The sequence below is a fragment of the Heterocephalus glaber genome, unplaced genomic scaffold (genome assembly GCF_053883595.1).
Source record: "Heterocephalus glaber isolate CG9 unplaced genomic scaffold, H.glaber_assembly_v1.0 deba00001613, whole genome shotgun sequence".
Lineage (NCBI taxonomy): Eukaryota > Metazoa > Chordata > Mammalia > Rodentia > Bathyergidae > Heterocephalus > Heterocephalus glaber.
Window position 1 is genome coordinate 27,505,881 of NW_028258384.1, and position 144,179 is coordinate 27,650,059.

A 144,179-nucleotide genomic window follows, 5' to 3' on the forward strand; every position below is an offset into this window, starting at 1 on the left:
TCACTCCAGAAAGAATGGCTGCTATCATGAAATCAACCAATAGCAAAGGCTGGCGGGGCTGTGGGGAAAGAGGAACCCTGCTCCACTGCTGGTGGGAGTGTAGACTGGTGCAACCACTGTGGGAATCAGTATGGATACCTCAAAGAACTAGGACTGGAAGTCCCATTTGACCCCGCTATTCCACTGCTGGGGATCTTCCCCAAAGAATTAAAAGAATCATACCACAGTGATATATGTGTGCCTATGTTAATAGCAACACAGTTTGTAATAGCTAAAACTTGGAAACAGCCCAAATGCCCATCAGCTGGAGACTGAATCAGAAAATGTGGTTTTTTAAATAAAATGGAGTACTACTCCACCATAAAAAATGAGAAATTAGAGACATTTATAGCTAAGTGGATGCACATTGAGGTGATACTCCTAAGTGAAATACATAGGACACACATGTATAAATACCAAATAGTTTCTCTGGTGTGAGAACCTGAAAGTGTAAATAAGGACTAAAATATATAATAGGTAATGTGAAATAGGAAGCAAAGGGGTAAAGGTGAAGGAAGTGGGAGGGCTAGGGGAAAGGATAGAAGGGAATGGGATTAATATGAAAAAATGGAAAAATAGGAACAAAATCTTTGTAAATAGGGAGGACTGGAGGGGTTGAAGGGAGGGCTGGGCAAGGGTGAAAAATAAGAACCAAGAGAGACTATGTAAAGGTGCAAATTTCCAATGATGAATGTCATTATATTGTATACCTAAAATGTACCAATGATTAGAATGAATAATCAATAATGCAAAATAGGAAGAAAAGGTCCAAAGGGTTAGGGGTAGTGGGAGGGGCAGGGGAAAGGAAAGAAGGGAAAGGAAAAATGCTGAGAAATGGAAAAAATGGAAATAAAGTCTTTGTAAATAGGGAAAGGTGGAGGGGGTGGAGGGAGGGCTAGGAATGGGAAAAAAATAAGAACAAAGATGCATTATGTAAAGGTGTAATTCCCTATGAAAAATGTAATTGTGTTGTATACCTGAAATGTACCAATAAAAGAATTAAACAACAACAACAACAAAAATCTCTTTCCTGAATCAGTGAATTGAGAACTTTTTTTTTGTACCTGGGATCAAACTCAGGACCTTGTGATTGCAAGGGAGGCGTGGTGCCACTGAGCTAAATCCTTGGCCCAGATAAATTTTTTGTTTTGTTTTGTTTTGTTTTGCTACCAGGGATGGAACTTTTGACCTTGCACTTATGAGGCAGGCGGTGGAATCACTGAGCTAAATCCCCGGCCCCTGATAACTTTTGAATCACATCATTCTTCTATGTTTATTAGTCAATATTCTTGTAATGTCAAAGAAAATTAGTTACCCTTACTAACTAGTACAGTGCCTATATTGGAGTTTTAACTCCATTGGCTTTGGGATCCTACCTGGGGACTTCTAGGTATGACTGGGTGGGTCATGGAGGTGTGGTCTTGGGGTCCCTTATCGCTTTATTCTGGCACTCTCCTTCAATCTGTGTTTCATCTCTCATAAACTAAGAATTTACCATGTCTTTCTGAGACAGGAGATTAGGGAGTGACAAACTGGCTGAGCAAATGAGTATGACTCGTCAGTGACAGAGATCCGGGAAATGTGCAGAAAAACAGTTCCCAATGCTCTGTGCCTGAAATGAATCAGAGAATTCTATCTTCAGTTCTTCTCATGAGAACTCAAGCAGGTGTTTGGGAGGATGGCTTAGACCTGACATCCACCTGAGGAGAGGGAGATACAAAAGACAGCCACTGTTAACCTCATGGCCACTGTGCTCTCTCTTTCACAGTGGTCCACTCTCACCCTGTAGGGTATATTTCTTTTCATATTTTTAATTGGCCCACACTTACTCTGGGGAGCATGTTTCCTTTCCCACCTTTAATAAATAAAAATCTCACTACCTTTTGCATTTGTTTTGTACAATTCTTTGTTGAGTACAAGAAGAACCAAGAAAGAATCTCTAGAGAAAGATGGCAGAGCAATAAGCAACAACAAATTAGGCTCTCCAAGATTCCAAATGCAGACACTGGGAAATAACTTGGGGAAGAAAAGAAGGAAAGAGGTAGATCCTTGGGACCCAGGGAAGATCTGATGGGAAAATTAGAGCCTACACAGAAATTGAAGTGACAAACAACAATGAAGAAAAAGGAAGGGGCAATTTGCACTTTCTCCCTGGCTCTTGGCTCCTGGCTCATGAAAAATGAAGATCAAGTCTATAGAGACTCAGTGAAAGTGGGCAACTCCAGAGGCCTTCAGGGAGAAATGCACTAGTGGAATGGATCAGCAGATGTTGTGTGCTACAACAGCTGGTGAGTGACTTCAGTCCAACTGTCTGCAGTATCCCTGAAGAGAGAGCTTGGTCTGACGGCATTCTAGGGAGGGGCCAATTGAACCTCGGACTTAGAGAAGCCACTGGTTGGCTTCATCTCAGGACTCTCAGTGTTAAACTCATACAGTGACTGGGTGAGGGACAACCATGAGAGATGTCCGTGGTCAGGGAACTGTGGTCAGGCCAGCAAGAGACACCCAGAGTGTTATAAGCTAAATGACTTAGGCCCCAACCCTATGACCAGAGGCCAGGTTCAGCCTGAATTTCCATGAGTTTGAAAGTCCCAGAACTGGCACCGCAACCTAATCTGACTGCTGGCTTGCTGGTGATTGCCCAGCATAGATATGGGCTCTAAGTACCTTCTTTGTCTACCAGCAAGAGCAGAGTTATGCCTTGAATTGGACACTACCACAAAACTGTAGACTGCAGAAAATAACCACAGGCTTAAAATCACAGAGAAATTTCTTTTTTTCTTTGCTTTTGGCTTTTTAAAAATTTTTGTTCATTTGGCTTTTTAAAAAATTGTTTTTTTGGGCTGGGGATTTAGCTCAGTGGTGCCTCCGCCTGCCTCGAAAGCGCAAGGTCCCGAGTTTGATCCCCAGTACCAAAAAAAAGAAAAGAAATTAAAAAAAAAATTTTTTTGTGTGTGAATGTGAACATTGTGTTTAGTGTATTTTTTTGTTTATTTTGTTCCTGTTTTTTCTTTTTCCCTTCCCTCTTGTCTTCTTCACCAGTTTTCTGAGGCTTGGGTAATCTTCCTCTATCTTTCAGCCTTGGTTCTCATCTCTTTCTTTTTTTGTTTTTCTGTTTTCCTCTTCTCCCTTTAAAATTTTTCTTTTATCTTCTACTTTTTGCTAGGTATTTGTCCTATCTTTACCCTATTCTACAGATATCCTTCTACTCCCCAGTAAGATCCTTTGAACTACTACTTTCCTCTCCTCCTTTTCATACCATAGAATTTAAAGTTTCAAAGTTTTTTGTTTGCATTCCCATTTTTCCAAACCATAAATCTTTAATAGTATAACCATAGTTTTTTTAATCTTTCAATATTTAACTGTAAAATTACTGTTGAATTCTTTCCTACCATTAGCAGAGATATAACTATTCCATTTATGCACATTAACTGTAAATCAATACCTGGGTTGTCTTAATATTTACATCATAATTGACAGTTTCTTTTCTAGGAATAAAGATGGTACATAACTGGTTCTTATGCTATGTTAATATCTGATTTGTCATGGGCAATACTATTGCAGCTATTTCACTTGATATTAACAGGGTCATATAATTGTCATTATTCCTCTGTAAGCCAACACTCAGATTGCCTTTGTGACACTGACAATACTAGAGTACATTTCCAAAAAAATTGGTTTCTGGACTAACTACACTGCATCCTCCTTTTCCAAAATAACTAAAGTGATGAAATTTTGGGGCTGTGGCAAAGGATAGGGTCAGGGATGTAGCTCAGTGGTGCCGGGCCTGCTTGGCAAGCACAAGGTCCCAAGTTTGATCCCCAGGACTGAAAAAAATTGATAGAGAAATAAGGTGGGGTTTTTTTTTGGGGGGGTGGTACTGGGGATTGAACTCGGGACCTTGTGCTTGCAAAGCAGGTGGCAGAACCACTGAGTGAAATTCCCAGCCTATATAAGGTATTTCTTTTTGCATAAATAGGTCAGGGTTAAATAGTGCCATGCTTTGGAAGGATAAAAACTCCAGCCCAGCCACCAGCTACCCCACTGGCCTCTACCTCCTGGTCTCTGAGGATGATGATGATGAGGATGTGGCCTTGACCCGTGGCCTGGGCCTGCAGAAGCCCCCGGCCCTCCTGGCTGGCAACAGTGTCCCCCGCCTGGACCCCCCAAATTTGGTGGCTGTGGTGGCTTTGGGAGCAGCGGTGGCTTTGGGTCCATGCCCTGAGGTGGCCTTGATTTCTGGTGTCCTGCCTGTTGGGGAGGCAGTCCATTTCCCAGCCTTGGGAGCCTCGGCTACAGTTTATCCAGGGCCCCCTGCTTCTCCTCGCCTGCCCTGGCTGTCCGGGACCTTTGACTTCCTGTCGAGCTGGTGGATACTGGAGGAGGTCCCAAATGGTTTTGGAAGGCCCTTCCTGGTCACACCCTGCTGTGGCCTGGTGCCTTTGCAGCCTCCTTGTGGGGCCTTCTCCAAGGCCTTGGCCAGCCTGGGGGGAACCCTCGGCTCGCCTAGCTCTCCAGCTCCCTTCCTGCTGGAGCTGGCCAGCCCTGTCTGGGGGGGCTTCCTGCTGGGTCGGGGCTTCCTCTTGTGCTTGGGGATGAGCTTGAAGCTGCCAGTGGCACCCCTGGCTTTCGAGTTGAGGGGCCTGGTGAGGAGGCCACAGCACATGCGGGTGGCCAGGGCCTACTTCAGTAGGTACTTGAAGCGGATGACATCCACCGTTGGGTACTTGTGCAGGATGTAGAGCTTGATGGCCGCCACTGAGGTGCCATAGCGCTGCTCCCCTGCCTGCAGGGCCTCCAGCACCATGCGCAGCACTGTGGGGTGGTGGTGGACCAACATGACCCTGCTGCCGTCCAGCCTTGGCTTTCCAGACCCAGGGGACCCCTATGACCCTGCTGTGGAGGGGGAGAAAGAGGAGTTGCTGGTGATGCTCCTGGAAGCCATTGGAAGAGCAGCTGCGGCAGCCACCTCTGCTGTGGGTCGAAATAAAGTATTTTTACAAGAAAGAGCACTTCAAGAAATTCATGCTCACAAAACTAGCATTACAAAAAACTCTGAAGGATATCCTAGAAGGAGACAATGAAGCCAATAATGTGAATAAGTAAAAAAAAAAATTGAGTACACCCGGCATGATAAGCAGCTAAGTAAAAGGAAAAAAAATGAGGAAATTAACAGGAAAATAATGTAATGACAAGAATAGGTCAATATCTCTCAGTAGTAACTCTCAATGTGAATAATTTTGATTCCTAGATCAAAAGAAACAGATTGACAGAATGGATCAAGAAAGAAAACCCAGTGTTATGCAGCATACAAGAAACACATTTTATTAAAAAAGAGGGCTGGGGATTTAGCTCAGTGGTGCCATCGCCTGCCTCACAAGTGCAAGGTCCTGAGTTCGACACCCAGTACTGCAAAAATAAATAAATAAATAAATAAATAAAAAAGATACTTACAGGGGGCCAGAGATTTAGCTCAGTGGCACCTCGCCTACCTCACAAGTGCAAGGTCCTGAGTTTGAGCCCCAGTCACACCCCTCCAAAAGACTTACAGATTAAAAATCAAAGGATAGAAAACAATATTCCATGCAACAAGAACCTAGAAAAAAGCAGGAGTTGCTATGCTAATTTCAGATGAAGTGGATTTCAAGCTAAGACTGATCAGAAGAGACAAAGAAGGTCACTACTTGTTAGTTAACTGAACAATTCAACAGGAAGAGTCAACAATTATAAACATATATGTACAAAATACTGGCACATCCAAGTTCATAAAATAAACACTAATGGACACGAAAAAAATCAGATAAACATCAATATGATTGTAATGAGGGACTTCAACACCACAGTGTCACAAATGGACAGATCAACTAGGCCAAAAAATCAACAATGAATTATCAGACTGGAACAAAACCTTCAAACAAATTGACTTAATAGATATCTACAGAGTGTTCTATCCAACAACAACAGAATATACATTCTTCTCAGCAGCACATGACATTTTCTCCAAAATAGACCACATACTAGATAATAAAGCATGCTTAAGTAAATGCAAAAGAATCAAAATTATTCCATGCATATTATCAGATCATAGTGCAATGAGACTAGAAATCAATGGCAAAAGAAACCACATAAAATATACAAACACATGGAAATTAAACAATACTCCCTCAAATAATCAATGGGTCACAGATGAAATTAAGAAATTAGACAGTTTTTACAATCAAACAATAATGCCAGTACAACATACTGGAACCTATGGGATGCAATGAAAGCAATCCTAAGAGGCAAGTTCATAACAGTGAATTCCTACATAAGGAAAAGAGAAAAAATTCAAATAAATAACCTAATGATGCACCTCAAGGTCCTAGAAAAAGAAGAACAATCCAAACCCAAAGCTAATACAAGGAGGGAAGTTATAAAGATCAGGGCAGAAATTAATGAAATAGGGACTTAAAGAAAGAACAAAAATCAACAAATCGCCAGGCATGGTGGTGCATGCCTTTAATCCAAGCACTTGGGAGGTTTAGGCAGGAGGATTGCCATGAGTTCAAAGCCAGTCTGGACTACTTAGTGAGATCAAATTCAGACTGAACTACATAGTAGACCTTGTCTCAAAAAAAATGCATTGAAGAGTTGGTTATTTGAAAGATTAAACAAAGTAGACAAACCCTCAGTGAATCTTACCAAAATTAAAGAAAAGGCCAAATCCATGTAATTAGAAATGAAAAAGGTGAAATTACAATGGATTCTGCTGAAATCCAGAAGATCATCAGTAACTACTTTGAGAACCTGTACTTTAATAAAATGGAAAATTCAGAGGAAATAGATAAGAACTTCCAAAGCTGAACCAAGAAGATATAAAAATCCCGAATAAACCAATATCAGTCAGTGAAATTGAAGAAATAATTTTTAAAAACCTACAAACTAAGAAAATCCCAGATCCCAACAGATTCACTGCCAAATTCTACAAGAATTTTAGAGCAGAGCTAACACCAGTACTCCTCAAACTCTTTAATGAAATCAAAAGGGAAGCAATATTCCCAAGTTATTCCTGGAAGCAAGCATTACCTTGATTCCAAAACCAGAAAAGGACCCAACCAAGCAACCAACCAACCAAACAAACAAAAAAACTACAGGCCAGTCTCTTTAATGCACACAGATGCAGAAATCCTCAAAAACTTATCAGCAAACAGAATGTAGAAAATCATCAAGAAGATCATTTACCCTGACCAAGTAGGATTCATCCCAGGGGTGCAGGGATGGTTCAACATATGCAAATCAATAAGCACCACATAAACAGAACCAAGGACAAAACCCACAGGATCATCTCAATAGATGCACAAAATTCATTCGACAAAATCCAACACTCATTCATGATAAAAACACTGAAGAAAATTGGAATAGAATGTCTTTATCTCAATGTAATAATAGCTATCTATGACAAACCAACTGTCAATATCATTCTAAATGGAGAAAAGTTTAAAGCTTTCTGTCTAAAATCAGGAAAAAGACAAGGATGTCTGCTGTGAACACTTTTGTTTAATATAGTTCTGAAATGTTAGCTAGAGCAATAAGACAAGAGAAAGAAGTAAAAGGGATATGGATAGGAAGGAAGAAGTTAAATAATCATTATTTGCAGATGACAGGATCCTCTACATAGTAGACCCCCAAAACTCTACCAAAAGACTTCTAGAAATAATATCCAAATTCAGCTGTGTAGCAGGATACAAAGTCAGCACTCAAAAATCAATAGTGTTACTGCACACCAATAACAAGCTCACTGAGAGGGAAATAAGTGAAATAATATCCTTCACAATAGCGTCAAGAAAAATGAAATCCTTAGGAATTAACCAAGGAAATGAGAGACCTCTACATTGAAAATAATAGTACTCTAAAAAAGGAGATTGAAGAGGACATAAGAGAATGGAAAGCTATCCCCTGTTCCTAGATAAGCAGAACAAATATGGTCAAAGTGGCCATACTTCCAAAACTGTTTTATAGATTTAATGCAATCCCAGGCAAAATGCCAGTAACATTCCTTACAGAAAACAATCCTAAAATTCATATGGAACTAGGGGGCATTACAGTCTCAGACTTCACGTTATATTACAAAGCTACAGTGGTAAAAACAGCATGATATTAGCAAAAAAAAAAAAAGACTCATTGATCAATGGAACAGAATAGAAGAAGATACAGGAACAACTCCAGGCATACTAAGCAAAGTTATCTTTGACAAAGGGGCCAAATTCCTTCACTGGAGGAAAGATAGTCTCTTATGCACAAAACTAAAATAAAAATGAATCAAATATCTAAACATTAGAACAAAAACTTAATCTGCCTGAAGACAAAATAGGTAAAACTTTGAAGATATAGGTGTAGGCAAAGACTTTCTAAACAAAATACCAATTGCACAAGAAGTAATATCAAGAATCAAATGGCATCACATAAAATTTAAAAGCTTTTGCACAGCAAAGGAAAACACTAACAAAGTGAAGCGACAACCTACAGAATGGGACACATTTTTGCCAGCTTCTCCTCAGAGAAAAGAGTAATATTTAGAATCTCTAAAGAACTCCAAAAAATCAGACCTCCCAAATTTAAATGCCCAATTTAAAAATAGGCAGCTGAAATGGATAGACACTTCTCAGATGAAGAAATACATATGACCAATAAACATATGAAAACATGTTCAACATTATTGACCATTCAAGAAATCCAAATGAAAACACTGAGATTCCATCTCACCCCAGAAAGAATGGCTGCCATCAAGAAATCAACCAATAACTAATGCTGGAGAGGTTGTAGGGAGAAAGGAACCCTTTCAATTATTGGTGGGACTGTAAATTGATACAACTACAATGGAAATCAGTATGGATATTCCTCAAAAAACTAAAATAGAAATTCCATTTGACCCCTCTATTACGTTTCTGGATATCTTCCCCAAAGAGTTAAAGACATCATATCACAGTGATGTATGCATACCCATGGTTATAGCAGAGCAATTCATAATAGCTAAATCTTGGGAACAATCTATATGCCCATCAACAGATGAATGAATAAAAATGTGATATTTGTATGCAATGGAGTACTACTCTGCCATAAAAAGGATAAACTTGAGTCATTTGTAGGAAAATGGATGCACCTTGAGACCATAATGCTAAGTGAAGTAACTTAGACACACAAGCATAAATATCACATGATTTCTCTCGTATGAAAAACTATATATATAAAATGCAAAATAAAAGACAGATAATAGGAAAAAAGAGAAAGGAAAAAAGGTATTGCAATCAGGTGTGAACAATATATCTAAATGTGTACCTTGATTTAGTACAATTGCCTTGAATGTTTTATGTGTTCTTTGGCCTATTAGTCTGGTTTTCAATCTGTATGATAATTAACTTTATAAGGTCTTATATGATAAATATATGAATCTGATGCTGGAAAAGTAAAAAGGGTGTGAAGGGAGGTGAGAAAAAGAAGGGAATTGAAATGTATTATGTACATATATCAATCCCCTATAGTGAATGTAATCATTATGTACTGCAAACATGCACTAAAAATAAAATAAAAATAAAGCTGGGCATTGTGGCACACACCTGTAGTCCCAGCACTCGGGAGGCTGAGGCAGGAAGCCAGCCTGGGCTACATAGTGAGTTCAAGGCCAGTCTGAACTACAAAGGGAGACCCTGCCTCAATCCCCCCCCAAAAGAATTTAAAAATACAAAAAAAAAAAAAGAATCTCTAGGAGTTCCCTGCATCCCACAGTGTGGTAACATTTCTGCTGTAATGTCTCTGCCTTGCAGCCAGTGCATCATGGACTGAAACCTTTAGCAAATTAAACATCTCAAATCCTTCAAGTTTTGAGTGTGGGGTACTGTGTCTCAGTGACAAGAAGGCTGACTAATACAACTAATACAACTTGGGGTACCTAAAATATAGCTTCCTACTGGATAGACAGGCAACTGCTTAATTGTTTTTGCTATAGTGAAATGGATTGCTCTGAGAATGCTCTGCTTTGGTTTTGCTCAGTCTCAGTTTTGTTCAGTCCAACAGTTTTAGGAAATATGAAAAATTATGTCCTAGTTCAAATTCTTGCTTTGAGTGTCCTTAAAAAATACTTAGTTTGATTAGATAGTGCCAAATTTAGAGATTTGAAGAAAACATGTTACAAAATAGTATGTACAAAATCTTTCCGTTTAATTTTTATGCTTTCATATAGTTCCAAGTATATGGAAATTAAGTATATGGCAAAAATTGTATTCCAAATTGGTAGGGGAAGGATGGTCTTATCAATAAATACATTTTGGATACTGGTTATCTATCTGGAAAAACAAAATCAGAGCTGTATCTCATGCTACTTTAAGTTCCAAATGAGGTTTTAAACATAAAATAGTTGTATAATCATACAATAGAAGAAACTTTTCATAAGACTCTGTTGAGGAAGGAAAAGCCATAAATGAAAAAAAACTGATGCAAAGGTGTTACAAACAATATTTTAAAAGGCAAGAGACCAGGAGAATACCATAAACACTAAATACAGTTCTGTACTACTCAGCCATGAAAAATGAGAAATTAGAGACATTTATAGCTAAATAGATGCACATTGAGGCGATACTCTTAAGTGAAATAAAGAGGACACACATGTAAATACCAAATAGTTTCTCTAGTGTGAGAAACTGAAAGTGTAAATAAGGATCACAATCTATAATTTATAATGTGAAATGGGAAGAAAAGGTCTAAAGGGGTAGGGGAAGTGAGAGAGGTAGGGGAAAGGAAAGAAGGGAATGCAATCAATATGAGAAAATGATAAAATGGAAACAAAGTCTTTGTAAATAGGGAGGGATGGAGGGGTTGAAGGGAGGGCAGGGAAAGGGGGAAAAATAAGAACCAAGACAGATTATGTAAAGGTGCAAATTTCCAATGATGAACATCATTATATTATATACCTAAAATCTACCAATAAAATAATATTAAAAAAAAGAAAAATAGGCAAATATCTAAACAGGCAATGTAGAGAGCTACAAATGACCAATATGCATGTAAACAGATGCACAACCTCATTACTCAACAACAAAATGTAATCTCCAACATTACTATACTATTCTCAGCTTTCTGATTAGCAAAATTTGAAAAGATAATTTTTGCAAGACAAACAAACACCACAGTATAATTGATTGATACAAACTGAACTTGTTATTTAAGAAGTTTAGGCAATTTACAGTTTAAATCTTAAATGTTCCCCCAGAGTCTCATGTGTTTGAAAGGTGATTGGATTATGGGGGTGCTATACTCACTGGTGGATTCATTCATTGATGAGTTCAGTAGTTGGATGTGTGTTAGGAAGTGGGGCTTTGTTGGAGATGTGGTCACTGGGGGTGTGAAATGCAAAAGTGTATTTTTCCCCTGGCTCCTCCCTTCTCTCTTTACTTCCTGGTTGCCATGAAGCAAGAAACATTCTTCTGCCATGTCTTTCTACTTAATGTTTCTGCCTTGGATCGAGCTGATCATGTACTGAAACTGTGAATAAAAATAAACCTCTCCTCTTTTAAGTTGTGAGTGTTGGATATTTTGTCCCAGTGGTGGGAAAGTGACTAGCACAAAAATTAGTATCAGAGAAGTAGGGTTGTCTCTGTGACTGTGACTGGCCGTGTGGTTTAGAAGCCTTTCAGACTGGTTTGCTGGAGAAGTTTAGAAAGGTTTGGAGATATGGGCTACAGAAGCCTTAGAATGCAGTATGCAGAGCTTTATGGATGATTCCTGTTGGGAGTTAGAAGACCAGAATGCTGACAGAAATGTAGATAGTAAAGGCCAGGTTTTGGAGATTTCATTTGGGAACAAGGGCCCCACTGGCAATTGGACTAGAGGCAATGTGTGTTACACTCTAGTAGAAAATTTGTCTTCATTTTGCTCTTCTCCTGAGACTTTGTGGGAGACTGAGATTCAGGGTGGTGGAGTAATTAATCAGGAAGAGGAAATTTCAAGGCAGCCCAACGTTCAGGCTGTGTGCAATGCAGTGTGGCCAGACTTTTAACCCTACTCTTACCTCTGAAAAGCTGTTCACAGATATTCCCCATTTAACAACTGAGCTATGCTCCCCACAACTAGGACATTAAATGAATTAGTCACTCATTTCTCAGACAAAGAAGTAAAAAGCAGCAAATAAATATATGAAAAAATGTTCAATGTCACTGGTCATTCGAGAGATGCACATGAATGAAAACAACACTGAGATTCCACCTCACCCCAGAAAGAATGGCTGCTTTTAAGAAATCAACCAATAACAAATGCTGGTGGGGGTGTGGGGAGAAAGGAATCCTTCTCCATTGTTGGTGGGAGTGCAGACTGATGCAACCACTGTGGAAATCAGTATGGAGATATCTTAAAGAACTAGGACTAGAGGTCCCATTTGACCCAGCTATTCCCCTGCTGAGTATCTTCCCCCCCAAATTAAAAGAATCATACCACAGTGATATATGTGCACCTGTGTTTATAGTGGCACAGTTTGTAATAGCTAAAGCTTGGAAACAGCCCAAGTGCCCATCAACTGGAAACTGGATAAAGAAGATGTGGTTTTTTAATAAAATGGAGTACTACTCAGCCATAAAGAATGAGAAACTTGAGTCATTTATAGCTAAATGTATGCATATTGAGGCCATACTCTTAAGTGAAATAAATAGGACACACATGTATAAATACCAAATAGTTTCTCTAGTGTGAGAAACTGAAAGTGTAAATAAGGATTAAAATGATTAAAATGAATAATTGATAATTTGAAATAGGAAAAGTTCCAAAGGTGTAGGGGTGGTGGGAGGGGAAGGGGAAAGGGAAGAAGGGAAAGGAAAAATTATGAGAAAAGAAAAAAAATGGATACAAAATCTATGTAAATAGGGAATGGTGGAAGGGGTGAATGTTGCACAGGTAATGGGGGGAAAAATAAGAACTAAGATACATCATATACAGGTACAAGCACCCAATGACAAATGTAAACATATTGTATACCTAAAATGTATCAATAAAAGAATTTTAAAAAATAAATAAATTAGTCACTAACTGACAAATTGTATATAGTATGTACACTACAATATTCAGAACAAAGAAATGATCAAAGGAAACTCTACTTGATGACTTTGCTTTTATTTGCGTAACTCTTACATGCAGCACTGTAATTTATAACAGAACATAAAACTACAATACTACACATTATAATCACCAAAAATTACAATACTATATAAGAAAGGTATGCTATACAAAAGAAGATGTTGAGGCTTTATAAACAAGATGTACAGAACTGTATAAAAAAGTCAGGTCATAAGTCTGAACGGCATGCTTTGGTTGTAAGTCCTAATAGTCATTAAACAGGTTGTTAAACGAGGAATATTTGTATTATATTCAACAGGTAAAAGACAAAGACTCTAAACAAGAAGAAAAATATCCCAAGGAACAGAAGGAAAATTCCAACAAGTAATTTAAGCTGTACAATGCCTTAATAAGAATATGAACTTCATAAAAGAAAAGCTCAAGATGAGACATTAAAACAACATTAGATAAAAAGGAAGATTGCAAACTAAAGAAACAACATCACTATGAAAATAATAAATTATAAACTGAGGCTAAAATTGAGTTATGGGCAGAGGAAAGGCTTAATATAACCACAGTGACTGGAGATGAAAAAGATGGAAGAAATTAAAGGAAATAACGATATATTATTATATGTACACATACACACACGTAGTCATTCTTGGTATCCACAGAGGATTAGTTCTAGGGCCTCCCTACCACAGATATTCAAATTTACAGATGCTCAAGTCCCTAACATAAAATGGTACAGTATTTGTGTATAACCTGTGCATATCATCCTGTGTAATTTAAATCTTCTGTACATCACTTGTAATACCTAATGCAATATAAATGTTAAGTAAATAGTTGTTATATTGTATTGTGTAGGGATTAATGAAAGAAAATGTCTGTGCTCAGTACAGAAGCAATTTTTTCTCAAGTATTTTCTATCCAAGGTGGGTAGAATCCACAGATGCAGAACCTGTGGATAGGACGGGTTGACTCTATACCTACATTAAAAAAGAATTAAGTGTTCATATAAAAGAACATATTGTATTCCAAGAATATTGTTTGAAAATTTATTTCATAATCCTAGAATCTGAGTGATATTTTATCTTTCTTCTCAGCACTTATTGCATTTGCTTCTTTATGATGAGCGCTCATAATTAAAAAGTGAAAATATTTTCCTAAAGAATGAAGGAAGACCAAATATAAAGACCCAATTTAAAAATGGGCATCTGAAATGAACAGACATTTCTCAGACAAAGAAGTAAAAGCAGGAAATAAACATATGAAAAAATGTTCAACATCACTGGTCATTTGAGAGATGCAGATGACAACAACACAGAGATACCACCTTACCCCAGAAAGAATGGCTGCTCTCAAGAAATGAACCAATAACAAATGCTGGCAGGGGTGTGGAGAGAAAGGAACCCTTCTCCATTGTTGGTGAGAGTGCAGACTGGTGCAACCACTGTGGAAATCAGTATAGAGATGCCTTAAAGAACTAGGGCTAGAGGTCCGATTTGACCCAGCTCTTCCTCTGCTGGGTATCTTCCCAAAAGAATTGAAAGAATCATACCACAGTGATATATGCGCACCCATGTTTATAGCGGCACAGTTTGTAATAGCTAAAACTTGGAAACAGCCCAAGTGTCCATCAACTGCAGACTGGATAAAGATGTGTTTTTTTAACCACTTTCTACATACTGCCAGATCTGACTTCTAAGAGTTTGTTTTCTTAAACAAATTTCCATCTATGGTCATACTTTTTTCTTCTATTATCTTTATCCAGTTTTAGGATTAACACAATGTTGATTTCCTAAAATGAGAGGAGAAGTGTTCCTTCTTTTTTCTGCTTTAAATGTTTGATATAATTTATCATTTAAAATGTTTATGAGCCTGCTGTTGTTATATAGGTAGGTTTTCAAGCTAGGAATATACTTTCTTTAATAGGTGCTATTCAAGTTTTATATTTCCTCCAGAGTTAGTTTCATTAATTTGTCTTCTAAGTTACTTCTTAGAAGTTGTCAAATTTATTTCAAAAAAGATTTTTGTAATATGCTTTCTATATCCTTTTAAATTCTGTAAAATCTGTGGTAATGTCTCCTAGATCTTAATATTGTAATTTAAAAATGTATAACTGATATTGTGTAACAGGAAGAAAAGGTCTAAAAGAGCAGGGGAATTGGGAGGGGTAGAGGAAGGGAAAAAAGGGAAAGGAAAAATATGAGAAGAGGAAAAAAATGGAAACAAGGTCTTTGCAAATAGGGAAGGATGGAGGGGGTGAAGGGAGGGCAAAAGAAGGGGAAAAAAATAAGAACCAAGAGACTCATGTAATGGTACAAGATCCCAATGATGATTGTAACTGTATTTTATACCAAAAAGGTACCAATAAAGTTAATGGGGGGGAAAAAAGATGTGTTTTTTAAAAAAAAATAAAATGGAGTACTACTCAGCCATAAAGAATGGGAAACTAAAAAAAAAAACAGAACGAGAAACTGGAGACATTTATAGCTAAGTGGATGCACATTGAGGCCATACTCTTAATTGAAATAAATAGGATACACATGTGTAAATACCGAATAGTTTCTCTGGTGTGAAAAACTAAAAGCGTAGATAAGGACCAAAATGTATAATTGATATTGTGAAATAGGAAAAAAGGGTCTAAAGGAGTAGCGGAAGTGGGAGGGGTAGGGGAAAGGAAAGAGGGGAAAAGAAAAAAAATATGAGAAATGAAAAAAAATGGAAACAAGGGCCAGGGATTTAGCTCAGTGGTGCTGCTGCCTGCCTCGAAAGCACAAGGTCCTGAGTTGGATCCTGGTACAAAAAAAAAAAAAAAAAATTGAAAACTGAAAAAATGGAAACAAAGCTTTTGTAAATAGGGAAGGGTGGAGGGGGTGAAGGGAGGGCAGGGGAATGGGGAATAAATAACCAAGATACATCATGTAAAGGTACAAGACCCCAATGATGGATGCAACTGTATTATATATATAAAATGTACCAATAAATTTAATGGAAAATAAAAGAATTAAGGAAGAATATAATGTAAAAAAACTACCATTACTCAAAATATTATTATACTTGGGAAACCACACTGACTAATCCAATAGGTCACAACATCACTTATTCACAGAACTCTTTTCATATGATACTAGCAAGGTCCGTTCCCAGGGGCAAGTATTCTATGGAATACACTTTGAGAAATACTAACTTGAGAGTCATGTTAGATATTAGGTTTTTAAAATAAAATTTTTGCTTAGTTAGAGACTGCAGCTTTTCTCTAAGGTTATAAATGTGGCAGAAACCCATACTGTCCTCAGACTACTACCATACCTTACTAGACTATAGGTTATTATCCAAATTAATCTATAAGTTCAGAGAAATACTAATAAAACCTCCAAAAACATTTTTAAAAAATGAAACATCCTTTTTAGTGCTGTTTGAGTTCCTTATAGATTTTGTATATTACCCTTTGTCAGATGTATAATTTGCAAATATTTTCTTCCATTCTGTAGGTAGTCTCTTCCCTCTATAAATTGTTTCCTTTGCTGTGAATACTTTAGTTTAACCTAATTCCATTTATTTTTGCTTCTATTTCTTGTGATTTAGAGTTCTTGTCTAAAAATTCCTTGCCCAGACTAATGACATATAGCATTTCTTCCCGATGTTTTCTTTTTGTAGTTTCATAGTTTTAGGTTTTACATCTAAGTCTTTAATCCATTTTGGGTTGATTTTTATATATGGTGAGAGATAGGGCTTGATTTCATTCTTCACGTGAATATCAAAATTTCCTAGCACCATTTTTGGGCTCTCTATATTCTATTCCATTGATTTTTATGTCTTTTTTTTTTTTTTTTTGGTACCAGGGATTGAACTCGGGTCCTTGCTCTTGTGCAGCAGGCAGCGAAACCACTGAGCTAAATTCCCGGCACTTTATGTCTGTTTTTATGCAGTACCATACTGTTTTGGCTGCTAAAGCTGTATAGTATATTTTGAACTCAGTGCAATGTCTCCAGCTTTGCTCTTTTTGCTCAAGATTGTTTTGGCTATTGAGGGTCATTTGTGATTCCAATGGGCAAAAGGTCTAAACAGACATTTCTCCAGAGAAGACATATAAATGGCCAACAGGTATATGAAAAAATGCAGTGACCATCAGGGAAATATAAATCAAAACCACAATTAAATATTACCTCACAACAGTTAGAATGGTGGTTATCAAAAAGACAAAAAATAAAATACTGAAGAGGATGTGTAGAAAACGGAATCCTTATATACTGTGGGTGGGAATGTAAATTAGTACAGTGATTACAGGAAACAATATGGAGGTTCCTCAAAAACTGAAATTAGAACCAACATATGATTCAACTATCTACTGCTGGGTATATATCCAAAGGGAATGAAATAAGTATCTCAAGGAGACATCTACACTCTCATGTTCATTGAAGCACTATTCATAATAGCCAAGATATAGAATCAACCTAAAGGCCCATCAATGGGTAAATGGATAAAGAAAATCTGGTATATATACATAATTGACAATTATTTAGTGATTAAAAAGATGAAAATTTGTCAAATGAAAATATGGATGAGCCTGGAGGACATTACGTTAAGTGAAATAAGCCAGGAACAGAACAAAAAATATCACATGATCTCACGTGTGGAATCTAAAAAATTTCATTTTATGGAAGTTTAGAGTAGAATATGAAAGTATATGAGAGGTTGAGGAGAATGAGGGGGTGAGGAGGGAATAGGTTGGTCAAAGGTATAATATTACAGTTAGGAGAAATAAATGTTGGTACTCTTGCACAGTGAAGTGACTTTAGCTAACAACAATGCATTGTATGCTGCCAATAACTAAAGAGAGGACTTCTAATGTTCTTTTTTTTTTTTTTTTTGGTACCGGGGATTGAACTTGGGTCCTTCCGCTTGCAAGGCAGGTGGCGGAACCACTGAGCTAAATCCCCAGCCCAGGACTTCTAATGTTCTTATAACAAAGAAATGATAAATGTTTAATGTGATGAATATGCTATTTACCCTGATTTGATCGTTATACAATGTATACATCTATCAAAACATCACACTGTACCCCATAAATATGTACAATTGTTAATAAAATAAAATAAAATAATCATCAGGAAAAATAAAAAATAAAAATGCTTTTAAAATTAAGAAAGCAAAGAAAATGAAATCTGGAACTTTACTTGAAATGCTTAAGCATATCAAAAATGGTTTTTAAAAACAGAGCAATGAATGATTTATCCTTCCAGTAACCAAAACTTGCTGCAAAGATATACCAATTAAAATGTGGCACTTTCACATCAAAGCAAACAACGAATAGAGTGATGAGACCACTTACAGAATGGGAAAAAATTTGCCACATATTCCTCAAAGGATTAATCTCTAAATATATAAATAACTCAAAAAAATTAGATCCCCCCAAATTAAGTGACCCAATAAAAAAATGGGCAACTAAAATAAATAGACATTTGTCAAAAGTACAAATGGCAACTGAAAAACCAGCGGAGTGGTGAGTGACAGCTCAGCCTCTCCTAGATTTTGAATTCAGATACTGGAAAATAACTTGGGGAAGGAAAAATGACAGAAGTAGATCCCGGGAATGAATCAGAAAGGATCTGACAGGAAAATTAAAAGCTAGTGAGTGAGACACTGAAGAGACAGAATACAATGAAGAGAAGGGAAGAGACAGTCTGTACTTTCTCCCTAGCTCCTGGCTCACAGCTTATGGGAAAGGGAAACTGAATACTGGGGCTCCTATGGGGCCTTAGAGAGAAATGTAGCCCCAGAGCAGACCAGCAATTTCTGTGATCTGCTGGAACAGTGCAAGATTCTGCTCTCATGGTAGTCCTTTGACAGGCAAGAGCTGGTGAGTGACTCCAGTCCAAGCACCTGCTATATCCCTGGAGAAAGTGCTTGGTCAGATACCAATCAGGGAAAGGTTGATTGTTTGAACCCAGGACTCAGAGCAGCTGCAGGACAGCTTTACTTCAGGGCTCGAAGTGTCATGTTCCCACAGTGACTGTGTGAGAGGCAGCCACAAGAGACAGCAGCAGTCAGACAGTGAGCTGGAAAGAGACCCCCTGAGGGGTTTGAGCTAAAGGGCACAGGCTTCACTCCCTTGGCCAGAGGCCAAGCCTGCCTGAGTTGCTCTGGATTTGAAACTTACAGCATTAGTGTCCTAACTCTATTCTTACTACTTACTGGTACCTTCATCCAGCACAGATCTGGGTCTGGACTGACTTCTTTGTCTACCAGCATGAATAGGGACATGTCTCTACTTGGACCATGCCCCAAAATTGTAGATCCTGGAGAAAATCACCATTCAAAATCACAGAGAAATCTCTTTTTCTTTCTTTCTTTCTTTCTTTCTTTCTTTCTTTCTTTCTTTCTTTCTTTCTTTCTTTCTTTCTTTCTTTCTTTCTTTCTTTTTCTTTCTTATTAAAAAAAGAAGTAGAAATGACCAATAAATACATGAAAAATGTTCAACACCACTGGCTATTTGAGAAGTGCAAATAAAACAATACTAAGATTCCATCCCATTCCAGAAAGAATAGCTATTTTCAAGAAATCAAATAACAAACGCTGGAGAGAGTGTTGGTGAAAAAGGAACCCTTCTTCACTGTTGGTGGAAGTGTAAACTAGTAAAACCACTGTGGAAATCAGTGTGGCGATTTCTCAAATAACAAAAAATAGAAATTCCATTCAACCCAGCTATTCCCCTCTTAGGTATCTTCCCCAAAGAGTTAAAGACATCATAATCCAGATCTGCATACCCACATACATGTATACCCATGTTTGTAGCAGCTCAATTCATGATAGCTAAATCTTGGAAATGGCATACATGTCTATGAACAGATGAATGGATGAAGAAAATGTGGAATTTATAAACAATGGAGAGGTACTGTGCCATAAGGAAGGATAAACTTGAGTCATTTGTAGAAAAATGGATGCACCTTGAGACCATAATGTTAAGTGAAATAAATCAGGCACACAAGCTTAATTATCATATGGATTATCGTACATGAGAAACCCAAAATATAAATAAAGTGCAAAGCGGTAGAAAATAGGAAACAGCAAGATAGATCTTTAGCATATGGGAAGGGAACCAAGAGATGGAGGGAGGGGAGGGAAATGGGATAAAAAATGAAATTGTGATGTTTTGTGTAAATGTACCAAGTCCTACAAGGAACATGATCATTATGTACTACAAACATGTAATATATATAATGTAATATATATATATATATTTATATATATGAATGAAGAGGTCCAAGAAATATAGGGAGGGGAAGGAAAGGGAGGGAAAGAGGATAAAAAGAATTAAAATATGTCATGTACATGTCCCAATTTCCCATGGTGAATGTAATCATTATGTACTACAAACATGTATCAATAAAAAAGAAAAATAACTAAAAATAAAATGATTATGTCTACAAAAATGTGATACTAAGGCTAAACTATATGCATATATCAGTGGAACAGAAGTCAATCCATAAAACATATCTGAGTATAAGTGAAAATTTAACATGTGGTAAATTAGCTTTTAAAATTAGTTGGAGAGTAATGCACTAATGGGCTGTTATATGAATGTTGCTGAGATTTGGCTATGTATTTAAAATATATATTTGGGAGACTATATGTGCAACCTATATAACAGAAAAACAGCTAATATACAAAAATGTACAAGGAACTACAAATCACTAAGAAAAATACAACTGAACAGAAAAATACTCAAAGAATATTAATAACTAACTATCACATAAATGGATATGATGGTCAAGATAGTATCTAGGAAAATGTAAATAAAAAGATAATCTGATATAGTTTTGCATCTTATGTTGACTCTAATTACCAATATACAATGTGTACAAGGACCCGAGTTCAATCCCTGGTATCAAAAAACCCCCCCCAAAACCCCCCAATATACAGTGTGTATGCGTGTCTGAGAAATAGGCCCTTTCATATGCTTGATGAGAGTGTAAATTGGCCCAATCTTTCTGTCTTTTTAGAGGGCAGTTTGTTGGTATATCCATTAATTATATAAAATCTCTCGCTCTCTTCTTTCTTTCTTTCTTTCTTTCTTTCCTTCTTTCTTTCTTTCTTTCTTTCCTTCTTTTTTAGACAGGGTTTTGTCTTGCTATGTAGTTTAGGCTGGCTTTGAATTCACTTTGTAGCCCAGGCTAGCCTCAAAATCACGGCAATCCTCCTGCCTCAGCCTCTCGAGTGCTGGGATTGTAGGTGTATACCATCACACCCAGTTTATATCTTTCTTTTGGCAGTATCAAATGTGTGAAATCTCATCTTTTAACCTAACAAGTCTATTTATAATAGGATGTTCTACAAAAATTCTCCCACTTGTGGACAAAGGTGTATGTACCAAGTCATTCATCGTAGCCTTGTTTTTACTGGCTTCATATGTAGAAAAATTTTATGTTCACCAATGGGGGTAGGTGTTTAAATTAATAATAGTATAACTGAACTATGGAATATCATACAATAATTTAAATGTATTGGCATGTTGAGTTCACTGTGGGATAATTTTAAGTGGGTAAAAACAAGTTTCAAAACAATATATTAAGTATGATTCTATTCATAAATTTTAATAAGGAATCAGAATGTCTGCTTCCATAGTGTGGGGGTGTCCATTTCCCCACAAGCCAATCAACAATATTATTAAATTCCTAAATTTTGATAAACTCATAGCTGAAAAATAGTAAGGCATTATTGTTTTAATTTGCATTTCTTTGAAGTTGAACATCTTTTTATATGTTCATTGGTCATTTGTATTCTCTGTGAAATCTGTTCATGTCTTTGTCTTTGACACACTTTTCTACTGGGTTACCAGTTTATCAATGATTTTTAAAGGGCTTTTAAATTACAAATAAGCCCTTTGACATGTAATGCGTATGCTTTCATTTTTTAAACATTGCCAGAGTTTTAAAATTTTATGTAATTTATCAATCTATCAATCTTTTCCTGTGGTAGAAAAGTAAATCTAAATTCTGAAAAGCCATGGAGGGGAGCCAGAGAGCGCCTCCTCCACAGGGGCCCCTGGCAGAGAGCACCTCCAGCCTGCCTTCTCTGCTATATTTCAAACATTCTATAAAAAGAAGCTCCCTGGATGGTCTCTGGTTAGAGTGTGACTCCCCAGTGGGGACAGATGGGTGTTTAGGGACTAACTTCTGCAAAATGATCCTGGGTTCTAGGGTTCTTCTGAGGAGCTTGTGAGGGTGGTGCGATGAAGTTGTAATGGAAGGCATGGAGTGAAAAGTCCTGTTTCTCCTAGTGATTGTTTGTTTCTTGTCCTCCTACTTGTGAGGGAGAAATTATATGGACATCAGGGGTGTTGCAGCAATTCATGCTCATCCACAGACCCTCACCACTATTACCACTGGGAAATTTGAACACTATGGTGACAAATAGCACATGAATGGCAGATACCAGAGAGATCTTACCAGAGCCATGATGTAATACAGATTCCACCTGTGAAACCTCCTTTCCTTTAAAAAATTATTTTCAATACATGCTTGCAGTACATAATAATTACACTCATTGTGGGGAGTTGGTACATGTACATAACATATCTCAATTCTTTTTTCATCTCCATCTCCTGTCTTCCCTCCTACTTTCCTCCATCTCTTGGTCTTGTTCCCTTTTGCAAAAGATCTATCTTCCTGTTTCTTATTATCTATCTTTTATTTTGTTCTTTATTTATATTTTAGGTTTCTCACATAAGACAAATCACTTGATATTTAAGGTTGTATGTCTGATTTATTTCACTTAAAATTATGGTCTCAAGGTGCATCCATTTTCCTACAAATGACTCAAGCTTATCCTTCTTTATAGGAGAGTAGTATTCCAAGCCTTTCCATCCATGTGATAGCATGAATGTGGTGAGATTGATTTGATCACACACGTATGTGAAATCCAAATAAAGGCCCCTGAATAGAAAGCAGGTTAATTTGTGAAATCAGTAGTTTGTAAGGCAATGACTGGGTTCATCTGGAGTTGGGTCTTCTTTAAATCATTCCGAAGTCATCACTGAAGTTCAAAGCCACCTGACAGGGGACTGTAAGTTCAGCCAGAACTTCAAAAGGTTATAAATTATTTTTGTAAAACTGCCAAGATTAGAAATCTGAATGTCTTTCTGAAGATTAATTTATAAATCACATTGAAAAATATGCCGGTTTTACTTAGGAAAATTTTGTATTAACATGCCAATAATTACTAGTCTGTTTTCAAAGCTGTGAAATAGCTTATAGCAACTAGAAAATATTTTTAGATGGCACAAAATAATGTAAACAAATAAGTCTTTTGTTATTTTTACAACCTAAATATTTTTTATGTCAAATGAAAATGACTTTACTTCATTTTCCCATTACCAAAACAAAACTAGAGAATAAAAAGTGACGTTAAGAGAAAAAACTCAAAAGGGAACATATATAAAAGAATGTTTAAGGCTCTACTTGCTTTCCCTGCTTTTCTTCCAGATATTTCCTTTCCCAGCCGATTTTGTGTTGGCTGCGTACTAAGGGAGGGCAGGTTGTACGGGGGTGAGGGGGGAACATTGCTTTTGAAGTGTAAGAGGAAAAGAAAGGATTCCTCCACGATGCAGAAAAGACTACAGCCAAGGCCTGGAAGTGGGTGGGGGGATGCAAGACCTCCCTGGTAACCAGAGACCAGTAAACTCCAACCGCAAGGCGGTGATGCCACTTGTGGGCTCTCAGATTGGAGAGGACTGCGGTGACTGACAGTGTGGTGAACGCTGGGGCGCTGCGTACAGACGGGAGAAGGGGGGTCCTGTGCTTGCGGAAGTGTGGGGGCGTCCTGTTGACAGCCTGTGAGTCGGTGGGGGGTTGTGGGGAGGAAGGCTAACGATGACGCGCGGGCCTCACGTGACCCCGAGCTGCAGAGCGACGCAGCCTTAGGTGCAGTCGTCACTTTCGTCTAGCTACCAGCTCCCCGCAGCCCTGCGCAGGGTGGGCTGGCATCTGGCCTAGGAAAGCGGAGCAGGTAAGGGCCCCAGGGCCCGCGCTATGCGGCCAGGCAGCAGCTGCTTGCCGACCTTGACGTAGTATGGGGATGGGGTGTGGGGGGAGCGTCTATGCTGGCTCAGGTTCAAGGATCCTTGGTCTCTTGTTCTTCCGAGTTCCCAGTCCCCAGCAAAATCTGTGCAGTGGAACTGTGGGCTTTGACAGGGCCGCTGGTGGGGAGACTATATCAAGAGGGAAACACAGATTGAGATGTCCATCCTCTCTAACTCTAATCCCTGACTGCACATGTCCACTAGCTTCCTGCTCATGTGAGAAGGGACGTGCCACGGTGGCATTTGTGGAGAAAATGGTGGGCCTTAGTGACTGGACAGCGGGATTGATGTGGTGGTGTCTCACAAGAGGGGAGAGGGATTTGACAATTGGTTCCTGAATCTCTTAAATCCAGTATTGGGATCTGTGGCCTGGGTATTGGCCTAAACAGTGTCTTTACTTTCTCCTGTCTTTTAGACAATAGTTTGGGGTAGCACTGACATGAGACCAGAAGAGAAAACTGCACAGGATCTATGAAGGTTAGTGTGAGCATGGACACTGAATTGTTGAAGTTCTGTATGAATTCAGGCAATGATATCTGATTGTGATATGGAGTGGTGCTAGCTAGGGAACTTTTTCTAAACTATGTTTCCTTACCAAGCTTAAGACTTTAAACTTAAATGGTATCTTGAAAACCAAGAAAGACAGCAACATTTTCTACAGATGATTTTATTTGTACTTCAGATAATATTGAGAAAATACAAGTTGTATCAAAGGATATTATCATTTTTTGAGATAGCCTTTGAGCAGAAGGATAAAGATTTTGCAGAAGCAAAAGCACGGCCCTACACCTTGTCTCTTCTGCTAGACTCCTACAAATGGGTTTTAGGGGAAGCAGATGGCAGACTGCCATGATTCTAGAGTCATGGGATCTGGGGGCTTCCAGCTCTTCTGCTGCCCTTCAGTTTTTCAGATACTCCCACTTACCTAACCATCTTGGTGAAGGAAATGGTGGGCTTTTGGGGACATTCTCAAGACTCTACAGGTGGTTTTAAAATAATTTGCCTTCCCTTTTATTTTTCCTGTCTTCTTTTTCTACTCTGTCCATTTTGGTCCTAGAGAAGCCCTAGGTTCTGCCTGCTCAAAATGGGTCTCTAAATTCAGAAAGGGAAGTGTGAAGACCCCTGTGTGGGATGCAGGGATATCACAATCACTCAACATTCATCCTCCCTCTTTTCTTTGAATGTTCCTAGATCTTCTCATGGCCTTTCAGTAGACCTGTTTACTGCTGGAAACAAGGGAAAGAGGGAGAGACTGGTCTGGAACTCTGGAATTTGTGAAGGTGGGCAGTACCTGAGGATGACAAGAGAGGGTGGGCTAAGCAGATGCTTGAGACTTGAGAGGGACTCAGCGGAGGGGACTTCTGCTGCTTCTATAGTCTTCCAGCTTACAACAACACTGTCATATTCCCTATTGATTACAGTGCAGCAAACTGTAGGAATATTAGGATAAGTGTGGACTAAGGTATGACAGAAGACTTGAGGAAGGAATCATAGGATGATACACATTAGTATACTGGAGCTGGACTCTAGAAAGGCAGAAATTGGGGCAGGGATTAGGCTGCTTGACTATTCTACCAACAGCTCAGTTTCCATAACTTCCTACTTGTCTTCTTGTCCATAGACTTGCCTGCTTGTTTGCTGCAGAACTTGAGATCACTGGAAGCAAAGAAACAAGGAGAAAAATATTTCTGATCAGTATAGACTGGCAAGACGGTGAGGACTTCCTGGATAAACCTCTGGGGTGGGTTAGTGGAGCAACGTGTATCCAGTAAGGGCCAGTGACCAGTCTAGAGGATGTTCAGCCTCACCCTTTACAGATATCTTTCCCATCATCTCTGTCACTTATCTCAAATCTTTACCTTATTTCTGGAACAGGGAAAAGAGTGTGACAGTACCTGGGGGACTGGGGTGAACTGAAGGAGTAAAGAGATAGTTTGCTAATAATGTATCTATCCTATCAAGAACAAACTCCCCACTCTAATCTGTCCCTCTCTTTGTCTGTCTGTCTCTAGGTTCAAAGATCGAATGAATTTATATATCTACTTTAGGGTATATCACCAAACAAGAGAAGGAAAGAGGAGAGAACTTCCTTGGATCATTACAGGTTGGTATGAAGAGTTGAGACTTACAGGAATAATGGTGATCAGAGCAGGTCCAGTAAAAATCAAAGTCTGAGGGCTTCTTGGTCTCTCCTATTCAATGCCAACCCTCCCACCATTCTTAGCACTGTTCGTTTGGTATATGAAAGTACCTTGGGGGAAAATTTGGGGGCATTGGGGAAGATGGGGAGAGGATGAAATAAAGGATAGACAGCTCACTAATCATCCTCTTCTCCCATGAAGCACCTTTTCTACTTTTTCCTGTTTCTGTTTATCTATCTGTATGATACAGTAGATTTAAAAGAGAAATTTTTGTTCATTTCCTTTTTCCACTTCTAGGTTTACTTCCAGTGGCAGCTGTAGTGGCCTTTGAGTGGCTGAAGATCAGCACTCTCATAGATCTACATCTAAGCCTATCGCCTTCTTTCCCCAGCCCAAGTGAGCCCCCCCTGTACTTTATTTGTGTCTTCAGCAGGGGTGATTACATGGGCCGTGTTCAGGAAGTGGGCTGGGTGACTGCAGGACTGGCGATCTGGGCTGGCACATGCTACTACCTTTACAGATTAACCAAAGGAAGATCTCAGAGTGTGACCAGACTTGCCAGAAATGGCTCCAGAGTCAAGACGGAGACTGTGGTTGGGGTACAGAACCAGACTTTGGCCATGAGTGAAGCCTTGGCTGGGGTGGAGATTGAGACTAGACCCAAGGCCAAGACTGGAGCAGAAACGGGAGAAGGAAGTGAGCCTGGGGCTGAAGTAGAGACCAAGGTTACTGCTATAGAAAGATCCAAAGCCAACTCTCAGTCTAAGGCAATGGTTGGGGCAGAGGCAGAGATTCAATCTGAGGCCAAATCAGTGGCTAGAACACTGGTCATGACAGATGCAGTGACTCTGACTGAGGTAAAGGTCAAAGCTAGGGAAGTGTCCATGAAAGAGGCAATGACTCAAACTGATGCTGAGGCTGGGGAAATAGTCAAGAAAGAGGCAGTGACCCAGACCAAGGCTAAAGCTTGGGCACTGGTCTCCAAAACAGAGGCCAAAAAAGAAGCAATGACACAGACCAAGGCTGAAACCCAGACATTGGTTGAAAAAGAGACAGAAATTAACAGAGTAATGGTAACACAGAGTGAGGTTTTGGCAGTGACCAAAGAAGTGGTCAAGATTGGGACCATGAACAAGACTGGAATTGCGGTTGAAAGCAAGACAAGAGCCCTGGAAGAGACTGTGAGTGTGCTTACAACTCAGTCTGACAGTAGGTTTGGTACCACAGTTGATTCTAAGAAAAATCCTAATGGTATGTCCAGGGCAGTGGCAGGCATGGACATGAAGTCCTGTGCACGGTCCCAGGCTGTGGCCAAGATCCAAGATGATGACATGCCTGGTGCTGAGGACAAGAGAAATCTCAAAACCATGTGTAAGGCAGCATCTAAGGTTGATACAAGGGCTTCTCCTCAATCTCAAATTGTTGTCAAGGGCCAGGCCGAGGCCATGCCTGGAACAAGGGTTGATATGGAGGGTAATATCATCACCATGTGTAAGGCAGAGGTGGGGACAAATGTGAGAGCTTGTATAATACAACCTCAGATTGTGGCCAAGAAACAGGCCGAGGCAATGTCTGGTGCCAGGGTTGATACCAGTGTCATACCTAAGGCAATTACTGGAAATGTCATACGGGCTGCTGCTCAGATTCACGCTGTAGCTTGTGCTCAGACTGAGTCTATGCCTGATGCCAGGGTTAAGGGTAGAGCCAATCCCAATGCCATGGTTAGAGCAAGTGCCATGGCAAACATGAGGACCAATTTGCAAGCTGAAGCCTTGCCTGATAATAGCTATAAGACCAAAAGCGATCTCAGTGTCATGGCTAAGGCAGGAGCTGGGATAGACATGTTGTTCTATACCCATGCTCAGCCTGTGGCCAACATTCAGAGTGATGCCTTGCCCGATGGTAGAATCAAGGCTAAGGGCACTGTTAATGCTGTGATTAAGGAGGGAGCTCAGGTTATGGCCCAGAGCCAGGGTGAAGCCTTACCTAATACTAAAGGTAAAGCTAGGGGCAAAGCCAAAGCCAAGTGTAAGGCAGGAGTTGGGCCAGACATGAAAACCTATTCGCAATCTCAAGCTGGGACCAAGACCCAAGGTGAAGCCTTGCCTGATTCCAGGGTTGATGGTAGGGGTGATTCTAATGCCATTTCTAAAGCAGGGGCTAAGGCGGACCATGAAAACTGTGGTCAGCTTCAGGCTGTGGTCAATTCCCAAGGTGATGCTTTGCCAGGTACCAGGAATAAGTTCAAGGGCTATCCCAATGCTGTGTCTAAGGCAGAGGCTAGGACAGCTACAGCAGACTCTGCCCAGCCCCAGGTTTTAGTCTGTTCCCAGAGTGAGACCTTGATTGCTGCCAAGAGTAAGTCCAGGGGCAATCGCAATGTTGTACCTAAAGCAGAGACTGGGGCAGCTACAACAAGCTCTGCTCAGCCTCAGACGGTAAATAGTTCCAAGGGTGAGGCCTTGCCTGGTGCCAAGAATAAGGTTAAAGGTAATCTTAATGCTGTACCTAAGACAGAGACTGGAGTGGTTATAACAGGTTCTGTCTTTCCCCAGGCTTTGGCCAGTTTCCAGGGTGAGACCATCATTGGTACCAGGACTAAGGTCAAGGGCAACCCCAGTGCTATGTCTAAGCCAGAAGCTGGGGCAGGTACAAAAGACTCTTCCCAGTCCCAGACTGTGGCCAGTTCCCAGGATGAGACCATGTTTGGTGCGAGGAGTAAAGTCAGGGTTAATTGTAATGTGCCTAAGGCAGAGGTTGGAGCAGGTGCAGTGGGCTCTTCCCAGTCCCAGACTGTGGCCTGTTCCCAAGGTGAGGCCTTGCTTGGTGCCAGGAATAAGGTCAGGAGCAGTCCCAGTGCTGTGCCTAAGGCAAAGGCTGAGGCAGGTACAGTGAGCTCTTCTCAGCCCCAGGCTCTGACCATTTCTCAGAATGAGGCCTTGCTTAATGCCAGGAATAAGGTCAGAGGCAATTCCAATGCTATGCCTAAAGTAGGGTCTCAGAAAGCTACAAAAGTCTCTGCTCAACCGCAGGTGGTGGCCAGTTCCCAGGATGAGGTTTTGCTTGGGATAATGGACAAGGCTATGTCCAGGTCTGAGGCAGAAGCTACCGCAGAAGATAAGGTCTATGCAAAGCCTGAGGCTGGAGCCATGCCCACTTCAGAGAGTGAGGGCGAGCCAGATGCTCAAGCCTGCAGAAAAACTCAGTCTAACATTCATGGTTATTACTGGAATGGTATTGGTGTTGAGGATTGGATTGCTGCTGAGCGATGGATCAAATTTAGGTTGCAGGCCATGGATGGAGACTGGGAGAATAGTGTGTCCTGGGCTGATGAAAATGAAACCAGTATTGGGTCTTGGAGTGGGACTGGTGACAAGCCTGGTATTGTTAGTTCGTGGGCTGTGGCTTGTGATGAGACCACTGTTAAATCCTGGCCTGGGGCTAGGGCTGAGAATCAGAGTGCTCTTGGGTCCTGGGTAGGAGCTGGGGACCAGGCCAGTGGAGGGCTCTGGGCTGCAAGTCATGTTAGTGAGGCATCCTGGGGTGGGGACAAAGTTGGTGGTTCTTGGGTACAGGCTGAGAACAAGGCCATTGCAGGGTCCTGGACTGGGGCTGAGAACCAGGTTAGTGGGGCCTCTTGGGTTGTCTCTGGGAATCAGGCCATTGCAGGACCCTGGGCTGTGGGTCAGGTTGGTGAGGTGTCTTGGCCTGCAGTACAGGCCACTGGACTATCTTGGGTTGTGGATCAGACTGGTAGAGGTTCCTGGACTGTGGCTGAAAACCAGGCTAGTGGCGTGTCTTGGGCTGGGGCTGGAAATATAGTTAGCATTGGGTACTGGACTGGGGCTGTGGACCAAGCCAATGCAGGAGGACCCTGGTTTGGGACTGTTGATCAATCTGGCAGTGAGTCCAAACCTAGATTTGAGGATCAGGCTGGTGCCAGTGCTCAGGCCAGTGGAGACTCCAGTTTGGGACCTGAGAATCAGTCTGGTGGAAGGTCTTGGGCTGACACAGCAGATCAAGCCAGTGGAGGGTCAAGGCCTGGGCCTATAGACCAGTCTAATGGTGCATCTTGGGTTGGCCCTGGGGAACAAGCTGGTGGCAGATCTACACCAGGATCTGAAGACCAGTCCAGTGGTGCATCCTGGGCTGGCACTAGGAACTTGGCCAGAGAAGGATCCTGGACTGGGACTGGGGCTTTTGGCCAGGATGGTGAAGTGTCCAAGTCAGGGCCTGAGGATCAGTCCAGTGGAAGATCATGGGCAGATTCTGGAGATCAAATCAGTGGAAGGTTTTTGGTTGGGGTTGTGGACCAGGCCAATGGAGAATCCCAGGTTAGGCCTGGAGACCTGGCTGGTGGTGAGACAAAGCCTGTGTTTGAAGATCAGGCCACTGGAGGAAGATGCTGGACTAATGCTGAGGACCAGTCTGTTAGAGAATCTAGGCTGGGCCCCAGGGGGCAGTCTAATATAGATTCCTGGCCTGGAACTGTGAACCAGGCCAGTGGATGGTTCTGTACTTACACTGGTAGTCAGATTAGTGGGGGAGGATCTTGGGGTGGGACTGGAGGTCAGCATGTTGGAAGTTCCAGGCCAGGGCCCATGAACCAGGCTCTTGGTGGATCTTGGGCTGGCTCTGGAAGTCAGATCAGTGGAGTGTCCTGGGCTGTGGCTGGGGATCAGGCTGGTGGCTGTTTGAAACCTGGATTTGAGAATCAGGCTATTGGAGCAGGGTTCTGGGCTGGTGCTGGGAACCAGCCTTGTGGAGGGTCCAGACCAGGATCCGAGGATCAGTCCGTTGGAGGAGGTTCTTGGACTGGGGCTGGTGTCCATGTTATTGGAGCATCTAGACCAGATCCCACAGACCAGTCCAGTGGTGCATCTTGGGGTGGCACTGGGAATCAGGTCAGTGGAGGGTCCTGGGTTGGGCTTGCAGATAAGGGTGTTGGTTGCTTCAGATCTGGATTTGAGGATCAAGCCCACGGAGGAAGCACCTGGGCTGGTGCTGGGGACCAGACCGGTGGAGAATCCTGGGCTGTGTCTAGGCCTGGGAACGAGGCCAGTGGAGGGTCTAGGCTGAGTTCTGAGGACCAGACCAGTGGAAGATTTCTGGTCAGTGCTGAGGTGGAAACCAGTGAAGGATTTTGGTTTGCGCCTGGTAGTGAGGCCTTCATAGGGTCTTGGGGCTGTACAAGGGAAGAGGTTGATACTGTGTCCAGGCCTGATGGCAAGGATGAGGCCAGTACAGAATCCACATCAGAGCCTAAGGAAAAGACCATCATTAGTTCTGAGTTGGGAGATGAGAACAAGGCTAGTACCGGGTCCTGGAACAGATCTGAGGAGGTAGTTTATATGGGTTCCTGTGTGAGGGCAGAGTCTGGATCTGAGACTGGAGCTGCAGTTGAGGCTGAAGCTGGGGCTGAGGCTGAGGCTGGAGCTGAGGCTGGAGCTGAGACTGGGACTGAATCTGGAGCTGAGACTGGGACTGAGGCCGGGACTGAATCTGGAGCTGAGACTGGGACTGAGGCTGCGGCTGAGGCTGGAGCTGATGTTGGGGCTGAAGCTGGGGCTGAGGCTGGAGCTGATGTTGGGGCTGAAGCCAGGATAGGGTCTTGGTCCTGGGATGGGCAAGCGACCACTAAGGGGTTTGGGCTTCGGCTTAAGGAAGAGACTACCATACGGTCCTGGTCTTGGGCTTTGGCTAGGGATGTAGATGAGGATGAGCTAAGTGAACCATCTAGCCCTGATATTGAGGAGATCAGTTTAAGGTCCTTGTTTTGGGCTGAGAGTGATAACAGTAATGAGTTCAGATCCAAGAGTGAAAAAGATTTCGATTTTAAGTCTGAGATTGGCGATGAGGCAAGCATCAAGGATAATTTTGAGGCTGCTGATGGAGTTGATATAAGGTCTTGGTTCTGTACTGGTAATGAAAGCAGAAGTGAGGACAAATCTACACTTAAATCTAAAGCTAAAAAGTCAGCAGAGTCAAGAGGGACATATCCATTCATGGTCCCTGGGGCAGGAATGAGCTCATGGGATGGAGCTGTGATCTGGTCAGAAATGAAGTTTCCACACCAAAATGAGTCCAGTTTCCCAGCTGAAGATCAGTTCAGACAGATCAGGGCTGGGGAGAAAGTTCGGCCCTGGCCCTGCCGTTGTAAACGTGAAGCTAATTTGGATCCACGAGATCTTGAAAAACTCATTTGCATGATTGAGTTGACAGAAGATCCTTCTGTTCATGAAATAGCTAGCAATGCTCTATATAACAGTGTTGATTATCCTTATTCCCACGAAGTTGTTCGTAATGTAGGTGGAATCTCAGTTATTGAAAGCTTGCTGAATAATCCCTATCCAAGTGTTAGGCAGAAGGCTTTAAATGCACTGAATAACATCTCAGTGGCTGCTGAAAACCATAGACAGGTTAAGACATACTTAAGCCAAGTATGTGAAGATACTGTCACCTATCCCTTGAACTCAAATGTGCAGCTGGCTGGACTAAGATTGATAAGACACCTCACTATAACTAGTGAGTATCAGCATATGGTTACAAATTATATTTCAGAATTTCTTCGTTTGTTAACTGTGGGAAGTGGAGAAACTAAAGACCATGTTTTGGGAATGCTTGTGAATTTCTCTAAAAATCCATCTATGACAAAAGACTTGCTCATTGCCAATGCACCAACATCTCTGATTAACATTTTTAGCAAGAAAGAGAAGAAAGAGAATATTCTTAATGCTCTCTCACTATTTGAGAATATAAATTACCATTTTAAAAGAAGAGCAAAAGCATTTACCCAGGACAAATTCAGTAAAAATTCTCTTTACTTCCTATTCCAAAGACCTAAAGCCTGTGCCAAGAAACTTCGAGCCTTAGCAGCAGAATGCAGTGATCCAGAGGTTAAAGAAAGGGTTGAGATATTAATAAATAAACTCTAAATAAAAATATGTTCCCAAACAAACGTGAGTAATATTTTGGTTTTGCAGTCTGAAAGTAATGCACATTGTAAACTGCATTATAACACCAAAACTGATGTTACCTATTATGGTCCATACATGAACCATTTTGTGAACACCAAATGAATTCAAACTTGTACTGAAAAATACATGTCAATTTTTATCTTGTCTGGATTGAGATATTTTTAGTATGCTTCAAGAGCAAAAACTGACCTGATTCTTCATAAGTAAGGTAATCTTTTGGTCCTTTGTGTGGACTTATGTTTATACATTTGAGATTTTATATTTATGTCATCAATAAAGTTGTGTGTCTTAAGCAGAAATAAAAAGACTTTGTCTTTGTCTTTGAATTTAAAATCTGTTTGGAAAGAAACGGAATATAGAAACAGAAAGTACAAAATCAGAGGCTTCCAGTCATGGCCAGATGGTTCCCAAAGGTGCTTCAAGGCACCAAAACCTGCTGCACACAAAGGTGTTCAGGGAAAATTTTACAGAGAAGGGCTTGAAGGATAAGATACAAAAGGTCAGAAGGTCATGCAAAGAAGAACAGTGGTGGAAGAAAGGCGTGGAGGTGGGAATTTTGCTCCAGAGAGGAAGCTGGTCTGCCTGGAGTAGAGAGTGTGGAGAGGAGAGTAGGGGGGTGTGGGTAGAGTCAGTAATTGAGGACAGTCTTACTCTCTTTTCCTTGGCGCACTTCCAGTTGCTGAACTGGGGTGTCTGGATATTACCCTCATCTGCCCCTGGGAGACAACAAGGCCTTTCATAACCAGAGGAATGACAGGATGAAAGGAAACAATATGGCCGCTTTGTGTGTAGGATGGGTGTGAGTTGGGGTGGGACGGGAATGGAGACTGCAGATTGGAAATCTAGTTAGGAAGTTAGCTACCATAGACATGCAGGAGATGAGAAAGGCATGGAATTTCACTGGTGGCTGGGAATGGTAGGGACAGGAAGGAAGCAAGAGATCTATTCTGCTGCAGCCTACTCTGAAGACATAAAGAAAGTTAACTTTATTTTAGGGTTCTGGAGCCACATGATAGGAACATGTACTCTTTCTTGGTTAACGCTAGTGTCTATATAATGGATAAGAGTTATGTTTTGAAATAATAAACTGTAGTGGAAGAAAGCATGGTTTTTAGAGCTTGTTCAGATTGCTTTTATAAGGTTATTTGGAGGGAGCCTTTATGGAACCATAGAGAGTGCTTTTGGGATCCACAGGGAAGACCCACTTGTCTCCCACCCCATAGTATTGGTGAGGGTATGGGAGGAGGAGAGCTCTCAAACTGTGAGATGAAGACCACACAAGGTATGAGGGCCACTGAGATAGATGCTTCAGAAACCTTTAACATGTGCATGCCCTTTGACCCAGTAATATCATTGTCGATATTTACCCTTAGGAATTAGGCAAATAATTGACTTGTACAAAGCTGTGCATTTTCCAATTATTATGAAAGGTGAAAAAGTATAAATGACTCAAGTAACACTGAAAATTTAGATGGACATCTATATTAATTTATATGCAAAAACTGAAGATATAATTTCAAGTTGGAAAAATAGGCCATAAAAGTATATAAAATACATTTTATGAAAAGATATGCATTTAAAAATCTGTATGTATAACTGGTGCATACTCTGTACAAGTTAATAGCTTTTATAGGTGTTAGACTGATGGTCATTTTAAAAGCTCAGGTATATTTTTGACATTTACAGAATAAATTGGGAAATTTTACATTATTGGCCCAAAAGGAAAAGGTTAGTTTCAGCATAAGCAGACCTGTAAATAGTACTGGAGGGGCCTACAACAAAAGGCCAAGTGGAGACGCATGTATTTATGTTTTAATATTTGGAAGGTTTCACTTCAAATTTTATTCTTATTTTTATTTTTATTTTTTCACTTCAAATTTTAAATAAAGCAATACATGTTTAAAGATATAAATATTATAGTGTAAAAATAAAACTATTCTCAATTCTAGCATTTGATGACTACTAACTTTCTATCATAAAGAAATGATATCGTTCTGTAATAGATTCTGCCATCTGCTCCCCTGGTCCCCCTTCAGGAATAAAGAATATACTATTCAGTTGCTAGGAGTGCTGCCAGTAGATAGCCCTCATCTGTCAGCCCTCTTTGGGAAGTGCCTCAGAAGACAGGTACCTCCTCCAAGGGTTATATGTACCCCTTCCCGGGCGATTTCACATCCAGTGACTGATGGACATGGTCTTCTTGTCCCAAATTGAGACAGCTTATCTTCTCCCTCTGTCCAATTCTGCTTCCTTCTTTTCCCTTCCACAGGTGTGTTGATCCCAAGAGTATTCTTTAATAAAAGTTCTTCATGATGAACTCTGTTTCTGAGTCTGTTCTCCAGGAAGCCAACCTATAAGAGTTGGTACAGGAAAGCAAACACTGTAATGAAGTTTGGAGATGGATCACCTGCTGGCCAGTTGGGAATGAGGACCCCATCACTGGTGGTAGGTAGTGTAGGTTCCTGGAATGAGGTGACAGAATTGTTAGAGTGCCCCCTGGTGGTTTCCTGAGATGACATACTGGTGGTAAGGAATGTAGTGACTTGTAGTATGTATAACAACTTTGAGAAATATAAGGGAAATAATAAATAAAGGAAGGCCAGGGAATTAGATGATTATTGCTTACCTTGTTTGACCCCTAGAAAAAATAATGAAAAGGCTAACTAAATTAACCAACAATTAAAAGCTGTGCCTGAAAGCAAGAGTTATTCAGAGTGTGTAAGGAAGCTTTCATCTTTTCTAGGTAGAGGTAGAGAAATCTGAGGATGAGACCCAAGATTTTACTGAAAGCAGGCTTCAAAGAAAGTTAAAAGTTCAACCAAGACAAGTCTTCTATATTAAGATCAGGGCCCTGGTTAGGAAGGAATGGGACCCTCTAACATGGAATGGGACCTTTTGAATGATATTTCTAAACATCTTATATCTCTAGATTCCCTGCAATCCTTGGGTATTCAGAAATGTCCCACTCTTCCTTATTAAGGAGTAGGGAAGACTTTGCTTGAAAGTTCACAGCCCTTCCCCTGGGAAGAGAACATGGATTTCCCTTGAAATCTGTCCCCACTTCCCATCCTGGTCACTAAGTCTATAACTAAGGGTACTCCACAGCATAACCTAGCTGAGAACGTGATGGATGTAATAAGGAAGGAAAAGGAATATACCAACAAAGAGGTGAACAACCTAATTTAGCTAGCAGGTATTAGAAGGTGTGAAAGAGTAAGCATTGGATTACATTCTGAGTTCTGAGGCACTTGATTGGGGAGCTGGAAAATAATAAAATTGAGTACAGGAGAATGAATCAATTTGAAGATGCTCTCTTAGGAGCCTCCTGGAGTTGATGTGAACTCATTACTAGGATTATCCCTCAAAGTATAGAAAAAATAATAGCCTACATTAAGTGAGGTATAAATGACAGACTTGTCATAGCAGATGGTGGAAGGAGGGATTAAAGACTCAGAGAAGTGAGAATGATAGAAGAATTATATTACTTAAGGCTAAAAAATTCTCCAGCTCACTATATTCTGCAGGAGTATCCAAAGGACACACTACCAAAACTATAAGGAATGTACTGGTGAGAGGACCACTAATATCTCTTAAGAAGCTCAGCACTGGTGCTCCTTTGCAGACTAAGGCTCAGAGTAAGAGAGAATATTAAGGAAAGAAGATTAATGATAGAAATGATAATGACTCTGAAACAGTAGAAGAGATGACTGCATTTAACTGTCAGAAGGCAGGTGGATAAAAATAGCATAATGCACTCCAGGGGTCATAGTGGCAGGTGGGAAGGCCTAACCTGTAGAGACCTCCAGAGATGGTTAATAGAATATGATGCTTCAGCTGTGTAGACGGTAAAGTGATAAATAGGACACGGATCTTCTATATAACACAGTGTCCTGGGGAAAGTAAATAGGTAACAATTCGTGCTCAATTTGTACAACCAAAAGTAAATAAAGATATTTGGGAAGCTAGGGAAGATGCCTCAATCACAATCTCTCACTCAGCTTTTGGATCTAAGTTAGTTGTTTATTTAGAACACACGATTTGAAGGAAAGTCTGGGTACCCAGGAAGAAGGACCCAGTAATACATGTGTAACAAATATCTCTGGTTTTTCTATTGACTCAGGAAACTGTACGCCAAGAAGAGAAGTATACCTGAACATTTTTAGGGCAGGTGAACACTGATTATGAGTTGATGTTAATACCCAGAGACCCAAGATGTCATCATAGCTCCCAGATTTGATCGGGTGATATAAAGGCCAGGTATTAAATTAGATCCTAGCCTAGGTCTGGTTCACAATGGATCTACTGGGTCCACAGACCCACTTAGTGGTTATTTTCCTGATCTCTGAATGTATACTTGGAATAGATAGAGTTGGTACTTGGTGCAAACTGCACTGTAGTTTGTTGGCTTGTGGAGTCAGACCTATTTTATAGAGGAGAATGCCAAGTGAATGCTTCTGAAACTGTACTCCCCATCTGTGGCCAAGAGAGTACATGAGAACATCCTAGAGAGAGAGGATGGCAGAGATCAGTGTCATCTTTTAAGATCTGGAGAATGTAAGTATGTGGTCCCAATTATATTTTTATTTAATTCACCAGGCTTCCTCTCTGCAAAATTTGAGTAGAGCCTTGTGGATGATATAGGCTATTTCAAACTCAACCAATTAGTAGGAAAATTGCAGTACCACACCAGATATAGTATCTTTGTTAGAGCAGAATAACAGGGCCTCAAGTACCTAGTACTCAGCTATTGTGAAAAATGTTTGCTTTCTTCTCTTTATCAGGATGGAATATCAGAAAAAGTTCAAATTCACATAGAATAGAGAACAATATTCAATTAGTTTTTCTTCAAGAATCTACTAATTCTCATATCTTCTGTCATAATCTAGTCTCAAGATGTCTGTCTGGAGCATATAAACATCCTTCAGAAGGGGCAGCACGTTGGGTGCCTTGGTAAGGCATATGCACTACAGAGGATGGAAGATAAACCTTACAAAGATCCAGATGCTCGCCACAAAAAGTATAATTTTTAAGGGTTGAATGGTCTGAGGAATGCTGGAGATTCCCTTCAAAGTAAAGGACAGGGCTGAGGATATAGCTCAGTGGTAGACTACATATGTTTAGCAAATGTGAGGCCATGGGTGTGATCTACAGCACCACTAGGGGAAAAAAGAAAGAAGAGCAAAGAATAAATTGGAGCATTTTTCACCTTATTCGTGAAAAAGAAATTTCAGTGCCTGGTAGGCTTCTTTGGGATCTGGAAGCAGTGCATTTCACACCTGGAGTTACTGTTTCAACCTGTACACTGGCAGGCATACAACAACAACAACAACAACAACAACAACAACAACAACAGCCAGCTTTGAGGCCAAGAAGAGAAGAAGGCTCTATGGTCCAGGATGCAGTTTCAAGCAGTCCTGACACCTGACCCATACAAAAAACAGATCTTATGGTATTAGAGATATTTGTACTGTCAAAAGATACCATGTGGAGCTTTTGACAAGCCCCCGTGGGAAAATCACAACTCAGTCACCAAAGTTCTTGAGCAAAGCCAACTCACATACAATGGAGAATAATATACCTTTTAAAAACAGCTTCTGACATACTACTACAACTTGATAGAGATGGTATGCCTGACCATAAGACATCAAGTAACCATAAAGCCAGAGTTGTCCACTATGAACTGGGTTAGTCAGATCCATCAAGGGATGTTTGGGCAGGCCCAGAAATCAAATGGAAGTTTAATATACAAAGTCAAGCACAAGCACTATTGGAAGGCACAAGCAGTTGTACAATCAAGTAGAACAAATCTTCCATGATATCTACCACTGTTGTATTAGCACCTATGGCCTCAATGGGTGGACAGATCTCTTATAAAAGGCTTACAAGGGAAAAGCACACATTCTTCATATATTGGTGGGCTTAGTATATGGGTATCAGCAAAATGTAGGAGCTCTAATTTGAGAGTGATCAGGAATGATAATTTGGGTCATATCACCAGGTAAGTCCACCAGATCCCTGGAGGTGCTGACTCCAGAACTTATATGGAAAAATTGATCTACAATGCACAAGGGCGGAAAGTGTGACAGACACTGTGATGTCCTGCTGAGAACTTCCTACTTATTATTTTAGTTGTTAGTAATGTTGCCATCAGAAAGCTGTTGTTTATCAGCTCCCTTCAGGGATTGCCTCAGCGGAAGAGAGCTGCCTTATTCAAGATCACACCCCATTTTCAAGGTGGCCCACACCCAATAATTCATTGATACTGCTTGTGGAGGCCCAGGACTCTTGTTCCAAATTGGGAAAGCTGTGAAGCTTCATCTTATCTTCAGAGTTCTTGTCATGGTGTGCTGAAGCATTCTATTGACAGTGCATTAAAATTTGATTTCTCCCTTTATTCATTCATACTTCCTTATTTTCTCTCCTTCCACAAGCTTTGACCCAAGGAGCATTTCCTAATAAACCTCTTATCTCAGAATCTGTTTCCCAGAGAACTAAATCTATGACAATGCTTTACATGTTACCTCTCCCCTCCTCCTCCTTTAAAGCACCTTTCCATTCATCCATCCTAAAATCAGAAGTAACATGGCTTGCTTAATATTGCAAAAGTATTCTTCAGGTTTTATATACAGCTTTGCACTAATTTTTATTATCTCTGCAACCACAAACTGAAAAATGCAGACAAGCAAGAAAATGAACACTGGGCAATACTGAGAAATGGTAGTTTATTAAGCAAAATATATTGCATTCGTATATCTAAGAAGGCTTTGGTAAATTAGCTGAACTTTCCCCTTCCTTAAATTTCCCAGTATTTGAATCTTTCTTCTCTCTGCAGCTTAAAAATAATGTCTATCTATGTGAGCAGTGGCACAATCCACAAATCTTTATGGAACTTGGACAAAGCTGCCTTTTGTTTAAAGGACACAGGGAAACGGATGTGGAGAACCATTTTCCTAGAGGTGAACACTGCTAGCCAGAGTAACAAGTTGCACTATAACAATGAGCATCAGATTCCGTGTGACATTGGCACATATGTGTTCTTTAATAAGTGTGTGTTTATTGTGACATGCAAGACCCTCCAAAGCATGGAGTTGTCATGCCCAGTTCTAGGGGCAGCAGTGATTCCAGGTTATCAGTAGACAACTCCTAGATGTTTTAGACAATTAAGTGGTCTTATAGACAATTCTGTGTCTGATTCTGGCCTCCGGCTCCCAGATTCTCATTCTCTTTATATAATACCAGACTCGGAGTTCAAGGATTCATTTGGGTTAGAGATATAGTGGCCTTTCTAGGTCTTGCACACTATGAGGGAACATTCAGCATGGTTTATTGAAGATGAAAACGCAGTTCCTCTTGGGCAAAAAGGTCCATTTCTGGAAATCACGTGATTAGCACCCCAAGGCAGTATAGTGTTCCTGAAAGTGTATAATCTGGAGTAGAATGAAGGGGGAGGAATATTAACATATCTCTTCCCTTTCTCTTTTTTCAAACATGAAGAAGGATTAGATTTGGGAGGGGAAAAAGAATGAATTCTGATTTGAATTCTTTGAGTTTGGGATGACTGTGGAATTTACAAATGGAGATGCTCAGTGGCCATTTGAAAAATGTGGGTCTAGAGCTCAGAAGAAAGGTCTGAGCTGAAGTTACACATTATGGATGATAACTAAAGCTGGGGTAACCCCACTAAGATAGAAAAACAAGATAGAACTCTGGAAGCCAATACGGGTAGAACTTTGGTAGAAAGGAGTACAGCACTGAAACTGAGAGTATAGCTTTCCATCAATACTATAATACATATCCCCTACATTAAAAAATTTCATGATAAAATACACATAACACCATCTTCAATAATTTTAGATGTACAGTTCATTGATGTTAAGTACACTTATATTATTGTACAGCCGTTACCACCATCCATCTCCACAGCACTTTCTATCTTCCCAAACTAAAACTTGTACCTATTAAACAATAACTCTCCATCCCTCCTCCCTCATCCCCTGGCAACCCTTACTTTGCTTTCTGTTTCTATGAATTTGCCTACTCAAAATACCGCATATACGTGGAATTATATAGTATTTATCCTTATAAGACTAGTTTATTTCACTTAGAATAATGTTCCTGTTTTAATCTGCTCAGGATATTATAACAAAGTACCACAGACTAGGTAGCTTAAACAACAGAAATTTATTTTCTGGAGGCTGGGAAGTCCAAGGTCAAGATGCCAGCAATTTCTAGTGAGGACTTTCTTTATGGTTGCCTTCTTACTGTGTTCTCACATGTACATTCCTTGATGCATTGGGGGATGAAAGAAAGGAAGAGGAGGGAAGAGGGAGAGGTAATGAGCTCTCTAGTTTCTCATAAGGATGCTAATCCTATCAAATAATGGGCTCCCTGCCCCTTATGACACCATTTAATGTTAATTACTTTCTTAGAAGTTCCATCTCTGAATTCAGCCACACTGAGGGTTAAAGCTAGAACATGTAAGTTTTTTGTAGGGAGCACAGACATTCAAGTTTCTGCACATTCTTTACATGGGATTGGTGTCTTACTCTATGTTCAGTTTTATAGCTTGGTTTTTAAAATGTAATTTTCATAATTAGAGTATCCTAAAGCTTATGACAGTGACAATAATAATAAAAATCCAGCAGAAATTTCTTTCATCTTTCCCCAATCCTAGATTTCTGCTCTCTGACAATTACTTTTAAATCTCTTAGTTTCTTCTGGTATTGAGAGAAGTAAGTGTTATGTCTTGTGAGGGTAGATTTTTGTCTAGGGTTCGTAAAAAAACCTACATCAATAAAAGAATTAGAGATATAAGTTCAGAAGGAGAAATAAAATCACTTTATTGGAAAGGGAAGAGAAATGGGGAAACAAAATCACTTTATTGAAAAAGGGAGAGAAATAAGGAGATAAGGAGATAGATACCTTGTCAGAGTAAGGTAGGGTGTTTGGAGCCAGAACTCAGAGAGCGGAAGGTCTTTGTTCTCAGCCCCTTTTATTATTACGTGGCAAGAAAGGGACTATCTTCTTTGAGAGTTGTTATAGCTTGACTGGGTGTTTTGGGCTTTGAGACCCCTGATTTGGCCATTGCCCCTTCCATCGCCTATGTGTACATTTTCTTTTGGATTAAAAAAATTTATTGGTGCATTTTAGATATACATAATGATAACATTTATCGTAGGGAATTTGTACCTGTACATGATATATCTTGCTTCTTCTTTTTTTTTCCTCATTTGCCTCCCCTCTCTTCAACCCCTCCTCCCCTCCTTATTTACAAAAGCTTTATTTCCATTTTTCCCTTCTATTTTTTTCTTGTCCCTTCCTTCTTTTCCCCTCCCCCTCCCATGTTCCTTTTCATTTGAACATGTACATTTTTGGCTAAGCACTTCTGTGGTTGCTTTGTTCTGTCCAGAGGCTTATCTTGCGAGATTTACAGCAGAGCCACACATTCAAGGATGAGTTAGTGAAAAAGAGGTACATGTACATTTTAGCGCAATAATATAGTGAGAAAATAACAAAATATGTGTGTACATACATATAGATGTGTGAGTGTCTAGATGTAGCAGTGTACATTTTATATACTAAATAAATTTTTAAAAAATAATATAGCCCTACTCCCACTGTTTCTTTTGTGTTTAGAGGTGGAGAGAGGAGGGTATTGAGCCTTGGCACTAAGTGAGCCAGGCCTTCTTATCAGCTTTCTTTGTTTTTCTTGGCTACTCTATCTAGCAGGGTTTTAACTCTTTATTTGCCAGAAACCTCACTGAGGCTTTTTAACTTTTCCTACCTGTCCCTCAACTTTCCCTACAGAAGCATCTGATTCTCCTGATTTGGCTTGGCTAGAAATTGTTGTGCCCCTCCACCTTGCATCTCTTGGCTTCCTCCCCCCAGTGGACTGGAACAACTTGCCTTGGTGTCCTCCCTGTATAGTTAGCGCCCGCTCTTCTCTGGGCTTCTCCTACGTGAGTCCAGCTGGACTGTCAGCTGCCATGCTTCTTCCTCACTCTTCAGTTGTTACTACCACCTCATTCAAGGGGGGACACTCTAAGGTGGCTAAGATCAGGGAGGAAGTAATTTGGCACCATTGTTAACATTCCCAACCTCTCTGAGCCCCGATTAGCTGTGATAAACACAGCTGGCTTTCCTGTAGATTTCCCTGGCTTCAGCCCTGCCATTTTTTCCCCAGAGATGTGACAGCTGTCAATCAAACAGTTTGCACTTTTCCTTCCCCCTCACTGAAATGTTGTCAAGACAACTGGCTGTCCTGGAGGCCTGCACCCACTTGCACCAATCACAGATATATGCTTGAACCAATCATAGGCTAGCAGCTGCTATATAAGCAGCACTTCCGCTACACTTCTCTGGTTAGTCTAAGAGACCTCCCTCCAGTGTACCCCACTGGGTAGCAGCACAGATCCTGCTAAGATAAAGACTCTCTTTGGTTGTCCTGTAAACCTGCTTATGATTTATTTCTTGGGTAGTGTGGGCTCTGAAGGTACTGTAGATCTATTCAGGAATCTTATCCTGAGTAATGAGAACAGAGTGGTTGTTTCAAAATAAAGAGAAATAAACACTAGGGACTGTTAGCTCCAAAGAGCTCCAGAGACCAGCAGCTAATGAAGATCAGCAGCAGAGACCAGTATCCAACTGAGTCAACCTATGCTGTCTGGCATAAGATGGTATCAGACAGTGGTGGCTGGCAGTGGCAGTGACCAGCAGCTGGCTATGTCAACTGTTGGCATCCAGTATCATTTGGTGGCATCAGGAGTGTTAGCAGAGCTGCACTTTGCAGATTCATGATTTTAATCTGAATTGAGCAAAAAAAAGCCTCAACTGATTTGCAACAGTATCACTTCCATATTTATAAATAACCATTTTATTTCTTGGTTTTAAATTTTATACCTCAGCCATGACTTCCTACAATAGAAGAATTCAGTTGCCTTATACCTTCTACTCTATAGCCTCACTCCTCCCATATTCTCCCAATGTACTGTTGTGACATTTTGTTAAACAATATTCAGTGTTTTTGTATATGTGAATATTTTTCACAATTTAGGTATTAGAAGGAGATTTCCTTAAGAGAATAGACTCTCTTACTGAGAAGCCTGGCTTCAAATCCTGGTTTTGTCACATAATAACTGTGTGACATTTGGCAAATCTCTTCATGGTTCTCTGTCTCAATTTCCTCACATTGATAATGGGATTGACAGCAATACTTATCTCATAGGATTTCTGTGAATATTAACATATTAAGTACTCATAGTAGTACTTGTTGCATAGTAATTGGCATATATTTGTTGCTATTTCTCCTATAAATTTTTGTTCATCCTGGAGTTAAGCACTGCTTAATTTTCACTTTGCTTAATTAAAAAATTATTGGTACAATTTAGATGTACATAATGATTACATTAATCATAGGGGATTTGTGCCTTCACATGACGTATCTTGATTCTATTTTTTCCCATTCCCCTTCCCTTCCTTCAACCCCACTTCCTCTTCCTTATTTACAAAAGCCCTGTTTCCATTTTTTCCTTCTTTTTTCATTTTTTTCATTTTCCTCTCTTTCATCCTCCAATTCTCTAGTTCCAACTTCCTATTGAACAAATTTTTTATATTTCACATTGTCTATTATGCCTTTGGTCCCTATTTACATTTTCAATTCCTTACACTAGAGAGACAATGAAATATTTATACGTGTGTCCAATATATTTCACTTAAGAGTATAGCTTCAAGGTGAATCCATTTAGCCATAAATGTCTCAAGTTTTTCCTTCTTTATAGCTGAGTAGTACTCCGTTGTGTAGAAAAACCACATCTTTATCTGTTCAACAGTTGATGGGTATTTGGCTTGTTTCCAAGATTTAGCTAATACAAAATGTGCTGCTATAAACATGGGTGCACATATATTGGTGTGTCATGATGCTTTTAGTTCTTCTTTTCAGAAGAGAAATAGCTGGGGTAAATGGGACCTCTAATCCTAGTTTTTTGAGGAATCTCTACAAAGTGGTTGCACCAGTCTGCACTCCCACCAACAGTGGAGAAGGGTTCCTTTTTCTCCATATCCCTGCCAGCATTTGTTGTTGGTTGATTTCTTGATATTAGCCATTCTTTCTGGAGTGAGATGGTATCTCAGCATTGTTTAATTTGCATCTCTTGGATGGCCAGTAATGTTAAATATTTTTTCATATATATATTTCCCATTTGTACTTCTTCATCTGAGGAGTGTCTATTCATTTCAGATGCCCACTTTTGGATTGGGTCTTTAAATTTGAGGGGTCTAATTTTTTTCAATTCTTTTTTTGTTCTAGATATTAGTCCTTTGTCTGAGGGACTACTGGATAGAATTTTTTCCCACTCTGTGGGTTGTCTCTTCACTTTGTTGGTGATTTATTTTGCAGTGCAAAAGTTTTTAATAGAGTGAGATCCCAGTTAGTGATTCTTTCTGCTATTTCCTGTGCAGTCTGGGTTTTGTTCATGAAGTCTTTGCCTATCACTATGTCCTCAAGAGTTCTTCCTATTCTTTCTATTCTTCCAGTGGTCGTGTTTGTCCCCTTTGTCAAAGATAAGGTGCCTGAGTGTGTTTGGGGTTGTTTTATTTTGCTTAATTTTAATGTACTTATAAATAAGTCACCTTTAAGCTTTTTGGTGGAGATATAACTAATCCCAATATGGTCAATCCCAGTAGTCATCTATCGGTTTCTGGTTTAGTTCTGTATTTCAGCTATATTATGGAAAACTGTTCTCTAGGTATAAAGTATAGTTATTATGCTGGATATTCCCTTGTCATCATATTGGAAATTTCTTAGTCTCTCATTCATGTTTTGTCTGGCTTTTCCTGAAACGTACACTTTCTTGTGTCTTGACATATGAACTCATTTGGGTGGAGCACATTTAGGTCATTGAGAAATGGTATACAGTATGTAAATACTTTGATATTTTGCATGTTTGAACACGCCTTTATTCTATCCTCACACTTGATTGGTAATTATTTGGCATTTGAAGTCTTGATTGATGTCATTTCCCCTCAAATTTAAAAAATTTACTTTTAAATCAAAGCTATAGATGTACAGAGTTTAAGGAGTCAAATAATTTTACAAGACTTGTGTATTAGTCTGCTTGAGTTGCCATAATAACAAAATAAGACAGATTGGGTGGATTATGCAATCGACTTTTTTTTCATAGTTCTGGAGGCTAGAAATCTAAGAACAAGGTGCCATTATGATTGGCTTGTGGTGAGGCCTCTCTTGGTTTTAGATGGCCACCTCACTGTGCCTTCATATGAACTCTTCTCTGTGTACAAGTGGACATAGAGAGATCTTTGGTGTGTCTTCCAGTTATAAAACATCGATTCTATCAGAATAGGGCTCCACTCTTCTGACCTTCATTACCTCCCTAAAAGCCCTATTTCTGAATAGAGTCACATTTGGGGTTAGGGCATATGTTAATTTTGGGTGACATAATTTGGTTCATACCAGCTTGCTGTGGCAATCAACAATATCCTTATATCTTTATCTCACTCCCAGAAGCAATCAGTTTCAATTCTTTTAGGTAACTATTTTGGTACTATGTTTAAATGATGTGCTTATATTGCTGTTTCTTGATTTTTTGAGTTTTAATCACTGATTTCCCACTATGGGATGTGAGAGTTTAGTTATTTTACACCCCCACCTGTTCTGATCATACATTTTCAGATTTTTTAATACCCTGCCTTCCCAATTGTTGTATTGTTGTTTTGACACTGCTGTTTTGACTAAATATGTGCTTGTTATTTTTGCATCACTGTGACAAAATACCTGAGATATACAACTTAAAAAGGAGGCAAGATTTATTTTGATTCATGGCTTCAGAAGTTTCAATCTGTTGTCAGTTGGCTCCATTGTTTTTGGGCCTGGGGTGAGGTAAAACATCATGGCAGAAGGGTGTGGCTGTGCAAAGCTGAGAAGCAGAGAGTGAGAGAGAGGAAGGAGCCAAGTTCCCAGTATTCCCTTCAAGGGCACAGCCCCCAATGAGCTCTTCCTTCAAATAGACCCCACCTGCTACAGTTTCCCCCACTCCCAATAGTGCCTTCAACACATGAGCTTTTGGGATATTTAAGGTCTAAACCATAACAGTGCTATTGACAAAAATACTACATAATATATTAAGATTGCTTGTCTTGTCCTGTATAGCTTTTTGTTTCCTCTACATTTAATCTATCCCTCCTCCTTTTTCTTTGTATTTTCATCAAGTTATCTCTTAAATATCCTTCCAATTATGTAACTATTCTCTCACTATGTTCAAAGAAATTAGATAGTCTACCAATTTCACCTACTTGACAAAGTTTCTTTTAGGAAATTGCTCCAAATTGAACTGCTTACACTATAGGCATACAAAACAACATTTGTTTTTGGAATCCCTTTTCACAGCAATTCTGGTAGTTCTTCTTGCTCACCATTGTACTGAATTCATTGTATCCTGGATCTCATTTCTCCTCCTTTCTTGGTTTATGTATTCTTTTGGCAGAGCATATGTCCAAGCACCTTCCTGAGAAAGTGTATATGCAAAGAAAACTTTTGAAACCTTTCAAATCTGAAAATTCCGTTATTTTACTCCAATACTTGATTATTGACAGCTTGATTGGAGGTGGAATTTTGAATTAGAAATTCTCTAGTTTCTGTCTTTTAACTTTTAGTGTTGTTGTTGAGAAGTCAGATGCCACTCTGGTTCTTTTTTGTATGTTTACTTTTTTTTCAATAGGCAATATATCTGCATGGTTTAAATAATAAAAATGCAGTATGAAAATCTTCCTCCTGTTATTGTCCTTCTACTCAGCATCTTTTTCTCCAAGCAGATGACCACTGCTATTAGCTCTCTTCCCCTCCTCTCTCCTGCTCTCCTGCCATCCCTTCCCCGTTCCTTCCTGCCCCTTTCTCCTCTCCCTCCTGTTTTTGTAATGGGATTTCAATATGGACCTGCAATAAACGCATTGTTCTGTATCAGTCAAGGTTCTGTAGAGAAATAGAACCAGTAGGAAATTATATATGAATATGTATGCATTCATCATATATGAGGTATGATAAAAATACAATGAACGGTTAAATAAAAAATTATTACAGTAAAAAATACATTATCACTAATCCCGCAGAAATACTTCCCCTTTCTTTAAACACACTTATCCCATTGTTCTTTCTGAAGCAGCTCTGGAAGTCTTATTTAATGAGTGTCTTTAGTTGTGCTGTCATAGCTAGCTCTATGTCCTAAATTCATTGAAAACGTTTACCTTTCATGGTTGCTTTGACTTTGGGAAAGAGGCAGAAGTTTCATATTGCCAGATCTGGTGAATACGGTTGATGAGAATATACTGCAATGTTTTTACAAGCTTGCCTTTCTGTTAGATGGCACTCGACAGCAACAATCACCACATTTTTAATTTTTCTTTTGAGACAAGGTCTCATTATGTAGTTTAGGATGGCCTTGAACTCACTATGTAGCCCAGGCTGGCATTGAAATCATGGCGATCCTCCTGCTTCAGCCTTCCAAGTGCTGGGATTACAGGTGTGTGCCACCAGACCTGGCTCTCACTACATCTTTTTAAATCACACCTTGCCAAGTCACTTAAGAAAGAGGACTTCCAGAACTGATTCAGAAAGTGGCAAGAGTGATGGTGTAAGTTTTCAAAGCAAGGGAGAGTATTTTGAGTGGGTTACTCTATAAGATATTTCATTAGTCTATGGATGATAGTTTTGGCAGAAGTATTGCAATCAGCAAAGGCAATTCCATATCTTGAGTGAGTGCCTATTCCAGTAAAAATAAAATGTTGCCCCTTCCATGATGGAAGCAGTCCGATGTAAACAACCTTCCACCAGATAGCTGTCTGATTACTCTGGGGGAATGATCCCATATTTAGGATTTATTCTTGGTCTTTAATGTTGGTATATTGGGCACTCAGCCATGACTCTAGCCTGATCAACCTCTGAATAAAAATCCACATTGCTGAGCCCATCTCTGTCACCCATGGCATGTTTGTTCATGAACCCATTGGGTGTCTCTATTGCCTCATTATGATATGGACTATCAGTGTTCTCTTTGATACTGGAAATAGTCATTATTGACTTTCTTTAATCAAATTAGAAGACTAATTTCAAAATTCTGAAATTTACAGTTATGGTTATGTTCCCACTGTACCATTCTCAGTACCAAAATCAGGTGTTTTCAGATAAATAGAACCAACAGGACACACACAAACACACAAACACACACACACGTCTAAGGAGCTAGCAAGGCTGAAATTTTCAGGGCAGGCAGGCAGGCTAGAAATTCAGGTAAGATATTGCAGGTTTTACTCCAAAATCCACAGGGTAGGCTAACAGGATAGAAACTCAGGGAAAATTTCTATGTTATGGTTTTAAAGCAGAATTCCTTCTTCTTTGAGAAACTTTTTGTTCATTTTTAAGGCCTTCAATGTTTGGATAAGTCTCACCCAAATTATGCAGAATAATCTCCTTTGCTTAAAGTCGATTGATTCAAATGTATTTATCACAGATATAAATGCTATCATAGCAACATCTGATTCAGATTTTGATAAAACAATTGGGCATCATATCCTGATGAATTTGATAAAAATTAACCATTATATGTTGAGCACAGTATATGACTAAATCCTCTCAAATCTGATTTTAAAATAATTTATTTTTTCCTTTGTAAAAGAAATAATTTATTTTTTCCTTTGTAAAAGAAATAATTTATTTTTTCCTTTGTAAAAGAAATAATTTACTATTAGATGTTTTACAAAATATAGATATGTATAACTTTATGATAAACTTCTATGTTACAGTTAATTTTACACACTTGATCTTTAGAGATATAGAGATATGGTTAAAAGGTCATGGAGGAGCACAAGCAGTGGTTGGGAGGGTTTTGAAAATTCTCCATTTTTGGTGTCTATTTATGTTGTTTCCATTGCTTGACTATTATGAATAATGCTGCAATTAACATGGATGTGCAGATATCTTTTTGAGCTTTTGATTTTAATAATTTGGGAAATACATCTAGAAGTGAAACTGCTAGATTATATAGTAGCTCTATTTTTAAAATTAATTTTAGTAGATCTATTTTTAATTTTTGGAGGAATCTTCATACTGTACAAGTGTTCCAATTTCTCCATATCTTTCCAAACTTTAAAAAATCTTTTGTCTTTTTGATAACAGCCATTCTTAGTGGAGTGAGGTGATTTCTCATTGTGGTTTTGATTTGCATTTCCCTATTGAATATTTTTTATACGTCTGTTGGCATTTTTATGTCTTCTTTGGGAAAATGTCTATTGAGGGGACAGTGAAGCTCAGCCGGTCCCAGCACCTGGAAGGAAGCTCCCCGCCTCCATCCCAGGCTCCTAGGGCAGTGAAGCTCAGCCGGTCCCAGCCCTTGGAAGGAAGCTCCCCACCTCCATCCCAGGCTCCTAGGGCAGTGAAGCTGAGCCCGTCCCACCACCCGGAAGGAAGCTTCCCAGCTGCCATCCCAAGCTCCTAGGGCAGAGAAGGTGAGCCCTGTGGGAGCCAGAAGCACCCCTCCCCCCGTGGAAATGAGAAGACCCATAAACAAGCCTCAAAAACAGACTTCTGTAGCACCTACAGCAACCCCAAAGGGAAAGGAGATGGAACACTCTGATACTCAACCACCTGGACTCTCTGAACTGGCAACAAAAGAGGATCTGGGAAAAATGAAATCAGAAATAATTACTCAGATAACAGCAAAGATTTTGCTCATGGTGCAAGACATGATTAATAAATCTAGAGAGGACACAGATTAAAAAAATAGAGGATCTGAGGAACATGATGGAATCCCAACATGGGAAACAAATGGAATACGAAAAACGGATACAAGCAGATTTCCAAGAGATTAAAAACTCCATCGAAAGTCTGTGCAGCAGAATGAACCAATGTGAGGACAGAATTTCAGATATAGAAAATAATATTGCAATTAGTGAGGAGGAAAAGAAAAATTGCTTTATAATTGTAAGGGAACGTGAGAAATGAATCCAGCAGCTACTAGACAATGCAAAGAAGAATAACATAAGACTGATGGGAGTCAATGAAGAAAGAGGAGAGAGTGCAGATGACATAAAAAAACTCTTCACAGAAGTGATAGCAGAAAACTTCCCAAGGAGGGGAAAAGAACTTGACATACAGATAAGTGAGGCATAAAGGACTCCAGCTAGCCTTGATAAAAAAAAAAATCAACACATAGGCATATAATAGTTAGGATTCCAGAAATCCAACAGAAGAACAAAATTCTACAAGCAGTTAGAGAAAAGAAACAAATCATATACAAAGGAAAGCCCATCAAAATCACAGCAGACTTCTCAATGCAAACCCTCAAGGCAAGAAGAGCTTGCAGGGATGTATTTCAAGCCCTAAAGGAAAACAGCCTCCAACCCAGGTTGATGTACCCTGCAAAGCTCTTTCAAAATTGGTGGAGAAATAAGATACTTTCATGATAAAGAGCACCTCAGGAACTTCATGAATATCAAGTCGGCACTCCAAAAAATTTTAGACAATGCCCTAGGAAAAGACAATGAGGATCACAACTCCAGGAAACCCAGCAGAATGAATCCATTGGGCGTGACAAATTAAACACAAAGGGGAAGAATCCAACAAAAAGAAATAGTCATGACAAGGCTTTGAAAACTTTTAACTTCATCTCCCTAATGAGTGTATAATTCAATCTTATTATTGTACTGATGAGTATTTTTCTGATTCTAGAGTTGCACACCATTCCTTGTGCTATACTGGCTATTTATCATCTTCTTATGTCTACATTTTAATTGGGTTGTCTATTAATGAGTGCTAAGAATTCTTTATATATTCTGGTCATAGGTTATATTCATTGTAAATATGGTCTGTTTAAGGACTACTTTTCATTTTAATGATGTCAATTAAAGTTCTAAATTATGATGGAATCTCATTTATCAATTTTTTTCTTTTATACATCATGTTTTTTGTATCCTAGGTAGTTCTTGCCTACACTGAATTCGTAAATATATTCCCTTATAAGTTCTTCTTAAAGTTTTATACTTTTAGGCTTTCTTATTTAGGTTCATAGATCCCTTCAAGTTATTTTCATTTATGGAAATAAAGGGTTGAGGTTAATTTTTTATATACAGATACCAGGGGTTCTAATGCCATTTGCTGAAGACACTCTCTCTTCCTCGGCTCTTGAATCGAATTTATATTCTACAAAATGCTAATGTTAAATAATCTTTCAAAACTCAGTGGACCATATATGTGTGGTTCTATTTCTCGATTCTCTGTTTTATTCCAATGATCTATATGTCTTTCCTTACACCAACACTGCCTTGATTACTGTAGCTTTAGAAGAAGTCCTGAAATTGGGTGCTAAACGTCTTCCAACACTGGTTTTGTTTTTGGTTTTGGCTTTTCTAGGTCCTTTGTACTTCTACACAACTTTTAAGTTTCAATATCCAATTCTTCATTTGTAGCAAGTATACACAAACCTGAATTTTTATATATACCTTGTGTTTTCTAATCCTGCTAAATTCAAGTACAAGTTCTAGGGGCTCCTAGAGATTTCTTAGTATTTTCTCTGTAGATGATCATTTCATCTACATATAAAGATTTTGCTTCTGCCATGCCAATCTTATCCTAGTTGTGTCATTTTATTGCCATTTTGGTGGGGACTAGGTTTCAAAGTTTAATGGACAGATAAAGGGTAAGCATATCTGCCCTTGTTCCCCACCTTAAGGAGAAAGCATTGTATCTTCTCCATTCATACAAGACATTCTCCCTGGAAGTATGGAGTACATGTCTTTAATTTGTTGAGAAATTTCTGTTCTACTTCTAGTCTTCTGACAGCTTTTACCATGAACAGCTGTAGAATTTGGTCCAATACTTTTTCTCCAACTAGTGACAGGATCATATGGCTTTTTCCTTTCCTCTGTTTAAATGATGACTTTTGGGGGTGGATCTTTCAATGCTGAACCAACACTGCCATCCCTATAACAAAACCACTTTCTACATCCTGCCAGATCTGACTTCTAATAGTTTGTTTCATTAAACAAATTTCTATCTATGTTCATACTTTTTTCTTCTATTATCTTTATCCAATTTTAGGATTAGCACAATGTTGAGTTCCTAAAATGAGGGGAGAAGTGCTCCTTCTTTTTTCTGCTTTAATTGTTTGATATAATTTATCAGTTAAAATGTTTATGAGCCTGCTGTTGTCATATAGGTAGGTTTTCAAGCTAGGAATATACTTTCTTTAATAGGTGCTATTCAAATTTTATATTTCCTCCAGAGTTAGTTGTATTAATTTGTTTTCTAAGTTACTTCTTAGAAGTTGTCAAATTTATTTCAAAAAAGATTTTGTAATATGCTTTCTTCATCCTTTTAAATTCTGTAAAATCTGTGGTAATGTCTCCTAGATCTTAATATTGTAATTTAAAAAATGTATAACTGATATTGTGTAACAGGAAGAAAAGGTCTAAAAGAGCAGGGGAATTGGGAGGGGTAGGGGAAGGGAGAAAAGGAAAAGGAAAAAATATGAGAAGAGGAAAAAAATGGAAACAAGGTCTTTGCAAATAGGGAAGGGTGGAGGGGGTGTAGGGAGGGCAAGGGAAGGGGAAAAAATAAGAACCAAGAGACTCATGTAAAGGTACAAGATCCCAATGATGAATGTAACTGTATTGTATACCTAAAATGTACCAATAAAGTTAATGAGGAAAAGAGAGAGAGAGAAAAAAGAAACCTGTATGTAGAACTTTTCTAGAGAAAATTGATATAAAATTTAAACTGTGACTACATCTTCCTCTGGAAAGTCAATTTTTGTGTTAATAATATAAGGCAAATTTTTCTTAAGAGTATATGAAACATTTTAATCCTACATGATGAATTTCTAAAATAAGCTAGCTGTTGTCTCATGTTCTGGATTTTAAATCTGTAATATTTTTCAAAGAGTTTTTGTATGGTATAATACTATAAAATATTTATTATTATTAGCTTACAAAATAATAGTGAAATATTTAATATAGTCTAATAAAAGATCTATGAAAAGCAGAAAAAAAAAGAAAATGTCTATTGAGGTCCTTTTTCAAAAATTGATTATTTTTGTTTTGGGTTTTGCTGTTGCATTGTTTGAGTTCTTTATATATTCAAGATATATTAATCTCTTGTAGAAAGACTCCATTTTTAAAGATGACAGTCCTAAAATTAAAGTGCAGATTTATTGCAAGTACTGCATTTAATGTCAATTGTTTTGTTCTGTGTATTGTTGAACTTGGAACTTGACTCATCTATGTACCCATACTCTTTGTATTTGTATGAAGAAAAGTGGAGATTATTAAAGTGTTTGGTGATAGAACAGACATTGCAGGTCACTTTTATATTCTCCTGTATATTTTTGTTCTGCTTGCACATATTTAAAGAAATAAAAGTTTGTATAATAAGAGAAGGAAAGAGAGAGAGGGAGAGAGCAGAGGAGTAGAGAGATATTAATTCTATTTCTATTGTGGGGAGATATATCTTTTTGTCTAGGAGAGTAGTTTTACGGCTTTTTGTTTGTTTAGACATGTATGTCAGAATCTGATGACAGCTATAATTTCTTGCCCTACTAAAGTGAACACATGGGCTGGGGATATAGTTCATTGGTACAGCACTTGCCTAGCAGGAGCAAGGTCCTGGGTTCAATCCCCAGTACCATCAATCAATAAATAAAATGAACACATTTATGAACACAACTTTAATACAAAGCTTACTCTAGGTTTAGTGTGGTCAGTGGGGATTGTTTCTTGGGCCTGGGCATACATTTAGCTGAGGAGACACCAAGGTGGATGTTGACTGGCAGGACGTGACTCTGCAATAAGTTTAGCTTCTTCCTGGGTGCCCTGGAGCTGAAGAGGCTAGAAATAAGAGGCCCAACAGGTTGCATCTCTCAGGTCATGTGGTATTAGTGGCACCATGAATAAAAGCAGAGAGGTAGATGGGAACAGCAGTCCCTTCTGTGGTTCAGTTAACTCTGAGAATTTGGGAGAGGAAGTGAAGGAGACAAACGTATTTACTCTGGTCATCTGACTAAAGGTATCATTTGCCATCTTGGTCATCCATCCATGTATATTTTTGGATTGAATAACAGGTGCCTGAATATAGTGAATTAGAAGCTCTGGAATGTGGGAGGGGTTGGAGGTAGCACATTCCTCATTTTTTGACAGGGTAGGGAGGATCCAACAATTTCAGCATCTGTCACCCTCAGCTGCCTCAGCTTTATTAGACTGGAATCTAATTCAAGGGCAGGTGTTCAGAGTAGCCATCAAATCAGGAGAGGTTCACACAGCAGTCAGTCAAGCCTTTGGGAACTTAAATACATGCTTTGCTTTAACCAAACAAGACAGGATTGTTTTGCTTTTATTTTACCAAATTGCAAGTTGAGCCAATAGTAGAAAATGTAAATGAGTCATTTGTGTTAACACGCCCAGATTACAAATTGGTCATTTCTTCTTGGACTAATTCATAAGTTATGTAAAAAATTCCAGTTTCAATTTTAAAACAAGTTAGTGTGTTTTGAAAGCTATTTGGCTGTAACCTATAGAGACATTTTTCTTGTGTTACAAATAAATATAATGAAATTAGTGAGGTTTGTTGGGTTTTCCCCTCCCACTTAAATTTTTGTCCACTCAAATGAAAAGGGCATCACTTTGTTTTCTCAATGTAAAAGTAACATGTTACTGACTTTAAAAAAATCAACAAGAAACTGGTAGCAATCTCAGTACTGTAATCACAGCACTCTGAGAGCCTGAGGCAGGAGGATCACAAGTTCAAGCCCAGGGCAATTTAACAAGACCCTGTCTCAAGATAAAAAAAAAAATTAAATTAAATTAAAAAGGGTTGGGATGTAGTTCAGTGAGAAGGCCCTGGGTTCAATCCCAATCTCTGAAAAAGGAAACCCTCAAATAAAAAACAAACAAACAAACACAAATAAACAAACAGGAAAGCTCAGAAGAATAAGACACTCCCATTATCTATCTCCTTTTTTGAGATATTGACCCCCATTTGGTATAAGAGTACAGGGAAAATGTTCAACCTTCATAACTGAAGAAGGTGGGAGGTGGAAGGCAAAGCAGCTGGATCGGGAGTAAAGATGATACAAAATTATTCCTCCTCAAAGAGAAATAAAAGGCTAATGGACATGGGAATAAGATGCAGCCTCTCCGTGTTAAGCAAAAAAAGGCAAATTCGAATGGCAGGGAGAAGGCGCTTCTGGTCTCCGTGATTGGCCAAAAGGAGGGGAAGGGCTGGCTCCTGCCCACGGCTGGTGGGAGTGGTAACTGGGGTCCTGATCTCAGGGGTGACGTAGCCCTCACGTGAGCGGGAGCTGACGTATGCAGACGTCCTTTTAATCCTGGTCTTCCTTTGGTCCGATTGCTTGGTCGCTATTTTTACCCAGACATCTGGCGAGCCTGTGGTGGATAGTAGGAAGAGGAGGAGGTAAATGCTTGGATTCTAGCAGGTCTGTTTGTGGATGGGCGTTGCTTGGGGATCCCTTCCTTGCGGGCAGCGGAGGGCGGAGACCAAATGAACACAGCCTAGTCCCCTCCATTTTCCTAGCAATATCCCTGGCCCTTCCGGACCAAAAAAAAAAGGTGGATTTTGGAAGGCAGGAGTCGAGGGGAGACCTCGGACTAGGAGGCGGTAAAACTTTGTTATGCCAGAGCCTTGAGTTAGGGAGCGCAGGTATTAGGTTGGTGTTCTGTGTACTGGTTCGCCTGCCAAGCCAGAATCTTGGGATGTGAGACTGTCATTTCCCTTGTTTTTCAGTAGGGCGCGGTACCGTCGCTGTACTATTCCAGCAAAGGAATAATCTACTCTGAATCCCTGCAGGTCAGTGCAAAGCTCCGCAGGCCCCAGAAGGGTGGGGATGGGTGAGGACCCTGTCTAATTTGGGACTCTTATCCGCTCTTCAGCAATTTTTGCGCGCTTTTGCACGCGCGTTTAAAGAAAAAGGATGTGACAGTGCTAACAGGAAAAATAGTTACCATTGAGGGTGGGTTCCGTTACAGAGTAGGACACAAAAGATCGTTTGATCTTTTTTAACTCCTAAGGTTATTCTATAATCCTCAGCCCCACCTCTCTCCCTCCTTTCCAGAGGTTTCAAAGAGGCGTGGTTTTTGCTGGGAAAATGGCCCTGCCTGTGGGGAGTGGGGAACATGCGCTTACCTAGAGGGTTTGTGTCAGTGGAGTCCAGAGAAATGGGACTAGAGTAAGAGATAAAAAGGCAAAATGTATCTGACAACCAGGACCCTGAATTTGGAAAAGCTGGTTTTGGAACTCTCTGAAGTGCTGTTCTGTTCCCTGAGCCTCCCATCTTGGCTATGTCACCTGTGTCTGTGGATCTTGGGCCTGAATGAAGACCAGTCCAAACTTCAGAACCAGAAAGAGAAAAAAGTTGTCCAGAAGTAAATAGGTCAGATTGAGGGTGATGGTTTGGCAACTCCTGGGGTGGAGGATGATGGTGATTGTGAATCCGAGGGATTATAGACCTCCTGGAATCCTCCTCTTTCCCTCCTTTGTCTACACTTGGAGGTTGCCAAAGAAGTGCTCTCCAGATACTAGACAGGGAAGGAAGTGGCTGCTGTCAAGAGAGTTCTGGGATGGAGGTGGGGAGGATGTTACTGAAAATTACTGTTTGGGGTACAGTGTCTTTGGTGTTGGTCCCCCCACCAAACATTCAGTCCCAGAGCTGGTCAGTCCTTAGGTTTGTTGGAGGCAGAAACCGAGATGAGGGAGGAAGAAAATTGCTGAGTAGTGGAAATAGGTATAATTAGGGGGTGGGGATGTGGGAAGGCTGACCAGGTACCTTTGGTCTAGTTATTGAGGATGGCAGAGGTAAGTGTGGAGTGTGAGATCTTTTCATATTTCAAGCTAATTTGGCTTCTATATACTACTCTGTCCATTTTATTTCAAAGAAGGGAATGTGGAAGTCACCTCTGGAGGAAGTGATGATGGGGGTGGGGTTGTGCGGTGGAAAGTTGGAGAAGTAGATCTTTGAAGGAGGAGAGGGAGAGAGGAAATGAATTTCAAAACCAAAGCTCTCTGAGTACAGGAGGAATCAATAGGTGGGGAACTGCAAGGAAGGACTAGAGCCAAGGATTCATGAAAGGGATGTGTGTCCTATCCCTGGTTAGGTCTGTTTATCCCCTGAATTCTTATCACACCCTTCTCTATTCCCTTGTCTGCAGGTCTACAAGATTCAGTGCACTTGGAGCCTAGAAAGAGAAGGAAAAAACTGCTTGGACCTCTGTGGGTATTTGAGTGCTTCATTGCCCTAGGACATCTTGAAGGACAGAGGTGGCAGGGAGCTTTTCAAATACTTTAAATTTGATGTTCTGGGTGGGATGGTAAAATGTGAGGTCGGGATATTGGGAAAATTTCCAAAATTAGCTTCCCAATTGAGAAAAGGAATCAATGACCTTGATAGCAAGCTCTGAGTCTGGGCCAATAACCTCCTGGTTATATATTTGTAGTTCAGTTTGTTTGCATGCAAAGGCACAAAGGGAGAAGGCCAAAGCTTGAAATCTTTCCTTTATTCCTAGATTGCCCTGTTACTGCAGTTGCAGCAGTCTGCCGGCAGCAGCTGAAGACTCCACCCCTTACACAGGAGTATCCTGGGCCAGAGCAAGCCTGCTCTGTGCCCAGGTTAAGAAATTCACTCCAGCTATACCATGGGCCGCACTAGGGAGGCTGGCTGTGTAGCCGTTGGCATGGTCATTGGGGCTGGTGCCTGCTACTGCGTATACAGACTGACCTGGCGAAAAGATGAGAATGAGAAAACCTGGGATGATGATGATGAAGAGTCTAGTGATACATCAGAAACTGGGGTTGAGACTGAGAAAGGAGCCAAGATTAATGTTGGGGTGGGGGTCGGAGCCAAACCTCAGAGTGACACTAAGGCCAAGGCTGAGGTGAGATTGGGACTTGAGAGTGGTCCGGGTGTAAAGAAGGAGTCCCATTGTGGATCCCAGAGTGGAGGTGGCCTGGAAGCTAAGGCCAAGGCCCTTTTCAACATCTTGAAGGAACAGGCAAGTGCAAAAGTGGGCAAAGGGGGCAGGGTGGGTAACATTTCTGGGAATAGGACCCTTGCACCAAGTTTGCCCTGCCCAGGAGGCAGAGGTGGAGGCTGCCACTCCGCTAAGAGTGGAGCTAGGGCTGGGAGCAAGGCAAGTGGAAAATCCAAGGGAAAGGCTCGAAGTAAGAGCACTAGGGCTCTACCTACAACGTGGCCTGTCCGCAGGGGCAAGTTCAACTTTCCCTATAAAATTGATGATATTCTAAGTACTCCAGATCTTCAAAAGGTCCTTAACATCCTGGAGAGAACAAATGATCCTTTTATTCAAGAAGTAGCCTTGGTCACTCTGGGTAACAATGCGGCATATTCATTTAATCAAAATGCCATACGTGAATTGGGTGGTGTCCCAGTTATTGCAAAACTAATAAAAACGAAAGACCTCATTATTAGGGAAAAGACTTACAATGCCCTTAATAACTTGAGTGTGAATGCTGAAAATCAGGGCAAGATTAAGACATATATCAGTCAAGTGTGTGATGATACCATGATCTGTCGCCTGGATTCAGCTGTGCAGATGGCTGGACTAAGACTGTTAACCAACATGACTGTGACCAATCATTACCAACATTTGCTTTCCTATTCTTTTCCAGATTTTTTTGCTTTATTATTCCTAGGAAATCACTTCACCAAGATACAGATTATGAAACTAATTATAAACTTTACTGAAAACCCAGCCATGACAAGAGAGCTGGTCAGTTGTAAAGTACCGTCAGAGTTGATTTCTCTCTTTAATAAAGAATGGGATAGAGAGATTCTTCTTAATATCCTCACTCTTTTTGAGAATATAAATGACAACATAAAAAGTGAAGGCCTTGCATCATCCAGGAAAGAATTCAGCAGAAGTTCACTTTTTTTTTTATTTAAAGAATCTGGAGTATGTGTTAAGAAAATCAGAGCATTAGCAAATCATAGTGATCTAGTGGTGAAAGTAAAAGTCCTGAAAGTATTAACCAAACTCTAATTTCTGTCCCAAACGCTAGGAACAATGTGTTTTTTAAAGTTTTTGTTTTTTACTGTGCTTATTTGGCAAAGAGATCCTTTGAGCTGCTATTTTGGAATAATAAATACCACAGATTATTAATAGTCATTGATGTGGGGTTCAAACAGGACCATTTTAAGAATACCAAGTGAACATTGGAGCTTGCAAAACATTTGTTGATTTTATCTTCCTCCCTAGGTTGAGATTTTTTACTTTACATATACTGACAGTGAAGTAAATGTACATTATGAATAAGTTATACTCTTTTGTATTGTTTTATATTTGTTAGCCTAAGACTCCTGTTTTATCAATAAAGTTCTGTGTTTTGAGCAGCAGAAGAAAAAAGGCATTGGGTCTGTTTGGAAAGACGATAAATGGAAACAAAAAGTCAAAATTAGAGGCCTCCAGCCATGGCCAGGTGGCTCCCAAAGGTGCTTCAAGGCACCAAAACCTGCTGCACACAAAGGTATTCAGGAAAAGTTTTACAGAGGATGGGGGGGCACTAATAAGCTGGGCTTGAAGGATAAGATACAAAGGGTCAGAAGGTCATGCAAAGAAGAACAGTGGTGGAAGAAAGGCGTGGAGGTGGGAATTTTGCTCCAGAGAGGAAGCTGGTCTGCCTGGAGTAGAGAGTGTGGAGAGGAGAGTAGGGGGGTGTGGGTAGAGTCAGTAATTGAGGACAGTCTTACTCTCTTTTCCTTGGCGCACTTCCAGTTGCTGAACTGGGGTGTCTGGATATTACCCTCATCTGCCCCTGGGAGACAACAAGGCCTTTCATAACCAGAGGAATGACAGGATGAAAGGAAACAATATGGCCGCTTTGTGTGTAGGATGGGTGTGAGTTGGGGTGGGACGGGAATGGAGACTGCAGATTGGAAATCTAGTTAGGAAGTTAGCTACCATAGACATGCAGGAGATGAGAAAGGCATGGAATTTCACTGGTGGCTGGGAATGGTAGGGACAGGAAGGAAGCAAGAGATCTATTCTGCTGCAGCCTACTCTGAAGACATAAAGAAAGTTAACTTTATTTTAGGGTTCTGGAGCCACATGATAGGAACATGTACTCTTTCTTGGTTAACGCTAGTGTCTATATAATGGATAAGAGTTATGTTTTGAAATAATAAACTGTAGTGGAAGAAAGCATGGTTTTTAGAGCTTGTTCAGATTGCTTTTATAAGGTTATTTGGAGGGAGCCTTTATGGAACCATAGAGAGTGCTGTTGGGATCCACAGGGAAGACCCACTTGTCTCCCACCCCATAGTATTGGTGAGGGTATGGGAGGAGGAGAGCTCTCAAACTGTGAGATGAAGACCACACAAGATATGAGGTCCATTGAGATAGATGCTTCAGAAACCTTTAACATGTGCATGCCCTTTGACCCAGTAATTTCATTGTCGATATTTACCCTTAGGAATTAGGCAAATAATTGACTTGTACAAAGCTGTGCATTTTCCAATTATTGTGAAGGGTGAAAAAAGTATAAATGACCCAAGTGTCTCAAAATATGTGGTTGGCTACACAAAGATATATGTATATTGAAAATGTTGATTAACATCTACTGTAATGTATATGCAAAAAAATCAGTATAATCTTAAGTGGGAAAAATAGGCTGTAAAAATACATAAAATACTTTTTATAAAAAAGTATGCATTTAAATGACCTATGTATAAACTGGTGCATATTCTGATAATCTTAATAGTTTTTTATAGATGTTATACTCATAGGCAATTTTATGTTTTTGTTAAAAAACTCCTGTATAATTTATGATATTTATATAATAAGTATTTATTGCATACTTTGTCAAAATGCCTCTAAATAGTATAAGAGGCTTAGAACATAAAGTTAGAAGGAGACTCACATATTTGTCTAAATATTTGGAAGGTGTAGCTTCATTTGCCTAAACAGCTAAGGTATATCTGCAGCCATTGAAAATGTTAATGAACATCTACACTTTCTTTTGTTAATGCTGAGGATCAAACCCAGGGCCTGGGACATGGTAGGCAAGTACTCTACCTCTGTGTTACATCCCTAGCCCTTTAAACATTTTTTAAAGTTTGAGACAGGATATAGTTAAGTGGCTGAATTTAGTCTCTAACGAGATACTCCTGCCTTAGTCTCCTGAGTAACTGATTATAGACATGCAGTAAAACACCTGGTGACATATACAATTTTCTACATGCAAAATTTCAACATATAATCTTAAGTGGAAATGTTTACATGACTGTTTAGATAGCATATCTATTTTTGAGAAGTACAAAAATTTGCATTCATTAAAACTTCTGAAAGGGTGTATACTCATATGATTAAATACCTAAATGTGTCTGGGGATGTTTCTGTATCCACTGAGCCACATGTCTGTTTTTGTGTCAGTAGCACGCCATTTTTGTCACTGTTGCTTTGCAGTATTACTTGAAGTCTGGTGTTGTTATACCTTCTGCTTTGCTTTTGTTGCTCAGGATTGCTTTTGCTGTTCTGGGTCTCTTCTGGAACTATAAGAATTTTAGGATTGTTTTCTCTAGTTCTGTGAGGAATGCTGTTAGTATTTTGTTTGAGATTGTGTTAAAACTGTGTATCAGTTTTGGGAGTATGGCCATTATGAAAATACTGATTCTCTCTGTCTGGGAATAGGGGACATTTTTCCTTTTTCCTTTTTTTTTTTTTGTACCAGGGATCAAACTCAGGACCTTGCATTTTCCAGGCAGGTGAGGCGCCACTGAGCTACATCCCCAGCCCTTCATTTTGTGATGTACTCTTCTATCTTCTTTTTCAGAGTACTGTAATTTTTGTTGTAGAGGTCTTTTACTTCCTTGATTAGGTTAATTGCTAATTATGTAATTATGTAATTTTTCTTGATGCTATTATGAATGGTATTGTTTTCCTAATTTATTTCTCCTGGAATTCATAATTGGTATGCACAAATGCTTTTGATTTTTGTGTGTTGACTTTGTATCTTGCCTCATTGCTGAAATTGGTTATTTTAAGGGTTTTTTTGGTGGAATTATTTGGGTCTTCTATGTGGAATATCAGGTTTTCTGCAAATAATGATAATTTGACTTCTTTCTTTCATGTATGTATCTCTTTTATTTCTTTCTCTTGCTTGATGGCTCTGGATAATGCTTTGAGTGCTATGTTGAACAGAAGTGGTGATAGTGGGAATTCTTGTCTCATTCCTAATTTTAGAGGGAAATTTTTCAGTTTGTGTTCATTTAATATGATGTTGGTCATTGATTTGTCAAAAATGGCTTTTATTAGATTCAGGTAAGATCCTTCTATACCTATTTTCAGAGTTTTTATCATGAAGGGGTATTGGATTTTTGTCAAAAGCTTTTTCCGCATCAATTGATATGATCCTGTGGTTTTTGTTCTTGCTTCTGTTTATGTCACACATTACATTTATTGATTTGCACATGTTGAAACATCCTTGCAACTCTTTGATAAAACCTACTTGGTTGTGATGTATATTGATGATATGTTGCATTGTATTTGCCAATGTCTTACTGAGGATTTTTGCCTCTGTTAGGGACATTGGCCTATAGTTTTTTATTTTAGTTGGATCTTTTTCTGGTTTAGGGATCAGAGTGATGCTGGCTTCCAGAAATGAGTTTGGAAGCACTCCTTCCCTTTCAATTTCATTGAAGAATTTGGCAAGTATTGGTAATATGATATCTTTAAAGGTTCTGTAGAGCTCAGCAGTGAATCCATCAGGTCTTGGGCTTTTTTTAGTAAGTTTTTCATTATTGCCTCAGTTTCATTACTTGCAATTGGATTGTTCAAAATTTTTATGTCTCCTTGGTTTAGTTTTGGTAATTCATATGCATGTAAGAATCTGTCCATTTCTTCATGATTTTTCCAATTTGTTGGAATACAGCTTGTCATAGTAGTTACTGTCTTCTGGATTTCAAGGGTGTCCGTTGTGATTTTTCCTTTTTAATTTCCAATTGCATTGATGTGAGTCTTCTTTCTCTTTCTTTTGATAAGGTTGGCTAAGGGTTTATCTATTTTATTTATTCTTTCGAATAAACAAACCAGCTGTTCAATTTGTTGATTCTTTTTTTTTTTTTTTTTGTCTCAACTTCATTAGCTTCCACTCTGAACTTTGTTTTCTCTTGTTTATATTAGTTTGGGCTTGGATTGTTGTTTTTTCCCTCATAGGACTGCTTTCATTATGGTGTACTGTACTGGTGTTGTCTTTGCTTCCAGAACTTGTTTAATTTCTTCCTTGATTTCTTCTGTGACCTGTTAGGTATCCAGGAGTGCATTATTATATTTCCAAGTGTTTCTAAATTTTCTGTGGTTTCTTCTGTGATTGATTTCTAGTTTCTTTGCACTATGGTCTGACAGTAAACATGGAGTGATTTTGAGTCTTTCATATTTACTTATACAGGCTTTGTAAACTAGGATGTGTTCTATTTTGGAGAAATTTTGTGTGCTGCTGAGAAGAATATGTACTCTGTTGTAGAAAGATAAAACATTCTGTAGATATCTATTAAGTCCATATGTTGAAGGATATGGTTCAACTCTAATATATCTTTATTGATTTTTTTGTTTAGTTGATCTATCTCTTGGTGAAAGTGGAGTATTGATGTCACCCACTATAATTACATTAGTGGTTATTTGGTCTATTATGACCAGCAGTGTTTGTTTAAAGAAGGTAGGTGCTCCCATATTTGGTGCATATATATTTATAAGTGCTATTGCTTCTTGTTGGATTATTCCCTTATCTAAGTAGTTACCTTTTTTGTCTCTTCAGATCAGTTTTAGTGTCAAGTTTACTTTGATAGTAAAATTGCTACCCCTGCTTGGTTTTTTTGTTTGTTTTGTTTTTGTTTTTGTACCGGATATTGAACTCAGGACCTTGTGCTTGCAAGGCAGATGCTGGTGCCACTGAGCTAAACTCCCGGCCCTACCCCTGCTTGTTTTGGAAGTTGTGGTGTATGAAATATTTTTCCATCCTTTAATTTTTAGTCTATGAACATATTTTTGGACTAGATGAGTTTCTTGAATGCAGCAGACTGTTAGATTCTGTTTGATCCAGTCTGCCAATGTTTGGCTTTCAGTTGGAGAGTTGAGGTCATTAACATTGAGAATTACTACTGAGAGGAGTTAATTCCTATTATTGCAGTCTTTCTCCATTGATGACTCTTTTGCTTTTCTTTTTCTTTTTTTAATCTGTCCATTTTCTTGATTTATTCATTCCACCAGGATCTTTGGGCTTGTTGGCTTATCAGTCTAGGGTACTCTTGAGTGTTTTCTAGAGTGCTGCTTTTGTTTTCATAAATCTCTTGAGTTATTTGTTTTCATGGAATATTCTTATTTCTACATCTTTTTTTTTTTCTGGTACCAGGGATCGAGCTTGGGACCTTGCACTTGCGAGGCAGGAGGCAGAACCACTGAGCTAAATCACTGGCCTCTCTATCTGTTTTTGAAGTTTTGCCAGATTTGTTAATCTGTGTTGGAATTCATTTGCTTAAAGTAGAAATACTTCAAGCTCTTCTGGACTTTAGAGTTTATGTTGAGAAGTCTGCTGTGATTCAAATGGGTTTACCTTTATATGCGGTTTTTTTCTTCTTTTGCTTTTCTCTGAACACTTTAAAAATTTTGTTTTTTGTTGGACATCTGGCATTTTAATTATTATATGTCATGTGGAAGTTTTTTTCATCATAGTTGGTGTTCTATAAGCCTCATTTACTTTTATGCTGAGATATTTCCTCATACTTAGGAAGTTTTCTATTATGATTTCTGTAAATAAATTCATCATTCTTTTGCGCTTTTAGTTTCTCTCTAACTCCAGTTAGCATTAGATTGGTCTTCTTAGTGTCTTGTAGTAGCTGTTGGATGACTTTTTCTTGTTCTCATTGTGTTTAAGGCTTCTCTGAGGAATGTGTCACAATTTACCATTTTGTCCTCAATTTCAGAAACTCTCTCCATATTGGTCATTTCTACAATTTATGAATTCTATACAGTATTTAATGTCTAGTATTTTTTTTGGTACATTTTGCTGGTTTCTATATCGCTGGTGAATTTTTCAGTCATGTTTTGTACCACTTTGGTAAGTTCTAAACTTTTGTTTGTCATATATCCATATCGGTCATTTTTGGATTATAATTCCATAAAATTTTGGGTCATGTCCTCTTTGACCTTGCCATTTCTTTATCTCTTTTTTCATCAGTTCCTAAAGCTCTGCTACCAGATGTTTGCTTTTCTCTCCATCAATGCACTCTAGTTCTGCCTTGGGAGTGTTGGAAGACCTCGAGGGCCTTTTGTTGTCTTGTTTTCTCACGTTCCTATGTGTATGTTCGTGAGATGTGTGTGTGTTTGTGTGTGTATGTGTGTGTGTGTATATATATAATAGAGTCTGCCAAAAATGTATACATATTTCAAGAAAAGAAAACTAGTATTCTGTTTTTTTCAACAGATTGTGTTACCCTAATACAGGGGACCCTAGAGAATGTTGTATATCTAAGAAAACACGCTACAGTGCCAGCCGTTAGAGAAGAAATTGAAAATTCATGTGCAGCAATCTCAATGACCAAGGTTACCCAAGCAGCAGTGCATTGTTACTAATAAATGTCTGAAAGCTAGTGGCCACCACTTTGAGCACCTCTTATAATTTTAGAGGCCAAAGGTAATTTGTATTAATCTCATGATATCTCAATAAATTTAGTATTAAAATATTTATACAAGCTTTTCTTGAAGTGTGTATACTTTTTTGGTCATATATATATATATATATATATATATATATATATAGTGTGTGTGTGTGTGTGTGTGTGTGTGCACTGTGCTGAGGGCTGAGGTCAAGTACAGTGAGGAAAGATTGTAGTTAATATGAGGATCTTTCTTGTTAGATTCTTTCTTTTAGCAATATGTTCACAACTTTATTTTTTCAGAGATATTTTTCACCCTTTCTGCTATTTGATTAAAATGGTTTGGACCCTGTCACTGTGTCATGAGGGAAGAATTACTATTGGTTATAACAGCATCAACAGAGCTGATTAAACCTGACTTACGTGAGTTAAACCTTGCATTTACAGTTTCTCCCTTTATCAATAACCTTTCAAGCCTCAGCTATTTTGTTATTAGTGATTATTTTGTAGTGTGGAAGGAAAAGGGAAGGGAAGAGATAAGGGATGGGAGAAAGAGAAGTGTAAGTCAGGATGAGCAGTAGATAGGAGAAATAATAATAGGTAGAAAATATAAAAAACAGTTCTGTGGTCAGATTATGTTTGAGGTCTTTTTAGTTGGACTGAAGGGTTAATGTTGAATGTTGTGAAGGTGTTTCTTGGGATGGGGGTGGGATGTAGATTTATTTGTGAACCTGTATGGCATAGAAGAGGCAAGTGATGACAAGGGACTAGGTAAAACAAGGACCAAAAGGAGTAGAATAGATAGAACAGAATGTTAATATGGGGAAAGATGGGAATGTCTGAGGGAGTGTAAAATTTAGGAAAAAACACTTGAAGAATTTGAAACGTGATAAAACAAGTAAAGAATAAGAAAATAGTGTTGCTACAAATGTTAGAGTTAAAGGAAAGGAGTAAGGAGATGAGAAGAGAGAGAAAAAACAGCAACTAAATCAAAGCGAAAGAAAAAGAAACTCCTGTAGGGGCCCAGGCCCAGCACTTCAAGAGAACATACATGCAGTTCCTTCATGACTGCTGTGCCAGGAAGCATAAATGTCTACACAGTTCCCTTCCTGTCTTAGTTGCAGTCTCATTGCAGGTGGCTATATTTGGTCTTCACAGACAGGTACAGACTCCTGTGACTTGAGTGGCATGCTGGCATGCAGGGGGAGTGCAGAGTGGACTCAGCCCATGGTTGGGTGGAGGTGCCTCTGACTCATTGGGCATATGGGTTAATGCCAGGTGGAGTGGGTGCACTTGCCTGTGACTCAGCAGGCAAGCAGGGTAGCCATACAGGTGTCAAGTGAACTGGGGTTCCTCGCTTGCAACTCAGTGGGCACACAAGCTTACAGGGCTGATGGGGGTGGACTGGGCACCCTCAACTATCACTCCATGGGTGAGCAGTGTCACAGGGCAGGTGCCAGAAGACTGGGTGAGCTTGCCTGCAACTCGGCAGTAAAGCAGGCTAGCCAGGCAGGTGCTGAGTGGACTGGGCATGCCCACCTACGATTCCACAGGCAAGCAGATTTACAGTACAATCCCCAGTTATATTGTGAGTGTGAGCCAGTGACTCAGCATGTAGGTGCATGCTGTTCTCTTGTTTATCCTCTCTCTAGCCAGAGTCTGGGGGGAAGGGTCCCCTGCCCATGGTAAGTGCTGGAAAGGAGACCACAGGAATGCAGATTTCCCCAGAGTTTGTATTGGAGGGGTGATGTAAGGAGAGGCGTGTATGTAAAGTCTGTCCCAAAACTCTGACCTCCGAAGTACTGGTTTGGTCCAGCAGGTTATTTGCCACACTTTCAAAGTTGGAGGTGGAGGTGGTGACAGTGGGAGTGGGTGGACCAGACATAGCTATACTGCTTTCCCTTTTCAGCTGTCCATTTGTTTGGTTTGATTTACACATGTCATCTTTCTTATTAATTTTCTGTTTAAGGGTGAAAGCCCCCCCTTTACGATACTTTCTGAGTAAGCATTCTTTGAGCTTCTCCAGTGTGACTCCTCCTCTAGTCAGCCATGGTGGATCCTCTATTATACATTTAAATGTAGACGAAATGACACTTGGACAAGTTAGGTAAAATTTGTGAGTTCAGTATATTAGTAAGAGGCATGGCTAGTGGCTTTCCAAACTTAAGCAACTGCTTGCCTTAAAGTAGTTTAGTGTGGAGCCATATATCTGGATAATGCCTCTATAGATACATCATATTGTTGACAGTGGAGATAGAGATGACATTCTTATATTGAGTTGCTAACTTTATAGGTACATGTACAGCAAAGTATAGAAGAAAGCAAACTCCAAAAGTTGCCAATACACGAGACTAGGGTGAAGAGCACAGAAATTGCTATTTATCTGACTGCTTCTGTGTGTTAGGCAGGATGAGTAGTTTGTGTATGGAACAAATAACAATAATTTCTGTATTGATACATTGACATTGGGGTGCAGAATGAGTTTTACACTGGCCCTTAAAAGGAGGTTTCTTGTAGTAATAGAAAGCCACAGTGTGGTATATACAGACTTGACTGACATCCATCTGCTCCTTTTTTCCCTCCTTTTGTTCCTTCCCATTCTTCTTCTTTCTTTCACACTTCTGTTTCCTCCTTCTGGAAGACCGTGACAGTGACTCTGCACTTCTGTCTCTTTTGGTGTGGCATGACCATTTAATTTCCATGACACCATGCACTGTGCCAGTGGGCATTTGATGCAAATAGTAATTGTCATTACTGTGGTCATAAAGTGAATCTAGGTGTGGCAGGATGCCAAGAAGTTTTTGGAAGCCTTGTTGACCGGAACAGAGACTGAGGATTTAGTGTTAGCTTGGTGCTGCCCTACGTGCCCTGCATGCACTTTTCATGTCTAAGACCTGGTAGTATCTAGACCGAGTAATTTGCTTCTTGGGAAAGTCCTGGGTGACACTGATGTGAGAAATTACCAGGTGTCCCCATATTTTCACATAGGAGGTTGTCACTCTCAATCATTTTGGGAAGGGCAGGATTCTAGGATTGTGGCTGTGATTGTGGCAGGTCCTGGGGACTGGGAGGAAGCAGTCCATTCTTCTCTTTAGAAAAGATAACAGAAACTCAGAGGATGTCCTGCTGTTTTGGTTTTATTGTCACTTAACAGTTTTAGGGTCTACTGCAGTCCAAATGTGTTTAAAGGCAATTTTTTTTTTGGAGACAGGGCCTGGCTATATAGTTCAGGCTGGCCTTGAATTCACTGTGTAGCCCAGGCTGGCCTTAAACTCTCTGTGATCCTCCTGCCCCAGCCTCCTGAGTGCTGGGATTAGAGGAGTGTGCCACCATGCCCGGCTAAAGGCAAATTTACAGTGATGGATTTCAGTTTGTTATAGATCATCATCCAAAGCATAATACTTCAAGGATCAGGAATCAGATTTTTTTTCAATTCATACTTTAACTCCCTTGTTTCAAAAGGAATTCCAAGTATAAGTTTGGTAAATTGATGTGATTCAGGCAATTTTATGATAATGGTTCTCTTTGGTTTTGCTAAATTTACTTGAGAATGGCTTTTAAAATAGTGATTATGATTATTTCTAATGGGATCAATTGGATATCTAATTTGTTCTTTTTTTGTTCTTGTTTTTGAGACAGGATCTCCTGCATAGTCTAGGCTGGCCTTGAGCTCACTACGTAGCCTGAGCTCTCGATCCTCCTGCCTCAGCCTCACGAATACTGGGATTACAGATGTGTACCTCCACACTCGGCTGTAATTCATTCTTTTCCCATTAATTTTACATCACATCTTGACCTGAAGTTTTTCTCTGATTTCTTTGTTTAAACTGTGACTCTTCCTTGCCTTTAACCCAGGTACCAACTCCACACAAGGAATGTAAACATTATGTACTGCAGACATGTACTAATAAAAAAGAAGAAAAAAATTAAAATATTTGCTACTCTATTAGGAATAAAATAACATATGAAAGTTAAAAATACTTTAAAAGTTAAAAATATTTCAAAAATTCTGCATCTTGCCAGGTGTGGTGGTGCACATCTGTAATCCCAGCTCTTGGGAGGCTGAGGCAGGAGGATTGTCTATGAGTTCGAGGCCAGCCTGGGCTACATAGTGAGTTCAAGGCTGGCCTGAATTACAGAGCAATACCCTATATATAAAAAAATTCTGCATCAGCTATTGAAGTATTCATAGTATTTTTTGTCTCAAGAAATGAGATAATAAATATATTAAACAGTGCATTTGTGCATTTTAAAATCTGTTTAAAATCTCTCCTCCAAGTTACATATTGTCATTTGTGCCTTGCAACCAAGGACAAAACAAATACTGATGTCCTATAAAACATGCTATTAAATTTTGAAGCCATAAGCAGTTTTTGTATCCCTTTTTTTATCATCATCAAGTTTTGATACTAAGGTTGTTTTAATGCTTGATTTTCATTTGCATATTGATGTTTTTTGATAAAGAGAATTTTATTAATATTTTCCTTCATTTCATTTTATTCTTTTAAAGAAAATTTCCCATGAAGATTATATACATTATATCCTAAAAGCTTTATTGTTTTGTCTTTCACTTTTAGATTAATAATTCACCTGGAATTTATTTTTGAATATTGTTTGAAGTAAGGCACAATTTTCCATTTTCCCCATATGGGTATGTGATTGACCCAGCACAATTTCTCGAAAAAAACATTTCCCCCATCATACTATCATGTTACCTCTGTGTTAAATTATTTTGCTATATATTATGGCTCTACTTATAGACTTTCTATTCTGTCCATCACTCTATTTGTTTATCCTTGCACCAATGCCTTGTGACATGTCACCATTAATGTAGCTTTATAATACAACATGGTAGCCACTGGTATAAAGCATTTTATTCTTTTTAAAGATTGTTTTAGTTGTTCATGGCTTTCTACATTTCAATATAGATTAAAAAATAAATGTGCTAAATTACTCCTACACAAACTTGTTGGGATTTTGATTGGGATTGCACTGAATGTATAGATGAATTTGGTGTGAATTAACATATTCACAATATTCAGTTTTCTTTAATTTCTATTGATATGTCATGTAGTTTTCTGTTGTCAGATTTCATGGTTTTGTTAACCTATTCTAAATGGCATGGATTTTAAAATTAATTTTCTTATATGTCCATATATTGGAATATAACTGATTTTTAAACATTTTTACTTTTTAAAAATTAAATTATTGGGCCGGGGATTGAGCTCAGTGGTTTTGCTGCCTGCTGGGCAGGCGCAAGGACCCGAGTTCAATCCCCAGTACCAAAAAAACAAAAAAACAAAAATTAAATTATTGAAGTAATAAAATCACAAAAATTGTACATATTCCTACTTCCCAATATCTATAATCCATTTTCATCCTTATTTACCCTTTTAAATTCTAATTTTGAATTTAATATGATCTCATTTGTTCATTCTTTTTTTTTTTTTTTGGAACCAGTGATCGAACTCAGGTCCTTGTGGTTGCAAGGCAGGTGGCAGAACCACTGAGCTAAATCCCTGGCCACATTTGTTCATTCTTGATACTATTTCTTGTGCAATTGGAGTTCTGTTCAGAAAAGTTTTCCTTCTGCCTAAGTCTTAAAGTGCTTTATCTCTTGGTCTTCCAGCAGATTGTTTCTGTTTTAATATTTAGATCCTTTATCCATTTTTATTTTATTTTAGTACATGGTGAGAGACAGGTCTAGATTCAGTCTTCTGCACGTGTATAGCTTTTTTTCATCAGCACCATTTATTAAAGAGGCAATCTTTCCTTCAGTGTATATTTTTGGCCCTTTTGCTAAACATCAGATGGTTGAATGTGACTGAGGTTGTTTCTGCATGCCTGTAATATAACTTTAAATCTGAGATTGTGGTGTCTCTTGCTTTGCTGTTCTTGCCCATGATTGCTTTTGCTATTCTAGGTCTCTTCTTGCTCCATATGAATTTTAGGATCATTTTCCGTAGTTCTTTGAGGAATGTTGGTATCGTGGTTGGGATGGCATTAAATTGTATATCACTTTTGAAAGTATGGCCATTTTGACAATATTAGTCCTACGTATCCAGGAACGGGGGATATTTTAGCATTTTCTGATGTTCTCTCTCTCTCTCTTTTTTTTTTTTTTGGTGCTGGGGATTGAACTTGGGACCTTGCACTTTTGAGGCAGGCGGCAGAACTACTGAGCTAAATCCCTGGCCCTCTGATGTTTTCTTTAATCATCTTTTTTCAGAGTAGTGTAGTTTTCATTATAGAGGTCTCACACTTTTTTGGCTAGGTTAATTTCTGATTATTTAATTTTTCTTGATGTTATTGTGAATGATGTTTTTCTCATTTCTTTTCCCTTGATTTCATTATTGGTGTACAGGAGCACTATTGATTTTTGTGTGTTGATTTTGTATTCTGCCCCATTGCTGAATATGGTTATTAATTCTAGGATATGGAGGAGGGATAGTCAGTAACTGCTAAGACCCAATTAGTTTCCACACTCATACTTTTATGTGTGAATCCTGAATCCTGCCCTATAGTTCTTACTGGGTGTGCTCAGTTAATGGTGTTGACTCTAAGCTGTAGTCACTCTGGCATTTCCCACACTCCATGTCACCCTGTGCACCCCAAGTCACAGCTTTCTCTGCCTAGCTGTGCCTTGTGTTTTTAAGTGACATCCCTGTGCTCCAGAGGTCCCTCTGTCCATCCACTCCAGGCTGTGGCAACCATTCAAGCCCAGGTATATTTTTGTTCACATTGGTAGAGAGGGAAAGCAAACAGATCACTGAGTTCTGTGGTGGATGTAGGCAGTGGGGCAGGGGTTCTATTTAGCAGACTGCTGGACTGAATGCCAACACTTTCAGAGCAAGCCCCCCCTGAAAGCCACGTATGACTGGCCTGGCTTCTTAGCATGGAGGGCAAGGCCCTGTGTCCTTGGTCTGAACTTAAATTTCTTAAGGGATCTATGCCAAGCCTTCACCCTCTCTGTGACTCTCTCTTGTGGCCATCTCCTGCCCGGTCACTGTGGTAGGGTGACACCAAGAACCCTAAAGAATAATTGTTCTGTAGATTTTTTATTTTTTATTTAGTCTTAAAACAGTTAAACTCATCCCAAAATGGCTTCTGATTAAACATTTTCAAATATGATGGGCTGGATTTCTTCTCCAACTCTAGCCTGCCAATCAGAAAGAGCCAGATTCAGAGTAAAATCCTGTACTGTTTTTGCAGTTTATACCGTCATGAGCTTTTCTTGGAGCTAGTGCTGCTGGCCTGGTCTATTGTTTCTCTCTGGTGCTGTTGACCCTCTCCAAGCTTACCTTGTGTCAGTGGAGCCAGGTCCCTCTCCTTGTGATCTTGAGTGAGCTTCCAGACTGCTTTTTTTCTCTTTGTTGTGCTTTATTTCTCTCGCTTCTCTGTAGTTTCTATTTTTCCTGTCAGATCCCTCCCAATTCTCAGAGATCTGCTTTTTTCTCTCTTCATCAAGTTTTTGTTTTCCAGGTATCTCAATTCTAGGTTCCAGAGAGGGTGTATTTTGCTGCTGGTCTGTACTCTTCAATTTTAAATTTCTGCATGGATTTATTTCTGTGGTCTCTATTCTATTCCATTGGTTTATGTGTCTGTTTTCATGTCAACACCATGGTGTTTTGGTTACTATATCTTTGAAGTATATTTTAAAGTCAGATTTGTTCTTTTGTGCTCCAAATTGTTTTGTCTGTTTAGGGTCTTTCTTTCCATATGAATTTTAGAATTTTTTCTCTTTTGTTGGAAAATTACATTGGAAATTTGATAGGGACTACACTGGATGTACATGTTGCTTGGGTAGTCTGGACATATTAGCTCTATTATTTCTTCTAGTACATGAACATGAAATGCTTTTCCCTTTATTTATATCTCCACTTTCTTTCATAAAATTGTAAAATGGTTTTAAGTATACAGATTTTTCATCTCTCTGGTAAAATTTATTCCTAACTGGGTTTTTTGTTAGCTACTGTAAATGGAATTGTTTTCCTTTTCAGATAGTTCATTATTCATGTATAGAAATGCTGCTGATTTTCTTATGTTGACCTTATATACTGCAACTTTATTGAATTCATTAGTTCTATGTTTTTTGGTGGACTCTTTAAGGTTTTCTATATATGAGATGATATCATTTACAAACAGGGACAATTTAACTTCTTTACAATTTGGATGTATTTTATTTCTTTCTTGTGCATAATTGGTCTGGCTAGGACTTCCAATACAATGTTGAGTAGTAGTAGATTGGATATTCTTTTCTTGTTTCTACTCTATGAGGAAAAGTTTTCAATTTTCACCATTGAGTATGATATTAGCTATGTGTCTGATCTTTATTGTTTTTTGGTACATTTTTTTCTGTAAATAAATTTCTTGAATCAATGTCTTGCTTTGTCTTCAATTTCTGAGCTCAAGGAATCCTCCTGCTTTTGGCCTCCTGAAAGCTGTGATTACAGGTACCTGTTACTGCCCTGGGCTAGTACTTTAAGTATATCATTTAACTGCCTTCTGTCCCTTACGGTTTCTGATGAGAAATAACATGTTAATCTTATTGATGATTTATTATACAGGACAATTGACTTCTTCTTGGCTGCTTTTAAAATTCTCCTTTTGCCCTTTGACACTTTGATTATAATTTATCACAGTTTGATTATAATTTATCTTTGAGGTTGTTCTACTTGGAGTTAATTGTGCTTCTCGGATGTGTGCATTCATTTTTTTATTAATTTATTTATTTTTATTTATATATTAATTGGTACATTTTAGGTATACAATACATTTACATTTATCATTGGGTGTTTGTACCTGAACATGATGTATTTTAGTTCTTATTTTTTCCCCCATTACCGATGCGCCCTTCACCCCCACCACCCTTCCCTATTTACATAGACTTTGTTTCCATTTTTTTTTCTTTCTTATAATTTTTCATTTCCCTTCTTCCCCTTCCCCTTCCCCTCCTACCACCCCTACCCCTTTGGACCATTTCCTATTTCAAATTATGAATTATTCATTTTAATCATTTTTATCCTTATTTACACTTTCAGTTCCTCACACTAGAGATACTATTTGGTATTTACAAATGTGTGTCCTATTTACTTCACTTAAGAGTATGGCCTCAATATGCATCCATTTAGCTATAAATGACTCTAGTTTCTCATCCTTTATGGCTGAGTAGTACTCCATTTTATTAAAAAACCACATCTTCTTTATCCAGTTTCCAGTTGATGGGCACTTGGGTTGTGTCCAAGCTTTACCTATTACAAACTGTGCCGCTATAAACATAGGTGCACATATATCACTGTGGTACAATTCTTGTAATTCTTTGGGGAAGATACCCAGTAGAGGAATAGCTGGGTCAAATGGGACCTCTAGTCCTAGTTCTTTGAGGTATCTCCATATGGATTTCCATAGTAGTTGCACCAGTCTGCACTCCCACCAACAATGGAGAAGGGTTCCTTTCTGCCCACACCCCCACCAGCATTTGTTATTGGTAGATTTCTTGATAGCAGCCATTCTTTCTGAGGTGAGGTGGAATCTCAGTGTGGTTTTCATCTGCATCTCTCGAATCACCAGTGATGTTGAACATTTTTTCATATATTTGTTTGCTGTTTTTACTTCTTTGTCTGAGAAATGTCTGTTCATTTCAGTTGCCCATTTTTGAATTGGGTCTTTGAATTTGGGGAGTCTGATTTGCCTCTGAGTGCATTCAATTCTTCCATCATATTTGAGACATTTTTGGTTATTGTTTGTTGAAATACTCCTTTTTGGAAAGCCATCAGAATCACAGCAAACTGTCAAGGCAAGAAGAGTTTGGAGTGATGTATTCCAAGCCCTAAAGGAAAACAGCCTCCAACCCAGATTGATGTACGCTGCAAAACTATCTTTCAAAATTGGTGGAGAAATAAGATACTTTCATGACAAAGAGCACCTTAGGAACTTCATGAATACCAAACCAGCACTCCAAAAAATTTCAGACAATATCCTAGGAAAAGACAATGAGGATCAAAACCCAAAGAAACACAGCAGAATGAATCCGTCAGGAGTGACAAGACATTAAATGCAAAGGGGGAGAATCCAACAAAAAGAAAAAGTCATGAAAATGATGAGTCAGTATGTATCAGTTATAACCATCAATGTTAATGGTCTCAATTCACCAATCAGAAGAAAGAGCCTGGCAAAATGGGTCAAGAAGCAAAACCCAACAATATGCTGCATACAAGAAACACACTTAATTCAAAATGAAGCTCATAGACTGAAAGTTAAAGGGTGGAAAACAATACTCCATTTGAGGGGAACCCCCCAAAAAGCAGGAGTAGCTATCCTCTTTGCAGATCAAGTAGATTTCAAACCAACACTGATTAAGAGAGACAAAGAAGGACACTACATCCTTGTAAAGGGAACAGTTCAACAGGAAGAGATGACAATCAAAAATATATATGCACCAAACATTAGTGCACCCAACTATATAAAACAAATACTAGTGGGCATAAAAAGTCTTATATGCACTAATACAGTAGAAGTGGGGGACCTCAATACCCCACTGTCACAAATAGTTCAACTAGACAAAAAATAAGAAATGAAATACTAGAACTCAATCGAACTCTTGAGCAAATGAACTTAATAGATGTTTTCAGTGTTCCATCTGACAAAATCAGAATACACTTTCTTTTCAGCTGCACACATGTCTTCTCCAAAATACACCACATACTCGCTCATAGAACATGTTTAAGTAAGTGCAAAGGAATTGAAGTTATCCCCTGTACATTATCAGAGCATAGTGCGATGAAATTGGAGATCAATAGCAAAAGAAACCACAAAAACTTCATAAACACATGGAAATTGAACAATACACTTCTGAATAACCAATCGGTCACAAAGGAAATTAAAGAAGAAATCAGACAGTTCCTTCAATTAAATGACAATGACAACACAACATATTGGAGTCTATGGGACACAATGAAAGCAGTCTTATGAGGGAAATTCATAGCAGTGAATACACATATTAGGAAAACGGAATGAACCAAATTAAACAACCTGATGCTGAACCTCAAGCTTCTAGAAAAAGAAGAGCAGGACAAACCCAAAGCTCTACAAGGGAGGAAATTACAAACATCAGAGCAGAAATAAATTCAATGGAGACTAAGAGAACAATACAAAAAAATCAATGAAGACAAGAGTTGGTTCATGGAAAAAATAAACAAAATTGACAAACCCTTAGCCAAACTTATTAGAAAAAGGAAAGAAAAGGCCCAAATCCATGCAATTACAAATGAAAAGGGTGAAATTACAACAGACCCAGAAGAAATCCAGAGGATCATCAATACCAACTTCAAGAGCCTATATGCCAATAAGATGGAAAACACAGAAGAAATGGACAGATTCCTAGATACATATAAATTATCAAAGTTGAACAAAGAAGACCTAAAAATTCTGAACAACCCAATATCAACCAATGAAATTGAAAACATAATTAAAAACTTACCAACTAAGAAAAGCCCAGGTCCTGATGGCTTCACTGCTGAATTCTACAAGACATTTAGAGAGGAACTACTGCCACTACTGTTTAAACACTTCAATGAAATTGAAAAGGAAGCAATACTCCCAAATTCATTCCTGGAAGGAAGCATCACCTTGATCCCCAAAGCAGAGAAAGGCCCAACCAAAAAAGAGAACTATAGGCCAATCTCACTAATGAACATAGATGCAAAAATCCTTAATAAGATACTGGCAAATAGAATGCAGAAGATCATCAAGAAGATCATACACCCTGACCAAGTGGGATTCATCCCAGGGAGGCAGGGATGGATCAACATACGCAAATCAATCAATGTAATACATTATATCAATAGAGCCAAGGACAAAAACCATATGATTATCTCCATAGATGCAGAAAAAGCATTTGACAAAATCCATCACACATTTATGATAAAAACCCTACAAAAAATTGGAATAGATGGTCTCTACCTCAATCTCATAAAAGCCATCTATGAAAAACCAACAGCCGGCATCATACCAAATGGTCAAAAACTGAAATCCCTCACACTCAAATCAGGAACAAGACAAGGATGTCCACTATCACCACTCTTGTTCAGTATAGTTTTGGAAACATTAGCTATGGCAACTACACAAGAGGAAGAAATAAGAGGAATAAAGATAGGAAATGAAGAAGTTAAATTGTCATTATTTGCAGGTGACATGATACTCTATATAGAAAACCCCAAGAACGCCACCAAAAATCTTCTAGACCTAATAATCAAATTCAGTAGAGTAGCTGGATACAAGGTCAACACACAAAAATCAATAGCTTTCCTCTACATGAACAACAGACACTGAGAGAGAAATAGGGCAAACAATTCCTTTCACAATAGCATCAAAAAAACTTAAATAACTAGGGATCAAACTAATGAAAAAAATCAAAGACCTTTTCCCTGAAAACTATAGCACTCCGAAAATAGAGATTGAAGATGATATCAGAAAATAGAAAGTCATCCCCTTGCTCCTGGGTAGGAAGGACAACATAGTGAAAATGGCCATACTGCCAAAACTGCTATATAGATTCAATGCAATCCCAATTGAAATCCCAGCAGCATACTTCATTGACGTTGAGAAAACAATCCAACAATTCATTTGGAACAAGAAGAGACCCAGAATAGCAAAAGCAATTCTAGGTAACAGAGGCATGGCAGGGGCTATCACAATCCCCAATTTGAAGCTATACTACAAAGCTACTGTGATATAAACAGCCTGGTACTGGCAAAGAAACAGACCTGAGGACAGGTGGAACATATTAGAAGATGCAGAAACAACTCCAGACACACTCAGGCATCTCATCTTCGATAAAGGAGCCAAACACCCTCACTGGAGGAAAGATAGCCTCTTTAGTAAATGGTGCTGCAAAAATTGGCTTTTGAATTTCCAAAGATTAAAACTAGACCTATACCTCTCACTATGCACTAAAATAAAATCAAAAGGGATTAAATATCTAAATATTAAAATAGAAATGCTGAGTCAACTGGAACAGAGGTTAGGAAGAACTCTTGAAGACATTGGGGTAGGAAAATATTTTATGAACAAAACCTCAGTTGCCCATGAACTAGCACAAATAATCATCAAGCGGGATCTCTTCTTATTAAAAAACTTCTGCACAGCAAGAGAAACCACTAGCAGTGTGAAGAGACAACCCACAATGTGGGAAAAAATCTTCACCTGCTCTTCCTCAGACAAAGGTCTACTATCTCGAATATATAAAGAACTTAAAAAGATTAGACCTCCCAAATTTAAAGACCCAATCGAAAAATGGGCATCTGAAATGAACAGACATTTCTCAGACAAAGAAGTAGAAATAGCAAATAAATACATGAAAAAATGTTCAACATCACTGGTCATTCGAGAGATGCAAATGAAAACAATGCTGAGATTCCACCTCACTCCAGAAAGAATGGCTGCTATCATGAAATCAACCAATAACAAATGCTGGTGGGACTGTGGGGAAAGAAGAACCCTGCTCCTCTGATGGTGGGAGTGTTGACTGATGCAACCACTGTGGCATGACTCTTTTAATTCTTTGGGGAAGATACTCAGCAGAGGAAGAGAGGGGTCAAATGGGACTTCCAGTCCTAGTTCTTTGAGGTGTCTCCATACTGATTTCCACAGTGCTTGCACCAGTCTCATTTTTGATTAGGGCTTGGAATATGTCACTCCAAGCTCTTCTTGACTTGAGGGTTTGCATTGTGAAATCTGCTGTGGTTCTGATGGGCTTTCTATGTATGTGATTTGTTTCTTTTCTCTAACTGCTTGTAGAACTTTGCTTTTCTGTTGGGTTTCTGGAATCTTAACAATTATATGCCTATGTGTAGATTTTTTTTGATCAAGGCTTGTTGGTGTCCTATATGCCTCACTTATCTGTATGTCAAGTTCTTTTCCCCTGCTTGGGGAGTTTTCTGCCATTAGTTCTGTGAACAATTTCTTTCTGTCATCTGCACTCTTTCCTGTTTCTGCTTTGATTCCAATCAGTCTTAAGTTCTTCTTTGCATCGTCTAGCAGCTGCTGGATTGATTTCTCATGGTCCCTTACAATTGTAAAGCAATTTTTCTTTTCCTGGTTACTAATTGCCATCTTATCTTCTATATCTGAAATCCTGTCCTTACATTGGCTCATTCTGCTGTGTAGACTTTCAGTGGAGTTTTTGATCTCCTGGAAATCTGTTTGCATCTGTTTTATGGATTCCATTTGTTTCCTATGTTGGGATTCCATCACATTCCTCAGCTCCTCTCTAGATTTATTTTTCTTTTATTTTCCCCCATTAAGTTTATTGGTACATTTTCAGTAAAAAATGCAGTTACATTCATCATTGAGATCTTGTACCTTTATATGATGTATCTTGGTTCTTATTTTTTTCCCCATTCCCCTGCCCTCCCTTCACCCCCTCCACCTTTCCCTATTTGCAAAGACTTTGTTTCCACTTTTTTCCTTTTCTCATATTTTTTCTTTTCCCTTTTTTACTTTCCCCTACCCCTCCCACTTCCCCTGCACCTTTAGACCTTTTCTTCCTGTTACACAATATCATTTATACATTTTTTAAATTACAATATCAAGATCTGGGAGACATTACCACAGATTTCACAGAATTTAAAAGGATATAGAAAGCATATTTCAAAAATCTGCTTTGAAATAAATTTGACAACTTCTAAGAAATACCTTGCAAGACAAATTAATGAAACTAACTCTGGAGGAAATATAAAATTTGAATAGCACCTATGAAAGAAAGTATATTCCTAGCTTGAAAACCTGCCTATATGACAAAAACAGGCTCATATACATTTCAACTGATAAATTATATCAAACAATTAAAGCAGAACAAAGAAGGAACACTTCTCCCCTCATTTTAGAAAATCAACATTGTGCTAATCCTAAAACTGGATAAAGATAATAGAAGAAAAAAGTATGAACATAGATAGAAATTTGTTTAACAAAACAAACTATTAGAAGTCAGATCTGACAGTATGTAGAAAGTTGTTTTCTTATAGGGATGGCAGTGTTGGTTCAGCATTGGAAGTTCAACCCCAAAAGTCATCATTTTAACAGAGGAAAGGAAAAAGCCATATGATCCTGTCACTAGTTGGAGAAGAAATATTGGACTAAATTCTACAGCTGTTCATGGTAAAAGCTATCCAGAGACTAGAAGTAGAACAGAACCTTCTCAACAGATTAAAGACATGCACTCCATACTTCAAGCGAGAATGCCTTATATGAATGGAGAAGATACAATGCTTTCTCCTTAAGGTGGGGAACAAGGGCAGATATGCTTACTTTTTATCTGTCCATTAAACTTTGAAACCTAGTCCCCACCAAAATAGTCTGGCAATAAAATGACACAACTAGGATAGGATTGGCATGGCAGAAGCAAAATCTTTATATGTAGATGAAATGATCATCTACAGAGAAAATACTAAGAAATCTCTAGGAGCCCCTAGAACATGTATTTCAATTTAGCAAGGTTAGAAAACACAGGGTATATATAAAAATTCAGGTCTGTGCATACTTGCAATAAATGAAGAATTAGATATTGAAATTTAAAAGTTATGTAGGAGTACAAAGTACCTAGAAAAGTTAAAAAAAAACAAAAACAAAAACAGTGTTGGACGATGTTTAGTACCTAATTTTAAGACTTCTTCTAAAGCTACAATACTCAAGGCACTGTTGGTGTAAGGAAAGGCATATAGATCATTTGAATAAAAGAGAGAATCTGGAATAGAACCACACATATATGGTCCACTGAGTTTTGAAAGATTATTTAGCATTAGCATTTTATAGTATATAATCTCAATTCAAGAGCTGAGGAAGACATAGTATTTTCAGCAAACAGCACTAGAACACCTGATATCTGTATATAAAAAATTAACCTCAATCCTTCATTTCCATACATGAAAATAACTTGAAGGGATCTAAGAACCTAAATAAGAAAGCCTAAAAGTAGAAAACTTTAAGAAGAAATTATAAGGGAATATATTTATGAATTCAGTGTAGGCAAGAACTACCTAAGATACAAAAGACATGATGTATAAAAGAAAAAAAATTGATAAATGATTCTATCAAAATTTAGAACTTTAAATGACATCATTAAAATGAAAAGTAGTCCTTAAACAGACCATATTTACAATGCATATAACCTATGACCAGAATATATAAAGAATTCTTAGAGCTCATTAACAGACAACCCAATTAAAAAGTAGACATAAGAAGATGATAAATAGCCAGTACAGCACAAGGAAAGGTGTGCAACTCTAGAATCAGAAAAATACTAATCAGTACAGTAACAAGATTGAACTATACACTCATTAGGGAGATGAAGTCAAAAGTTTTCAAAGCCTTGTCATGACTTTTCCCTTTTGTTGGATTCTCCCCCTTTGCATTTAATTTGTCACACCCAATGGATTCATTCTGCTGGGTTTCCTGGAGTTGTGATCCTCATTGTCTTTTCCTAGGGCATTGTCTAAAATTTTTTGGAGTGCCGGTTTGATATTCATGAAGTTCCTGAGGTGCTCTTTATCATGAAAGTTTCTTATTTCTCCCTCAATTTTGAAAGATAGTTTTGCAGGGTACATCAATCTGGGTTGGAGGCTGTTTTCCTTTAGGGCTTGAAATACATCCCTGCAAGCTCTTCTTGCCTTGAGGGTTTGCATTGAGAAGTCTGCTGTGATTCTGATGGGCTTTCCTTTGTATGTGATTTGTTTCTTTTCTCTCACTGCTTGTAGAATTTTGTTCTTCTGTTGGATTTCTGGAATCCTAACTATTATATGCTTATGTGTAGATTTTTTTTGATCAAAGCTAGCTGGAGTTCTATATGCCTCACTTATCTGTATGTCAAGTTCTTTCCCCCTCCTGGGGATGTTTCCTGCCATCACTTCTGTGAAGAGTTTTTTTTATGTCATCTGCACTCTCTCCTCTTTCTTCATTGACTCCAATCAGTCTTATATTATTCTTCTTTGCATCGTCTAGCAGCTGCTGGATTGATTTCTTGAGTTCCCTTACAATTTTAAAGCAATTTTTATTTTCCTGGTCACTAATTCCAATCTTTTCTTCTATATCTGAAATTCTATCCTCACATTGGTTCATTCTGCTGCAGAGACTTTCGATGGAGTTTTTAATCTCCTGGAAATCTGTTTGAATCTGTTTTATTGATTCCATTTGTTTCCTATGTTGGGATTCCATCATATTCCTCAGATTCTGTATTTTTTTATCTGTGTCCTCTCTAGATTTATTTATTTTTTAAATTTTGATTTTAATATTTTTTTATTAAATTCTTTTATTGGTACATGGTAGGTATACAACACAATTACATTTCTCATTGGGAATTGTACCTTTACATGATGCATCTTGGTTCTTATTTTTTCCCCATTCCTAGCCCTCCTTTCACCCCCTCCACCTTTCCCTATTTACAAAGACTTTATTTCCATTTTTTCCATTTCTCATCATTTTTCCTTTCCCTTCTTTCCTTTCCCCTGCCCCTCCCACTACTCCTACCCCTTTGGACCTTTTCTTCCTATTTTACATTATCGATTATTCATTCTAATCATTGGTACATTTTAGGTATACAATATAATGACATTCATCTTTTGAAATTTGCACCTTTACATAGTCTCTCTGGTTCTTATTTTTCACCCTTTCCCAGCCCTCCCTTCAACCCCTCCATTCCTCCCTATTTACAAAGATTTTGTTCCTATTTTTCCATTTTCTCACATCAATCCCATTCCCTTCTATCCTTTCCCCTAGCCCTCCCACTTCCTTCCCCTTTGCCCCTTTTTTTCCTATTTCACATTACCTATTATACATTTAGTCCTTATTTACACTTTCAGTTTCTCACACCAGAGGAACTCTTCGGTATTGACACATGTGTGTCCTATTTATTTCACTTAAGAGTATTGCCTCAATGTGCATCCACTTAGCTATAAATGTCTCTAATTTCTCATTTTTTTATGGCTGAGTAGTACTCCATTTTATAAAAAATACACATTTTCTTTATCCAGTCTCCAGTTGATGGGCAATTATGCTGTTTCCAAGTTTTAGCTATTATAAACTGCACTGCTATGAACATGGGGGCACATATATCTCTGTGGTATGATTCTTTTAATTCTTTGGGGAAGATCCCCAGCAGTGGAATACCAGGGTCAAATGGGACTTCCAGTCCTAGTTCTTTGAGATATCTCCATACTGATTTCCACAGTGCTTGCACCAGTCTACACTCCCACCAGCGGTGGAGCAGGGTTCCTCTTTCCCCACAGCCCCACCAGCATTTGTTATTGGTGGATTTCATGATAGCAGCCATTCTTTCTGGAGTGAAGTGGAATCTCAGTGTTGTTTTCATTTGCATCTCTCGAATGACCAGTGATGTTGAACATTGTTTCATGTATTTATTTGCTATTTCTACTTCCTTGTCTGAGAAATGTCTGTTCATTTCAGATGCCCAATTTTGGATTGGGTCTTTAAATTTGGGAGGTCTGATCTTTTTAAGTTCTTTATAGATTCGAGATAGTAGACCTTTGAGGAAGAGCAGGGGAAGATTTTTTCCCACATTGTGGGTTGTCTCTTCACACTGCTGGTGGTTTCTCTTGCTGTGCAGAAGCCTTTTAATAAGAAAAGATCCCACTTGTTGATTGTTTGTGCTAGTTCACGGGCAACTGAGGTTTTGTTCATAAAATCTTTTCCTACACCGATGTCTTCAAGGGTTCTACCTAACCTCTGTTCCGACTGGTTCAGAGTTTCTATTTTAATATTTAGGTCTTTAATCCATTTTGATTTTAGTTTAGTGCATGGTGAGAGATACAGGTCTAGTTTTAATCTTTGGCAAGTTGAAGCCCAATTTTTCCAGCACCATTTATTAAAGAGGCTATCTTTCCTCCAGTGAGGGTGTTTGGCTCCTTTATTGAAGATGAGATGGCTGAGTGTGTCTGGCATTGTTTCTGCGTATTCTGATCTGTTCCATTGTTCCTGAAGTCTGTTTCTTTGCCAGTACCATGGTGTTTTTCTCACAGTAGCTTTGTAGTATAGTTGCAAGTTGGGGATTGTGATATCTCCTGCCATGTCTCTGTTATCTAGAATTGCTTTTGCTATTCTTGGTCTCTTCTTGTTTCGAATGAATTTTTGGATTGTTTTCTCAAGGTCCATGAAGTATGCTGCTGGGATCTCAATTGGAATCCTTCCTACCCAGGAGCAGGGGATGTCTGTCCATTTTCTGGTATCATCTTCAATGTCTCTTTTCAGAGTGCTATAGTGTTCAGAGAAGAGGTCTTTGATTTCTTTCGTTAGGTTGATTCCTAAGTATTTCAGTTTTTTGGATGCTATTGTGAAAGGAATTATTTGCCCTATTTCTCTCTCAGTGAGTCTGTCATTGGTGTAGAGGAAAGCTATTGATTTGTGTGTGTTGACCTTGTAACTAGCTACTTGACTGAATTTGGTTATTTAGTCTAGAAGACTTTTGATGGAGTTCTTAGGGTCTTCTATATAGAGTATCATGTCACCTGCAAATAATGACAATTTGACTTCTTCATTTCCTATCTTTATTCCTTTTATTTCTTTCTCTTGTTTAATTGTTGTGGCTAATGTTTCCAGAACTATATTGAACAAGAGTGGTGATAGTGGACATCCTTGTCTTGTTCCTGATTTGAGTGTGAAGGATTTCAGTTTTTGACCATTTAGTATGATATTGGCTGTTGGTTTTTCATAGATGGCTTCTATCATTTTGAGGTAGAGACCATCTATTCCAATTTTTTGTAGGGTTTTTTACCATAAATGCATGTTGGATTTTGTCAAATGCTTTTTCTGCATCTATGGAGAAAATCAACTGGTTTTTGTTGTTGGCTCTATTGATATAGTGTATTATATTGATTGATTTGCATATATTGAACCATCCCTGCATCCCTGGGATGAATCCCACTTGATCAGGGTGTATGATCTTGATGATCTTCTGCATTCTGTTTGCCATTTTCTTATTAAGGATTTTTGCCTCTATGTTCATTAGTGAGATTGGCCTATAGTTGTCCTTTTTGGTTGGGCCTTTCTCTGCTTTGGGGATCAAGGTGATGCTTGCTTCCAGGAATGAATCTGGGAGTATTGCTTCCCTTTCAATTTCATTGAAGAGTATAAATAGTAGTGGCAGCAGTTCCTCTCTAAATGTCTTGTAGAATTCAGCAATGAAGCCATCAGGGCCTGGGCTTTTCTTAGTTGATAAGTTTTTAATTACATTTTCAGTTTCATTGGTTGATATTGGGTTGTTCAGAATTTTAGGTTTTCTTCATTCAACTTTGGTAATTCATATGTATCTAGGAATCTGTCCATTTCTTCTGTGTTGTCCATCTTATTGGTGTATAGGTTCTGGAAGTAGGTATTGATGATCCTCTGGATTTCTGCTGGGTCTGTTTGAATTTCACCCTTTTCATTTGTAATTGCATGGATTTTGGCCTTTTCTTTCCTTTTTCAGATAAGACTGGCTAAGGGTTTGTCAATTTTGTTGATTCTTTCAGAGAACCAACTCTTAGCTTCATTGATTTTTTTGTATCATTTTCTTAGTCTCCATTGCATTGATTTCTCCTCTGATCTTCTTTATAATTTCCTCCCTTGTATGAGCTCTGGGCTTGTCCTGCTCTTCTTTTCCTACAAGCTTGAGGTTCAGCATCAGGTTGTTTAATTGGGCTCGTTCTGTTTTCCTAATATGTGTATTCACTGCTATGAATTTCCCTCGTAAGACTGCTTTCATTGTGTCCCACAGATTCTGATATGTTTATTGTCATTGTCATTTAATTGAAGGAACTGTCTGATTTCTTCTTTAATTTCCTCTGTGACCCACTGGTTATTCAGAAGTGTGTTGTTCAACTTCCACGTGTTTATGAAATTTTTTGAGTTTCTTTTGCTATGGATCTCCAATTTCATCACACTATGGTCTGATAATATATGGGGGACAACTTCAATTCCTTTGCATTTACTTAAACATGTTCTATGTGTGAGTATGTGGTCTATTATTGAGAATGACCCATGTGCAGCTGAGAAGAATGTGTATTCTGATTTTGTGGGGTGGAAGACTCTGTAAACATCTGTTAAGTTCACTTGTTCAAGAGTTCGATTGAGTTCTAGTATTTCATTACTTATTTTTAGTCTAGTTGACCTATCTATTTGTGATAGTGGGGTGTTGAGGTCCCCCTCTACAATTGTATTAGTGCATATATGACTTTTCATGTCTGTTGGGAGCAATGCTACATAATTCTAGGGATAAATCATTTGGTTAGCCTAGTTCTCTTGCCTACAGCCCAGCTACAGAATAACTCCAGTTTGGCCTCCGGTCACAACTGAGACTTCAGTGATCCAGTAATGCTGTGATTCTCCAGGACAAGAGACATCCTGGGAGAACAAACATCTGCTCAGTTCCTCATTGTTCTTGGACTGATTAACATCTTGTTTGCCGGAGATGTACTGAACTCTCTGCAAGCCTTCTGTTACACCTTGTTTATCCCAATGTGAACTATTGAACTCTCTGCAAGTCATTTGTTACATTTGTTTCTCCCGATGTACTGAATAAAAGGTGTGGTAAGCTGGGAGCTTTGTCTTTGCTGCCCAGAGCAGCACTGATCAAAACCAAAGCTCAGCTTCTCAGTCTCATTTTTCTACCTTTCCTGTAATTTGCCGTGTGCTGCCGTGGCTCGCAGGAGACCAGGACTCACTGCAGAGGTTCTGGTAACGTCCCCTTCCCCTGTACCCTACACATGTCCGTTAGTATTTGTTTTATATAGTTGGGTGCACTAGAGTTTGGTGCATAGATATTTATGATTGTCATCTCTTCCTCTTGGATTCTTCCCTTTACAAGGATGTAGTGTCCTTCTTCATCTCTCTTAATCAGTGTTGGTTTGAAATCTACTTGATTTGCCAAGAGGATAGCTACTCGTGCTTTTTTTCGGGTTTCTGTCACATGCAGTATTGTTTTCCACCCTTTAACTTTCAGTCTATGAGTTTCCTTTTGAATTAAGTGTGTTTCTTGTATGCAGCATATTGTTGGATTTTGCTTCTTGACCCATTCTGCCAGTCTATTTCTTTTGATTGGTGAATTGAGACCATTAACATTGATGGCTATAACTGAAATGTATTGACTTGTCATTGCCATGACTTTTTCTTTTTGTTGGGTTCTCCCCTTTACATTTAATTTCTTGTCATGCCAGGTGGTTTCATTCTGCTTTGCTTCCTGGGGTTGTGATCCTCAATGTCTGTTCCTAGGATATTGTGTAAAATTCTTTGGAGTGCTGGTTTGGTATTCACAAAGTTCCTAAGGTGCTCTTTGTCGTGAAAGTATCTTATTTCTCCATCCATTTTGAAAGATAGTTTTGCAGGGTACATCAACCTGGGTTGGAGGCTGTTTTCTTTTAGGGCTTGGAATATGTCACTCCAAGCTCTTCTTGCCTTGATGGTTTGTGTTGAGAAGTCTGCTGTGATTCTGATGGGCTTTCCTTTGTATGTGATTTGTTTCTTTTTTCTGACTGCTTGGAGACCTTTGTTCTTCTGTTGTGTTTCTGGAATCTTAACAATTATATGCCTATGTGTAGATTTTTTTTTGATCAAGGCTATTTGGAGTCCCATATGCCTCACTTATCTGTATGTCAAGCTCTTTTCCCCTGCTTGGGAAGTTTTCTGCCATTATTTCTGTGAAGAGATTTTTTATGTCATCTGTACTCTCTCCTGTTTCTTCATTGACTCCAGTCAGCCTTATGTTATTCTTCTTTGCATCATCTAGCAGCTGCTGGATTGATTTCTCATGTTCCCTTATAATTTTGCAGCAATTTTTCTTTTCCTGGTCACTAATTGCAATCTTATCTTCTATATCTGAAATTCTGTCCTCACATTGGCTCATTCTGCTGTGTAGACTTTCAATGGAGTTTTTCATGTCCTGGCAATCTATTTCCATCTGTTTTATGGATTCCATTTGTTTCTTATGTTGGGATTCCATCATGTTCCTGAGCTCCTCTCTAGATTTATTAATCATGTCTTGCACTAGGGGCACAATTTCTCCTGGTATCTGAGAAATTATTTCTGATTTCATTTTTTCCAGTTCCCCTTTTGTTGCCAGTTCAGTGGGTCCAGGTGTTTGAGTATCAGAGTGTTCCATCTCATTTCCCTTTGGGGTTGCTGTAGGTGATCTGGAAGTCTGGTTTTGAGACTTATTTACATGTTTTCTCATTTCGACTGGGGCAGGGGGCTGTTATCGCCTGCACGGATTACCTCCTCTGAGCTGGGTGAGGTGGGCCAGGGGCCGGGAGCAGTGGTAGGAATGGTTTTCCAAAAGCCCTTTCCTGTGGTCTGGGAGCAGCGGGAGGGATGGTTGCCGGGAAGCCTCTTCCTCTGGACCAGGAGCAGTGGGATGGTGGCTCAGAAGCCCCTCCGTCTGGGCCGGGAGTGCTGGGAGGGCTGGTGGCCCGGAAGCCCCTTCCTCTGGGCCAGGAGCAGAGGGACAGAAGGTCGCCCAAAAGCCCTTTCATCTGGGCTGGGAGCAGCGGGAGGGATGGTGACCTGGAAGCCCCTTCCTCTGGACCAGGAGCAGTGGGACAACGGCTCAGAAGCCCCTACCTCTGGGCCGGGAACAATGGGACTCAGTACCTTGGTGTGGTGGTCTGGTGTCCTCTGTGTCTTTGAAGTGTGGAACCAGGTGGCTGCCTGTCTGCAGCGGGGTGATTCGGTGTCTTCCGTGTGATTCAGGACCTCGGTAGGGCGTGCACAGACCTTCCTGTGTGCAGCGGCCTAATTCGGTGTATCCTGCATGACTTGGGACCTCGGTAGTGTGTGGGCAGACCTGCCTGTCTACAGCGGGCTGATTCAGCATGTTCTGTATGACTCAGGACCTCTGTAGGGCATGTGTAGACCTGCCTGTCTGCAGCAGGGTGATTCCGCGTCTTCCGTGAGACTCAGGACCTCGGTAGGGCATGCCGTTTTTTGATTCTTTATTGGAGTGCCTATCTCTTTATTTCCTTTTTCCATTAAAGCCCTTAACATATTAAATGTAATCATTTAAAATTTCTTATCTGATAATTACAAAATCTGTGTTATGTCTAAGTCTGGTTTTTGCTTTGTCTCCTCAGACTTTTCTGTTTTTGAGTTTTGCCTTTTAGCATATTTTGTACTTTTTGTTGAAAGCTGGTCATATGAGTTGGGTAGTAGGAACTGAGATAATTGGTTATTATTTCATTGTGAGGTTTTATGTTATTCTGGCTTGGGTAGTGCTGTGTTTTATATTTGCTATAGTATATGTTCCATAGGTGTCAATTTCTTCTAATTTCCTTTTTTGGGGTGTCCCTTGTCTTTGGTGTTGTCTAAGAATTTTAAAGTAGAATCAGAATGGTTAATTTCCTCTTTCCCTTCCAAAAGCATGAAAGGATACTTTTCACTCCTTTCTTCTTCAATGTGAGAATCTGTTGTGTTTCTTCAGGTAAAATTAATGAAAGTATGATATCATATCTAAGAATAGTGTCCTAGAGTTTTTAATTCTTAAGCTAGTTCATACTCAGGGTCTAGCAGTTTATGAAAATCATCATTTAAGTGTTCCTATGAGTTATTGGCTCCACAGCCTTCTGCTTTAGGTCTTGTCTTAGCTGTGATTGTACTTGTATCCCCAGATTTGGCGGTGTTGCTTTATACTATGTCTTCAATTCTCTGCTGAATCTTAGAAAAGTTGTTTATTAGCCATTTGTTTAACCTTTTTCTTGTTGTGAGGAGGTTAGTGATGACTTCTAAGTTGGAACTGAAGTTAAATGTTACCATCGCATTTTTTTAGTTTCAGAATTTCCACCCCCACCATTTTAGTTCTTAGGTGAAAGTGTTATCTTGTCATCTGTTTTCTTGAACACATTGATCATAACTATTTAAAAAATCCATACCTAATACTCCCAATAGTTTAATCTTCTGTACGTTTCTACTGCCTATTTCTTCGTCTGTTGATTCCTTTTTCTGTCTCTCTGTTTTCAAATTTATTTTTATCTTGTCTCATGGTATGCTTGTAATTTTTTCCAGTCATTACTAAGCTCCATTTAAATTTTTTCTTTTATAATTTTTAGTTTTTAATAGTACATGTTTGCAGTACATAATGATTACATTCTCTGTAGGAAGTTGGTACATGTACAGAACACATCTTAATTCTTTTTTCATCCCGTTTCCCTTCCCTTCCTTTCTCCTTCCCTTCATCTCTTGGCCCCCTTCCCTTTTGCAAAAGGTGTATCTTCCTATTTCTTATTATCTAACTTTTATTTTCTTCTTTATTTATATTTTGGGTTTCTCATTTAAGAGAAACCATGTCATATTTAAGCTTATGCGTCTGATTTCTCTCACTTAACATTATGGTCTCAAGATGCATTCATTTTTCTACAAATGACTCAAGTTTATTCTTTATGGCAGAATAGTACTCCATTGTGTATAAATACCACATTTTCTTTATCCATCATCTGTTGATGGACATATAGGCTGCTTCCAAGATTTAACTATTATGAATTGTGCTGCTATGAACATGGGTCTTACATGTATCATTGCAATATGAAGTCTTTAACTCTTTCAGGAAGATACCTAGAAAGGGAATAGCTGGGCCAAGTGGAGTTTTCAATTTTAGTTTTTTGAGGGTTCTCCATACTCATTTCCATAATGGCTATACTAGTTTACATTCTCATCAACAGTGTACAAGAATTCCTTTTTCCCTATAGACTTTGTCAGCATTGTTGTTATCCAATTGCTTGATGATAACTTTTGTTTGAATGATGAACATTCTGAATGAAAAGTCTAGAAAATCTAGATTACATTTTCATGATTATAGAGGATTTTCTTTAGCTTTGGGAAAGCAGTATAGGAGTAAGTTACAATAATCCATTTGATAATTGAGCTACTTTTACAAAATTCAGTAACTTTCCTAGTCACTTTTCTTGTTTCTGAGACAAAATACCAGATACCTAAAGTTAAAGGAAAAAAAGTTTTTCTGGTTTACATTTTGTAGAGGTTTCAGTCCATAATTGGCTGGGTCTAAGGCAGAGTGGCACATGGCAGAGGGGCATCACAGAGGAGAAACAGTTTATTACAGGCAAAAGACAGCAAAAGCAAGCAAGGGACAATGACAGCTCTTTTATCCCTTATGTCTTATCCAGGATATTTAAGGCAGGTAGCACTCACACCCTTAATTTTAGTGCTCTTGATCTTAGCATTGTATCATGAATCAATTCTAGTATCACACACTATAGATCCAGCCACCTCTGCAAAAGCCCCACCTGTGACTACATGAGGCTTTGGGGGACATCTAGACACAAATCATAATAGTAACTAATGGATGTGGGAGAGGGTTGGAGGGAGGCTGTATACATAGATGGAACTGTAAAAGCTATCTGTTTTACTAATATTGCATGTAGATTGTAAATCTACACAAACCAAGATTCAGATAATTTCTTAAATCAGAATTAACACTATTAGTTCACTTCATCTGTGGAGGCTATTAAAAGACCTCAGCACATTAAGTGTTTTGTTTTTCTCATCTATGTAAAGAAGAAAATTAAGTTTCTTCCCCAACGTTTCAGTCTAGAAGTGACAGTGTACTAGAGACAAGGTATTCCTTCCCTTGTCAACATTCATGGAGTGACATGCAATGAAGTCAAGTTGGGTTTTAATTTGTACCAGCACTCATATGCAAATAATTTCCCAAATTAATGGGCACATGACTTTAGAAGTGACTCTAAAAAAATAAAATGGCCCTTCTTTGAAGACTAGAGTAAAACATTCAGACATAGCTGTAAGAAGCCTTATCAAAACTATGTAGCCCCTCCTGCAGCACAATTTATAATAGCTAAATCCTGGTAACAGTCCATAGGGCCATCACCAGATAAATGGATAAAGAAAATGTGATATTTATATACAATGGAGTACTACTCTACCATAAAGAAGGATAAACTTGAGACATTTTTAGGTAAATGAATGCATCTCAAGACCATAATCTTAAGTGAGATAAGCCAGATACACAAGTGTATGTATTGCATTGTTTCTCTTGTGTAAGAAACCCAAAGTACAAATAAGGAGCAAAATGGAGGATAGATATGGGAAGTAGGAAGAACATGTTCAAATGGTAAGGAGAACAAGGGAGACGGGGAGGAGGAAGGAAAGGAAGGGAAAAGATATTTTTAAAAAGGGAATGGAAGGAAAAAATGGAAACAGAACTTTTGTAAATGGGGAGGGGAAGAAGGGTTGAAAGGAAGGGAAAGGAATGGGGAAAAAGAATTAAGATATATTATGTACAGGTACACATTCCTCATGATGAATGGGATCATTATGTATGGCAAAGATGTACTAACAAAAAATAAAGATTAGAAAACGCAGCCCTTATGAATTAAGTTTCAACAACAACAACAACAAAAGGGTAGCCTCCAAATAAGAAGCAACTCTTGAAAAAAGAAAAAAGTGTATAACTTAAGGTATCTTGAAAACCAATATGAATACAGGTTCAAAAAATAATTAAGAGATACATTTTCATGAGACTACCTAACATTAGGCTTATAATATATTCTGTAGTGTTTCAAGTTTATCACTATTTAATTAACATCAATTTACAAATAGCATGATCATTTTTTGTTCTAGCTTCAATTGTACTGGAGGAAGGGGGACTAGAAATTAAAAAGATTCAAACAATCCCATGCAAACATATTTTGCAAATGGAAGAACTCCCAACTGGACCAGAAGTTCTGATTACTAATATACATTTTCATTAAAACAATTTTTAGTAAGTACAAATACATGGCATTAAGGTTCAGAATGTAATATAAGCCTGACAATCAAGTCTTTCTTTTTCTGGAAGAAAGGCCTTAAGCCGCAATCAACTTCCAGTAACAATGTTTTTACCGTTCAATTTAACAAGGAGCTTTAATTTTTTTCATAGTTCTTAGCATTCTACTCTTAAAAGAGTAGGAGTTCAGTTCACCAGAAAGCAAATTTCTTTCCGTTTTGTTATGAAAGAATGCAAACACCTTTTCCTCAAACAGATTTCCAGTGTCTGATCTATGCTTAAAATGAGTGTTTTTCAATATAATGTAAAAGGTAGTTAGATAAAGTGTGCTCATGAACATTAAAACTAGTCATTAGAAAGATTCAGCTAGGTTTATAATTTAAATTTTAAAACATAAATACTTGCAGCTTGATGAACTTGGAATTGACTGGGAGGCCAAAAATTTAAAGAAGCAGAAGATTTTCTCAAGACATGGGGAGTAAGTTGGTGTGTGTTTTGTGTGCATGAATGAAATCTGCTTTTTCATAGGTCCAAGCAAGATGATAGGTACTAGTGGCTGAATGGAGGGAAGTAAAGAGATGAGGTTATTGCCTTGTATTGTAGAAGACAAAGAAGGAGAAAGAAACATAGTTCCTCCAAGAGATGGTATATTTTCTCCCTCGAAATCAGAGAAAGGTAGATTCCAGAAAGATGTAAATGCACTTTCTTTTGACTTTTAGGATTAGCAAAGAAAAATATGAGTGACAGGTCTGCTGTGCTTAAAGAAAAGAGAGGTGAGTGTATTCTTGCATCACTGGTAATGGGAGGCGAAATTGGGGACCATGTCTCATTGGTGATAGGCATCTCAGATGACTAAGAACTGTAGAGAAGTAAAGTCTTTTTTTTTTAAAGAAAACTTTATTATCAAACTCACACGCATACAAAAATTAAAACCATTCAAAGAAGAACAATGCAAGGGAAAAAACCTACAATAATATTCAAATACAGTAGAACTCAACCAAAACAAAACTGAAAAGCACCTAAACATTTTTCCATATAACTTAAAAAAGCATCTCAAGCACCAACAAGACACCAGAGGATATGATTTGTTTCAGAAAGATCTCCAAAACCAGCATTGAACAAATAGTGGTCTGGAAAAAAACTTGTTAGCTAGCAGACTCCACATAAGCCAAGCTTCTCCCTAATTTAAATTTTGATACATTCACATGATGGAAACACAATCCAAGAAATATGTTATTAGGCAATTTCTTCAATGTGTATCCTTAATTACACTTTCAGTTTTTCACATTAGAGAAACTATTTAGTATTTACACGTATGGGTCCTATTTATTTCACTTAAAAGAATGGCCTCAATATACATCCATTTAGCTATAAATGTCTCTAGCTTCTCATTCTTTATGGCTGAGTAGTACTCCATTTTATATTAAAAAAACAAGTCTTCTTTATCCAGTTTCCAGTTAATGGGCACTTGGGCTGTTTCCAAACTTTCACTATTATGAATGGTGCTGCTATAAACATGGGTGCACATATATCGCTGTGGTATGATTCTTTTAATTCTTTTGGGAAGATACCCAGTAGGGGGATAGCTGGGTCGACTGGGACCTCTAAGCCTAATTCTTTGAGGTATCTCCATACTGATTTCCACAGTGGTTGCACAAAGTCTGCACTTCATTTGGAACCAGAAGAGACCTAGAATAGCAAAAGAAATTTTAGTTAACAGAGATATGGCTGGGGGTATTACAGTCCCCAACTTGAAACTATACTACAAAGCTACTGTGATAAAACAGCATGGTACTGGCAAAGAAACAGACTCCAAGATCAGTGGAATAGATTAGAAGATGCAGAAATGACTACAGATATGCTCAGCCACCTCATCTTTGACAAAGGAGCCAACCACCCTCATTGGAGGAAAGATAGCCTATTTAATAAATGGTGTTGGAAAAACTGGATTTCAACCTGCCAAAGATTAAAACTAGACTCATACCTATCACCATGCACTAAATTAAGATCGAAGTGGATTAAAGATTTAAATATTAAGACAGAAACACTAAATTTGCTGGAAGATAAGTTAGGTAGAACTCTTGAAGACATTGGTATAGGAAAAGATTTTATGAACAAAACCTCAGTGGCACAGGAACTTGCACAAAGAATCAACAACTGGGATCTTATCTTATTAAAAAGTTTCTGCACTGCAAGAGAAACCACCAACAGAGCTAAGAGACAACCTACAATGTGGGAAAATATTTTCAGCAACTGTACCTCAGACAAAGGACTACTATCTAGATTATATAAAGAACTGAAAAAAATCAGACCCCCCCCAAATTCAAAGACCCAATTCAAAAATGAGCATCTGAAATGAACAGACATTTCTCAGACAAAGAAGTAAAAGCAGCAAATAAATATATGAAAAAATGTTGGTATCACTGGTCATTCGAGAGATGCAGATGAAAACAACACTGAGATTCCACCTCACCCCTGAAAGAATGGCTGCTATTAAGAAATCATCCAATAAAAAAAAAAGAAATCAAATGCTGGCAGGGGTGTGGGGAGAAAGGAACCCTTCTCCATTGTTGGTGGGAATGTAGACTGAAGTAAAGTCACTTTGATCCACCTGTCAGCTCCCTGTTGACCTCAGAGGGATGTGTTTGTAGCCTTGTGAAGCAGAAGGAAGAAACTTCTGGTTATACGCTGGTTGGTGTGAGAATGCAGGTTGTCTGGGAAGTGTTAGGGTCAAGGTTGGGGCAGAGTTATCTTCTCCTGCATCCCTGCCCAAGTCACCGGTTTCCTTTAGTCCCCTAAATAATGAATGAAGTCAGGAGGAGAGCTGGAATTGGGCATTAGGATTGAGAGGGAAAACATTCAGAGTTCTCAATCAGTGAATCAGTAAAAAGATAAAAAGTTACCACCCAGCACTAAGTCCTCCTACAGCCTATTGAAAGATGTTGGCAGAATGAGCCCAATTAAACAACCTGATGCTGTACCTCAAGCTTCTAAAAAAAGAAGAACAGGACAAGATCAGAGCTCATACAAGGGAGGAAATTATAAAGATCAGAGGAGAAATCAATGCAATGGAGACTAAGAGAACAATACAAAAAATCAATGAAGCCAAGAGTTGGTTCTTCGAAAGAATCAACAAAATTGACAAACCGTTAGCCAACTTTGTCAGAAAAAGGGAAGAAAAGGCCCAAATCCATGCAATTAGGAATGAAAAGGGTGAAATTACAACAGACCTAGCAGAAATCCAGAGGATCATCAATACCTACTTCCAGAACCTATATGCCAATAAGATGGACAACACAGAAATGGACAGATTCCTAGATACATATGAATTACCAAAGTTGAATGAAGAAGACCTAACAATTCTAAACAACCCAATATCAACCAATGACATTGAAAATGTAATTAAAAACTTATCAACTAAGAAAAGCCCAGACCCTGATGGCTTCATTGCTGAATTCTACAAGACATTTAGAGAGGAACTGCTGCCACTACTATTTATACTCTTCAATGAAATTGAAAGGGAAGCAATACTCCCAGATTCATTCCTGGAAGCAAGCATCACCTTGATCCCCAAAGCAGAGAAAGGCCCAACCAAAAAGGAGAACTATAGGTCAATCTCACTAATGAACATAGAGGCAAAAATCCTTAATAAGAAAATGGCAAACAGAATGCAGAAGATCATCAAGATCATACACCCTGATCAAGTGGGATTCATCCCAGGGATGCAGGGATGGTTCAATATATGAAAATCAATCAATGTAATACACTATATCAATAGAACCAAGGACAAAAACCATATGATTTTCTCCATAGATGCAGAAAAAGCATTTGACAAAATCCAACATGCATTTATGGTAAAAACCCTACAAAAAATTGGAATAGATGGTCTCTACCTCAAAATGATAGAAGCCATCTATGAAAAACCAACAGCCAATATCATACTAAATGGTCAAAAACTGAAATCCTTCACACTCAAATCAGGAACAAGACAAGGATGTCCACTATCACCACTCTTGTTCAATATAGTTCTGGAAACATTAGCCACGACAATTAAACAAGAGAAAGAAATAAAAGGAATAAAGATAGGAAATGAAGAAGTCAAATTGTCATTATTTGCAGGTGACATGATACTCTATATAGAAGACCCCAAGAACTCCATCAAAAGTCTTCTAGACTTAATAACCAAATTCAGTCAAGTAGCTGGTTACAGGGTCAACACACAAAAATCAATAGCTTTCCTCTACACCAATGACAGACTCACTGAGAGAGAAATAGGGCAAATAATTCCTTTCACAATAGCATCCAAAAAACTGAAATACTTAGGAATCAACCTAACGAAAGAAATCAAAGACCTCTTCTCTGAACACTATAGCACTCTGAAAAGAGACATTGAAGATGATACCAGAAAATGGACAGACATCCCCTGCTCGTGGGTAGGAAGGATAAATATAGTGAAAATGGCCATACTTCCAAAACTGCTATATAGATTTAATGCAATTCCAATTGAGATCCCAGCAGCATACTTCATGGACCTTGAGAAAACAATCCAAAAATTCATTCGAAACAAGAAGAGACCAAGAATAGCAAAAGCAATTCTAGATAACAGAGACATGGCAGGAGATATCACAATCCCCAACTTGCAACTATACTACAAAGCTACTGTGAGAAAAACACCATGGTACTGGCAAAGAAACAGACTTCAGGAACAATGGAACAGATCAGAATACGCAGAAACAATGCCAGACACACTCAGCCATCTCATCTTCAATAAAGGAGCCAAACACCCTCACTGGAGGAAAGATAGCCTCTTTAATAAATGGTGCTGGAAAAATTGGGCTTCAACTTGCCAAAGATTAAAACTAGACCTGTATCTCTCACCATGCACTAAACTAAAATCAAAATGGATTAAAGATCTAAATATTCAAATAGAAACTCTGAACCAGTTGGAACAGAAGTTAGGTAGAACCCTTGAAGACATCGGTGTAGGAAAAGATTTCATGTACAAAACCTCAGTTGCTCGTGAACTAGCACAAACAATCAACAAGTGGGATCTCTTCTTATTAAAAGGCTTCTGCACAGCAAGAGAAACCACCAGCAGTGTGAAGAGACAACCCACAATGTGGGAAAAAATCTTCACCTGCTCTTCCTCAGACAAAGGTCTACTATCTTGAATCTATAAAGAACTTAAAAAGATCAGACCTCCCAAATTTAAAGACCCAATCCAAAATTGGGCATCTGAAATGAACAGACATTTCTCAGACAAGGAAGTAGAAATAGCAAATAAATACATGAAACAATGTTCAACATCACTGGTCATTCGAGAGATGCAAATGAAAACAACACTGAGATTCCACTTCACTCCAGAAAGAATGGCTGCTACCGTGAAATCCACCAATAACAAATGCTGGTGGGGCTGTGGGGAAAGAGGAACCCTGCTCCACCGCTGGTGGGAGTGTAGACTGGTGCAATCACTGTGGAAATCAGTATGGAGATATCTCAAAGAACTAGGACTGGAAGTCCCATTTGACCCTGGTATTCCACTGCTGGGGATCTTCCCCAAAGAATTAAAAGAATCATACCACAGTGATATATGTGCACCCATGTTCATAGCAGTGCAGTTTGTAATAGCTAAAACTTGGAAACAGCATAATTGCCCATCAACTGGAGACTGTATAAAGAAAATGTGTTTTTTTTAATAAAATGGAGTACTTCTCAGCCATAAAAAATGAGAAATTAGAGACATTTATAGCTAAGTGGATGCACATTGAGGCGATACTCTTAAGTGAAATAAATAGGACACACATGTATAAATACCGAATAGTTTCTCTGGTGTGAGAAACTGAAAGTGTAAATAAGGACTAAATGTATAATAGGTCATGTGAAATAGGAAGAAAAGGGGCAAAGGGGAAGGAAGTGGGAGGGCTAGGGGAAAGGATAGAAGGGAATGGGATTAATATGAGAAAATGGAAAAATAGGAACAAAATCTTTGTAAATAGAGAGGACTGGAGGGGTTGAAGGGAGGGCTGGGCAAGGGTGAAAAATAAGAACCAAGAGAGACTATGTAAAGGTTCAAATTTCCAATGATGAATGTCATTATATTGTATACCTAAAATGTACCAATGATTAGAATGAATAATCGATAATGTAAAATAGGAAGAAAAGGTCCAAAAGGGTAGGGGTAGTGGGAGGGGCAGGGGAAAGGAAAGAAGGGAAAGGAAAAATGATGAGAAATGGAAAAAAATGGAATTAAAGTCTTTGTAAATAGGGAAGGGTCCAGGGGGTGAAGGGAGGGCTAGGAATGGGGAAAAATTAAGAACCAAGATGCATTATGTAAAGGTACAATTCCCCATGAGAAATGTAATTGTGTTGTATACCTACAATGTACCAATAAAAGAATTTAAGAAAAAAAAAAAAAAGAAAGATGTTGGCTTATTTGTCTGCCCGTAGAGGGCAGCACCTCCCAAGGGAAAGGAAGAGGACGATAATAACAGGAAGTGCCATGGACTGAAAAAACTTGTGTTTCTTTAAAATAAATGTGACACCTGAAACAGTCACAAGGGAATGGTAGAGGCTGGCTTTAATCCAAATTTACCGTTCCAAGAAAACTTTTAATCTCAATATTTTTGTGGCCCCAGGGAAACAGTGTCAATATCTATAAGGCAGAAAGGGGAATGCAGTAAGGTAGAGCAGAATAGTGAGCATTTGCGGAGGAGGGGAAAGTTGATAAAGGGGCTAGAGATCATGGTGGCTGGCATGCTTGAAATCTAAATGGTAGACTTCCGAAAAAGGGATTCCATACTCTGGAAAGGGTGCACCTGAGACTTAAATTAGGGTACATCTTTCTTGTCTGTTCCTGTAGACATACATATGGGGAAGAAAGGAAGAAAATTGCACAATGCATTGTGATGTCCTAGAGATAATGGGTGGGAATAAAGTGCAGAGTGGGAATATGGCATCCAGAGGTAACTTAGCTTCTCTCTCTCCCAGCCTTTTTTTTCTTCCCCCTTTATATTGGTGCTGGAAAAAGGCAGATGGGGTACATAAAAATGAGCTTGAAAAACATAAACATCAGAAGATACATTTGAAGATTAAGACACTAATAAGAAAAAAGAGAATCCTTGTATCCTATATGTTAAAATATCTCTCTGGGTACATTTTTAAAAACCTTCATGTACTTCCATTGCTCCTAGGGACATGTTGGATAATGATAACACAGCTTGTGTCCAGGAATAAAAATAATATGATTCCCAGAAAACTATCACTAGATTACTTTTCAAAAGGGATATGCTCAAATTGATGAATGAATGAAAACACATATGTAAGTCAGGTGGACAAGTTGTTACAAGGCTCACATACTGATCAGAAGAAGGAGAAATAAGCTTTAATAGACATTTAGCCAGCCCATCAATCACTGGAGATGCAATCCTCACTCCCCACCCCACTGTCAGGGAGGAGGCTTTGTGTGCCCCAGATAACTTGAAGGGGAGTAGTGAAAATCAGGGCCAGATTAAGATGTACGCCGATGAGGTGTGTCGGGAAACTGTGCCACATTGCTGCAACTCATTTCTGCAGCAGGCTGGATTAAATTTGTTAATGAGCATGACAGTTATTAATAACATGCTTGCCAAATCCGTTTCAGACTTGAAGTTTCCTTTGATATCCGAGGGAAGTGGATGTGCTAAGGTTCAGGTTTTGGAACTGCTGATGGTTTTGTCTGAAAAGCCAGTCTTGGCGGGGGAGTTGCTGGGTACCCAAATGCTATTCCCCTTTGTGATAAACAAGTGGAAATAGAGATATTCTCCTGGAAACGCTCGCCCCTTAAGTGGCCATGTGGAGCAGAATGGGACTGAATCTCCCCCAAACACGGTTTGGTTTGCAGATGTCATAGAATCTGCACTGGGTGCTACTGAGGATTCGGGCTTGGCCAGTCATCAGTCTCTGGGTGAAAGTTCCAGTCACTAAATCAAGGACTACACTCTCATTGGCCAGGCAGGGGCCCCCACAGAGCTCTGGGTAACGAATTGGTTTTGCAGTCTGTAGGCAAAGTGCACTGTAAATTACTCCCTTGCAGCCTTCCTCAGGCTGTAGAGGGATCACTGTAGCCTGCCAGCTGTGGCTAAAGGACATCAAATTACAGCATCACGAGTGCTATTGTTGCCTCTGGTGGTCTCCCTGTCTAAGCAGGACCACTTCTGAGAGACCACATCCATACAGGAAGCTTGTGCTGAAAATGCATTTGCTGCTGCTTAGGTGGAAGTAATTTTTCCTTTACTCTTTCTTCTAACACCAGCTGATGGATGGCAAATGAATCTGTTCATCCAGAAAGTGCACTCCCCTTCTGTCCATACTACTGACTTAACCTCATCCCCAAAGTCTGCATCTGTGTGTATCGTCAATAAACTTGTGTGCTTTGATCGGCCAAACGAAGACATGGTCCTTGTCGTTGAGTTTACAGTCTGCACAAAGAGAAAGACAAAGAATGCACAATGAACGCCAGCTGACTGGGGTGTCTGCTCCCCAGCAGATGGATGCTTATCAGTGATCGCGGGAGGCAGGGGCAGAATGGGGCTTCAGTGTTCAGAATAAACCTCAAGAGAGGGGCTGGGGCAGGGGTGACAGGCTGGGGGGCGGGGGCCTGGAGGTTGGCAGAATTAAGTTGGCATCGTGTTGAGAGAACTAGAGGAGACCATATCCTTGAAGCCTTGAAGCAGGCACCCCCTGATAAAGGTATCTGCTCGACTGCTGGCCTGGGGAGGAAGGCCAGTGTCCTTGAGGTTTGTCTAGACAGTCCTTGGTTGCTAGGGTGGGGGAGCTGGTGTGTGTGTGTGGGGGGGGTGGATCCCTGTCATGCATCCCTGCACATCTGACGCATAATCATCACCATAAAGATGGCCTCTTGCCCAGCCTACCTGATCTACCTATCTGTTAAACCCACTTCTAGCCCTCCTCCCTTGCTTGGGATGCCAAGCACTGCTTCCTGGCAGAGTAAGAGGGTTGGCAGCTGCTTCTTATGGGGGAATTTCCTTTCTTTCCTAACTCCCCCTGCACATTGATTGGGTGGGACTCGGGAATGGAATGGTGGAGACCTTCATGACCTTGCCAGGGGGTAGTAGGGCAGATGCCGAGGGTGCTTAGCACAAGGGACCAACAGGCCTGGCCCACTGGTCCATCCTTCCAGAGACATCTCTGCACCCTCCCTCTGAGGTCCTGGCAGCCCCCAGAGGAATGGAAGAACCCTTGTGAGCCAAACCATGGATCCATCAGTCTGGCCAACTCATTCTTTTCCCACCTTCCAGAGCATTTCCAGACCCCTCCCAGAGAGCCCTAGCTTCTGCCTCACCGAAGTCAGGTTCCGTATGTGTTTGCAGCCTCTCAGATAGTGATCCACTTTCTCAAAGCCATGACATAGCCACTAAACACATCTGCTCTGCTTGTGCAGTGCTGCTTCTGTGTCAGGTGCCCTCTCCTGGTCAGCCTCCCTGGGATTGTAGGGTGGATCACCATGCCCTGGGCAGCAGTGGTCTGTCTGCACAGTGCCCTACTTTCAGCCTCCTCTCTTCCACACGGAACATGGTTTTCTTCCCATTTCCTCTTCTCCCTTCTGCCCAAGAGCTTTGGTTCCAGATAGGTTAAGGGGTTTCTCTCTTGCACTGTGTAGCTCGAACTGCATGCTGACCAGCAGGCCTGGAAGCCTCCCAGGTCCCCCAAACAACTCTAGGAAGTCCCCTGACCAAGAACGGGGACCCTGCATTTTCCGAGGCTCCGGGTGTTTGAACGGCCATTAAATGACCTCTGGTCACTGCCACACCACACCCCCATTGAGGCTCACCCTGCTAGGGCATCCTCAGCTGGCTCTGGGGCCCTGTCTTGTTCCCCAACAGCTGCCAGTGGGACTACCCTTTTCTCCCAGGTGAACCACAGTCTGGCTGGACAATCTGTTTTTCAAGGATTTCTCTGCAGACAGCTCCTGCATCCTCCTTTTCCAGTCCAGCCTGCCTTGCTGGTGCTGCCTTCAGTGACACCTCATTGCTCAGCCTCTTTTAATCTTAGCACAGAGGCAGAGGCTGCTCTCCTTCCTCCTAGCTTGTGGCCCAAATTAGCATGCACCTCCATACTCCCCTGCACACTGCTGAATTCCAATTTCCTGTTTGCGTATAGTTGTCCAGCATCTCTTGGCACTTGACATTTTAAGGCCAGCCACAGCTGACTCCTAACTCAGGCAGGGCCTTGGAGGCTTCCTGCCCATCTCCTGAGCAGTTCTGTCACAGGGAAGCCTGCCAGCATCGAGGTGTCTCCACTGCATGGTCTTGGCCCAAATCAAAACCCTCCTGTCCATTTGCTGGCACTGCCCTCCCGAAAACACTACCCCTTAGCCCTTGAACGGTTGTGGTGGTGCCAGGTAGAAGCCCAGTGCCCTGTGGGCCCTGCCTCTGTGGGAGGCAGATGGAGAGGAGTGGGAAGCATTCCTACCACCCAGGGCCTGCTGAAGACACCGAGAGGCCCTCAGCACTGGCAAGAGCACTTGTTACACAGATCCTACAGGCAGTGCAACGTAAACTAAGAACAGCCCTGAGCTACCAATCGCCAGACTCACCTGTCTTCTGCAACTATCAGACAGCCCTTTCTGAGTGTCCCACAGCAAACACTGGACAAGATCATCCATACTGGGCCTGTCACATTCTATGGGGAGGTGCCCTGCCTTGAAGATGCTGCCCCAGTCTGGGCCATCTCTTCTAGAAGTCCACAAATGATGCCACAGACTGCTTTCCAGCTTCACAGAGGGCCTTGGCTCTGCTTCTTACTTATCTCATCAGCACCTTTCCATTTGGTGCCTGACAGTACTAGCTTCTACACTAACTCCTGCACCTGGCCTCAGCCTGCCTCCTTCCCTGGGGATCCTGTAGTCCGAAAAAGCCGTTCACCCTCTCTCTGTAAGTGTATTCAAGGCTGCAGCCATCCAGCTTCCTGTGGGATCATCCGTCTCAAACTCTGCAACCTCGCTAGAGCCCTATATGTCACTCTCTAAGCAGTTTCCATCCCCAACCCATTCGCTTTTAAGTGCTACCCATGAGCCAGCATAGCCCTCACCAAGTCAATCTCTGTGCCTTGGCACCGTTCGGCTACGAGGTGAGCACAGTGGGCAAGATTTGCTCCTACCTCCCTTCTAGAGGATACTAACGGGTCCAAAATGCAGAAAGGTGCTGCACCAGAGCCCAGCAGAGCTCTGCAGAAGGTGCCTCACCCGCTGCCTGTTACAGTTGCTGCATGTGTCTGCTCACAGTCTGTTACATTCTTCCTTACTTCACTCGTGGCCTCCTTTTCACCTGGAAGGTTAATTTTCCCTGACTGTCTCTGTTTTTCGTGGGTAGCTTAGGATGTCCTTGCCCATGCTCTGATCACTAAAAGAGCCTCCTTTTCAGTTTCCCAGTTCTTTCATACCTTCCTATGTCAAGTTTTGTCTCGGAGATACGGTAGGAATTACTTCTGAGCAAGACGGACAAGAGTGATGTGATTTGCTTTCTTTGCCCAAATGGATAACCAATGAGCCCAGCACCACTAGTTGAGTACTCCATTCTTGTGCTAGTGTGGGACACAGTGTGGCATCCTCATGCACCCAGGCCCAGTGTCCCTCTGTGCCTTCCTGGCATTGAAGTCCCTCGTAAGGCACACTGCTCCCTCCCAGGAAACTCTAGATGACGTGGGGAGCCTCCGCTCACTGGGTAACACGAGGCAGGTGGTGTGTGTGTTGGCGGGGAGGGTTCTGCTGGTGGGTGTGAGCAGGTCTCTGTCCCATGTACCTTCCCTTCCAGGGACATAATCCAACCCACAGGAAGCTTAGCGGCCCTTACCCTGAAAACATGAGCACCATGGGCAGTGGCACTGCTCTCTTTCCTCTCCTAAATTACTATATATGTGCAGGTAGAAGCACATTTACAATATTACGTTTTAGGTTCACCTACAACTGTTATATATGCTGCAACATAATTTACTAGCATATCTAATTATACATTTCCTAATGGAATGTAGAATATGTCTGCAGTGATCCCAAAGTAGGACATAGAGTTTTGGAAGCTGTGTTCCCTTAGCAAGTGAATAAGTCAAATACAACTGTCTTTTTCTCTCCTTTGTAACTTTGTTTCATTAACATATTTTTGCAGTACATAATTATTCACATTAATTGTTGAAAATTGGTACTTGTACATATCACATCTTAAATCTTTTTTTTACCTTTTCCTCCATTATCACCTTTTTTGCCAGCATTAGATTCATTTGTCTTATAAATTCTTATAGTTAGTTGTCATACATATAGATTAACAAACAGATTAATAGAACAAAAACATAATAAACACATAATAGAATTATCCTGAAACAGTGTACACTTTCAGATACATTTTCCATGCTGGATTACAGTAACTTTCTCTCTTTCTTTTTTCCTGTTATCTGTCTTTTATATTGCACTTTATTTATACATTGAATTTCTCATATAAGAGAAACCACATAATATTTAAGGTTGTGTATCTCATTTACTTCACTTAACATTATGCTCTCAAAGTGCATTCATTTTCCTAGAAATTACTCAAGTTTATACTTCTTTATACCAGAGTAGTACTCCATTGTGTATAAATTCCACATTTTCTTTATCCATTCATCTGTTGATGGACATACAGGCTACTTCCAAGTTTTAGTTATTAAGAACTGTGTTGTTATAATCATGAGTATGTGTATCTATCACATGGTATGATGCTTGTAGCTCTTTTGGGATGATGCCTAGAAGGGGAAAAGCTGGGTAAAGTGAAATTTCTATTTTTAGTTTTTTGAGAGCTCTTCATGCTGATATGCACAATGGTTGTACCAGTTTACACTCCTAGCAACAATGTAGTGCCCCACCCTCCCCCAGCAGCCTTGCCAGCATTTGTTATTTGTTGATTTCTTGATGATAGCCATTCTTTCTGGAATGAGATGGCATCTCAGCATTGTTTTAATTTTCATTTCTCAAATTGCCAGTGATGTTGAACAGTTTTTGCATGTATTAATTGGCCATTTGTACTTCTTTATCTGAGAACTGTGTTTTGGGGTTTTTTTTTTGGTACCAGGGATCAAACTCGGGACCTTGTGCTTGCGAGGCAGGCGGTGGAACCACTGAGCTAAATCCCCGGCCCTGAGAACTGTCTATTCACTACAGATGCCCATTTTTATTGGGTCTTAGAGGTGTCTAATTTTTTTTGAGTTCTTTATATAGTGTAGATATTATTCTTTTGTGTGGACTAGCTGGCAAAAGTTTTTCTCATTCTGACGTTTGTCTCTTCCCTCTATTAATTTCCTTTGCTATGCAGAACCTTTTAAATTTGATGTGATCCCATTTGTTTAGACTTGGTATTATTCCTTGTGCAACCAGGGTTCTTTTCAGAAAGCCTTTGCCTACACCTATGTCTTCAAGGGTTTTACCTATTTTCTCTTCCAGCAGATTGTTTCAGTTGTAATGTGTTTAGATCTTTGATCCATTTTGATTTTTGATTAGTGCATGGTGAGAGAGATGGGTCTAGGTTCAACTTTTGACATGTGAATAGCTAGTTTTCCCATCACCATTTGTTAAAGAGGCTATCTTTGCTCCAGTGAAAGGATTTGGTCCATCTGTCAAAGACAGTGTAGATGAGTGTGCCTGGAGTTGCATCTGCATCCTCTATTCTGTTCCATTGACCTACAAGTCTATTTTTTGCCAATACAATGCTGTTTTTATCACTGTACCTTTGTAGTATAATTTGAAGTTTGGGATTATAGTGTCCCCTGTGTTGTCCTTGTTGCCCAGAATTGGTTTTGCTATTCTGTATCTCTTCTGGTTCTATATGAATTTCAGGCTTGCTTTCTCTAGTTCTGTAAACAATGCTATCGGTGTTTTGATTAGTACTGCATTAAATCTGTATAACAGTTATGGAAATGTAGCCATTTTGATTATATTGGTTTTACTTATCCAGCAACAAGGGCTACTTTCCATTTTCTGTTATCCTCTCCAATCTCCTTTCTGAGTACTGGAGGTTTCATTGTAGAGGTCTTTCACTTCCTTGGTTACATTAATATAGAAGAATTTTATTTTTCTTGATGGTATTTTGAAAGGTGTTGTTTCTCTCATTTGTCTCTCATTGAGTTTGTTATTGATGTACAGGAATGCTGTTGTTTTTTCAGTGCTGACTTTGTATCCTGCTATGCTACTGAATTTGGTTATTAATTCTAGAAGTCTTTTTGTGGAGATTTTGGAGTCTTCTATATAGAAATCATGTCATCTGCAAATAACGGTAATTTAACTTCTTTTCCTATCTATATCACTTTTATTTCTTTCTCTTGTCTAATTACCTTGGCTAATGTTTTGAGATCTATATTAAACAGGAGTGTTAAAAGTGGACATCCTTGTCTTGTTCCTGATTTTAGAGGGAAAGCTCTCAGCTTCTCTCCATTTAGTATTGCATAATGTTGGCCACTGGTTTTTCATAGCTGGCTTTTATCAGATTGAGATAAAAACCTTCTATACATATTTTCTTCAGGATTTTTATCATGATGGATGTTGAATTTGTCAAAAAAGAAATCTACAATTACATTAAGACCCAAATAATATGTACTAAATGACAACTATCTGTCTGCTAATAGTAGAGAAGAATTTAACAGTAATTTTACAGAGTAAATTATCAAAAGATTAATCAAGCTGGGAGAGAAGCTGAGCCAGTCCCAGCACCCAAAAGGAAGCTCCCCCGCTGCCATCCCAAGCTCCTAGGGCAGAGAAGGTGAGCCATGTGGATGCCAGAAGCACCACACCCCTGTGGAAATGAGAAGTCACATAAACAAGCCCCCAAAACAGACTTCTGGATAACTTACAGCAACCCCAAAGGGGAACGAGATGGAACAATCTGATACTCAGCCACCTGGACTCTCTGAACTGGCAACAAAAGAGGATCTGGGAAAAATGAAATCAGAAATAATTACTCAGACAACAGCAAAGATTGTGCTCATACTGCAAGACATGATTAATAAACCTAGAGAAGACACAGATAAAAAAAATAGAGGATCTCAGGAACATGATGGAATCCCAACATAGGAAACAAATGGAATCCAAAAAACAGATACAAACAGATTTCCAGGAGATTAAAAACTCCATTGAAAGTCTGTGTAGCACAATGAACCAATGTGAGGACAGAATTTCAGATATAGAGGATAAGATTGCAATTAGTGACCAGGAAAATAAAAATTGCTTTAAAATTGTAAGGGAACGTGAGAAATCAATCCACCAGCTGCTAGACGATGCAAAGAAGAATAACATAAGACTGACTGGAGTCAATGAAGAAAGAGGAGAGAGTGCAGATGACATAAAAAAACTCTTCACAGAAGTGATAGCAAAAAACTTCCCAAGGAGGGGAAAAGAACTTGAAATACAGATGAGTGAGGCATATAGGACTCCAGCTAGCCTTGATCAAAAAAAATCTACACATAGGCATATAATCATTAGGATTCCAGAAATCCAACAGGAGAACAAAATTTTACAACCAGTGAGAGAAAAGAAACAAATCACATACAAAGGGAAGCCCATCAGAATCACAGAAGATTTCTCAATGCAAACCCTCAAGGCAAGAAGAGCTTGGAGTGATATATTTCAAGCCCTAAAGGAAAACAGCCTCCAAACCAGACTGATGTACCCTGCAAAACTATCTTTGAAAATTGATGGAGAAATAAGATACTTTCATGATAAAGAGCACCTCAGAAACTTCATGAATACCAAACCAGCACTCCAAAAAAATTTTAGACAATATCGTAGGAAAAGACAATGAGGATAACAACCCCAGGAAGCCCAGCAGAATGAATCCATTGGGCATGACAAATTAAACGCAAAGGAGGAGAATCCAACAAAAAGAAAAAGTCATGACAAGGCTTTGAAAACTTTCCCCCCCATCCCCCCCGCTTTGAAAACTTTTAACTTCATCTCCCTAATGAGTGTATAATTCAATCTTATTATTGTACTGATTAGTATTTTTCTGATTCTAGAGTTGCACACCCTTCCTTGTGCTGTACTATTTATCATCTTCTTATGTTTACTTTTTAACCGGGTTGTCTATTAATGAGCTGTAAGAGTTCTTTATATATTCTGGTCATAGGTTATATGCATTGTAAATATGGTCTGTTTAAGGACTACTTTTCATTTTAATGATGTCATTTAAAGTTCTAAATTATGATGGAATCTCATTTATCAATTTTTTTCTTTTATACATCATGTTTTTTTGTATCCTAGGTAGTTCTTGCCTACCCTAAATTCATAAACATTTTCCATTATAATTTCTTCTTAAAGTTTTATACTTTTAGGTTTTCATATTTAAGTTCATAGATCCCTTCAAGTTATTTTCATGTATGGAAATAAAGGGTTGAGGTTAATTTTTTATATACAGATACCAGGTGTTCTAGTGCCGTTTGCTGAAAACACTATCTTTTCCTCGGCTCTTGAGTTTATATTCTATAAAATGCTAATGTTAAATAATCTTTCAAAACTCAGTGAACCATATATGTGTGGTTCTATTTCTAGATTCTCTGTTTTATTCCAATGATCTTTATGTCTTTCTTTACACCAACACTGTCTTGATTACTGTAGCTTTAGAAGAAGTCTTAAAATTGGGTACTAAACGTCTTCCAACACTGTTTTTTGTCTTTTAACTTTTCTAGGTCCTTTGTACTCCTACATAACTTTCAAATTTCAATATCCAATTCTTCATTTATAGCAAGTATACACAGACCTGAGTTTTTATATATACTTTGTGTTCTTTAATCCTGCTAAATTGAAATACGTGTTCTAGGGTCTCCTAGAGATTCCTTAGTATTTTCTCTGTAGATGATCATTTCATCTACATATAAAGATTTTGCTTCTACCTTGCCAATCCTATCCTAATTGTGTCATTTTATTGCCAGACTGTTTTGGTTGGGCCTAGGTTTCAAAGTTTAATGGTCAGATAAAGAGTAAGCATATCTGCCCTTGTTCCCCATCTTAAGGAGAAAGCATTGTATCTTCTCCATTCCTATAAGGCATTCTCACTGGAGGTACAGAGTACATGTGTTTAATATGTTGAGAAGGTTCTGTTCTACTTCTAGTTTCCTGATAGCTTTTACCATGAACAGCAGTGGAAGTTAGTTCAATACTTTTTCTCCAACTAGTGACAGGATCATATGGCTTTTTCCTTTCCTCTGTTAAAATGATGACTTTTGGGGGTGGAACTTCCAATGCTGAACCAATACTGCCATCCCTATAACAAAACCACTTTCTACATACTGCCAGAACTGACTTCTAATAGTTTGTTTTGTCAAACAAATTTCTATCTATGTTCATACTTTTTTCTTCTATTATCTTTATCCAGGTTTAGGATTAGCACAATGTTGATTTCCTCAAATGAGAGGAGAAGTGTGCCTTTTTTTTTCTGCTTTAAATGTGTGATATAATTTATCACTTAAAATGTGTACAAGCCTGTTGTTGTCATATAGGTAGGTTTTCAAGGTAGGAATATACTTTCTTTAATAGGTGTTATTCAAATTTTGTATTTCTTCCAGAGTTAGTTTCATTAATTTATCTTCCAAGGTACTTCTTAGAAGTCAAATTTATTTCAAAACAGATTTCTGTAATATGCTTTCTATATCCTTTTAAATTCTGTAAAATCTGTGGTAATGTCTCATAGGTCTTGATATTTTAATCCCAAAAATGTATAATTGATATTGTGTAATAGGATTTAAAGGTCTAAAGGAGCAGGGGAAGTGGGAGAGGTAAGGGAAAGGAAAGAAGGGTAAAAATATGAGAAAAGGAAAAAAATGGAAACAAAATCTTTGCAAATAGGGAAGCATGGAAGGAGTGAAGGGAGGGCAGGGGAAGGGGAAAAAAACAAGAACCAAGATACTCATGTAATGGTACAAGATCCCAATGATGTATGTAAATGTATTTTATAACTAAAATGTACCAATAAATTTAATGGGGAAAAAAAGATTAACAAAGCTGGATGGTTATACTCTTAAAGATATAGGGGTTGGGACTGAGGGAATACAAGAGGAAAAATTTGAAACCTTGAACTCGATGATATGATAAGGAGGAGAGAAAAATGTTACAAAGGATCTTATTGGGGACTAGATGGACATTTTTAGAATTAGGTAAAGCTAACAGAAAAACTGATGAACAATAGAAGATAAAATTTTAAAAAGGAGAAAAAAGATTATATACAAAGTAAAAATAAGTGAAAAAACAAAGGGAGAAAAATTAGAAGGAAGGAGAGGAAAAATAAAGGAAAAAAACAGTAAGAAAGGGATAAGGCAAAATGACGAAGGAAGATTTCTTAAGTACCATGAAACTGTTGAAGAAGAAAGGAAGAAAGCAAGAAGAAAAAAAGAAAAATAACCCGTAAAAACTAAAATCAATGCACACACATACACAAACCAACAACCCCTCCCCCCCCCAAAAAAAAACAAGAACAGAAAACTAAAAACCAAAAAACAAACGAAGAAAAGAAATTTCTCTATGATTTCAAATGTGTGGCCTTGTTCTGGGATCTCCAATTTTGCAGCAGTATCCAGGTCAAGACATGTCCTTACTTATGCTAGTAGGTAAGACAGTCAGATCCCATAACCATGCTGGATGCAGTCACCAGCAGGCAATAGGATCAAGGTGAGGGCGCCAATTGTGCAACTTTCAAATCCAGAATGATTTGGGCTGAGCCTGGCCTCTGGCTGTAGGGGTGGGGCCTGAGTCCTTTAGATCAAATCCTTCTGATAGTTTCCTGCCAGCCTGACCACAGCTACCTGACCACAGTACCCTGATGACAACTGTCTCCTGCAGCTGTCTTCACCCAGTCACTATGGGAGTGTTACACTTGGAGTCCTCAAATTAAACCAACCCATGGTTGCTCTGTTCAGTAGATCCCTCCTTAGAATGACATCTGATCAATCTCTTCAGGCAATATGGCAGGCATTTTTACTGGAGTCACTCACCAGCTGTTGAACCAGGCAAGATCACCTGGTCAGTTTCACTTCTGTGTTTCTCCTTGAAGGCCTCAGGTGTCCCCCACTTTCACTCTGTCACTATAGATTCAGTCTTCCTTTCTCGAAAGCCATGAGCCAGGAGCTAAGGAAAAAGTGCAGATTGCCCCTTTCTATTTCCACATTGTTTTCTGCCTCTTTAGTTTCTTTGTAGGCTCCAGTTTTCCGGTCCTTTCCCTCCTGGGTCCTGAGGATGCACTTCCCTCCTTCTTTTCTTCTTCAAGTTGTTATTTTCCAATGTCTGGATTCCAAATCTTGGAGAGGCTGAATAGTTGCTTACTACTCCACTATTTTCCTCCTTTGTGACTTTAGAAATTTACCTTGTATATGCATTTCCCATTCAAAAATAAATTTACTAAGAAATTATTGCTATTTTATATAAAATCTATTGATATGGTATTGTATTCTACAATTAGGCACTTTTGGTGAACTATCTTATTTCATTATTTTGTCTCTTTTCTCTCTGACTTCTTATATAGACATAGTTTTAAAATTACAACAGTTTAATCTCTATTTATTAGTAGTTCATAATTCATTTCTCATGCTTACCTCATTGCACTGTCAAGGACTTCCAGAACAATAGTATTTATGATATAGAGCATATTTGTCTTGTTTCTGACTTTAATTGGTTTATGTTTCAGTGTAAGTTTGATGTCTGCTAGAGGTTTCTGAATAAATGGTCATATATATACTTACAAAGCAGTAAAAAAAATTGAACCAGACCTGTATCTATCATTTTAGGTAACTCCAAAAAATCTAATGTTGAATGAAATAATAAATTTGCAGAGGGCTGGGGATGTTGCTCAGTGGTATAATGCCTGCCTGGCAAGCGTGAAGCCCTGAATTTGATTCCCAATACCAAAATAATAACAACAACAATAATAATAATAATAAATTTGTAGAAAGATACAGAATAATGCTATTTGCATAACTTTAATCATCTGAAACAATACTTTGGATACACATATAGAAAAATTAAAAATGTGCACTGAGGGATTTGCATCAATTTTGGGAAGGGATGGAGGAAAATGTGACTCCAGAAACATACGTAATTTAACTTTATCTATTAAGAAAAAGATCTTGGGGCTTGGGATTTAGCTCAGTAGTTCTGCCACCTGCCTCACAAGCACAAGGTCCTGAGTTCAATCCCCGGTACCAAAAAAAAAAAAAAAAAGAAAGAAAGAAAGAAAAGATTTTAAATCAATACAACAAAATGTTAACATTTGTTCTTGGTTATGAATAATGTACACAAAGATCCTCACTATTTTTTCTATAGTAGTGCTTTTTAATTAAACAAAAAAGTCTATTGTAAGCCCAATAAAATCAATAAAAAGTACTCTAGCCTAAACATATTCTTAAGACATTTTAGAATAATAAGCATTAAAAGGAAACCCTAAAAACTTCCCTGGATAGAGTGAAAGTTACTTACAAATTAGTTTGACATCAGACTTTCTATTCACAACACTTGGTGCTAAATGTCAATGAATAAATGCCTTTAAAATCTTAAAGAATATACTTTCCTCTAGTTTTCTATCCCTAAATATACTACTAGACAGGTATATGGTGACAATAAATGTTTTTCAGGAGGCTGGGACTATAGCTCAGCAGTAGAGTGCATGATTATCATTCATGAAGCCCTGGGTCCAGCACCAAAAAAAAAAAAGGAAGAAAGAAAGAAAAAGATGTTTTTCAGGATTGAAAGTTTGCTTCCCATAGACCTCTTAGGAAGTATTTGAACATGTACCTAGCAAAATGTGGCAATTAATCAAGTCTAAGATAAATATGGAATCCAGAAAATAGTGATCTGAATTTGAAGAAGCAATAAAAGTTACTTTTAAGACAACAGCCACACACTAGGCCCAAATTAAACTGTGCAAAAAGGAGTAGGATGACAGGGGATTTAGAGTAGTGAGATAATAAAAGAAAACTTGGTAAAATGAATTGAAAAGTTAAAAATGAGAGAATAGAAAGATTATGTGATAAAGCAAATAAGGGAAGAAAAAGGTAGATATTATAAGAAAATATTGCAGTAATGGCCCCAATGAACCATGCTTCCCTGTATCCATATTATTGTGTAGGCCCCTCCCACATAGACTTGGTGTTAGTCATATGATTTGCTTTGACAGGTTTACCTGTTAGCAAATATGACTCAAGAAGAGGCTTGAACAGTGCATTTCAATGAGGCTTGCACTGTTGCTCTAAAACCACCATGTGTGGAGCTGGCCAGGCTAATCTGTGGAGGAAGGGACCAGGCAGAACACATGAACTTTTCCTAAAAAGAGTTGTTAGATAAAATACAGGTTTTCCAGTTAAATTTGAATATCAGATAAATTTTTATTGTATGCATTTACCAAATATTGTATAGAACATACTTATACTTGAAAAATACTAATTGTTCATCTGGAATTCAAATTTAACTAAGAATTCTGTACTTTCATTTGCTAGATGTTATGGTTTGGATATTACATAACTCTCAAAGGCTGATATTATTCCATACCTCCCAAAGGCTCATGTGTTAAAGGTTTGGTCTTCTGCTGATGGCACTATTGAAAGCTGATTGAACCTATTAGAAGGTAGGGTTTAGTGGAAAGAAATGAGGTCAGTGGGGAGCATACTCTTCAAGAGGATATTGGGAACTTGGCTCCTTTCTTCTCTCTTTCTGCTTTCTAGCCACCACAAGACGATTAGCTTTGCTTCACCACGTGTCCTCCATCATGATATTCTGCCTCACTACAGGCCCAAAAGCAATGGAGCTAACCAACCATGAAATGAAACCTCTGAAACTGTGAGCCAAAAAAACCTTTCATCTTTTAAGTTTATTTTCTCAGGTATTTTGTCACAACAGTGGAAAGCTGACTAATGAACTAGACATGGCAACCCTAGATTCAGGAAAACCAGCCCCTAGGTGATCCGTCAGATAACTCCAGCCACATAGTGACCTCAAGCAAGACTAACACAAGATTCAACCAGGTAAACCTAGTATAAAAACTGATTCACAGATAAAAAGTTACTAAGAAGGCTTTTTAAAACCACCAAGTTTCAAAGTGGTTTTTATGCAGCAATAGACAGGAGATATAAAAAAAAAACTGGTGTATTTTTCCCAAAAGTTAAGCCAATTATGGTACAGAATGAGGTTAGCGTTTGATGGAAAAAGAGGGAAAGAATCTATTGAATCCTAAATGTGACACAGGAGCCTTGACCTTAGATTTTAGGCCATTTCTAAGCAACTATAGTGGGCTGGACTAAATCAGAAGCTGATCTTAGGTATCTCTAGGATTTGACCATGTCATCTGGGATGGGGCAGGATTGAGCTAACTCCCAAGCTACTAAGAGGATTGTATGTAAATATTTCTAGAATAAGATGCATTCATAACCTGATATGGTTGATTTATACCTTGCACCTAGTTCTACCATGCTAGATGGTATAGATAAGGATATCATGGCTCTGTGACTCCCAGAACAGTTTGATGTGACCAAATGCATATAAAGACACCCCTCCCACAATCAAGAAAGGCTTGGGTTTGACTTGTGAAAGTTCCCCAAGTATTTGAGCACTAATCTGGTGATATTATTGTCAAAGGGATACCTCCATGGGGGTCTTAAAATCAAGAGGATCTCACCTTTGAGTAGAATGAATGTAATAACACTGAGCTTTCTGCTTTACATAGTCATTGGCATGCAATTAAGTTTCAATTTACTTTTACATTGTGATATATAACAACCAAGTCTCCCATTGACACTTTTTGACTTTCAACTCTAGACACTGATAATCATGAGCTGTATTTAGATGATTATGACTACATAAATAGATCTCATTGCTGAGCCATGTAGTATCCTATCTTGTACAGTTTTGGAAAATGATTCAGAGATCATTTATGGGAATGAGATTTCAAGTAGATATGAGACTTAATAAAAGTGTGGCTGACAAAATGTGGGACATAGAAGATGATAAAGGACAGAAAAAAGAATAATAGATTTTTGTTCTCATTTTACAAAGTGTGAAGTAAATATATATTGGTGGAAGTTTATGGTATAAAATAAAGTATTGTAGATATGATTTAAAGATATCTTATTTATTTTAATTGATTTTTTATTGTCTACTTCCTTCACAAGAAAGAAAGCTTAATAAAGGTTACTTCTGTCCTGCTTATTACTGAATTCCAAATGCTTTGGATAGTCCCTGGCACACAGTGGTGCTCAAGAAATATTTGTGGATTGTTTGATTAAAGTTACATAATAATAACAATACAATAAACATAGAGAATAGGAAAAGGGGAGGGAGAATAGTAATATAAATGAAGGTCATTACACACAAATATTTTTGCAGTTTTAAAGATAATCACAAGAACAGAACCATTAACATTTTGGATCAGAGACTGTTCTGTGTATTGTAGGTTCTAGTCACAAGAAGACAGTAGCATCCTTCCTCAGGTTGTGACAATCAAGCCACAAGAAGCCAGTAGCAAACAAAATACTTTCAGAAAATGGCAAATGTCTCCAAGGAGACAAAATCTCTCCCAGTTGAGAACCACTGCATCAGACAGAGCTAAAAATCAAAAAAGTTAATAAAAATTGCTACTTTAAAGAATGTTACTGAGTCAAGGGAAGAGAATGAGGGAATATTTTTCAGTATAAACTGTATACTAATTGCTTTGTTGTTATGTATGTGTTGTTGTGATAAATAACATTTATTCAAAAAGTTAATGAGGTGGAATCAATGAAGCTTTGAGATAAGCTAGCAACATGGGATGAAAGAGAGAGAAGAGTCAATTATGACAGGTTCTAGCATGTGTAACTGTGGATAGTGGTTGTGTTCACTGAGACAGAGAATACAGGATGGGAAACAGTTTTGATGTAGGATAGGAAATGATTCTAATTTCAAATATGTTGAGCATGAAATATCTGCGGACATGTAACTGTAGGCATCAAGTAAATTAATATTGAACTCAGGATACAAGGCCTGATCAAACAATAAGGTATGTGTTTTCAAAATCTTTTTTATGAATATATATTTGCAATATTATAATAATTACACTCAGCTTGAGGAATTGTTACACATACATATTGCATTTTGATTGATTTTATTCCCCCTTCCTCCCTTCTCCCTCCTTTCCTGGATTGTCTTTCCATCATTGCCATTAATCCCCATAAAAATGTTCCCCCTCACTTCAAACACATGTACCTCATTGTTCTTGCAGTTTCTGAAGCAGTTTTGGAAGTCTTCCTTCACAAGTTTCTTTATGGGGTAGGCTAAAATGCTACTACTGAGTACCACCAAATGGAAAGGCAGCCCACTAAAAACATTATGGTGTGTTCTCATCCACTTTATACACCAGATCTGCATTATTCAACTTCTAGCTGTTCCCAAAAGTCAAAATGACCATGAAAGAAAGATAAATGTTTTGAATCCATTAAGGACATTGAGCCAGCCATGACTATGCAAATAAAGATATTCATGAAAGAGGACTTCCAGAACTGCTTCAGACAAGAATGATGGGATAAATATGTTTGAAGTGAGGCAAAGTATTTTGAGGGGGATTAGTGGCAATGTGTCTTTTACTGTAATACATTTTCCAAAATTTAAACATTTGGATTGCATCATTGTATATAGACGCGTGAGTCATAAAGACTCACATGGTAATTGAAGCCATGGTAATATATCTAATTCCTAGTAAAAGAAGAGACCAAAGAACAAAACCCCAAGGAACAGTAAGATACTGGGTGTGTAATATTTCGGTCTTTTTCATGCACCTGAATTTAATTAATTAAAATTTATTTAAATTAATTTAAATATACTGTAAATATTGCTTAGTATATTTTTAAACAAATTTTATCTTTGCAAATATAATGCACATTTATTAACCTATTTCAAAAATATGTGGAGAAACATAAACTCCTGTCCAAAACAAGAATTGCAGGCTGACATGCAAGATGACCAAACTGAGTATACGCTGAACAGTATTTTATGTGCCAGATAGATGGAGATTCAATAATAAACAAAACAGGCATTATTCCTGTGTTCATAGAGCTTATCATTTAACAGGCAATAGTCAAAGGAAATAGGAAATACAATAGAATGTGATGAGTGCTAAAAAATTAATACTGGAGGGCCTGGGATTTAGCTCAGTGGTTTCACCGCCTGCTGCGCAAGCGCAAGGACCCGAGTTCGATCCCCGGTACAAAACAACAACAACAACAACAAAAAATTAATACTGGAAAACCATTTTAACTAAATATGCAATGAAATGTGAATTATGCATCTGTAATTCCATCCATTTTTCTCTTAGGCATGAACTCAGTTACAAGGACAAGAAGAAACTAATGCAAGTTCTTTTGCTCTCTGTGCCATGTAATAAATCTCAGGAAGACCAGCAGGGAATGTGGAAATATTTGCCCTTCTGGTGCTGACCAGAGATTCTGTTCAAACTAAGCCTCTCAGTGTACTGGACTCTGACTCCTTCACAGAGAACATCTCTGTGAGTTCTTAAATTGATTTTGTGCTTGACAGTCTGTTCAGTTAATTTGCCAGAAATTCTCCAGCTACACTCTCAAGTCAGATATTAGACAACACCAAATGCCAGAAAGGACCATTTGTACATTTCTTAAGGATAAGAAGCATGTACAAAGTTGACATCAGTTGACATCAGGAGTCTTGATGGAGCCTACTGAGGTTACCCTATCAGGTTATAAGAAGTAAAAAGAGATTGGGCTGAAGAACCAATCATATAAACAGGCCATACTTTCAGGAAGTAATTCATCCTCATAGTAATTTTGAAAATGACAACCCCTGAATAGCAGGGAAGAGGAGAAACTGCACTTTCAATAGCCCCACAGCTAACTCTTGAAAATTCTTGGTATGAGGGAAAGACAACTCTGGCTTTTTTCTTAGATGAACATTCTGCAGACAACTGGTTCAAGAAAACCTGATATTTTTTAAAAGCAGAGAATCAGAATAGAATTGGCATGAGGTAAAGATAGGTAATGCATGAAAAAAGGAGAAAAGAGACATGGGATGGCAGATGAAGAAAACTCAACTAAAAAATATTACAGTAAATAAATAAAAATCATAACCAAATAATATACATTTGAAAGTTTTCATGAAGCAGGTAAACAAGAGTTTAAGAGAGATGAGAAAATAACAATAAGATGAAACGTGCCCCGTCAGCCCTCAGGAAAGAATATGTGGAAAAATTTAACAGTTACAGAGATGAAGGCAAAAATGGCTGGATCACCAGGAAAGAAACTACAGCTAATAAAAAATAAATATGTGTGTGTGTGTGTGAAATCTACATAAGTTTGGAACTAAGACAAAAACAAATGTGACAATTCTAAGACGAAAACATATGCAGCAATTATGGTTATAAAACAATGTAATGGTGATAAACTCAGATGAAGTAGAAATTACATAACTAACAACAACTGGGAACAAAAAGTGAGAGATAATATCAAGATGTTGATTTTCTTATCCTTCATATTTGGAGGCAAAATATACCATCAAAAGCCAACAAATTTGACAACAAAAATACAAATATATTGAATATTACAAAGGAAAACACTAGGAGACATGATTAAATTAACTAAAATTGTTTGAATGAAAAGAGGAAGAAAAAAAGAAAGAAAAAAGAAATCTGTGTAAGATTAATCAATGAAGCACTATTTGTAATAGGAAAAAAGGACAGTGACAACTCATCTAAGGCAGTGATAGCAAAACTATGGTATACATGCCACAGTGGGCATACAGAGCCCTGTTTTTCAGTATGTGAGCAGCCAAGATGCCCCAGCATCATCCCAGCAGCTAAACATTGGATAATAGTGCACATAGTGGCCATGTGCACCCTTGCAAATGAGTAGCAGCACCAAGCAATGATGTCACAGCCACAACTCATTAGCTGCAACTCATTTAAGCTTTGCATGGCCTGTCAGTGCACTACTAAGGATATATATGCAGTATATATTTGCTTGGACTGGCTGTGAGTTTTAATACATTCATTTTTATTAACATAACATTTTAGCTTTCAGTTTTCTTATGAAAAATTAAAATTTAATATCTAAAATTTAGCAAAGACATGTTCTAATTAAGAGACTGAGGTTCTTTTAATGTTGTGCTGTCCCCCTGGCATATTTGAATCTGTAGCATTATGTTTAGTGGTTTGTGAAGAATTTATGAAAACAAGAGCAAGGATATATATGTATATATATGTTTGCTTGGACTAGCTATGATTTTAGCAGACGCCTCCACAATGTAGGAAATGCACTCAGATGCCTTCTTCAGAGCAGGCCAAAAGCTGGTGGTCAGTGTAACATTGCTCACTTGTGCTGGTGGTGAGCAAATTCAAGAGGAACCCCAGCTCAGAATTACTGTTGTAGATTGTTGTTCTTCCTGGTATGCAAAGACTGAGATTACCTGTGGGTCATAAACAATACTACAGGGAACATGGCTGCCGCAGTCTCAGCCACAGCTTGGGTGGCAAAGGTCAGCGCTGAAGGCAACCGGCACCTGATGGAGTGACCGACCCGAGCCAGCAAGCTGAGAAGGTATGATGGATCTGGGGCAGAAATGACTGTGCTGAGTGCTCAGAAGTTTGCTCAGGTTGTCTTTGTTTAGGCTGCACAGTGTTCTGCGGAGATTTCTCTTGAATTTGGCTACAAATTTATAGATCTTCTGCCGTGTGTACAGGCACAGTTGCTGATATGTGTTCAAGATGAGTGGGATGGGAGAAAATAACTCTGACATAGCCAGGGCAGAGACAAGAAAGTGAAAGGAATGTTCTGACCAGCTTGGACCCAGCCCCAAAAGGAGCACTGAGAAGCGTAATCATGAACAGGAAAATAAATATATAGAAGAAATTGCAGAGCTGATTTTTGCAAATTTTAATGATATAGACAACTTTAACTTCAAACCTGACAAATGTGCAATCTTAAAAGAAACTGTGAAGCAAATTTGTCAGATCAAAGAACAAGAGAAAGCAGCAGCTGCCAACATAGATGAAGTGCAGAAGTCAGACGTATCATCCACAGGCCAGGGTGTCATCGACAAGGATGTGCTGGGGCCCATAATGCTTGAGGCCCTGGATGGGTTCTTCTTTATAGTGAACCTGGAAGGCAACGTGGTGTTTGTTTCAGAGAATGTGACACAGTATCTAAGGTATAACCAAGAAGAGCTGATGAACAAAAGTGTATATAGCATCCTGCATGTTGGGGACCACGCTGAATTTGTCAAAAATCTGCTGCCAAAGTCTATAGTAAATGGGGGATCTTGGTCTGGAGAAGTTCCCAGGCGGAACAGCCATACTTTCAACTGTCAGATGCTGGTAAAACCTCTACCCAAATCAGAAGAGGAAGGTCATGATAATCAGGAAGCACATCAGAAATATGAAACTATGCAGTGCTTTGCCATCTCTCAACTGAAGTCCATCAAAGAAGAAGGAGAAGATTTGCAGTCCTGCTTGATTTGTGTGGCAGGAAGAGTCCCCATGAAGGAAAGACCAGTTCTTCCCTCATCAGAAAGTTTTACTACTCGTCAGGATCTCCAAGGGAAGATCACTTCTCTGGATACTAGTACCATGAGAGCAGCCACGAAACCAGGCTGGGAGGATCAGTGAGAAGGTGCATTCAGAAGTTCCATGCACAGCATGAAGGGGAATCTGTGTCTGAGACAAGGATTGGCATTCAGTCAAATCTATCATTTCTCCATGTCCGATGGCACTGTTGTTGCTGTGCAAACCAAGAGCAAACTGATCCATTCTCAGACTACTAGTGAGCCTCAGCTTGTAATACCTTTACACATGTTTCACAGAGAGCAGAACGTATGTGTAATGAATCCGGATCTGACTGGACAAGCAGTGGGGAAGCCATTGAGTCCAATTAGCTCTAGCAGCCCTGCCCATCAGGCCATGTGCAGTGGGAACCCAGGTCAGGACATGACCCTCAGTAGCAATATAAATTTTCCCATAAATGGCCCAAAGGAACAAATGGGCATGCCCATGGGCAGGTTCGGTGGTTCTGGGGGAATGAACCATGTGTCAGGCATGCAAGCAAACACTCCTCAGGGTAGTAACTATGCACTCAAAATGAACAGTCCCTCACAGAGCAGCCCTGGCATGAATCCAGGGCAGCCCAACTCCATGCTTTCACCAAGGCACTGCATGAGCCCCGAAGTGGCTGGCAGTCCTCACATCCCACCCAGTCAGTTTTCCCCTGCAGGAAGCTTGCATTCCCCCCGTGGGAGTCTGTAGCAGCACAGGAAATAGCCATAGTTATACCAACAGTTCCCTCAATGCACTTCAGGCCCTCAGCGAAGGGCACGGGGTCTCATTAGGGTCATCGATGGCTTCACCAGATCTTTGCAGAAAGCTCTTTAGACCTTGTTGGAAAGAATTTCTGGTTCCTGAACAGGCAAAAAGGAGCCTGTGAGAGGGCTGTTGATATTCTCAAGTTTTGTTTCAACTTTTTCTGTTAAAATTAAATTAGTTCACCTAAATTGTGAATCAATAAATATTTTTCATTTCTAAATTAAGTTCCCTTTAGGTTGGTCAGACAGCTTGAATTAGCATCTCTCCTTCCTTTGACCCTAACTCTTCTTTCCCTCTTTGCTTTTCCCTGTTCCCTCTAATTTCCTGAAATGTTTTGCCAGCCACTTACCAATTGCTAAATATTGGATTTCAGAAAAATACTTTTACTGGCAAGGAGAGGAGCAAAGTTAAGACTTGATACCAGTCAAGCTATGGCCACTGCTTCAGAAGCATGTTTATTCTGTTCCCCAGCAACTCGGGCCTCCAAAATGGGAGAAAAATCCATGTATTGAAATTGACCGCAGATATCACGACAGATTTAACCTCTGCCATGTGCTTTTTATTTTGTTTTTTAGTAGTGCTGACTAAGCCGAAGTTTTATAAGGTACATAAAAATCCAGTTTATATGTAAACAAGCAATAATTTAAGTTGAGAACTTAAGTGTTTTAATTGTATAATTTTTGTGAGGTATACATATTGTGGAATTGACTCAAAAATGCGGTACTTCAGTATTAAATTAGATATCTTCATAGCAATGTCTCCTAAAGGTGTTTTTTAAAGGATATCAATGCCTTGATTCGACCTAATTTGTAGACTTTAGACTTTATTTTCTAAACCTCCTGATTCTGCTCATAAATCATTTATCTAATCTATATGATATGCAGCCACTGTAGGAACCAATTCTTGATTTTTATATGTTTATATTCTTTCTTAATGAACCTTAGAAAGACTACATGTTACTAAGTAGGACACTTTTATGGTTGTTTTTCTTGCCCACTCTGGTAGGGAAATAATCTCTTATTAATTGGTATCAGTTTCCAACAACTGCAATACCAAGGAACTGATTACCTTTTTTGAGCTACTTCTTCCCATCCCCAATACACATACTTTCTTACCTAAATTTCAGAATGGTACCTTTTTGATGTCTAAAAAGCAAAATATTTTATAATATCTCATTAGCCAGGCTTTTTAGGAACAGAAGTTTTTCCTTGAAATTTGATTGCTTATATGTGGCAGGGTGAAAAATGTACAAACTACCCCTATTTATGTTTATATATCTCTCTATATATGTACCAAGTATGGAAATATAGGAAGAGATATAGCCCAAAGATAAATGGTAAGTAGAGGTCTGAAAGTGTTGCTCCATAGTAAACTTTCTGGAAATTGGCATTTCAGTATTTTTTTCCACTTTGAGAGGGATCTCAATCCAGGGAGCTGGCCAAGATACATCCCTTCAAGAGGCTCTGCTGTTCCCCACCAAACCAGTGGGTGGCCCAGTGCTGACGACAAACATGAAAGAGGTGGGCCTGGAACTCCATGGCTTTATCCCAGCGATGAGGTTCATGTGCTGCATAGTTCAGCATGACCCCTTGTAAGTTCATTTTTAGAAATGCGTGAGTTGGAGTGACTCAACTTCACACAGCACAAAAGAGAAAATGGTGTTTTAACCGGATTTGTCTTTTTTCACTGTAACACTATCCAAAAGAAGCTTGTGTTTTTTCATTGTTACCCATCTGCTCACTGTGTTTTAACATCAGTCCCAAGTCAGACAAATCTGCAGAGCTGTGAGACTGGCAGTTTAGAATAATTCATGATCATTACTGTCTTGAAGGAAAGAGATTATAAAGTAAATTCTCTTAGGGTTCAGATAAGGTAGTGGATTTTGTTTTACATCTTTTTAGGAGAAGAAAATAAGTGAAGGTCCTCTGATCATATTGATCACTATTGAAGCAAAAGCCAAATCAATTCCCTTCATTATCAGTATTTCTCATGCTGTACACAATAAATTTGTTAGACTGAGTACTTGGTTTTTGTTGATAGAACAAATAATCAGTGTTTTACTTATATTATTAAATGTGAAAAACATAATGTGAAAAGTATACATACATTAACTTGGTTGTAAAACCCATTAAGTGTTCATGTAATGTGGTAAGTTTAAAAGTGAAGAGAGCTGTTTTACTACAATGAATTTGTTTGACTCAAAGATTAAAAAGCCCCTCTCCTGATGTGTATCTCTTATGGCCTGTAATAATTGAAAGCAATGTTTTTGCAATTTATATAATGCAATTTTTAATCTGTGTTTAAAAATGGAGTTCATATGGGCTTAACACATGAACTGGGTGGCACAGATCCACTTGCAGAACCCAAAATACACAATCAATTTTGAAATGCAACTTAAGCCATTAATTGTTGGTGTGAATTTAAAATTTTCTAGTTTTTGTATGGTAGTATGCTGCCTAAGAGCAAAGCATTCTCTGCACAAAAGAAAACTACTGTAGTAGCTTCGATTTTAATTAGAATTTTCTCCCTGGTGTTTCTTTATAGACTAAAACAAAGTCTTTTAAGTTTCTTACTACAGGTAAAAGCTATGCGCAAGAAACTCAAAATGCTAAAATCTAGCATAATGCCTTAGATCTGTTTTTAAGTCTTGTATATTCCTACATAGCTGTCTGATGTATTATATTTGTATAGTGAATTGTGTACAATTTTTGAATAAGTGCATCATCACTCAACCTTTATATTATTGAAGAGTGATGATGATACATTTCTTCAAACATTTAACTGTCATATTTTTCCTTTGTCATTTGTGGGTTTTATTTGTACAGTTACTCATAAAGTTGCATCTGAGATGTGTGTATATGAAAAGATTATACAAGGGTAAAATTAAGCAATATATAAACTATGGTTCTTCAGGAGAAAGCTTACAGTGTTTCAGGTTGTGATTTATTTTCAAAACAGAGTTGATGCAACATCACTTTGTTCACTTGCATTGATGTTTGTATTTCTAGTGTGAGCAGTTTATGCAAAGTTAGATATATTCAGAGAAATTTTAAATACATTTATGCAAGTTAATATTGCCTTGCTGATGTTATTTGCTTATTTAATGTTAAATAATGCTATTGTAAATAAAGAATTCTGTTGTTATTGCATCATTTAATAAATTTTAATGCCTTCGGGTTTTACATGGCTTTAAAAAAAATTAAAATTAAACAATACTATAGGCCAGTGCCAAAGGACCAAGGGCTAGGCCAAATAGGCCCCAATTTCTCATCCCCAATAAATTAAAGAGGTAGGATCTTACAACAGTTTCAAAACCAAAAAGCCAGCTGCACTTGGAAGACATCTCTGAGAAGTAGTCTTTTCCTAAGGGTTTTTGATACTAGCAACAAAGCTACCTGCTATAAGCAATTTACAAGCATCAACCCAGGAATTAAACTAAAAAACATAGAAAATGAGAAGAAACAGAACTAAGATGCTATGCCAAACTTCCAGCTAGCCAAAGGCAAATCCAGGGGGAAATGAGGTGGAACAATTCGAAAGCCACCCACATGGACTCTCTAAAGTGGTAACAGTGGAAGTAACAAAGGAAATGAATGAGGCGCCAGGAAAAATCAAATTAGAAATAATTTCTCAGATAACTACAGAGTTAATGACCATAATGAAGGGCATGGTTAGTGACTCTAGAGCAGATACAGATTTTTTAAAGTAGAGGACTTTAAGAAAATGATGGAACCCATGAAACATGTTTTTGTTAGAAGCATGGTTGTGTTGGAAACAGATTTCCAACATAGGAAAGAAATAGAATCCATGAAACAGATTCAAATAGATATATGGGAGATTAAAATTTTCATTGAAAGTATACACAACATAATGAACCAATGTGAGGCCAGAACACTGAATATAGAAGACAGGATTGGAGATCAAAGAGAATATCAGAAAATGGAAAGGTATTCCTTGTTCTTGGGTAGGAAGAACTAATATAGTGAAATGGCCGTAATTCCAAAACTGTTACACAGATTTAATGCAAACCTGATCAAAATACTGATAGCCTCACAAAATTAGAGAAAACAATCCTAAAATTCATTTGGAACAAGAAGGGACCTAGAATATCAAAAGCAATTCTGGAGGACTGGGGATTTAGCTCAGTGGTTCCACTGCCTGCCTTGCAAGAGCAAGGTCCTGAGTTCAATTTCTGGTACCAAATAAAAGCAATTCTGGGCAACAAAGGCAAAGCAGGGAACATCATAATCCCTGACTTGAAATTACACTACAAAGCTACTGTGACAAAAAAACCCCACCATGCTACTGGCAAACAAACAAACAAAACAGAACCGAGGATTAATAGAACAGATTAGAAGATGCAGAAAAAATTCCATACACATTCAGTCACCTTATCTTTGACAAAGGGACCAAAAACCTTCTCTAGAAAAAAGATAGCCTCTTTAATAAATGGTGCTGGAAAAATTGGCTTTCCACGTGCCAAAGACTAAAACTAGACCCATATCTCTCACCATGCACTAAACAAAAATCAAAATGGATCAAAGACCTAAATATTAAAACAAAAGCACTAACTCTGCTGGAAGATAGAATAGGTAGAACTCTTGAGGACAGAGATGTAGGCAAAGACTTTGTGAACAAAACCCAGATTACACAGGAAATATTACAAAAAATCAACAACTGGAATCTCATCTTATTAAAAAGCTTTTGAACAGCAAAAAAACCCACCAACAGAGTGAAAAGACAACCCACAGAGTGGGAAAAAATTCTTGCCCACTGTTCCTCAGACAAAGGACTAATATCTAGAATATATAAAGAACTCAAAAAAATCAGACCTCTCAAATTGAAAGACCCAACCCAAAAATGAGCATCTGAAATAAATAGACACTTCTCAGATTAAGAAGTGGAAATGGCAGGGCTAGGGATTTAGCTCAGTGGTTCCACTGCCTTGCAAGTACAAGGTCCCGAGTTCGATCCCCGGTAACAAAAAATATAAATAAATAAGTGGAAATGGCAAATATATATATGAAAAATGTTCAACATCACTGGTCATTCAAGAGATGCACATTAAACAACACTGAAATTTCATCTCACTCCAGACAGAAAGGCTATTATTAAGAAATCAACCAATAACAAATGCTGGTGGGGTTGTGGGGGAAAAGGAGCTCTTTTCCACTGTTGGTGGAAGTGTAGACTGTTGCAACCACTATAGAAATCTGTGTGGAGATTCCTCAAAAAACTAAAACTAGAGGTTCCATTTAACCCAGCTATTCCCCTTCTTGGTATCTTCCCTAAAGAACTAGAAGCATCACACCACAGCAATATATGCACACTCATGTTTATAGTAGCACATGTCTTAATAGCTAAATCTTGGAAATAGTCCAAACGCCCATCAGTTGATGAATGGATAAAGAAATGTATTTTTTTATACAAGGGAGTACTACTCTGCTATAAAGAGAAACTTGAGACATTTCTAGGTAAATGGATGTACCTTGAGACCACACTCTTTGTTTGTTTGTTTGTTTTGAGGCAGAGTCTCCCTTTGTAGTTCAGGGCTGGCCCTGAATTCATTATGTAGCCCAGGGTGGCCTTGAACTCATAGTGATCCTCCTGCCTCAGCCTCCTGAGTGCTGGGATTATAGGCATGTGCCAGCATGCCCAGTGAGACCACACTCTTAACTGAAATAAATCAGACATGCATGTGTAAATACTGCATTATATCTCTGATGTGAAAAATTAGAAGTGTAAATAAGGATCAAAATGCACAATAGATATTGGAAAATGAAAAGAAAATGTTCACATGGGAAGGGGAACAAGAGATGGTGGAGGGGGAAAAGAAGGAAGGGACAAGAAGAAAGAGAATAGAAGGAAAAATATGGAAACAAAGCTTTTATAAATAAGGAGGGGAAAAGGGGCTGAAAGGAAGGGAGGGGAATGGGACAAAAAGAGGCAAAATATATCATGTACAGGTACAAATTCCCTATAATGAATGTTATCCATATGTATATCTAAAATGTACCAATAATATTAAAATTTAAAATTAAAAAAAAAATAAAACAAATCAAACTGCCAGCTTTCAAATTTTACTGGGCATGGAAAAACATGGTGAGTTCCCCTCCGATGGAGATTTTATCACAATAGCTATGTTTTCTGGGAGTAATTCCCTTTTTCATGATTTCCCAAACAAGGATAAAATTATGCGATGAATCTCTGAGATGCCACTTAGCAGAAATACTGTAAAAGATTAAGTCCTTCGCATAAGTGATGTTAGCAGCTCACTACTCACTACTGACTTACAAAAGGCAGCCTGATACTCCATACGCTTGGGTGAAAGCACAAATAAAAATAATCATGCAAAGCTAGCAGTAATTTTGTATTATTCTGTTGGTGACATCATGAGAGAAGAGCAAGTGAAACTGGTGTCTTTGCCTGGAAGAACACAACAGATAGATATCTACAATGTTGTGATGAAGGGTTTTTTTTCTTTTTGTCACAATACATAAGACCAGAAAGAGTGGTTTCAATTACTAGTGATGGGGCACTTTTGCATGGTGAGGGCAACATTTAGTTTCGTACAGTTCTTTGTTAAAGAAGCAAAACATCCATTCATTCAGTTTCATTGTATTATATATCAAGAAGTTCTTTGTGCCAGGGAAAGCAGCCAAAAATTAGATGACATCCCCAAAGATGTCACAAAAATGGTGAATTACATCATGGCTCTTGCTCCTGATTTCCAACCGTTTCAAGCACTTCTTGATGAGGTTCAGGCACAGTACAATGTTTTACTCATGTACAAAAATGTCCAATGGCTGAGCAGAGGATGAGTCCTGGAGAGATATGTAGCCTGCTTGAAAGAAATTGGGCTGTTTATGAATGAAAAAGGGCAGGAATATCCATAGCTCACTAATATGGCCTGGTTTAACAATCGTATGTTTATTTATTTATTTATTTATTTACAGATTTTACACTATACTTCAATGTATTAAACAAAAAGCTACAAGTTGTAGGGAAAACAGCAGAAAGACGTTTTATGATATCAAAACATTTGACAGAAAATTGCAGGCTTTTGAAAGAGACCTTAAAAGTGGGCAGCTGAAATATTTTTCAAAAATGCATTTAGCAAATTCTACAACTTTTGCAGACAATCTTACAAGGCATCAGGAAATTTACAAGTAATTTTCTAGCATTGTAGCAGCTGCAAAGAAAAATTTTAGTAACAAATTTGTACAGCTCTGTAAGATGGAGACAAACCTGTGTTTTCTTATTTCTCCAGATAAAGCCAAATTTGGAGAACTTGATCTTTCCTATTTACATTGGTTAGATGTTGGAAATCTGGAAATAGAGCTATTGAAATATCAAGAAAGCTCTATCTGGAAAAATAAATTGTATTCAACCGTACAGAAGATAAAGTGTGAAAGGGTGATAAAAGATAATATGGTTGGGAGTTCTGAAAATGAAATCCTTAAAGTGTGGAATTCTCTGCCAAATAATTTTAAGTCAATGAAAGCACTTGGGATTGTTTTTCTTGATCATCTTATGCTTGTGAGCAGCTGTTTTCAGCCTTGAATTATATCAAACCTGATACAAGAAACAGACTAACAAGTGATCTGAGTGCTGCATGTGCTAATGAAATATGAGGCAACGTTTGACAAATTTATCAGCAAAGGCCACATTAAATGTGTAAAAGCACACCAAAGGCGATCTTTCATCTTTCAATAAAAAGCTGTATCACTGAAATCTCTGTTATTGTGTTTTTCTTTTAAGACAAAAGATGTTAATGTATGAATTCTTTTTTCTAAACTAAAACCTCAGTATTCAGGTTTAATTGCAGTGTTCGTACTTCACAATAAATAAGTGGGTTTTGGGTTGCAGTTTGGGCACTTAATCTCTAAAAGGCTCAACATCACTGATCTAAGGGAAGTGTTCATCAGAGAGAAATTTAGGATAGATAGAGGGGACTAGAAGGAAGGACAACTAATCTCATATTTCCTGCCTCAAATCAATTCCCAGATTGAAACTCTAGATGGGAGTGGGTATTAGATATGACCAAATAAATTCCTGGGAAATTTAAGAGCATCTGGGTTAGTTTTTCTATGTTCATCAGCACAAATTGCAAAAGTACCAGGAACTGTACAGGATAGCTCAAGCTGAGAAAGAAGGCTGGTGATTACATCTCCTATCATTTCCCTACCTCTGTTCCCACTCCTGGTTAAGCAAATCACCAACTTCATCTACTACCCAATTTAGAGGCCTGGATTAAAAACCCCCACAGAACTGTGGGTATAAATTTACATTTCGACAATCGATCTTTATGAAATGCAAATATATATTCAGAGAGGGGTTGTATGAAATGGTTATTTGTAGTGTTTATTTGTGGTAATAACTTGAGCCATCAAATTGCCTTTACTTATTTCAAAATTATCTCATATTCAGATACACAAGAACATAACACAATAAAATACTGATATGCAAACTAATGGAGACTTTGCCAAGGATGAAAATAAAACATAACTGAATAAGCAAGAACTAGTTTAGCCTGCTGCAGTGCCAGAGGACTGGGGAGGAAGAAAACATAAGTTAAAAAAAAAGAAAGGAGAGGGTCTTTAGAAAGAGTTCTGGAAAGCAAAAACCAAAGATAATGTATATCCAGTGTGTTGGGATAAGGATAGCAGAGTCAGAGCAGCATAGCATTGTCAGAGACGGTAAAGACCATGTCTAGGCACAAAAACAAATAAACACATATGAAAAAAACTTTAAAAGAAGCCAGAGGCCTACTGGGAGAGCAGCAGGGCACAGGCCCCAGCCAGAGGCCCACCAGGAGAGCAGCAGGGTGCAGGCCTGAGCCATAGGCCCACCAGGAGCAGTGGGGCATGGGGATTCAGATCTCAAATGGCATAGCACAGGTAGGCCATCATTCTGAACTCAGAAAGAAGGCACAGTGGTGAGCAGCAGAGACAGGGCATCTCTGAGGCTTGTTGTTGAGAACTTAAAGCCCACTGGGAGAGCAAAGAGAGTCATTGCAACAAAAGACACAGCAGACTGCAGCAGTTGGTAAGTTGTTGGAGTCAGCACCTCCTGTTGGAACCTGGACTCACTGCAAGGGAATTTACAATGGAATTGTGCAGAGTTGAAACCCATATGAGGTCAGAGAGCTCAATTCCAGCCTCACAGCCAGAAACCAGCCTGAATTTCAGGGGACTATAGCTGGCTCGCTGAGATAGTTGACTTGGATGTGTACAATGCCAACATTGTTTACTGGTGACTGCAGAGACACACCTTGAAGGGGATATTGTTTTCTTTTATCTTCTTTTCTTCTTCATTTCTCTCCTTTCTTGTTCCTGTTTTTGTCCTGCCTTGTTTTTTTTCCCATTGTTCTTATTTTTATAGGAGCATGAATATGGCTTCTAGTTTTCCTGTTGCTGTTAGTTTGTTCTGTTCTTGTTTTTGCTCCTTCCTTCTCTCTTTTCCTTCTGTCTTCACAGTTTCCCCAAATTTGCATGATCTTCCTGTGTCCTCTAGCCTTACTTCTAACCTTTCTCTCTCCTACTATTCCCCCCCAACTCCTTCTAAGTCCTCTCCCCAGAGGGTAAATTTGCTATATCGAAGGGCTCATTTACTGCAAACATATTTCTGGTTGGTTCCAGATTTTGATACATGACCACAAGTCTAGTTCATGCAGTTAAAGGTGGCAGATTAATAGTTACCAAAGTTTGTCATTTTATAGGCTGTGTTTGATGCTATTGATGGTGTTGATTGTATTATTTTGGTCAAGGTGACATGATTGTTCTAGTCAGTTGTTCCTCCTGGCATATCAAGACTAAGATTGCCTAAAAGTCATTACAGACTCAAAACCCAAAGGCCATCTATACCTGGAAGACAATCTGAGAAGTAGCTATTCCTCAAGGGTTCTAAATACTAGCAATAAAGATACTCACAATAAGCAATATACAAGCATCAACCCAAGAATTAAACCAAAAATATCAACAACAAAAATTGAAATGAGGAGACATCTAAACAAGATGCAAACCCAGACTTCCAGCTCACCAAAGGCAAATCCAGGGGGCAATGAGGTAAAAAAATCCAAAAGTCAACCACCTGGACTCCCTGAACTGGTAACAAGGGAAGTAACAAAACAGATGGAAGAGGCTCTGGAAAAACTCAAATCAGAAATAATTTCTCAAATAACAACAGAAATGCTGACCATAATGAAAGACAGGATTAGTGGTTCTGCTGCCTGCCTTGAAAGCGCAAGGCCCAGAGTTCAATCCCCGGAACCAAAAAAAAAAGGCAAGATTAGTAACTCTAGAGCAGACACAGATTAAAAAAACCAACCAAACAAAAAACAGAGAAGCTGAGGAAAATGATGGAAACCATGAATGCCCAGCATAGGAAAGAAATGGAAAACATGAAACACATCCAAGCAGATATCCAAGAGATTAAAAATTCCATTGAAATGTTCCACAGCAGAATAAGTGAATGTTAGGACAGAATTTCAGATATTGAAGATAGGATTGTGCTTAATAAACTTTAAAAGAAAGGTGAAAAGTCTTTATGAAATAAAGTGTCACAAATGACAAAAAAGGGTATGAATAAGTGTGGTAAAGGGGAGATTTTTTTAAAGGAAGAGTCTCACTTTGTAGTTCAGGCTGGTCTTCAGCTCACTATGGAGCCAAAGGATGGCCTGGAACTCTTAATGATTCTCCTGCCTCAGCCTCCTGAGGGCTGGGATTACAGGCATGCATCACAATGCACAGCTCACTATGGGAAGATTTTTAAGATGCAAAGTCAAGTCAATTTAATCTATTAACTTAATGGAATTTTAATAAAAACTCAAAAGGTGGATCTGCAACAAGTAACATTAGGATAAATAACTATACATTTAGAAAAAATGAAGGTACAAAATTTATTTCATACTATACGTACAAAAAGTAAGGTGTACAAACACATACAGAGTAGGCTAACAGAGAGACTAACACTAAAGAGAATAATGTATTTATAGGAAATAAGCAAATTTTTTCTTATAATATGGGGTTGACAAAAACTGTAATGAAGAAAGAAAGAATATAACAATAACATTTTTATATTTACATATATATCTTTAAGGAAAATATCAAAAGAAACACAAAATATAAATTTCATAAGTAATCAAATGTAGCACACATACAAACAAAGAATGAGGAAAATAAACCATTAGAAATAAAAGAATTCAGAAGTGATAAATGGCCATATGTCAGGTGTGCCAATAGCTATCTTATAGAACAGTTTGAAAAGATTACACATAGAAAATAAACATGGTTCTGTCTTACACACATACAGTAATTTAGGAGAGGAAAGAGAGCAGTGCCACTGCCCATGGTGCTCATGTTTTCAGGGTAAGGGCCGCTAAGCTTCCTGTGGATCGGATTATGTCCCTGGAAGGGAAGGTACATGGGACAGAGACCTGCTCACACCCACCAGCAGAACCCTCCCCGCCAACACACACACCACCTGCCTCGTGTTACCCAGTGAGCGGAGGCTCCCCACGTCATCTAGAGTTTCCTGGGAGGGAGCAGTGTGCCTTACGAGGGACTTCAATGCCAGGAAGGCACAGAGGGACACTGGGCCTGGGTGCATGAGGATGCCACACTGTGTCCCACACTAGCACAAGAATGGAGTACTCAACTAGTGGTGCTGGGCTCATTGGTTATCCATTTGGGCAAAGAAAGCAAATCACATCACTCTTGTCCGTCTTGCTCAGAAGTAATTCCTACCGTATCTCCGAGACAAAACTTGACATAGGAAGGTATGAAAGAACTGGGAAACTGAAAAGGAGGCTCTTTTAGTGATCAGAGCATGGGCAAGGACATCCTAAGCTACCCACGAAAAACAGAGACAGTCAGGGAAAATTAACCTTCCAGGTGAAAAGGAGGCCACGAGTGAAGTAAGGAAGAATGTAACAGACTGTGAGCAGACACATGCAGCAACTGTAACAGGCAGCGGGTGAGGCACCTTCTGCAGAGCTCTGCTGGGCTCTGGTGCAGCACCTTTCTGCATTTTGGACCCGTTAGTATCCTCTAGAAGGGAGGTAGGAGCAAATCTTGCCCACTGTGCTCACCTCGTAGCCGAACGGTGCCAAGGCACAGAGATTGACTTGGTGAGGGCTATGCTGGCTCATGGGTAGCACTTAAAAGCGAATGGGTTGGGGATGGAAACTGCTTAGAGAGTGACATATAGGGCTCTAGCGAGGTTGCAGAGTTTGAGACGGATGATCCCACAGGAAGCTGGATGGCTGCAGCCTTGAATACACTTACAGAGAGAGGGTGAACGGCTTTTTCGGACTACAGGATCCCCAGGGGAGGAGGCAGGCTGAGGCCAGGTGCAGGAGTTAGTGTAGAAGCTAGTACTGTCAGGCACCAAATGGAAAGGTGCTGATGAGATAAGTAAGAAGCAGAGCCAAGGCCCTCTGTGAAGCTGGAAAGCAGTCTGTGGCATCATTTGTGGACTTCTAGAAGAGATGGCCCAGACTGGGGCAGCATCTTCAAGGCAGGGCACCTCCCCATAGAATGTGACAGGCCCAGTATGGATGATCTTGTCCAGTGTTTGCTGTGGGACACTCAGAAAGGGCTGTCTGATAGTTGCAGAAGACAGGTGAGTCTGGCGATTGGTAGCTCAGGGCTGTTCTTAGTTTACGTTGCACTGCCTGTAGGATCTGTGTAACAAGTGCTCTTGCCAGTGCTGAGGGCCTCTCGGTGTCTTCAGCAGGCCCTGGGTGGTAGGAATGCTTCCCACTCCTCTCCATCTGCCTCCCACAGAGGCAGGGCCCACAGGGCACTGGGCTTCTACCTGGCACCACCACAACCGTTCAAGGGCTAAGGGGTAGTGTTTTCGGGAGGGCAGTGCCAGCAAATGGACAGGAGGGTTTTGATTTGGGCCAAGACCATGCAGTGGAGACACCTCGATGCTGGCAGGCTTCCCTGTGACAGAACTGCTCAGGAGATGGGCAGGAAGCCTCCAAGGCCCTGCCTGAGTTAGGAGTCAGCTGTGGCTGGCCTTAAAATGTCAAGTGCCAAGAGATGCTGGACAACTATACGCAAACAGGAAATTGGAATTCAGCAGTGTGCAGGGGAGTATGGAGGTGCATGCTAATTTGGGCCACAAGCTAGGAGGAAGGAGAGCAGCCTCTGCCTCTGTGCTAAGATTAAAAGAGGCTGAGCAATGAGGTGTCACTGAAGGCAGCACCAGCAAGGCAGGCTGGACTGGAAAAGGAGGATGCAGGAGCTGTCTGCAGAGAAATCCTTGAAAAACAGATTGTCCAGCCAGACTGTGGTTCACCTGGGAGAAAAGGGTAGTCCCACTGGCAGCTGTTGGGGAACAAGACAGGGCCCCAGAGCCAGCTGAGGATGCCCTAGCAGGGTGAGCCTCAATGGGGGTGTGGTGTGGCAGTGACCAGAGGTCATTTAATGGCCGTTCAAACACCCGGAGCCTCGGAAAATGCAGGGTCCCCGTTCTTGGTCAGGGGACTTCCTAGAGTTGTTTGGGGGACCTGGGAGGCTTCCAGGCCTGCTGGTCAGCATGCAGTTCGAGCTACACAGTGCAAGAGAGAAACCCCTTAACCTATCTGGAACCAAAGCTCTTGGGCAGAAGGGAGAAGAGGAAATGGGAAGAAAACCATGTTCCGTGTGGAAGAGAGGAGGCTGAAAGTAGGGCACTGTGCAGACAGACCACTGCTGCCCAGGGCATGGTGATCCACCCTACAATCCCAGGGAGGCTGACCAGGAGAGGGCACCTGACACAGAAGCAGCACTGCACAAGCAGAGCAGATGTGTTTAGTGGCTATGTCATGGCTTTGAGAAAGTGGATCACTATCTGAGAGGCTGCAAACACATACGGAACCTGACTTCGGTGAGGCAGAAGCTAGGGCTCTCTGGGAGGGGTCTGGAAATGCTCTGGAAGGTGGGAAAAGAATGAGTTGGCCAGACTGATGGATCCATGGTTTGGCTCACAAGGGTTCTTCCATTCCTCTGGGGGCTGCCAGGACCTCAGAGGGAGGGTGCAGAGATGTCTCTGGAAGGATGGACCAGTGGGCCAGGCCTGTTGGTCCCTTGTGCTAAGCACCCTCGGCATCTGCCCTACTACCCCCTGGCAAGGTCATGAAGGTCTCCACCATTCCATTCCCGAGTCCCACCCAATCAATGTGCAGGGGGAGTTAGGAAAGAAAGGAAATTCCCCCATAAGAAGCAGCTGCCAACCCTCTTACTCTGCCAGGAAGCAGTGCTTGGCATCCCAAGCAAGGGAGGAGGGCTAGAAGTGGGTTTAACAGATAGGTAGATCAGGTAGGCTGGGCAAGAGGCCATCTTTATGGTGATGATTATGCATCAGATGTGCAGGGATGCATGACAGGGATCCACCCCCCCCCACACACACACCAGCTCCCCCACCCTAGCAACCAAGGACTGTCTAGACAAACCTCAAGGACACTGGCCTTCCTCCCCAGGCCAGCAGTCGAGCAGATACCTTTATCAGGGGGTGCCTGCTTCAAGGCTTCAAGGATATGGTCTCCTCTAGTTCTCTCAACACGATGCCAACTTAATTCTGCCAACCTCCAGGCCCCCGCCCCCCAGCCTGTCACCCCTGCCCCAGCCCCTCTCTTGAGGTTTATTCTGAACACTGAAGCCCCATTCTGCCCCTGCCTCCCGCGATCACTGATAAGCATCCATCTGCTGGGGAGCAGACACCCCAGTCAGCTGGCGTTCATTGTGCATTCTTTGTCTTTCTCTTTGTGCAGACTGTAAACTCAACGACAAGGACCATGTCTTCGTTTGGCCGATCAAAGCACACAAGTTTATTGACGATACACACAGATGCAGACTTTGGGGATGAGGTTAAGTCAGTAGTATGGACAGAAGGGGAGTGCACTTTCTGGATGAACAGATTCATTTGCCATCCATCAGCTGGTGTTAGAAGAAAGAGTAAAGGAAAAATTACTTCCACCTAAGCAGCAGCAAATGCATTTTCAGCACAAGCTTCCTGTATGGATGTGGTCTCTCAGAAGTGGTCCTGCTTAGACAGGGAGACCACCAGAGGCAACAATAGCACTCGTGATGCTGTAATTTGATGTCCTTTAGCCACAGCTGGCAGGCTACAGTGATCCCTCTACAGCCTGAGGAAGGCTGCAAGGGAGTAATTTACAGTGCACTTTGCCTACAGACTGCAAAACCAATTCGTTACCCAGAGCTCTGTGGGGGCCCCTGCCTGGCCAATGAGAGTGTAGTCCTTGATTTAGTGACTGGAACTTTCACCCAGAGACTGATGACTGGCCAAGCCCGAATCCTCAGTAGCACCCAGTGCAGATTCTATGACATCTGCAAACCAAACCGTGTTTGGGGGAGATTCAGTCCCATTCTGCTCCACATGGCCACTTAAGGGGCGAGCGTTTCCAGGAGAATATCTCTATTTCCACTTGTTTATCACAAAGGGGAATAGCATTTGGGTACCCAGCAACTCCCCCGCCAAGACTGGCTTTTCAGACAAAACCATCAGCAGTTCCAAAACCTGAACCTTAGCACATCCACTTCCCTCGGATATCAAAGGAAACTTCAAGTCTGAAACGGATTTGGCAAGCATGTTATTAATAACTGTCATGCTCATTAACAAATTTAATCCAGCCTGCTGCAGAAATGAGTTGCAGCAATGTGGCACAGTTTCCCGACACACCTCATCGGCGTACATCTTAATCTGGCCCTGATTTTCACTACTCCCCTTCAAGTTATCTGGGGCACACAAAGCCTCCTCCCTGACAGTGGGGTGGGGAGTGAGGATTGCATCTCCAGTGATTGATGGGCTGGCTAAATGTCTATTGGCATTGTGGCTAAGTGAGAAAACAGCATCCTTGGGCTCTGCAAACATCAATTTTCCCTGAATGGGAGGACACTTGGAGAACTCAAGAATACAACTGATATTTTTAAAGCTTTGAGCACTCCATGTATTTTTATGTTCATATGGGAATGGCCGCTGTTTTATTGGGTGTGCTGTCTTAGCCTTTCCTCCCCCTGATGGCCTGTCCTCATTGCCACCTGGGACCCCAGGTTTTGTCCAATCCTCATCCTTATTCCAGGGTCGCACCATGGTTGTGAAATCAAACCAAATTTTGGACTCCTCCTCATCTAGGTCCTGGTCATCCCCCCATTCATCTCCTTCCTCCTCAGACTTGTCACCGTCATCCTTTCCTATGGTCAGTTTGTAAACACAGTAGCAGGCACCAGCCCCAATCATCAGTCCTGCTGCCATCCAACCCACTTCCCGGGCCCGGCCCATGCTTAAATCTTTGCCAGTCTTGGGGCAGGTTGGGAGAGTGCCTTGTTCCACCTGATTGAAGAGGTCTCTTAGTGCCAGGATGAACGGTGCAGAGTAGTAGTCTTTTGCCTTTCCTATATTTCTGTAGTTCTTGTAATGAATCTGTGGGTGTGAAAGAGTATTAAGGAATTTGGATTATGCCAAGGGCTTCTGCCTTAAGAGACAGAGTGAAGTTTGACTTCTGGTTGAAAAATTTGGATTATTAGGAAACTATTTTCTTGTTCTTTTCTGTCTCCCCTATCTACCTCAGGATCTATCATTTGTCTTCCAGGACCCTCACAGAAGGGCAAGAGATAGGCCTGTGCTCTATATGATAGTCAGGCTGTGACAGAGAGATTTAACCTTCAAGCAGATTTTTTTCCTTCCCTACACATATCTCTACCCTCCAAAAGTCATATAAAAATTCTCTGACCAACCTTTAATAAAGTCAGGTGAATTTCTTCTTCTTCCCTTGTTTCTGTCGTCACTGTTCCTTCTACAGTGATAGACGGACCGTCTGGCAGAAGAACAAATAGAAAGAGAGGCAGGTGGCAATGGAGAACTGAAAGTACAGTGGGATGGGTCCTCACTGATCACAAAGATCCCCAAATCTGCTTTCCTGAATTTTAGGCCTTTGGGTTTAAAGTATTTCTCACACCCTCTGTACTTTTCTAATAAGAGCGTCCCCCACCCCCCTTGGTCCGCCATTTTCCCAGCAAAGGCTGCCACACCCCTTTCCCTGAACTGAAATGGGAGGGGGTGTGGAGTAAGAAGGGGCCTGGAGAGTGCTACTTGGACTTGTCCCGCACAGATCCCAGGTCTCCTCTTTGCCACCCTTGCCTACGGTTCCGGGCTAATCCTACCTTCACATGTCCCTCCACGGCTCCAACCAAAGCAGTTTGCTCCTTCTCTCGCCGAGATCTGTGCCGCGATCTACAGATCTGCGCCGCGATCTACAGATCTGCAACAGACAGGAGACCGAGGGGAGGGGGTGCTTGGTGGACTGACCAGCACCCAGGACACGGTGCCTAGATTCTCTGTAACTGCCATTCACTCTCCTCACCCCCACCAGAAGCCCGTCACTCCTTTCCAGTAAAATGAAGGAGTGGAGTGGGGGGTGAAGGTGGGAGTGGGGGTGTGGTGGGGGAAGGTATTTAAAAAGTCGAGGAGAAAAGAATACAGTCCCAATCTGCCTGAACTTGGACTCGCGGCGCTCTTGGCTCTCTCCCACCCTCACTTCTTTCAAAGCAGCTCCTACCCTCGCACCGACCTCTGTGATCCGAGCTAGTTTTCTTCTTCCTTCACTTGCCTGCAGAGTAATAGGGGGCTGGCACCCAGACAGAGGCGACTAGCGTGACTTCTACTCTAGGAGGCTCCTGATCACGTGACATCCACGTCACCGGTCAGCTCTGGCCCCCAATTTCCACTCCCATAAGCAGTGCGGCAGGCGCCAGCCTGCCCTCTACCTCCCCCACTTTCACTGCGCCCTGTCCGTCTTTTCCTCTGTAAGAACACCAGAAACCAGAAGTGACCATATCTCTCTGGTGCTGAATTTGACTTTCTCTAATTACAGGAAGGGCTAGCATCTTTTCCTAGGTCTACCCTGCACTTACACTTCTTGGAGAATTGTGTCATCCTTTCCTTGGCTTGAAACTTCGGAATCTTCTTCCTTAATTTCTACCCGTTTTTCATTTTCAGTCTAGGCACCAAATTTGGAGGAGGGGGAGCAGAAAAGGAAGCCCAGGTAGATTTTTTTCTGATATTTTTGACCCGTTTAGGTTCTGTTTCATCCCAGCTTTTTTACTGACTTAAGTTACACACAGTATTTTGCAATCATAAAATACAATAAAACTATTTCCACTTGGAGAAAAAAAAATGTCAGTCTTATTTTAAAAATGTATCATGAGTAAGATTTTCCGATTAACAGGGTTGGCAAAGTTAATTTGTACCACATTGAAAATATTTTTCTCTTATTAGCAGCTTTAAAAGAGCATATTAAAGTTTAAAACATATCTTTACAAACAAAATCCGTGTGTTCTCAATATGATTTATAAATTAATGGATAAATGAATCTGCATGAGAAGGTTAGTGTTCTAATTGTGACCATTTTAGATGAATACAAAAACTACCGTCTCTTTCATCTTTCTGGCTGAACTCATAGTATTAACTGTTATACAACTGAAATTTTGTAGAAGGCTGCTGGATGGTTTTCATTCTGGCTTCAAAGGAAGGACTTCTTGTAGACTGTATCTTCAGATGAATCTTACAACTTCAGATGATCTTTACAAAATTACTAACTTCACATATTAGTTTGCCTTTCATTTGAGGGTTTCATTTAAAAATCTATTCTCATATTTCAGGATGCAATCTGTAAACTATCCAGAAATTAGAGAATTCTCTGTTAATAAAGGGAATTTTTCATCCATCATGGCACTGGTAAGAACTCTTCAGTATCTACCATTCCTGTGTAATCTGTTACCATACCAATGATCAGAGTTCACATTTTCCAATGGGAATGGCAGTGAGGATCTGTAGATGACTGTGAGTTGCTGCAACAACTTCGGATGTCCTTACCTTTTTCCTCTCACAAGTGGGAGGACAAGGTGCAGGATCTCAAGTGATCACCAAGAGAAAGAAGACTTTGACTCTCTGTTTCCCTTACAACTTAACTCCATTACCAACACAAGTCCCTCAGAACAATTAATTCCCAAACTAAGGGATAAGTATGCAGAGGTTAGCCCCCAGACACCCACTTGTCCTGGCTTGGGAGTCATACTCTAAATATAGACTGTTCAGGCGGCCTCTTTCTGAGAATGTTGAAATATGACACCTAGGCAGGCTGGAGGTGCTCCCTGCCAGGGGCCCCGGCGGAGGAGGCCCTTTCTGGAGGAGAGCCAGAGAGCCCTTAATATCTTCCTGGCAAATATTAGAAGTCAAGAACGTGTTGTAACTTTTCTAGTCCAAACTCATGCACTAATATACTCCATCTCTCTAAATCTCTACCTCATTTGTTTTTGCCATTATCCTCCTTTACTATTCTTTTCATGACACTATTTACTTCTCTTAGACAAATGAATTTTATTTCTGATGCCTTACTAACGGAACACTTAGGTTCATCTGCTAATCATTCTTTTTTTGGCACTTGGTAAATATATAAGTGATTTTTTTGTTTTGAACATATATGTTAGAAAGAATTAAGGAATATGTAAAGCTTAACAAAGACAAATGCCTTGGTGTCCTACACAGAATTCTACAACATGGACTAATTTTTACAAAATTTAGCCAAGCTTCAAAGACAAAAATCTTCATTTCTGCCTCCCTTACCAGAGTAAAATATTTACCCTCTTTCATATATCCTATATATATATATCAATTCATATATCAATTATCTAGTGTATAATTCAGTACCACCATTCTCCCAATCTACCAGACCTCCTGGTTTGAATCCACTCCTCTAAACATTCCTAAATCTGTTGGTCATGACAACCTTTGCAAATCTTTTACCTCTTTGTCATTCTGATCCCAATTCTTATGAAGAAACTTGGAGAATAGCATTTAAAAACTACTTTGCTCTACATTATACATTCACAAACAAATATGTATTTAAAGACATGTTATATGCTTGGCATACCATCTGAAAAAGAAAAATGCTTAAATAAGTTTTCAGATAAACCTGTTAAAAGTTCCTGAGGCTGTAAAAGGCTGTGAGACCATTGCTAAATGAAGCTTTTTGGCTTAAGTCAATCGGTGGACACATGTGATTTGTGACCTACAAAGTACC

General features: G+C 39.3%; 3 protein-coding genes and 2 pseudogenes across 10 annotated transcripts; 3 read left to right on the forward strand and 2 right to left on the reverse strand.

The window, feature by feature from the left end:
• Window positions 1-4,025: 4,025 nt before the first annotated feature.
• Window positions 4,026-19,383, reverse strand: LOC147822527 (uncharacterized; annotated as a pseudogene).
• Window positions 19,384-23,956: 4,573 nt separating this feature from the next.
• On the forward strand, window positions 23,957-33,622 carry Armcx4 (armadillo repeat containing X-linked 4). 4 transcript variants are annotated; one of them, XM_004872565.4, is made up of 6 exons: window positions 23,957-24,126; window positions 24,615-24,676; window positions 25,391-25,479; window positions 25,821-25,912; window positions 26,212-26,303; window positions 26,638-33,622. In XM_004872565.4, exons 5-6 carry the CDS (start codon window positions 26,225-26,227, stop codon window positions 33,273-33,275), a joined length of 6,717 nt encoding a protein of 2,238 aa, XP_004872622.1. In that variant the 5' UTR covers window positions 23,957-24,126; window positions 24,615-24,676; window positions 25,391-25,479; window positions 25,821-25,912; window positions 26,212-26,224; the 3' UTR covers window positions 33,276-33,622. The 4 variants fall into 4 exon arrangements, with proteins under 4 accessions (XP_004872622.1, XP_004872623.1, XP_021106114.1 ...); XM_021250455.2 differs by lacking the exon at window positions 23,957-24,126 and adding an exon at window positions 24,308-24,456; XM_004872566.4 differs by lacking the exon at window positions 25,391-25,479.
• Window positions 33,623-56,648: 23,026 nt separating this feature from the next.
• Armcx1 (armadillo repeat containing X-linked 1) lies at window positions 56,649-60,733 on the forward strand. Of its 5 annotated transcripts, none has more exons than XM_004875513.4 (4): window positions 56,649-56,784; window positions 57,115-57,177; window positions 58,536-58,596; window positions 58,890-60,733. In XM_004875513.4, the coding sequence occupies exon 4, from the start codon at window positions 59,019-59,021 to the stop codon at window positions 60,381-60,383; it is 1,365 nt and encodes a 454-aa protein (XP_004875570.1). In that variant the 5' UTR covers window positions 56,649-56,784; window positions 57,115-57,177; window positions 58,536-58,596; window positions 58,890-59,018; the 3' UTR covers window positions 60,384-60,733. The 5 variants fall into 5 exon arrangements, with proteins under 5 accessions (XP_004875570.1, XP_004875572.1, XP_004875573.1 ...); XM_004875515.4 differs by having other exon boundaries at window positions 56,655-56,784; window positions 57,118-57,177; XM_021252619.2 differs by having other exon boundaries at window positions 56,660-56,806; window positions 57,118-57,177.
• A 58,709-nt stretch (window positions 60,734-119,442) lies between these two features.
• On the forward strand, window positions 119,443-124,540 carry LOC101697997 (nuclear receptor coactivator 2 pseudogene; annotated as a pseudogene).
• A 14,340-nt stretch (window positions 124,541-138,880) lies between these two features.
• On the reverse strand, window positions 138,881-142,082 carry Armcx6 (armadillo repeat containing X-linked 6). The gene is given in 5 exon segments (XM_004872561.4): window positions 138,881-139,530; window positions 139,532-140,521; window positions 140,836-140,915; window positions 141,262-141,359; window positions 141,669-142,082. Coding segments are annotated over 2 exon segments (894 nt in total). The 5' UTR covers window positions 140,381-140,521; window positions 140,836-140,915; window positions 141,262-141,359; window positions 141,669-142,082; the 3' UTR covers window positions 138,881-139,485.
• Between the last annotated feature and the right edge of the window lie 2,097 nt (window positions 142,083-144,179).

Excerpts from the sequence above, each read along its gene's own strand:
- Armcx1 (XM_004875513.4), top strand. The coding sequence starts at position 59,019 with ATGGGCCGCACTAGGGAGGCTGGCTGTGTAGCCGTTGGCATGGTCATT.
- Armcx4 (XM_004872565.4), top strand. The coding sequence starts at position 26,225 with ATGAATTTATATATCTACTTTAGGGTATATCACCAAACAAGAGAAGGA. Across the intron at positions 26,304-26,637 it reads ACTTCCTTGGATCATTACAG|GTTTACTTCCAGTGGCAGCT; the intron begins GTTGGTATGAAG and ends TTCCACTTCTAG.